The 140753-nt window shown below is 49.7% G+C and overlaps 7 protein-coding genes and 2 non-coding genes across 13 annotated transcripts; 4 read left to right on the top strand and 5 right to left on the bottom strand.

The window, feature by feature from the left end:
* Positions 1 to 37844: 37844 nt before the first annotated feature.
* LOC732809 (Binding protein homolog 2) lies at positions 37845 to 41564 on the bottom strand. The gene is given in 8 exon segments (NM_001112424.2): positions 37845 to 38607; positions 38687 to 38769; positions 38869 to 39023; positions 39118 to 39597; positions 39893 to 40135; positions 40225 to 40439; positions 40527 to 40794; positions 41409 to 41564. Coding segments are annotated over 8 exon segments (1992 nt in total). The 5' UTR covers positions 41458 to 41564; the 3' UTR covers positions 37845 to 38108.
* A 1374-nt stretch (positions 41565 to 42938) lies between these two features.
* LOC100280197 (uncharacterized) lies at positions 42939 to 45764 on the top strand. Its single transcript, NM_001153129.1, has 4 exons — positions 42939 to 43489; positions 43577 to 43832; positions 44025 to 44159; positions 44285 to 45764. The coding sequence occupies exons 1-4, from the start codon at positions 43123 to 43125 to the stop codon at positions 45648 to 45650; spliced, it is 2124 nt and encodes a 707-aa protein (NP_001146601.1). The 5' UTR covers positions 42939 to 43122; the 3' UTR covers positions 45651 to 45764.
* Positions 45765 to 45945: 181 nt separating this feature from the next.
* Positions 45946 to 48617, bottom strand: LOC103654977 (probable metal-nicotianamine transporter YSL8). The gene has a single exon (XM_008681795.3). It carries the CDS (start codon positions 48247 to 48249, stop codon positions 46195 to 46197), a length of 2055 nt encoding a protein of 684 aa, XP_008680017.1. The 5' UTR covers positions 48250 to 48617; the 3' UTR covers positions 45946 to 46194.
* A 228-nt stretch (positions 48618 to 48845) lies between these two features.
* TRNAV-AAC (transfer RNA valine (anticodon AAC)) lies at positions 48846 to 48919 on the top strand. The gene has a single exon. It is a non-coding gene; the product is annotated as a tRNA-Val (tRNA).
* Positions 48920 to 49674: 755 nt separating this feature from the next.
* On the top strand, positions 49675 to 52889 carry LOC100284583 (WW domain-containing oxidoreductase). The gene is made up of 8 exons (NM_001157478.2): positions 49675 to 50138; positions 50491 to 50611; positions 50955 to 51072; positions 51191 to 51327; positions 51495 to 51590; positions 51757 to 51849; positions 52207 to 52279; positions 52387 to 52889. The coding sequence occupies exons 1-8, from the start codon at positions 49822 to 49824 to the stop codon at positions 52653 to 52655; spliced, it is 1224 nt and encodes a 407-aa protein (NP_001150950.1). The 5' UTR covers positions 49675 to 49821; the 3' UTR covers positions 52656 to 52889.
* A 167-nt stretch (positions 52890 to 53056) lies between these two features.
* On the bottom strand, positions 53057 to 55781 carry LOC100274393 (uncharacterized). The gene is made up of 5 exons (NM_001360587.1): positions 55548 to 55781; positions 54830 to 54892; positions 54343 to 54423; positions 53986 to 54148; positions 53057 to 53615 (listed from the first exon to the last, which is right to left on the bottom strand). The coding sequence occupies exons 1-5, from the start codon at positions 55640 to 55642 to the stop codon at positions 53322 to 53324; spliced, it is 696 nt and encodes a 231-aa protein (NP_001347516.1). The 5' UTR covers positions 55643 to 55781; the 3' UTR covers positions 53057 to 53321.
* A 2295-nt stretch (positions 55782 to 58076) lies between these two features.
* LOC100384063 (Mevalonate kinase) lies at positions 58077 to 72510 on the bottom strand. 5 transcript variants are annotated; one of them, XM_035967064.1, is made up of 9 exons: positions 72114 to 72405; positions 71755 to 72013; positions 71387 to 71646; positions 70505 to 70918; positions 68726 to 70003; positions 68314 to 68469; positions 63100 to 63156; positions 62710 to 62784; positions 58077 to 62324 (listed from the first exon to the last, which is right to left on the bottom strand). In XM_035967064.1, exon 9 carries the CDS (start codon positions 61783 to 61785, stop codon positions 59092 to 59094), a length of 2694 nt encoding a protein of 897 aa, XP_035822957.1. In that variant the 5' UTR covers positions 61786 to 62324; positions 62710 to 62784; positions 63100 to 63156; positions 68314 to 68469; positions 68726 to 70003; positions 70505 to 70918; positions 71387 to 71646; positions 71755 to 72013; positions 72114 to 72405; the 3' UTR covers positions 58077 to 59091. The 5 variants fall into 5 exon arrangements, with proteins under 5 accessions (XP_035822957.1, XP_035822959.1, XP_035822960.1 ...); XM_035967066.1 differs by lacking the exons at positions 70505 to 70918; positions 71387 to 71646; positions 71755 to 72013; positions 72114 to 72405 and having other exon boundaries at positions 68726 to 68861; positions 69450 to 69828; XM_035967067.1 differs by lacking the exons at positions 63100 to 63156; positions 70505 to 70918; positions 71387 to 71646; positions 71755 to 72013; positions 72114 to 72405 and having other exon boundaries at positions 68726 to 68861; positions 69450 to 69793.
* Positions 64763 to 67167, top strand: LOC109946120 (uncharacterized). Its single transcript, XM_020552965.3, has 2 exons — positions 64763 to 66584; positions 66749 to 67167. Exons 1-2 carry the CDS (start codon positions 65636 to 65638, stop codon positions 66790 to 66792), a joined length of 993 nt encoding a protein of 330 aa, XP_020408554.1. The 5' UTR covers positions 64763 to 65635; the 3' UTR covers positions 66793 to 67167.
* A 4755-nt stretch (positions 72511 to 77265) lies between the features above and the next one.
* Positions 77266 to 77338, bottom strand: TRNAR-CCU (transfer RNA arginine (anticodon CCU)). Its single transcript has one exon. It is a non-coding gene; the product is annotated as a tRNA-Arg (tRNA).
* Positions 77339 to 140753: the final 63415 nt, after the last annotated feature.

Raw genomic sequence — 140753 nt, 5'->3', positions numbered from 1 at the left:
TAGGATGTCCTGGCCCAAGGCTTAATAGAATTAATAGAGTAATCATATCAACAAGGTGTATCTTCTTTTTCGGAAGCCTATCTCGAAAAAAACCTCCAAGTTAAGCGTGCTTGGCTTGGAGCAATTTGGGATGGGTGACCGACCGGGAAGTTTTCTCGGGTGCGCATGAGTGAGGACAAAGTGCGCATAAAAGACTCGTGTTGGTCTGTGGGGACGATATATGATCCTAGAGAGCTGCCAGGAGTAAGTACCGCTGGTCCAGGGATTGGACGGGGTGTTACAAGTGGTATCAGAGCCGACCCTCAAGGTTTCACGGGCGTGTGTGGGCTAGGGGGTTCGGGTATATGGCGCATGGCGCATGTGGGCCCGGAGTGGTCACATGGCATGGCATATGACAACACTAGACACACAGACGTGGCTAAGAGGGGAGGTTCCTGGATTGGGGTTGACCGACGAGGACGTCGGTCTTCTAAGTGGGGTGGATTGTGATATCCTGTCCCTGGGATGGGATGTCCTGGCCCAAGGCTTAATAGAATTAATAGAGTAATCATATCAACAAGGTGCATCTTCTTTTTTGAAGCCTATCTCGAAAAAACCTCCAAGTTAAGCGTGCTTGGCTTGGAGCAATTTGGGATGAGTGACCAACCGGGAAGTTTTCTCGGGTGCGCATGAGTGAGGACAAAGTGCGTACAAAAAACTCGTGTTGGTCTGTGGGGACGATATATGATCCTAGAGAGCTGCCAGGAGTAAGTACCGCCGGTCCAGGGATTGGACGGGGTGTTACATGATTGCACCTACATTTGGTTAGCAAACTGGTATCACTTGTTCCTAAATATGGTTTAGTCAACTGGGATTGTATTAGCGCGCTACAAGATTTTGGTGGTTCAGTGATTCCTAACTTTAGAAGGATACAGTGAAAAGAACAAGAGAGGAACCGTCACCATGGATTGAATTGAGAGGTGGAGGTGGAGCGAGCAGCAGCCCCAGCTGCACGCACGAGCTTTGACTAACTAGAGCAAGGAGAAGATAGAGAGAGAGAGGGGTACAGTACGTGTGGGCGTGACAGATTCGTGTGTGCCCCCACCCCACTACATGACAATGCAAAAGGAGGGCGGCCCGGGGGGTCCGTCGCTGCTCTGCTCTGCCATGATCTGATGGGTTGGAGAAGGGAACGACGACGATGACCAGCCAGCCAACCAACGCGGCTGCCCATGCTGATGTACATGAAAAATATCTAGCAACCTCTACAAGCCTTTCGTTCCGATCCCATCCCTCCATGTCTTCTAGTATTGATTTGTTCCCATCTCCAGCAGCGATAGCCTTGTTTCTTTTCGATTTTGTTTGGTTTAATTGTCCTCTCACGCCAAATATAAAGTCATTAAGATGTTGTTTGGTTCACATATTTATAACGTAATAGGTAACCGATAAGATTAAATCTTGTTTGTTTAAATCTAACCGTAATTAGATAGCATACTAAAAATTGATACCGCTATATTGAATCTTGTTACCACTTATCGAGTGTGAATCATTACGGTTACCGTTTATATATATTACATTTTATGAACCAAACAACACCTAAATTCTTGTGCTAGAGTTTTTTGAGTTGCACGATTGTTGCATGTGTGTGTGTTTATCTATCTGTCAAATACCACTACTAAGGGGTGTTTGGTGTTTGTGATGACTCCAGTTCCAGCTTAGCGTGGAGCTATAAATTATAATATCAATTTAAATAGGTTTTAAAATATTTTTAGTCTAAATAATAAACGAAATGACTTATTTAGATGTCTTCTAAAAGTTTATAGCTCTAACTCAATAATTTTCTGGAGCATCTAATAACCTACTCCACTAACTCTACTAAATTTGTTAAAGTTAGAGCTATCCGAGACAAGGTATAAAAATCTAAAATGGTGTAGCTTCGCTCCAGCTGAAAAAGAAAAATCTAAGTTATTAAAACTTGAAGGCTTTTGGGCGCCTCCCCGCACTTCGCGGGCTCTCGGCCACGCCCGCGGCGACGCGTGCCCGGGCATAATTTTTCTCAATTCAAGTCTGTCCTTCCTGTCCGACTCCGACCCATGGCCACCACTCGCCATCCATATTCCGGCGCCATCTCTCCCTCCACGCCGCTACCTCCTCCTCTCAACCTCGACGCCGTCGCCAGTGCTGGGCCGAGTTCGCGCGCACCATCGCCTCCACGTCCCCGTTGCTAGCGGTGGAGCTGCTCACCGGCGAGCGCCTCATGGTCTTCCTCTTCGCGGCCTGTGTGGCGCTCGTGCCCCAGGCACACCTCGTCGCGCATTTGTGGCCTCGGCAAACCTCGCCGCGTCGCTCGTGATCCTCGTGGCGGCCGCCCTCGTCGTCGAGCTCGCCGTGGACGGCTCCGGCTCCGCCTCGCTTCGCCGCTTCGGGACCAGATGCGGGCGAGTTGCGCCCCTCCCCTCTCCCTCTCTCGTTCGGTGCTGTCTCTCTCCCGTATCACAGTTTTTCCTCCTTTTCTATTTTGGTAGATGGAAGCATTTCTTCAGATTCGCGAGATCTACCAGATTCCACAAAAGTCTTCCAAGTTCAAGTTTTTTTGGGTTTCAAAACCCATGATGGTATTGCTATTTTTGGCTCTCAGGCAACGGAAGCATCAAATTTGTGGTACAGTGATGAACATGGTAACATGAGTAACAATATATTAGGGATCCAAGACTTGGTGTTATGTTAGATCTCCAACTAGAATCTCTAGGTTTCCTTACCATACCTCAGGCTTGGAATCCCGAAGATTCCAAAATGTGTTGCAATGTCAAGAAGTGCTTCATCCTTTGCAACGAAGATGTTTGGTTGATGGCCATATGAGAAATGATGACACGTATCAACCTGATAGTAGCTATGTACCTGGTGCAACTTATAAATGGCCTGCACTAGAATGGTGTGACTTTCCACTGCCAGCAAAATTGTATTTCCTGTTGCAAGCATTCTCTCCATCATCCGTTCTGACCATGGCAAACTTGATAGGACTGATCGTACTCAAGACAGGGCAAAAAGCAATTAACCAGTATCTCTCTGGCCTTGAGGAACTCACCTTCAAAATGTGATATTTCAGTTATGTTGTTTAAAACATTAATAGGCTCAGATGACATGTTGTTTTGAGTCTCTAATGTCTCTCACACACACATTCATACTTACTGAGTATGGTAACCTTAGTTATTTTAATTCTTGGCTTAATCCTTTTCCTGAACAAGGTTCAGACAGATATATTATAGGTGCCCCAAATAGCGGCACATACAAATGGATAATCTGATCCGTTAAAAATCAGAAGATTCTTTTTTAGATTTGCACTTCCATATCAACTTAAAAGTAAGTGTGCTATGGATAATAACTACAATCTTGCCTTCATATATTATTATTGAACCTATGTGGGTGTGCAACTTGCATCCGTTTCTGGTTTAATATGTCAATTTATTTTTCTTAATGCCTTATTTGTGCTGAAATGTGACCCTACTTTGTGGGTTCGTTTGTAATTTGATGTATAATAACAAGATCCTTCATTCTATTGTTTATTCTGTCTTCTTGCATATATTCAATTCCCCCCCAAGAAAAGGCTTTGTGAGGTAAAAATGTTTTATGCAGTAGCTTTTAGTTCCTCCTATGTTTTTATGAAGAACCATTTATTAAAGTGTGTATGGTAGTTGTGTAGAAGGGATGACCATGGCAAACATGATAGGACTGATCGTACTCAAGACAGGGCAAAAAGCAATTAACCAGTATCTCTCTGGCCTTAAGGAACTCACCTTCAAAATGTGATATTTCAGTTATGTTGTTTAAAACTTTAGTAGGCTCAGATAACATGTTGTTTTGAGTCTCTAATGTCTCTCCCTCACACACATTCATACTTACTGAGTATGGTAACCTTAGTTATTTTAATTCTTGGCTTAATCCTTTTCCTGAACAAGGTTCAGACATATATACTATAGGTGTTCCAAATAGCGGCACACTCTTTGTTGTCACGTTGCAAATCTAATACTCGAGTTTTCTGGCAATTTACACTTTGTTCCTATTTCTATAATTCATGTTTCATGGATATGATGGTCTGATTTCAGAGGTGTCCAATATTTTTTGCAAACCTGAAATGGCAATTACCTTTTGGAGAGATATGTCAAAAAATCAAAGGTGTCCAATATTTCTTGCAAACCTGAAATGTCACTAAATTTCAAGTTTAACTGCCTAAAATCCTGTAGTTTCTTTTAGTTTTAAACTATATGTGACAAATTCTTATGATTACTTTTACATGTGCTACTGTCCTTGCCTTGGTGGCAAAAGAAATGTGGCTATAATTGCTTGATTGTCAGTATCTGTTGGCCTGATTAATGACAAATTCTATTGTAGTTATTTTTTCACTGAACAAAATTGTTTCAAATTCTCTGAGTAATGACAAATTCTATTGTAATGGTTCTTTGATTATGCACTAATCTTATGGTTTTCTTTATAGTGGAACTGTTTATTTCATATGTGTACGCACATGTAAATATTTAGGATTCATCATCATAATGGAGAGGAATAGATTTTGACTTGAATTTGTTCTTCTCACAACATGCTAAGTGCCCTCACATAAGTTAATTTTTCATCATAGGTATTACCATTTTAGGCATTATTGTGACTATCCTATGACCCGTTAATGTCACCTTAACTTTGAGAATGGTTTCATAGAAATATATCCATGCAGATCGAACTGCAGGGCAGGCAACCTTGAGCCATTGGCACAGTTGTGGATGCCGCTCCAGCAGTAGTGGCCGAGGAGGTACTTTGTATTATTCATTTACTTGAAGTTTCTGATCCCCTATATATTCAATAATTGGCTCTGATGCAAATCGCTAGGTTCTTTTGAGAATGTTCAACATCTTAGCTTTTCATTAACAAAATATAATTGAGATTGCTAAACCCTTCAGTTTAAAGGTCATAAATTTCTAAGTTTTTAAATTTATATTACATCAACGTTTGATGCCCTTGAACCTCGCATTTTCATAATTTAATTTCAGCTAATTTTGTTTGTGCGTGGTCAACTTGTCGGCGTTTCGAGACAGGGGGGTCCCTAAGCCGACGAGTGAGTGTGCTGCGTGCCCCAGCCCAGATGGGTCGAGCGCGTGGGCGAGCGCGAAGGGGGGAGAGGCGAGGTGGCCGGAGTCGAGCGTGAGAGAGGTGTAAGTCCCGCGGCCTTCGTGTTCGTCCCGCGCCCAGGTCAGGTGCGCTTGCAGTAGGGGGGTTACAAGCGTCCACGCGGGTGAGGGAAGCGAGCGGCCCCAAGAGAGCGCCTGTCCCGTCCTCGGTCCCGCGCGGCCAACCTTCTCTGAGAAGGCCCTGGTCCTTCCTTTTATAGTCGTAAGGAGAGGATCCAGGTGTACAATGGGGATGTAGCAGAGTGCTACGTGTCTAGCGGAGGGAGAGCTAGCGCCCTAGGTACATGCCAATGTGGCAGCCGGAGAGATCTGGGCACCCTGCTGGCGTGATGTCGTGGCTGTCGGAGGTGCGGCGGAGCCTGATGGAGGGACAGCTGTTGGAGCGGTCGAGTCCCTGCTGACGTTGTCCTGCTTCCGTAAGAGAGCCGGGGGCCGCCGTCGTCACAGAGCTTGCGGAGCGCCATCATTGCCCCTCCGGCGGAGCTGGCCGAATGAGACGCCGGTCTTGTTCTCCGTGACCCGAGTCGATTCGGGGTAGGATGATGATGGCGCCTCCTGTTGACGTGGCGGTCTATGCCCTAGGCAGGGCGACGTGGGGGTTCCTCCGAAGCCGAGGTTGAGTTTGCCTTTTGTTGCCGTGGCCGAGCCCGAGCCAAGGGGTCGGGCGAGGCGGAAGTCGTTCGGCCGAGGCCAGGGCGGAGTCCGAGCCCTGGGGTCGGGCGAAGCGGAGTTTCGTCGTCTTCCGGGTGCTAGCCTGAGTCCGAGCCCTGGGGTCGGGCGGAGCGGAGTTCGCCGTCTTCCGGGTCTTAGCCCGAGTCCGAGCCCTGGGGTCGGGCGGAGCGGAGTTCGCCGTCTTCCGGGTCTTAGCCCGAGTCCGAGCCCTAGGGTCGGGCGGAGCGGAGTTCGCCGTCTTCCGGGTCTTAGCCCGAGTCCGAGCCCTGGGGTCGGGCGGAGCGGAGTTCGCCGTCTTCCGGGTCTTAGCCCGAGTCCGAGCCCTGGGGTCGGGCGGAGCGGAGTTCGCCGTGGCGCCTTTGGCAAGGCCTGACTGCCTGTCAGACTCACTCTGTCGAGTGGCACTGCAGTCGGAGTGGCGCAGGCGGCGCAGTCCTTCTATCAGACTGGCCAGTGGAGCAGTGGAGTGACGGCGGTCACTTCGGCTCTGCCGGGGGCGCGTGTCAGGATAGAGGTGTCAGACCACCTTTGCGTTAAATGCCCCTGCAATTTGGTCAGTCGGTGCGGTGATTTAGTCGAGGTTGCTTCTGAGCGAAGCCAAGGCCTCGGGCAAGCCGGTGATGTGTCCGCCATAAAAAGGGGGCCTCGGGCGAGACGGAAGTCTCTCGAGGTCGGCTGCCTTTGGCCGAGGCTAGGCTCGGGTGAAGCGTGATCGAGTCACTCGTGTGGACTGATCCCTGACTTAATCGTACCCATCAGGCCTTTGCAGCTTTATGCTGATGGGGGTTACCAGCTGAGAATTAGGCGTCTTGAGGGTACCCCTAATTATGGTCCCCGACAGTAGCCCCCGAGCCTCGAAGGGAGTGTTAGCACTCGCTTGGAGGCTTTCGTCGCACTTTTTTGCAAGGGGACCAGCCTTTCTCGGTTGCATTTCGTTCCGGTGGGTGCGCGCGAGCGCACCCGCCGGGTGTAGCCCCCGAGGCCTCGGAGGAGTGGTTACACTCCTTCGAGGTCTTAATACTTCGCTTAACGCTTCGGCTGGTCTGGTCGTTCCCTCATGCGAACTGGCCGTAGCCCGGGTGCACGGTCGGGGCCCAAGCTCTCGGGCTGGTATGTTGACGCTGTCAACGATTTGGCCGGAGCCGGTTTTTGCGAGAGCAGCCCCCGAGCCTCTGCACAGGGCGAGAGGACGATCGGGGACAGACTCGACTTTTTACATACGCCCCTACGTCGCCTTTCCGCAAGGAGGAGGGGGGGAGTGCGCCATGTTACCCTCGATGGGCACCGAACATGGTGTCTCCGGTGAGCTGCAAGCGGGTAATCCGAGTGGACGTCCGTGCCCCGTTCGTTGGGGGTCGGCTAGGGGCCCAGAGGCACGCCCAAAAGTACCTGCGGGTGATTTGCCGGACCCGGTCCCCTGGCGACGGGGTCCGAGGGCTCGATGCCTCCCTCCGATGGGATTCCGTTACAAGATCGTTCCCGCTGGTCTCAGAAATGTCCTAGGGTACCTCGGGAGCGCAGCCCGAGCCTTGGTTATGTATCGAACGTACCCCTGGTCATCCCTCGCTCGGTGTCTGAGGCGACTGTGAACCCTTCGGGGGCCAGCCTTCGAACCCCTGATCAGTAATGGGCGCGGAGCCCGAGTAGCCTGAGGCGGCCATGGAGCCCTTCGGGGGGCTGGCCTTCGAACCCCTGACCAGTAGTGGGTGTCGGGCCCACGCGATCTGAGGCGACTGTTGAACCCTTCGGAGGGCCAGCCTTCGAACCCCTGATCAGTAATGGGGGGCTCGGAGCCCGGCTCCTTCGCGGAGAAGGATCCCTTTCGGGGTATCCCCTTTCCCGGTCCCTGTTGCAAGAGATAGAGAAAGAGGAAAACGGAAAAGGATACGAAATCGGACGACGTGGCGTACCTTTTCTGACGCGGTTATTTCGGCGAAGGTGAAGCGTCGCGCGCTCCTCCTGCCAGAGGCGCCGCGTGTCCCGCCGCAGAGTTAATGCGACGGGGCGAGTGGTTGGCGGGGCGGCCGTTACGCGTGTGCGAGCCGTTTCGAGGAACGGCTGTGCCGCTTCGCGCTTTTCGAATCCTGCGTCTGGTCCAGGCGGTGTGCTGGAAACGGTTTCGCCCTGGCCTTCATATACTTGAGAGGGGGTCCGGTGACGGTTCTTCGCTCTGCTCCCTTCTTTTCCCTTTAGGTTTTTGCAACCCGGGAAACTTTAGTCGGAGGAGAGAGAAACCGCCCTCCCTGCCCCCCACGCCGCCATCTTCTCCATCTTGGTGATGGCGGATCGAGTGACCATAATTCCCCCGCGCGATCCGTGGCCCTTCTCCACGGTGACGGCGAGTGATCTGGAGGAGCTGGTCGGCGAAGGTTTGCTCCGCCCCCTCACCGACAAGCAGCGGCCAGAGTGGATTCCTCCCGTGGGCGGAGCCGCTCCGTCCCCGCCGCCGGGGTATGTCGTGAGCTTCGTCTCCTTCCATGAGCGGGGATTTGGCGCGCCGACGGGCCGCTTTATGCGGGCCATTCTATTCCACTATGGGGTGGAGTTGCACAACCTCTCCCCCAACTCCATCTCGCAGGCCGCTATTTTTGTAGCGTTATGCGAAGGGTACTTGGGGATCGCTCCTCATTGGGATTTGTGGACTTACTTCTTTCTCGCCGAGCCTTTCGCCTTGTCGACGGGGGAGAGGAGGATCCGTGCGGCGGTGCGGGCCGGCGGCTGCATTCTCTTGTTGAGGCAGTCGCGGGCGTTGCAGTACATTCCTGCCATTCTCGCGTCTTCGAACAAGGGGTGGCAGCGCCGGTGGTTCTACCTCCGGAATGACGGTGAGTTGCTCCCACCGTTTTCCCAGCGAGTAGTTACGGCTGCCACCGACGCCTGGCGCCACGGGACTCCGCACGAGAGGCAGAAAAATCTCGAGCCCCTTCTCCAGGCCCTGAAGGAGTTGCGGGAGGGGGGACTTACCGCTGCGGGAGTGATCGCCGCCATCCACCGTCGGAGGGTGCTCCCGTTGGCAGAGCGGCGGCTGTCGCTCTGGGAGATGACCCCGGAAGCCGACTGGGAGGGCTCACGAATGTCCCCTGATCCTCTCCCCTTCGACGCCCTCCAATGGCGGGTGTCGGCCGCGATGGGGAAGCCGGACCCCCACGCATACTCCCAGCTTCGGATGCGCCCCGACCAGGGGTGCGTGACTTTGGTGAGCGTTTGCTCCTTCCTTCTTCGTATACCTGGTTGCTCCGGGTCCTTATGATCGGGTTCCTTTCTCCCCTCCTTTTAGGATGTGGGGTGTCACAAACCTTCCCTGCCACGGGTCCCGGAGGACGCGGTGGACCGTGCAGTGCGGCGGGTCGCCGCGGAGGAGAAGAAGAAAAAGAAGGACGCGGAGAAGGCCCGGGCCCGCGAGCGGAGGCGGGCTCGGGACGCCTTGGAGAAGCGCCGCCGCCAGCAGGAGAGGGACGGACTCCCGAGGGAGCCGTCGCCGGAGACGCCCGACGACGATGACGACGACGATGATGATGATGATGATGACATGGCCGCCCGTCTAGGCCTCAGCCTCGGCCTGGGGCGTGGCCAGGAGCCGTCGAGCCAGCCCCCGAGCGAACCGACTCCGTTAGCCCCCGAAGTCGGGGCGTCGGGCTCCCGACCCGAGGCGCGGGGGCGAACCGAGAGGCCACCTGACCCCTCCGCCGGAGGAGCTGAAGTAGTTCCGGAGGTCCAGACCAAGGCGTCTGTTCCTCAGAGGCCGCCGCTTGTGCTGGTGGCGGATGGGTGTGACCCTCAGGTCGTCGCGGCCGTGCCCGGGGAACCTGCCTCCCGGGCACCCCAAGCGCCGGCGAAGCGGACCTCGGCGGCCGTTTCGAGAGCCGGGATCCAAGAAGGCTCTCCCCAGGCGCGGTGGATCATGGCCCGGAGTGGGTGAGTACCTCGGAATGTCTTCGTCTTGGCCTCCCATTCGTATGTTTCGGTTGTGATCCCCTTCCTTTTTTATCCAGCAAGCGAAGTCACGGCCAGACCGACCTGGCACCCCGGAAGGCCCTCAAGACGGCGCCGGACCGTGTGGCCAGCGCCATTCAGCCGACCCTTTCGCGGGGTACTCCGACATCGGGGGCTCGGGAGTCGCCAATCTCGGAGGAGCGGGCTCCCGAGGCTGGCTCTTCAGCCGAGGCGGCGATCGTGGTCGAGGAGGCGGCTGACGCCCACGCGGCTCTGAGTTCGCCTGTCGTGCCGGTCATGCCGGCGCCTGCCACCGCCGAGGTTGCCGCCGTCCTTGTCGAAGGGTGTCCAGCCGCCGCCAGCGCCGGGATGGCTGATGCGTCGGTGCCCAAGACCCCAGGAGAGGTGGGCGCGGTCGCGCAATCCGTCCAGCCGGGCGACAGCCTCATCGCTGTGCGGCGGAGCCCCGAGGCCCGGCGCCCGTTGCTCCGATTCCGGACCCGCGAGGCCTCGGACCCCGTCTTCGTTCTTGATGATGAGCAGGAGGACCAGTCCTGGGGTGAGCTCCGCGAGTGCGCAGAGGCGACGGTGGGGTCGCTCCGGTCGTCGCTGGAGGTTTTCTGTAGAGACGTCCCCAAAATCCTCCAGGTAGCGGTTTTGGGCATACCTTTTTTCCTTCTGTGTGATACTCGCTGTGACGCCCTGTTGTCTTCTCCCAGGATCTGACGGACCGGAGCGCCGCTAAGTCGTCGTTCATCCGCCGTGAGGTTGATGTCTGGGGCTCGTTGCGATCCCTGAGGTCTTCGCTCGCCGGGGCTACCATGCGCCTTTCTCAGCAAGATGCCAAGGTGGCGGACCTCCAGCTGCTATGCGCCGACCTGAGAGCCGAGGCGGCAGCGGCGCGTGCGGAGGCGCAACAGCAGCGATCGGAGCTCGCCCAGGTCGTCGAGGAACGGAACCGGCTTCAAGGCCGGGCTGCCGAGACCGAAAGCCGAGCCGAGACCCTCGCGGCTGACTTAGCTGCGACCCAAGTCGCGGCCTCGGAGCACCGTGCCCGAGCCGGAAGTACGTGTTGGTCCTTCCTAGTTCTTTTTCTTGTCCGTTTCCCTTGCTTGTGCTTGAGGTATTTCTCCTGGCTACTTGCAGAGCTTGAGTCCGCCCTTGACGAGTCCGCCAAGGCGCTTGCTGAGGCGCTTGCCGGAGCCGCCGAGCAGAGAGAGGCGGACCTCGCGGCCATGTCCGAGGCCGTCTCGGACTTTTATCGTGCCCTTGGCTCCGATGACGTCCCTTCAGGAAGCTCCCCTCAGAGCCGCCTTCGAGCCTTGGGTGGTCACGCCCGCGGCAGAGTCCGCGAAGCGCTACACCACGGCGTCAGGCGGGCCTTCGCCGTGCTCGCTTCTCACTACGTTGTGGATCTGGAGCGGGTTAGTGAGGGGTACTGTCTTCCTGACGAAGACGATGCTGCTCTGGCGGAGGTGCAGCGGCTTGACGCGGTTGCCGCCGGCCCTAGCGCGGTGCTGGCGACCACCTTTGAGGCGGAGGTCCTCCCCCCTGCGACGTCACCGGAGGCCAAGATGGACCCCACCGATGGCGGGGGTGGAGCTGAAGGCGCGGCTCCTTCCCAAGGCGGCGCCTGATTCTCGTTTGAACAGTTTCTTGTTGAACGTGTGTCTCACCACGGCCGCTGAGGCCTGAACACTTTTGTCTTTCTTGCATGGAGTCGTGCTCTCCTTTCTTTCCATCTGCATGTTCGTCCTAGCTCGTCAATAATAGAGTGGCTTCTCGAGTTGGGCCATTCTTCGTGGTAGGTGATGAGTGAGGTATCCCTAACCCGGAGGTACGGGAGTTCCTCGGCTCAATCGGCCTTGCCATTTTCATGTACCCGCGTTCGCTCCTCGAGACCCGGTTTCTGACATAGCCAGGAGAACGTAGCTGGGAGAACGCGAGAGGCCCCCTTTTTTGATTTAAAAAGATCTTGACGCAGAGGGGTTCCCCCTTTTTAGCCCCCGAGGGAGGGTCGGGCTCCGCCATGGCGAGGCCGACCCTTCCTCGATGATCGAGGCGCAGAGGTTGCCTGACGGATCGGGCCCCGGCCCGAATATCCAGCGAGTGCTCGGCGACCTCCCTCGGTATGCCGGGCATGTCCGAGGGACTCCACGCAAAAACGTCGGCGTTTGCGCGGAGAAAGTCGACGAGCACTGCTTCCTATTCGGGGTCGAGCCCGGAACCGATCCGGATCTGCTTGGTGGTGTCGCCACTGGGGTCGAGGGGGACGACCTTGACCGTCTCCGCTGGCTCAAAGTTGCCGGCATGGCGCTTCACGTCTGGCACCTCCTTGGAGAGGTTCTCCAGGTCGGCGATGAGGGCCTCGGACTCGGCGAGGGCCTCGGCGTACTCCACGCACTCCACGTCGCATTCAAACGCGTGTTTGTACGTGGGGCCGACGGTGATGACCCCGTTGGGGCCCGGCATCTTGAGCTTCAGGTAGGTGTAGTTGGGGACGGCCATGAACTTCGCGTAGCATGGCCTCCCTAGCACGGCGTGGTAGGTTCCTCGGAACCCGACCACTTCGAACGTCAGGGTCTCCCTTCGGAAGTTGGAGGGTGTCCCGAAGCAGACTGGGAGGTCAAGTCGCCCGAGGGGCTGGACGCGCTTCCCAGGGATGATCCCGTGGAAGGCCGCAGCGCCTGCTCGGACGGAGGACGGATCGACGCGCAGGAGCTTGAGGGTCTCGGCGTAGATGATGTTGAGGCAGCTGCCCCCGTCCATCAGGACCTTGGTGAGCCTGACATCGCCGACAACGGGGTCGACGATGAGCGGGTATTTCCCGGGGTTCGGCACATGGTCGGGGTGGTCGGCCCGGTCGAAAGTGATGGGCTTGTCGGACCAGTCTAGGTAGACTGGCGCCACCACCTTCACCGAGCAGACCTCCCGGCGCTCCTGCTTGCGGTGCCGAGCCGAGGTATTCGCCGCATGCCCTCCATAGATCATGAAGCAGTCGCGGACCTCGGGGAACTCTCCTGCTGGGCGATCTTCGTTCTTGTCGTCGTCGTGGGTCCTGCCACCCTCGGCGGGTGGCCCGGCCCTGTGGAAATGACGCCGAAGCATAACGCACTCTTTGAGGGTATGCTTGACGGGCCCCTGATGGTAGGGGCACGGCTCCTTGAGCATCTTGTCGAAGAGGTTTGCACCTCCGGGGGGCTTTCGAGGGTTCTTATACTCGGCGGCGGCGACAAGGTCCGCGTCGGCGGCGTCGCGTTTCGATTGCGACTTCTTCTTGCCTTTCTTCTTGGCGCCGCGCGGAGCAGACGCCTCGGGAGCTTCTTCCGATGGGCGGCCCTGGGGCTGCTTGTCCTTTCGGAAGATAGCCTCGACCGCCTCCTGGCCAGAGGCGAACTTGGTGGCGATGTCCATCAGCTCGCTCGCCCTGGTGGGGGTTTTGCGACCCAGCTTGCTCACCAGGTCGCGGCAAGTGGTGCCGGCGAGGAACGCGCCGATGACATCCGAGTCGGTGATGTTGGGCAGCTCGGTGCGCTGCTTCGAGAATCGCCGGATGTAGTCCCGGAGCGACTCCCCCGGCTGTTGCCGGCAGCTTCGAAGGTCCCAGGAATTCCCGGGGCGCACGTATGTGCCCTGGAAATTGCCAGCGAAGGCTTGGACCAAGTCGTCCCAGTTGGAAATCTGCCCCGGAGGCAGGTGCTCCAACCAGACGCGAGCAGTGTCGGAGAGGAACAGGGGGAGGTTACGGATGATGAGGTTGTCGTCGTCCGTTCCACCCAGTTGGCAGGCAAGGCGGTAGTCCGCGAGCCACAGTTCCGGTCTCGTTTCCCCCGAGTACTTCGTGATAGTAGTCGGGGGTCGGAACCGGGTCGGGAATGGCGCCCGTCGGATGGCCCGACTGAAGGCCCGCGGACCGGGTGGCTCGGGCGAGGGACTCCGATCCTCCCCGCTGTCGTAGCGCCCCCCACGCCTGGGGTGGTAGCCTCGGCGCACCCTTTCGTCGAGGTGAGCCCGACGGTCGCGTCGATGGTGCTCGTTGCCGAGGTGGCCCGGGGCCGCAGGCGCGGTGTTGCGTGTGCGCCCGGTGTAGACCGAGGCTTCCCGCATGAATCGGGAAGTCGAGGCATGAGGTTCCGAGGGATATCCTTGCCTTCGGGATGCAGTGCTCTCGGCCCGCCGGGCCGCAGCGCCTTCCAGGAGATTCTTGAGTTCTCCCTGGATTCGCCGACCCTCGGTGGTTGACGGCTCCGGCATCGCGCGGATGAGCATTGCTGCGGTTGCCAGGTTCTGACCGACCCCGCTGGATGCGGGTGGCGGCCTGATCCTAACATCGTTGGCGACGCGGTGCTGGAGACCTTGGGGCAGCTGACGTATTTCTCCGGCCAGGGGTTGGCCCACCCATGCCTGTCCGACGTCCCGACGGATCGGCTCAAGCGCTCCTGTTCCCTCGTTGAGCCTGGCCTGCGCCTCGCGGACTTGCTCGAGTTGTGGGTCGTAACCCCCCGCCGGAGCGGGGACCACAACTAGCTCCCGTGGGATGTCGGCGCGAGGCACCGGCCTAGGGAGATCACCATCCTCCGGCATGCCAAGATGGTTGCCTTCGGTGGGATCCCCTAGCTCGATGTGGAAACATTCGCGGCTTGGGCCACAGCTCTCGTCGCCAAGGCTGCGGCTTCCATCGGAACAGTCGGATAGGCAGTAGTCACATGCGGTCATGAAGTCCCGCACGGCACTGGGGTTGCCAAGTCCGGAGAAATCCCAACCGATGCCGGGATCGTCATCTTCCTCGGACCCAGAGGGCCCGTAGGTCGAGACGTCCGTCAGTCGGTCCCAAGGCGACCGCATACGGAACCTCAGTGGGGTTGCACTCGCCTCAATGAGAGCGCCCGCCAAAACGAAGTCGTTTGGCGGGTTGAGGCCGAGTCGAAATGACGCAAGATGGGAGTTAGTCGTTACCTTTTGGTCGACGAGGAGCGATGCAGTCACATCGGGGACTGGTTGCGCCATCATCTCCGGTTCGAGGGCGACGTCCTGCAGGCTTTCCGCGAGCGTGCCGGCGTCGTCTTCTTGCTCGGGGTCAGCGTGGCGCGGGGGGACGGCGCTTGCCTCCGTCTTGAACGCGAGGTCGACGTCCGGCGTGCCTTCCGTCGGGGCGTCGGGGGCGTCGATTCGCTCGACGGCCGACGAAGCGCGGCCTCCCGTCTGGCCTTGACGGCCCCGCCTCCTCCTCCGTTGGCGGGGGAGGGAACGGAGCGAGCCCGAATGTTGCTCTTCCACCACGCGGGGAAGACGTCGTCGATTCCGCCGCCGGCGGGCGGGTTGTCGGCCGCCATTGTCGTAGTCGCGCGGCGGTGGAAGAAGTATCATGTCGTAGCTTCCGTCGAAGGACATGAACTCAAGAGTCCCGAAACGAAGCACCGTCCCAGGCCGGAGAGGTTGCTGGAGACTGCCCATCTGGAGCTTGACGGGGAGCTGTTCGTCAGCACGCAGCAGGCCCCTACCTGGCGCGCCAACTGTCGGCGTTTCGAGACAGGGGGGTCCCTAAGCCGACGAGTGAGTGTGCTGCGTGCCCCAGCCCAGATGGGTCGAGCGCGTGGGCGAGCGCGAAGGGGGGAGAGGCGAGGTGGCCGGAGTCGAGCGTGAGAGAGGTGTAAGTCCCGCGGCCTTCGTGTTTGTCCCGCACCCAGGTCAGGTGCGCTTGCAGTAGGGGGGTTACAAGCGTCCACGCGGGTGAGGGAAGCGAGCGGCCCCAAGAGAGCGCCTGTCCCGTCCTCGGTCCCGCGCGGCCAACCTTCTCTGAGAAGGCCCTGGTCCTTCCTTTTATAGTCGTAAGGAGAGGATCCAGGTGTACAATGGGGATGTAGCAGAGTGCTACGTGTCTAGCGGAGGGAGAGCTAGCGCCCTAGGTACATGCCAATGTGGCAGCCGGAGAGATCTGGGCACCCTGCTGGCGTGATGTCGTGGCTGTCGGAGGTGCGGCGGAGCCTGATGGAGGGACAGCTGTTGGAGCGGTCGAGTCCCTGCTGACGTTGTCCTGCTTCCGTAAGAGAGCCGGGGGCCGCCGTCGTCACAGAGCTTGCGGAGCGCCATCATTGCCCCTCCGGCGGAGCTGGCCGGATGAGACGTCGGTCTTGTTCTCCGTGACCCGAGTCGATTCGGGGTAGGATGATGATGGCGCCTCCTGTTGACGTGGCGGTCTATGCCCTAGGCAGGGCGACGTGGGGGTTCCTCCGAAGCCGAGGTTGAGTTTGCCTTTTGTTGCCGTGGCCGAGCCCGAGCCAAGGGGTCGGGCGAGGCGGAAGTCGTTCGGCCGAGGCCAGGGCGGAGTCCGAGCCCTGGGGTCGGGCGAAGCGGAGTTTCGTCGTCTTCCGGGTGCTAGCCTGAGTCCGAGCCCTGGGGTCGGGCGGAGCGGAGTTCGCCGTCTTCCGGGTCTTAGCCCGAGTCCGAGCCCTGGGGTCGGGCGGAGCGGAGTTCGCCGTCTTCCGGGTCTTAGCCCGAGTCCGAGCCCTAGGGGTCGGGCGGAGCGGAGTTCGCCGTCTTCCGGGTCTTAGCCCGAGTCCGAGCCCTGGGGTCGGGCGGAGCGGAGTTCGCCGTCTTCCGGGTCTTAGCCTGAGTCCGAGCCCTGGGGTCGGGCGGAGCGGAGTTCGCCGTCTTCCGGGTCTTAGCCCGAGTCCGAGCCCTGGGGTCGGGCGGAGCGGAGTTCGCCGTGGCGCCTTTGGCAAGGCCTGACTGCCTGTCAGACTCACTCTGTCGAGTGGCACTGCAGTCGGAGTGGCGCAGGCGGCGCAGTCCTTCTGTCAGACTGGCCAGTGGAGCAGTGGAGTGACGGCGGTCACTTCGGCTCTGCCGGGGGCGCGTGTCAGGATAGAGGTGTCAGGCCACCTTTGCGTTAAATGCCCCTGCAATTTGGTCAGTCGGTGCGGCGATTTAGTCGAGGTTGCTTCTGAGCGAAGCCAAGGCCTCGGGCAAGCCGGTGATGTGTCCGCCATAAAAAGGGGGCCTCGGGCGAGACGGAAGTCTCTCGAGGTCGGCTGCCTTTGGCCAAGGCTAGGCTCGGGTGAAGCGTGATCGAGTCACTCGTGTGGACTGATCCCTGACTTAATCGTACCCATCAGACCTTTGCAGCTTTATGCTGATGGGGGTTACCAGCTGAGAATTAGGCGTCTTGAGGGTACCCCTAATTATGGTCCCCGACACAACTATTCTGTGGATCTACAACATAGTTATTGGCGTGGTCACTCATCAACACTTTACTCACCATAACATGTACTATATTTCGTACTGTCTAGATCCTCGCCATCGTGCAATCAACATGTCATTGATCGATTCGTAAGTCTAAATTTTGTCGTTTCTTTTTTCTTACTGTATGCATTATATTTTATGATCTACTTGTGCATATATGCCTAATATATCGCAATATATTTCCTGATCTGCTTATATATCTTCTTGTAGGTTGTTCAGCTGAAGGCTTTCGATAGGTTTGAGAACACATTTGATGCTCAGTCTGCGGCAACCCTTATTATTGATAACAAGCCTAGCAAGGGTCTGCACAAGTTCTTGCAGAAACATTGTGAGGGTGAAAGGTTAGCGGATCATGTATCCCTGCTTGTTATGTATCCCTGTAGGATGGAATGTCCTCTGACAACAGACATATCTTTGCAGGGGCTTGTTCTGCTGTGTTGCAATTGGTCTGTGGGCTGGTCTGATTATTGGTTTTGTCACAGAATACTACACTAGCAATGCATACAGGTTCAAAGCCTATAAGTCTCTATTATGTTTTTTCTTCTCATCGTTTCTTTGTGATGGTGTTTTAATAATCCTAACATGTTTATTCTGTGGCAGTCCTGTGCAAGACGTTGCAGATTCCTGCAGAACTGGTGAAAGGGAATTAGGCTTACACCTAGTCCCTAATTAATTTTGGTGGTTGAATTGACCAACACAAATAATTGGACTAACTAGTTTGCCCAAGTGTATAGATTATACAGGTGTAAAAGGTTCGCACTCAGCCAATAAAAAGACCAAGTTTTTGGATTCAACAAAGGAGCAAAGGGGCAACCGAAGGCACCCCTGGTCTGGAGCACCGGACTGTCCGGTGTGCCACCGGACATGTCCGGTGCACCATGGGGACTCAGACTCAAACTTGCCACCTTCGGGAATTTCCAGAGGCGACTCGGCTATAATTCACCGGACTGTCCGGTGTACACCGGACAGTGTCCGGTGCGCCAAGGGAGGTCGGCCTCAGGAACTCGCCAGCTTCGGGAAACTCCAACGGCTAGTCCACTATAATTCACCGGACTGTCCGGTGCAACTCCGGAGCAACGGCTATCTCCGCGCCAACGGCTCTCTGCGGAGCAATAAATGCGCGCGCAGCGCGCGCAGGAGTCAGAATCGCCCATGCTGGCACACCGGACAGCAAACAGTACATGCCCGGTGTGCACCGGACATCCAGGCAGGCCCACAAGTCAGAAGCTCCAACGGTCAGAATCCAACGGCAGTGATGACGTGGCAGGGGGCACCGGACTGTCCGGTGTGCACCGGACTGTCCGGTGCGCCATCGAACAGACAGCCTCCCAACGGCCATTTTTGGTGGTTGGGGCTATAAATACCCCAACCACCCCACCATTCATTGCATCCAAGTTTTCCACTTCTCAACTACTACAAGAGCTCTAGCATTCAATTCTAGACACACCAAAGAGATCAAATCCTCTCCAATTCCACACAAAGCCCTAGCGACTAGTGAGAGTGATTTGCCGTGTTCATTTGAGCTCTTGCGCTTGGATTGCTTCTTTTCTTTCTCACTTGTTCTTGTGATCAAAACTCCATTGTAATCAAGGCAAGAGGCACCAATTGTGTGGTGGCCCTTGCGGGGAAGTTTTGTTCCCAGCTTTGATTTGAGAAGAGAAGCTCACTCGGTCCGAGGGACCGTTTGAGAGAGGGAAGGGTTGAAAGAGACCCGGCCTTTGTGGCCTCCTCAACGGGGAGTAGGTTTGAGAGAACCGAACCTCGGTAAAACAAATCTGTGTGTCACACTTCATTATTTGCTCGCGATTTGTTTTGCGCCCTCTCTCGCGGACTCGTTTACATTTCTAACGCTAACCCGGCTTGTAGTTGTGTTTATATTTGTAAATTTCAGTTTCGCCCTATTCACCCCCCTCTAGGCGACTATCAACTGGTGCTGCCACTAATGTCATTTTGGGTCGTGCTCTTGGATACAAGTCAGTTATCATCCTGATTTTCGCTATCGCTGTTAGCATCTATGTTACTTTCTCCATTGCTGCAATGTACGACATCACAGTTGCTGCTCTTGGTATGCTGAGCACAATCGCAACTGGTCTTGCTATTGATGCTTAGGCTCCCATCAGTGACAATGCTGGTGGTATTGCTGAGAGCTGATGCTCTTGATGCTGCTGGCAACACCACTTCCGCTATTGGAAAGGTAAAAGTACTTTTTATTCATTTGCTGGCTCAACTTGTTCATTTGCCACCGCAATTATTGGCACTGTTTGTACGTTATGCACTCCTTAATATTTTAACATGCATATGGGTGAAGTAGTAGACAATATGCAACGAAAGAGCCATTGCACTCCTGTTAGCATCTATGATCCCTCCTGGTGCTCTGGTCAACAAAAGAGCCATTCAACTTTCCCATAGGCCTTTGGTGATGTTCTGAATGTATATAGTTTTTCCTTCCTATGTACTTTCCCAGATATCGTCCTAATTGAAATACGTGTATGGATATTTTAGGGATGTACCCCTGGGAAACAATTTGTCAAGAAATTTCAGGGAAGCCCGTACTTGTTTGTTAAGATGGACCAATGCAAGGCTACGGTCTATGGATCGGACCTGACAAACTACTGAGGTGGTATTTTTGTCGCGAGAAGACTTACCTGAAAACAAAGTGCAGAAGCAAAGGTAAAGATTGACCTGATCCTTGCATTATTATTGCATACTTTCTTTATTATAGCACAGCACGAAGAGTCGGAGACTGTTGCTCTATCACGTCTGGACCAAGTCCAAAACAATCCATTTGCTGCTGCTAGATGAAGTAGTATGCACACAAGATATGCTGCTCTTGCTGTAGATGAATGTATAGGATTGGGACATGGGCTTTTGCTGCTGTCGACAGCCGTACCAATGGGCTTGTCTGAGTTGCTGCTGACGCCGCCCGTGACCTAGATCGTGTCCAATCCTTCGTGGTTACAGGTCCGTTTTTGATAGGGACATATTCCTCCGCGCCCTACTCGTCTAATTGGTGTGTGCTCTTGTTTGATTTGTTGTCCAGACGTCCTTTGGTCGACCTGTGTTTACTCGAAGAAACTAGATTCTCCACTGTGCATTGTATAAAAGAAGCAGACAACTAAATACAACCTATGCATATAAAAGAGATTGGTATATGACAAAACAGTTATGCCTTCCACCGACTCAATTAGTTGACATACTTGTGTACTTCTAAATCATGTTATTTCAGTGTGTGCCAATGGCTAATTCTTGTGTTATGCCCATATATCGATTCTGTGACTGTGTGGCTCCCTCTGGTGTTGCTGTGTGTGTGAATGAGATTGTGAGGGCTAACTTTTTTTCAAGTAGGTAGAAATTAATGGTGTACATAAGGTCCAATAGTTTTAAAAATAAACACCACTTAAGTGGTCTAAAGAGCCTAGCTGCTCCGAACATGGTCGGAATTCCTTACTAAATCCTTCTAGCCATCCAAAGAACATGTGAGAAGCAATGTAGGGTGTAGTTGGATAGTTAACCGCTTGAATATTCAACAAATAAAACAAGTGAAATGTCATTTGATTCCCCGTGTAGGTTAACCGATTGAATATTCAACAAATATAACTGGCTAATGGGACAGGGGATGCATGGATAGACATCCACATGAACTTGTAGAATTGCAGTATCAGTTTTTTTCTTATGCAAAATTCATTTTCCCGTTGATGTGGTGTCCTTGAATTATAGGATTGTTTTGTGTGCCTTGTGATACTTCGTGTTGTAGGGACTGTTATAGAACATTAGATCCACGTAACTACATCAATTTTCAATCATGATTATTAGCCGCTCTACGAAGAATTATAATTGGAATCATGGTAATGGAGTGTTTGTTTTCTTGTAATTTTTTCCAGGCCTATGAATTGTATTACTTGCTCACTTTGCTTTTCAGGTGACCCATAAAACTAGCTTTGTGGTACTAACTAAATTCATAGCAACAACCTATTCTAAGCAGTTTCCTTTTACACAATACACATTCTAACGCTGTCACACTACTGTCCATCTACAGGTCATCATTTTGCTCATGGTACTCGATTGCTATAACGGGCAGGCCACCATATGACCTTTCCTCCCTTCAATTCTAGGCCTCTGCACCTTGTTCTTTGCATATCTATCAGTATCAAGTGAATAACCGCTCAGCCAGCTATCGCCTCTGCAGTTGAATGGTGTTCATGAGACGCCTTATGCCTAGGCCCTTTGCCTTCTACCTTTATGATGTATGGGTACACAATTGTGTTGTTTAAATACTTATGTAACTGAAGTCGCTTTTTGAACCAGATGTGTATTACATTCCGTAGTCACATGTTATTCTTGATTGTCTTAGTGTTCATCTCATGACACGCTACCGTTGTATGATTTTACCACTCGAGTTATATATTGTGTTACTCAATATGCAACGATGTTTTACATATCGTCTCTAGTCTGGCGCCCGATAGGACGCCTCCATTTTCTAGTAAAATAAAATGATCGGGGAGCCCGGCTCACATCGTGACTAGCTACTAGCTAGACAGCTAGTACTCGGTCCCAATATGCAGTGCAGCAGGGATCTGATCTGATCTGATCTCATCCCTCCATGCATGCATGCCCGATCTTCCAAGATGGAAATGCACAGTTGCACACTGCTGCTCACTGCATACTGCACATGTAGGTCCAATCACATCTTTTATTTAAAGGAAAAACGACCTATTTTCTCTAACACGTAAGAAAGAGTGCTTATGTATGATTATCCTCATTGTAGTATTGAAGTCATGCATGGGCGTTGAGGTTTTTATATTCGCCTGCCTAGATAGTAAAAACCAAGGTAATTGCTTGAGTAATATGCGCAAGAGGAAGCAAGTGTGAGAAGCAAAGTTTCCATTTTTCCAATGTTCATCTTATTAATCAGTGGTCAGCTATATAATTATGGTATCCTAGTCTTAGTGGGTTGTGTGATATACTAGTTTAAGGTTTAATATGATTGATAGAATACTCAGACCAACAAGATATATCTTCTTTTTTGATTTTTTTTCCTCGAAAGACTATATCGAATAAACCTATGAGTTAGTTAAGTGTGCTTGACTTAGGATCAGTGACTTTTACTCGTGGTTTTTATTAATCTAGAGAAATATCATACGTCTCATTTATTATCTACTATGCATTTTGGTTATAGATATCAATATTTTTTATATATAAACCTGTAATAATCTGACTTCGACCAAACTTTGTATACGTCCTAGTCGATCCGATGCCCCACCTACTTGACTGTGAACGTGTAAGCTTTGGAAGAACGAGCACAGGGACAAAGCTGTCGCTCACCACAGCGCACCTGTCCTCCATCTTAGGGCTTGTTCGTTTTGCTCTCAATCCATGTGGATTGGATAGGATTAGATGAGTTTTAATCCCAAACAAGTCAAAATCTTTCACAATTTTTTTCAATCTCATCCAATCCACATGGGATAGGAATAACCGAACAAGCCCTTACCTGTACAGGATTGTCTCGGAGATCCGTTTTTTTTTGTCTCAAAAGATCAGTCGCATCCATGGGGCGTTGCTGTTTGCGTGTCGGCCTCAACCATCCCGTTCCAAAGTATAGGCCTTGGAATTGGAAAAGATCTATTTAGTCATGATTTAGGTATATATATATATTCATTCAGTGGCAGGCCTAGGAATTTAAGGTTTGATATTCAAAAATTCAAAAGATTAAAGCAACTAGTGTTCCAACCCTTTTCGTGCCATGCATTATTATTGATAAAACAATATAGATTTGCAAAGTTATAGGTATTCAAATGTGTTGGAGTGTAATATGGAAAGGGATTGTAATATGGCAAGTGGGCATGTCCACAATGCTTATATACATGTACGCTGAGGTATTGTAATAGTATCACAAATTACTTTCTATCATGGTATCACGAGAAGGTTCCTGTTCCTCTCGCTTCCGCTAATCACGCCGCGCGCCTCCCCCTCGGAGCGCTGCGCCGCCGCCGCCGCCAGGTGCTCGCCCTCGGCCGGCCTCCTTCCTTCCCCGCGACCGCGCGCATCTGCGCGACGCCTCCCCTTTCTCTTCCACGCCGCCTCCTCTCGCGGGTCGTAGCTTCCGCGCCGCCGCCGCAGTTGCAGGCCCCCGCGACCACGCTTCTGCACGCCGCATCGACCGCACGACTGCGCGCCGCATCCTCCCTCGCGCCGCGCGTTCCAGGTCGCGGGCCGCCGTTTCCGCGCCGCCGCCACAGCTGCAGGCGCTCGTCCGTCCGCCATGGCCGAATCCGATGCCGAGCGCGCGGCACGCGTGGAGCGCGAACGCGCGGCTGCGCTCGACGCGTACGAAGCCAGGTACGCCACCGTCCACGCCGCAGCCATCGCCGTCCTCAACATCAAGGTCCTCGTGCCCCTGGTTTTGGATCGCGCTGCGGACAACTACAACCGGTGGCATGCTCTGTTTCTGACCGTCTTGGGCAAATATGCCCTCACGGATCATGTCCTCTCCGACGTCGTCAACACCGATCGTCCAGCGTGGGTGCAGATGAACTGCACCGTGCTCACTTGGATCTACGGCACGATCCATGCCGATCTTCAGCAGTCGACGATGAACCGCAAGCCCAATGCTCGCGGCGCCTGGACATACCTCGAGAACGAGTTTCTCGGCCAGCGCGAATCACGCGCCCTGCTGCTCTCGGCGGAATTTCGCACGGCGAAACAGGGCTCGTCTTCTGTCACCGACTACTGCCGTCGTCTTGAGACGATGGCGGCGACCCTCGGCGACTACGGCGATCCGATCGGCGATCGTACACTGGTACTTACCCTCCTCCGCGGCCTCAATGGCAAGTTCAGGCCCATGGTCTCCAACCTCAAGATGCGGCAGCCGTTCCCCACCTTCGAGGAGGCTCGCACGCTTCTCCTGCTCGAGGAAATCGACATCGACGACATCGCCGCCAGCGAGGCCGTCGGGGCCTCTGATCCTCCGGCCTCCTCCACGTCGACTGCCCTCGTCGCTGCCCCTCGTCCCCCGACCGGACGCCACGGGCAAGATGGCCAGGGCGGACACGGCCAAGGACGGCAGCCCGGCCAGAGCAGCTACGGCCAGGGCGGCCAGGCCGGCCACGGCCACCAGCGAACCAACCGTCGTCGCGGCGGTCGCGGACGCAATCAGCAACACTCGGTCCCGCAACCCCAGGCGCAGTACTACAATCCGTGGGCAGGCCACGTTCAGTTCTGGCCGTGCCCACCCAATGCCTCTGGGACGCCGTTCCGTCCCCCGCCGGCTGCCTTCGCCGCCCAGCAGCAGTACGTGCAGCAGCCGTACTCTCTTGGGCCTCCTCCTGGTTTCAGCTATGGAGGACCACCACCACCACAGCAGCTGCAGCAGCAGCCCTGGACGCCAATGCAGGGCCCGTCCTGGGATCCGTCCGCCCTTGTCAGCAACTTCAACGCCATGACGTTGACACCTCCTCCGTCGGGCGAATGGTATGTTGACTCCGGCGCCGGTGCTCATATGGTCAACAACGCTGGTATCCTTTCTAGCCTTCACCCTCCATCGTCATCCAGTCCTTCATCTATCATTGTGGGTAACGGAGCTTCGCTTCCCGTTACATCTATTGGGTCACATTCTTTCTCTACAGAACGACGTCCTCTTGTTCTCTCTAATGTTCTAGTGTCACCTAGCATTATTAAGAATTTAATCTCTGTACGTCGTTTCACTACTGATAATAATTGTTCCATTAAATTTGACCCATTTGGTCTTTCTGTGAAGGACCTTCAGACACGGAGCGTGATCGCCAGGTGCAATAGCACGGGTGACCTCTACCCGTTCTTTCCCATACCATCCAGCAGCACCACTGCCCTCGCCACCACCACGACGTCTTCTTCACTTTGGCATCGTCGTCTCGGTCACCTCGGACATGCGGCTTTATCTAAACTTATTAGTTCCAATGCCATTCCATGTAATAAACACATTGATGATCACATTTGTCATGCTTGTCAGCTAGGTCGCCATGTGCGCCTACCATTTAGTGTCTCCAACTCTCGTGCTGTTAATCCTTTCGACCTAATACATTGTGATCTTTGGACATCTCCAGTGGTTAGTGTGTCTGGCTATAAATATTATTGAAAGGGAATTAGGCTTACACCTAAGTCCTAAATAATTTTGGTGATTGAATTGCCCAACACAAATCTTTGGACTAACTAGTTTGCCCAAGTGTATAGATTATACAGGTGTAAAAGGTTCACACTCAGCCAATAAAAAGACCAAGTTTTGGATTCAATAAAGGAGCAAAGGGACAACCGAAGGCACCCCTGGTCTGGCGCACCGGACTGTCCGGTGTGCCACCGGACAGTGAACAGTACCTGTCCGATGCACCAGGGGACTCAGACTCAAACTCGCCACCTTCGGGAATTTCCAGGGCGACTCGGCTATAATTCACCGGACTGTCCGGTGTACACCGGACAGTGTCCGGTGCGCCAAGGGAGGTCGGCCTCAGGAACTCGCCAGCTTCGGGAAACGCCAACGGCTAGCCCGCTAAAATTCACCGGACTGTCCGGTGTGCACCGGACTGTCCGGTGCGCCTCCGAAGCAACGGTCATCTCCGCGCCAACGACTCTCTGCCGCGCATTTAATGCGCCCTCTGCGCGCGCAGAAGTCAGAATCGCCCATGCTGGCACACCGGACATCAAACAGTACCTGTCCGGTGTGCACCAGACACCCAGGCGGGCCCACAAGTCAGAAGCTCCAACGGTCAGAATCCAACGGCAGTGATGACGTGGCAGGGGGCACCGGACTGTCCGGTGTGCACCGGACTGTCCGGTGCGCCATCGAACAGACAGCTCCACCAACGGCCACATTTGGTGGTTGGGGCTATAAATACCCCAACCACCCCACCATTCATTGCATCCAAGTTTTCTACTTCTCAACTACTACAAGAGCTCTAGCATTCAATTCTAGACACACTAAAGAGATCAAATCCTCTCCAATTCCACACTAAGCCCTAGTGACTAGTGAGAGTGATTTGCCGTGTTCATTTGAGCTCTTGCGCTTGGATTGCTTCTTTTCTTTCTCACTTGTTCTTAAGATCACGACTCCATTGTAATCAAGGCAAGAGGCACCAATTGTGTGGTGGCCCTTGCGGGGAAGTTTTGTTCCCGGCTTTGATTTGAGAAGAGAAGCTCACTCGGTCCGAGGGACCGTTTGAGAGAGGGAAGGGTTGAAAGAGACCCGGCCTTTGTGGCCTCCTCAACGGGGAGTAGGTTTGCAAGAACCGAACCTCGGTAAAACAAATCTCCGTGTCTCACTTGCTTATTCGCTTGGGATTTGTTTTGCGCCCTCTCTCTCGGACTCGTTTATAATTCTAACGCTAACCCGGCTTGTAGTTGTGTTTATATTTGTAAATTTCAGTTTCGCCCTATTCACCCCCCCTCTAGGCGACTATCAATTGGTATCAGAGCCCGGTGCTTCATTAGAGCCTAACCGCTCGAAGTGATGTCGGGAGATCACGCCAAGAAGGAGATGGAGACCGGCGAAAAGCCCACTACAAGCCATGGGAGCACTTCATCGGAAGAGTCCCACACCAAGAGGAAGGAGAAGAAGAAGGACTCCTCCAAACGGAAGGAGAAAAAGGCTTCCTCTTCTCACCACCAAGAGAAGAAGGAAAAATCTTCTTCCCACAAGCCGCATCGGAAAGGCGACAAGCATAAGAGGATGAGGAAGGTGGTCTACTACGAGACCGACACTTCATCAACTTCTACCTCCGACTCCGATGCGCCCTCCGTCACTTCTAAGCGCCAAGAGCGCAAGAAGTATAGTAAGATCCCCCTACGCTATCCTCGCATTTCCAAACATACACCTTTACTTTCCGTCCCATTAGGCAAACCACCAACTTTTGATGGTGAAGATTACGCTAGGTGGAGCGATTTAATGCGATTTCATCTAACCTCGCTCCACAAAAGCATATGGGATGTTGTTGAGTTTGGTGCGCAGGTACCATCCGTAGGGGATGAGAACTATGATGAGGATGAGGTGGTCCAAATCGAGCACTTCAACTCTCAAGCAACAACAATACTCCTAGCCTCTTTGAGTAGAGAGGAGTATAACAAAGTTCAAGGGTTGAAGAACGCAAAGGAGATTTGGGATTTACTCAAAACCGCGCATGAAGGTGATGAGCTCACCAAAATCACCAAGCGGGAAACGATTGAGGGGGAGCTCGGTCGGTTCCGGCTTCGCAAAGGGGAGGAGCCACAACACATGTACAATCGGCTCAAGACTTTGGTGAACCAAGCGCGCAACCTCGGGAGCGTAAAGTGGGATGACCACGAGGTGGTTAAGGTTATTCTAAGATCACTCATTTTCCTTAACCCTACTCAAGTTCAATTAATTCGTGGTAATCCTAGATATACTAAAATGACCCCCGAGGAAGTTATCGGGAATTTTGTAAGTTTTGAGTGCATGATCGAAGGCTCGAGGAAGATCAACGAGCTTGATGATGCCACCACATCCGAAGCTCAACCCGTTGCATTCAAGGCAACGGAGGAGAAGAAGGAGGAGTCTACACCAAGTCGACAACCCATAGACGCCTCCAAGCTCGACAATGAGGAAATGGCGCTCGTCATCAAGAGCTTCCGCCAAATCCTCAAGCAAAGGAGGGGGAAGGATTACAAGTCCCGCTCCAAGAAGGTTTGCTACAAGTGTGGTAAGCCCGGTCATTTTATTGCTAAATGTCCTATATCTAGTGACAGTGACCGAGGCGATGACAAGAAGGGGAGAAGAAAGGAGAGGGAGAGGTATTACAAGAAGAAGGGCGGCGATGCCCATGTCTGTCGCGAGTGGGACTCCGACGAGAGCTCAAGCGACTCCTCCGACGACGAGGACGCCGCCAACATCGCCGTCACCAAGGGACTTCTCTTCCCCAACGTCGGCCACAAGTGCCTCATGGCAAAGGACGGCAAACGGAAGAAGGTTAAATCTAACTCCTCCACTAAATATGAGTCTTCTAGTGATGATAATAATAGTGATGAGGAGGATAATTTGCGTATTCTCTTTGCAAATCTTAACATGGAGCAAAAAGAAAAATTAAATGAATTAGTTAGTGCTATTCATGAAAAGGATGACCTTTTGGACTCCCAAGAGGATTGTCTAATTAAAGAAAACAAGAGACATGTTAAGGTTAAAAAGGCTTATGCTCTAGAAGTAGAAAAATGTGAAAAATTATCTAGTGAGCTAAGCACTTGCCGTGAGATGATTGACAACCTTAGAAATGAAAATGCTAGTTTAAATGCTAAGGTTGATTCTCATGTTTGTAATGTTTCAATTCCCAATCCTAGAAATAATAATGATGATTTGCTTGCTAAGATTGAAGAATTAAACATTTCTCTTGCTAGTCTTAGATTAGAGAATGAAAATTTGATTGCTAAGGCTAGAGATTTTGATGTTTGCAATGCTACCATTTCCGACCTTAGAACTAAGAATGAAATGTTGCATGCTAAGGTTGTAGAACTTAAATCTTGCAAACCCTCTACATCTAATGTTGAGCATGTTTCTATTTGCACTAGATGTAGAGATATTGATGTTAATGCTATTCTTGATCATATGGCTTTAATTAAACAACAAAATGATCATATAGCAAAACTAGATGCAAAAATTGCCGAGCACAACCTAGAGAATGAGAAATTTAAATTTGCTCGTAACATGCTTTATAATGGGAGACGCCCTGGCATTAAGGATGGCATTGGTTTCCAAAGGGGAGACAATGTCAAACTTAATGCCCCTCCTAAAAATTTGTCTAACTTTGTTAAGGGCAAGGCTCCCATGCCTCAGGATAACGAGGGTTACATTTTGTACCCTGCCGGTTATCCCGAGAGCAAAATTAGGAGAATTCACTCTAGGAAGTCTCACTCTGGCCCTAACCATGCTTTTATGTATAGGGGTGAGACATCTAGCTCTAGGCAACCAACCCGTTCCAAGTTGCCTAGAAAGAAAACTCCTAATGCATCAAATGATCATGCTATTTCATTTAAAACTTTTGATGCTTCTTATGTGTTGACTAACAAATCCGGCAAAGTAGCTGCCAAATATGTTGGGGGCAAGCACAAGGGGTCAAGGACTTGTGTTTGGGTACCCAAAGTTCTTGTGTCTAATGCCAAAGGACCCAAAACCATTTGGGTACCTAAAGTCAAGAACTAAAATTGTTTTGTAGGTTTATGCATCCGGGGGCTCAAATTGGATACTCGACAGCGGGTGCACAAACCACATGACAGAGGAGAAAAGGATGTTCTCCTCATATGAGAAAAACCAAGATCCCCAACGAGCTATCACATTCGGGGATGGAAATCAAGGTTTGGTCAAAGGATTGGGTAAAATTGCTATATCTCCTGACCATTCTATTTCCAATGTTTTTCTTGTAGACTCTTTAGATTACAATTTGCTTTCCGTTTCTCAATTATGTCAAATGGGCTACAACTGTCTTTTTACTGATTAGGTGTCACTGTCTTTAGAAGAAGTGATGATTCAATAGCATTTAAGGGTGTGTTAGAGGGTCAGCTATACTTAGTAGATTTTGATAGAGCTGAGCTCGACACATGCTTAATTGCTAAGACTAACATGGGTTGGCTCTGGCACCGCCGACTAGCCCATGTTGGGATGAAGAATCTTCATAAGCTTCTAAAGGGAGAGCACATTTTAGGATTAACAAATGTTCATTTTGAGAAAGACAGGATTTGTAGCGCATGCCAGGCGGGAAAGCAAGTTGGAGTCCATCATCCACACAAGAACATCATGACGACCGACAGACCGCTTGAGCTACTCCACATGGATCTATTCGGCCTGATTGCTTACATAAGCATCGGCGGGAGTAAGTATTGTCTTGTAATAGTGGATGATTATTCTCGCTTCACTTGGGTATTCTTTTTACAGGAAAAATCTCAAACCCAAGAGACTTTAAAGGGATTCTTGAGACGGGCTCAAAATGAGTTCGGCTTAAGGATCAAGAAAATAAGAAGCGACAATGGGACGGAGTTCAAGAACTCTCAAATTGAAGGCTTCCTTGAGGAGGAGGGCATCAAGCATGAGTTCTCTTCTCCCTACACTCCACAACAAAATGGTGTAGTGGAGAGGAAGAATCGAACTCTATTGGACATGGCAAGAACCATGCTTGATGAGTACAAGACACCGGACCGGTTTTGGGCCGAAGCGGTCAACACCGCCTGCTACGCCATCAACCGGTTATATCTTCACCGAATCCTCAAGAAAACATCATATGAACTCCTGACCGGTAAAAAGCCCAACATTTCATATTTTAGAGTTTTTGGTAGCAAATGCTTTATTCTTGTTAAAAGAGGTAGAAAATCTAAATTTGCTCCTAAAACTGTAGAAGGCTTTTTACTTGGTTATGACTCAAACACAAGGGCATATAGGGTCTTTAACAAGTCCACTGGACTAGTTGAAGTCTCATGTGACGTTGTGTTTGATGAAACTAACGGCTCTCAAGTAGAGCAAGTTGATCTTGATGAGATAGGTAATGAAGAGGCTCCATGCATCGCGCTAAGGAACATGTCCATTGGGGATGTGTGTCCTAAGGAATCCGAAGAGCCTCCAAATGCACAAGATCAACCATCCTCCTCCATGCAAGCATCCCCACCAACTCAAAATGAGGATGAGGCTCAAGTTGATGAAGGGCAAAATCAAGAAGATGAGCCACCTCAAGATAATAGCAATGATCAAGGGAGAGATGAAAATAATCAAGAAAAGGAGGATGAGGAAGAACCAAGACCGCCACACCCAAGAGTCCACCAAGCAATCCAACGAGATCACCCCGTCGACACCATCCTCGGCGACATTCATAAGGGGGTAACCACTCGATCTCGTGTTGCACATTTTTGTGAACATTACTCTTTTGTTTCCTCTATTGAGCCACACAGGGTAGAGGAAGCACTTCAAGATTCGGATTGGGTGGTGGCGATGCAAGAGGAGCTCAACAATTTCACAAGGAACGAGGTATGGCATCTAGTTCCACGTCCTAACCAAAATGTTGTAGGAACCAAATGGGTCTTCCGCAACAAGCAAGATGAGCATGGTGTGGTGACAAGGAACAAAGCTCGACTCGTGGCCAAGGGGTATTCACAAGTCAAAGGTTTGGATTTTGGTGAAACCTATGCACCCGTAGCTAGGCTTGAGTCAATTCGCATATTATTGGCCTATGCTACTTACCATGGCTTTAAGCTTTATCAAATGGACGTGAAAAGTGCCTTCCTCAACGGACCAATCAAGGAAGAAGTCTATGTTGAGCAACCTCCCGGCTTTGAAGACAGTGAGTACCCTAACCATGTTTATAGACTCTCTAAGGCGCTTTATGGGCTCAAGCAAGCCCCAAGAGCATGGTATGAATGCCTAAGAGATTTCCTTATTGCTAATGGCTTCAAAGTCGGCAAGGCCGATCCTACACTCTTTACTAAAACTCTTGAAAATGACTTGTTTGTATGCCAAATTTATGTTGATGATATTATATTTGGGTCTACTAACGAGTCTACATGTGAAGAGTTTAGTAGGATCATGACACAGAAATTCGAGATGTCGATGATGGGGGAGTTGAAGTATTTTCTAGGATTCCAAGTCAAGCAACTCCAAGAGGGCACCTTCATTAGCCAAACGAAGTACACTCAAGACATTCTAACCAAGTTTGGGATGAAGGATGCCAAACCCATCAAGACACCCATGGGAACTAATGGACATCTCGACCTCGACACGGGAGGTAAGTCCGTGGATCAAAAGGTATACCGGTCGATGATTGGTTCATTGCTTTATTTATGTGCATCTCGACCGGACATTATGCTTTCCGTTTGCATGTGTGCAAGATTCCAATCCGACCCTAAGGAATCACACCTTACGGCCGTAAAACGAATATTGAGATATTTGGCTTATACTCCTAAGTTTGGGCTTTGGTACCCTCGGGGATCCACATTTGATTTGATTGGTTACTCGGATGCCGATTGGGCGGGGTGTAAAATCAATAGGAAGAGCACATCGGGGACTTGCCAGTTCTTGGGAAGATCCTTAGTGTCTTGGGCTTCAAAGAAGCAAAATTCGGTCGCTCTTTCCACCGCCGAAGCCGAGTACATTGCCGCAGGCCATTGTTGCGCGCAATTGCTTTGGATGAGGCAAACCCTGCGGGACTACGGTTACAAATTAACCAAAGTCCCTTTGCTATGTGATAATGAGAGTGCAATCAAAATGGCCGACAATCCCGTCGAGCATAGCCGCACTAAGCACATAGCCATTCGGTATCATTTTCTTAGGGATCACCAACAAAAGGGAGATATCGAGATTTCTTACATTAACACTAAAGATCAATTAGCCGATATCTTTACCAAGCCTCTTGATGAACAATCTTTTACCAGACTTAGGCATGAGCTCAATATTCTTGATTCTAGAAATTTCTTTTGCTAGCTTGCACACATAGCTCATTTGAATACCTTTGATTATATATCCTTTATATGCTATGACTAATGTGTCTTCAAGTCTATTTCACACCAAGTCATAGGTATATTGAAAGAGAATTGGAGTCTTCGGCAAAGACAAAGGCTTCCACTCCGTAACTCATACTTCGCCATCACTCCAAGCATCTCTCTATTCTTTGGGGAGAAATGAGATTTCAAAGCAAAAGGACTTCGTCTTTGGTATAGTCTTAACTCATTTACTTATGACCAAAGGGGAAGATAGTACCTAAGGGCCCTAATGATTCCGTTTTTGGCGATTCATGCCAAAAAGGGGGAGAAATGAGCCCAAAGCAAAAGGACCGCACCACCACCAATTTCGAAACTTAATGTTTTCCAAGAAGTATTTATCAATTGAGATCCTATTGTGTTCAAAAGGGAGAGAAAATAGTATTTCAAAATGGTATATCAAAACCCTCTTGAACACTAAGAGGAGGATCTCTTTTAGGGGGAGTTTTGTTAAGTCAAAAGAAAAGCATTTGAAACCGGGGGAGAAAATTTCAAATCTTGAAAATGCTTTGCAAACTCTTATTCATTTACCTTTGACTACTTGCAAAAGATCTTTGAAATGAATTTACAAAAATTTTGCAAAAACAAAACATGTGGTGCAAACGTGGTCCAAAATACTAAATAGAAAGGAACATTCCATGCATATCTTGTAAGTAGTTATATTGGCTAAATTCCAAGCAACCTTTACACTTACATTATGCAAACTAGTTCAATTATGCACTTCTATATTTGCTTTGGTTTGTGTTGGCATCAATCACCAAAAAGGGGGAGATTGAAAGGGAATTAGGCTTACACCTAAGTCCTAAATAATTTTGGTGATTGAATTGCCCAACACAAATCTTTGGACTAACTAGTTTGCCCAAGTGTATAGATTATACAGGTGTAAAAGGTTCACACTCAGCCAATAAAAAGACCAAGTTTTGGATTCAATAAAGGAGCAAAGGGACAACCGAAGGCACCCCTGGTCTGGCGCACCGGACTGTCCGGTGTGCCACCGGACAGTGAACAGTACCTGTCCGGTGCACCAGGGGACTCAGACTCAAACTCGCCACCTTCGGGAATTTCCAGGGCGACTCGGCTATAATTCACCGGACTGTCCGGTGTACACCGGACAGTGTCCGGTGCGCCAAGGGAGGTCGGCCTCAGGAACTCGCCAGCTTCGGGAAACGCCAACGGCTAGCCCGCTAAAATTCACCGGACTGTCCGGTGTGCACCGGACTGTCCGGTGCGCCTCCGAAGCAACGGTCATCTCCGCGCCAACGGCTCTCTGCCGCGCATTTAATGCGCCCTCTGCGCGCGCAGAAGTCAGAATCGCCCATGCTGGCACACCGGACATCAAACAGTACCTGTCCGGTGTGCACCGGACACCCAGGCGGGCCCACAAGTCAGAAGCTCCAACGGTCAGAATCCAACGGCAGTGATGACGTGGCAGGGGGCACCGGACTGTCCGGTGTGCACCGGACTGTCCGGTGCGCCATCGAACAGACAGCTCCACCAACGGCCACATTTGGTGGTTGGGGCTATAAATACCCCAACCACCCCACCATTCATTGCATCCAAGTTTTCTACTTCTCAACTACTACAAGAGCTCTAGCATTCAATTCTAGACACACTAAAGAGATCAAATCCTCTCCAATTCCACACTAAGCCCTAGTGACTAGTGAGAGTGATTTGCCGTGTTCATTTGAGCTCTTGCGCTTGGATTGCTTCTTTTCTTTCTCACTTGTTCTTAAGATCACGACTCCATTGTAATCAAGGCAAGAGGCACCAATTGTGTGGTGGCCCTTGCGGGGAAGTTTTGTTCCCGGCTTTGATTTGAGAAGAGAAGCTCACTCGGTCCGAGGGACCGTTTGAGAGAGGGAAGGGTTGAAAGAGACCTGGCCTTTGTGGCCTCCTCAACGGGGAGTAGGTTTGCAAGAACCGAACCTCGGTAAAACAAATCTCCGTGTCTCACTTGCTTATTCGCTTGGGATTTGTTTTGCGCCCTCTCTCTCGGACTCGTTTATAATTCTAACGCTAACCCAGCTTGTAGTTGTGTTTATATTTGTAAATTTCAGTTTCGCCCTATTCACCCCCCCTCTAGGCGACTATCAATTATTTAGTCATTCTCGATGACTGCACTCACTACACCTGGACTTTTCCTTTACGTCTTAAGTCCGAAACTTTCAGTGTCATTTCTAACTTTTTCTCTCATGTTCGCACGCAGTTTGACTCTTCCATCAAGGCAGTTCAGTGCGACAATGGTCGCGAGTTCGATCACTCCTCGGCCCGCACGTTCTTCCTCACTCACGGGGTCATTCTTCGGATGTCGTGCCCATACACCTCCCAACAGAACGGACGTGCAGAACGCATTCTTCGCACAATCAACAACATTGTGCGGTCCCTTCTGTTTCAGGCTAGTCTTCCTTCGGTTTATTGGGCTGACTCTCTCCACACCGCCACCTACCTCCTCAATCGTCATCCCACTAAAACCCTAGACGGCCATACCCCCTTTTTCGCTCTCCACGGCACTCAGCCATCTTACACTCACCTTCGTGTTTTTGGCTGCGCCTGCTATCCCAACCAATCCTCTGTAGCTCCACACAAACTATCACCTCGCTCATCCCTGTGTGTTTTCCTCGGGTATTCCTCGGACCATAAGGGATATCGATGTCTCGACCTCCACTCTAACCGGATCATCGTCTCTCGTCATGTTGTGTTCGACGAGACGCTGTTTCCCTTCACCGAGATGTCCACCTCCCCCCAGAATTCCACCACACTAGCGTTCCTGGACGATACTGATGATTCCTCTTCGCCTATTTGGCCAAGAGTTGTGAATGCAGGTACACGTCTCCCTGGAGGCATGGATGCCGCACCTGGGACAGCCGGCGGCCCTCACTCTACTGCCTCGTCCAGCAGCCAAGGTGGACGCGGCAATGGCAGCCAACCCGGCCGTGGTCTGGGCGGCTGCAGTGACCTGGGCACCACTGGTCTCGGCCCGCTCAGCCACGGCGGTCAGCCCGACCAGGGCGGTCCCTCCACCAATCCGGCTGGTGTCGCTGCCCCTGCGGACTCCGCGTCCCAGGTTGTTGCCAGTGACACCGGACGGACCACCGGCCGCACCGTCGCCACTGCTCCAACGACGATCGTCCCCGTCACCAATGTGCACAGCATGCGCACTCGTGGCAAGGACGGCCTCCGACAACCCGTGGACCGTCTCAACCTCAGCACGACGGTCACGGCCACCTCTCCGCTACCGTCATCCGTTCGCACAGCTCTCTCGGACCCGGCCTGGCGTCAGGCTATGCAGGCCGAGTTCGACGCTCTGCAGGCCAATGACACCTGGACCTTGGTGCCTCGCCCTCCTGGCATCAACCTAGTTACCGGCAAGTGGGTTTTTCGTCATAAGTTCAAGTCTGATGGCTCTCTTGACCGCTACAAAGCTCGCTGGGTCCTTCGCGGGTTTACACAACGCCCGGGCATTGACTACGACGAAACTTTCAGTCCAGTTGTGAAACCAGACACCATCCGAGTTGTTCTCACCCTGGCTCTGTCTCGCTCATGGCCAATTCACCAACTGGATGTGAAGAATGCCTTTCTCCATGGCAACCTGAATGAGACAGTCTACTGTGTCCAGCCTACTGGGTTTGTTGACTCCGCCAAGCCAAATCATGTCTGCCGTCTGAACAAGTCACTCTATGGTTTGAAGCAAGCTCCTCGCGCCTGGCACAATCGCTTTGCCTCTCACATCACCTCTCTTGGGTTTGTTGAGGCCAAGTCCGACACGTCGCTGTTCATCTACTACAGAGGTGCTGATGTGGCTTTTCTCCTGCTATATGTTGATGATATTGTTCTTACTGCTTCATCTCCGAGTTTTCTTCACCGGATTATCGCAGCTCTCCGCCGGGAATTTTCTATGACAGACATGGGGCCTCTCCACCACTTTCTGGGTGTCAGCGTCCAGCGCCGCGGTGACAGTCTTTTTCTCTCTCAGCGCCAATATATGCTGGAGATACTGGAGCGAGCTGATATGAATAACTGCAAGGCAAGCAGCACTCCTGTGGATACTCACTCGAAACTCCCTGCTGATGGTGCTTCTGTCTCTGATCCCAGCCAGTACCGCAGTCTTGCTGGGGCTCTTCAATACCTCACCTTCACCAGGCCAGATATAGCCTATGCAGTTCAGCAAGTCTGCTTGTACATGCATGATCCCCGAGAACCTCATTTAAGTGCACTCAAGCGCATTCTTCGGTATCTTCAGGGTACTTTGGATCTCGGGTTGCACCTTCACCGGACCTCTCCAGCTGATCTCACAGTCTACACCGATGCAGATTGGGCGGGATGTCCCGACACTCGCAAATCCACCTCAGGTTATGCGGTGTTCTTTGGGGACAATCTCATCTCCTGGTCCTCCAAGAGACAGCCCACAGTGTCCCGGTCCAGTGCAGAGGCGGAATATCGAGCAGTCGCGAATGGAGTCGCCGAAGCCAGCTGGCTGCGTCAGCTCCTCCTTGAGCTTCGTTGTCCACTCCGTCGTGCTACAGTGGTTTATTGTGATAATGTCAGCGCCGTTTATCTCTCCACCAACCCGGTTCAACATCAGCGAACCAAGCATATTGAGATCGACCTCCACTTCGTCAGAGAGCGAGTCGCCCTAGGTGAAGTCCGCGTCCTGCACGTTCCCACTACGTCTCAGTACGCCGACATCTTCACGAAAGGTTTGCCGACATCCGTATTCACGGAGTTTAGGTCCAGTCTTAATGTTCGCGGTCCTCCCAGTTTAGACTGCGGGGAAGTGTTGGATTGTAATATGGAAAGGGATTGTAATATGGCAAGTGGGCATGTCCACAATGCCTATATACATGTACGCTGAGGTATTGTAATAGTATCACAAATTACTTTCTATCAAAATGTATACCCATTATCATTACTCATTAGGCTTTGCTTGTATATATAAATAGTTGTACGTGGAACATATTTGCATATTATTGTTGGTCATATAATAAAACAAATATTTATAGGTTGTATTTCTGATGTAGACGAGTGAGTAAAAAAACGTTCAGAGTAGAAAGATGAGATTTATTATACACAATAAATTTGCATCTCCTATCTTACAAGGCTAATATGCATGGTATTGCATGCATGCGAAGATGTTGGCAATATGGGAAAGTCGAATTAAACTAGCCCAGCCCAGGAAAAAAAAGGCTTACAATTAAATTCAATCTCATTCGGCCTGGACCATAACATCAGAGCCCACGTCTCATCACCTCCTCATGTGCTAGCCTTGTTTGTAATAATGTAATCCAAGTCCCAAGCAGATTGCACTGCTCGGCTTTGGGCTTTCCCGTCCTGTACTCATATCAATCATTACACTGTGATGCAATGCACCATTTCATTATTAACTTGTAGTAACAAGTTTCAGAAGCGCGTCTTCTTTTTTTTACATTACACTGCAATGCGAATCCTCTATAAAAAGAACAATCACAAGGAAGTAGAAGGGAAAAAAAGTTCTATGCTCAGCCCGTCTATTGGCAGAGCAGCACCAAGATTAGTTTTTTTGTCCACCACCCTCCCCCCTAAACACCATTACAAAATTTGGCTTGGTTCCCGGCACTCCACGTCACCGCTCCCCACCACCATCTACAGCTCGTCGTGGTCGTCGTCGACGCCGCCGTCGGCATCACCACCGGGGGCGCCGCCCGACCGCTGGTATACGGCCGACACGATGGGGTTGCACACGGCCTCCACCTCCTTGAGCTTCTCCTCGTAGTCCTCCTTCTCGGCGGACTGGTTGTCGTCCAGCCACTCGAGCGCCTCCTTGAGGGCCTCCTCCACCTTCTCCTTCTCCTCCGCCTCCAGCTTGTCCGCGAGCTTGTCCTTGTCGCCCACCGTGTTCTTCATGTTGTACACGTACGTCTCCAGCTGGTTGCGGGCGTCGATCCGCTCCTTCACCTTCTTGTCCTCCTCCGCGAACTCCTCCGCCTCCCGCACCATGCGGTCGATCTCCTCCTGGCTCAGCCGCCCCTTCTCGTTCGTGATCGTGATCTTCTCCGACTTGCCCGTGCCCTTGTCCTCCGCCTTCACGTTCAGGATACCGTTGGCGTCCACCTCGAAGGTCACCTCGATCTGGGGTGTGCCCCTGCACAGTTCAATTCGTTCATCAGACAACACTGGATTCAATCGGCCATTCAACAAAAAGATGAGCAGCAGCAACGCACCTCGGAGCTGACGGAATGCCATTGAGGTCGAACTTGCCCAGAAGACGGCAGTCCTTGGTCATGCTGCGCTCACCCTCAAAGACCTGTATGTTTGGATCACAAGACAAAACAAACAGGTCATATTACTACCAAGCACGCAGCTGACAATGCAGAGAAGACAGGAGCAGGATGCGCGTCCTTACCTGGATGGAGACAGTGGTCTGCTGGTCCTGGTAGGTGGTGAACACCTGCGACTTCTTGGTCGGGATGACAGTGTTCCTCGGGATCAACTTGGTCATGACTCCACCGACGGTCTCAATACCCAGGGTGAGAGGAGCCACATCAAGGAGGAGGATATCTGCATCAAGGCAAAATCACACTTATGTAAGCAGGATGACCACTTACAAGAAAAAAAAACACCCAGCTATAGCACTAGTGAAAGAGCACCGAACCTTTTGTCTCGTCACCACCCTCGCCGCTCAAGATGCTTCCCTGCACCGCGGCACCAAAGGCAACAGCCTCATCAGGGTTCACACCCTTGTTGGGCTCCTTGCCATTGAAGTAGTCCTTCAGGAGCTGCTGGACCTTGGGAATCCTGGTGCTTCCACCAACCAGGACGATCTCGTGGATCTGGCTCTTCTCAAGGCCAGCGTCCTCCATGGCCTTCTTGACAGGGCCCATAGTCTTGCGGAACAGATCGTTGTTCAGCTCCTCAAACCTGGCACGGGTCAGCGGCTCCGAGAAGTCGGTCCCGTCAAAGAGGGACTCGATCTCAACTCGGACCTGGTGCTGGTTGCTAAGGGCTCTCTTGGCACGCTCAGCTTCCCTCCTCAGCTTTCCAAGAGCACGGTTGTCCTTGCCGATGTCCTTGCTGTACTTCTTCTTGATCAACTTGATGAAGTATTCCATGATCCTCTGGTCAAAATCCTCACCTGAATGAAGAGGTGATACAGTTCAAGTCAGAAATAGATATGCAAGCTCACAGGAAATGTGCTCAACACTAAAAGCAAGTGTGTCCATGTAACTTCTAAATACACAGTGCAGATTCAAGGTATGCATGCATCATAAACTTTGAATGCAGATAGCCTTTATAATTATATCAATATATCTGGCAACATTAACCATTCAGATTCAGATCAACAAATCCTATGAATACATGGCATCATCATGAGTTTTAATATATCAAACACAAGCATCTGAAAATAATATAGGATAGCTATCTCTTACCTCCAAGATGGGTGTCACCATTGGTGGCCAGCACCTCAAACACACCGTTATCAATGGTCAAGATACTGACATCAAAAGTACCACCACCAAGGTCAAAGACAAGGATGTTCTTCTCGCCACCCTTCTTGTCCAAACCATAGGCAATAGCAGCAGCAGTTGGCTCATTGATGATCCTAGCAACATTGAGGCCGGCAATGACACCAGCATCCTTGGTTGCCTGCCTCTGCGCATCATTGAAGTATGCTGCAAAAAACAAAACATAAGGAAGTAAGCCACCACATTTTTACATAACAACTACTAGAGGTAACCAGCAGAATGGTTCAGTTACTAACCAGGGACAGTGACGACAGCATCGTTGATCTTCTTGCCAAGGTACGCCTCAGCAGTATCCTTCATCTTGCCAAGAATCATGGCACTGATCTCCTCAGGGCTGAAGACCTTGTTCTCCCCATCCTTGATCTTGACCTGAATGTATGGCTTGCCATCCTTGTTAATAATCTTGTAGGGGACAAGTTTCATGTCCCTCTGGACTTCCTTATCCTGAAACCTAAGCAATGGGCATTACAGGTAAGACGCCAGACATAACCCACAGCGAGACGAAATAATAGAAGCAATTGTGGGAGAGAGGCACTACTTTCTTCCGATGAGACGCTTGACGTCAAAGATGGTCCTCTCAGGGTTGACAGCTGCCTGGTTCTTGGCAGCCTCACCGATGAGCCTCTCGCTATCGGTGAAGGCAACCCATGAGGGTGTGATACGGTTACCCTGGTCATTGGCGATGATCTCGACATGTCCGTTCTTGTACACACCCACACAGGAGTAGGTGGTTCCGAGATCGATACCGATCACGGTGCCGAGCTTCTTGGTCTCCTCCTTAGCAACTGAAAACGCGAACAGGGATCCTGCCATAAATACAGAAGAATAATGATTAAGGGACACTGATCATGTATTATCTCTGAAGTAGCATTAGACATCAGTACAGAGCATTCAGCACATTTCAATTATTCACACACACTACCACCTATATCTAGTTCGATTATAAGTTAGTTCACTGAATGTTTAGGACATGAAATGAGAATGACAGTCTGCTCCCACACCATTAGATTCTCTTCTAATACCATGATCCTGTCGAAGCAGTCACGGATCGAGGCAGCAATGAAGTCTGAAATCGCTAATTCGCTAGCTAATGTATGTAACTCAGTCGGAGTGAACGCGACTCAGTTTCAGGGGATGAGTACTTACCAATTAGATCAGGGAAATACTACCTAGAAACATTCTAGATCACATGAACAGTCCACGGTGTCCCGTCATCGGTAGCACCCACCCACTCCTCAATTCATGATCCAAACATAACATCTCAAGCAGATCGAGCTCGAGCCATCTCAGGGCACTACGCCACTACCAAATATAACCCCAGCACCAGATCTCATCTCACATCTCACAGTATATAATAACAAAACAAACAAACAAACAAACAAATACTTAAGAGAAACCGAATCGCACGAGCATGTGGTACCTGCGAGCAGGACGCCGAGCAGGAACGCGGATCCACGAACCCGATCCATGGCCGACACCAGCACCACTTGAACGCTGCGCGCGCGCGCGCCCTTCTCCCTCTTCCTCCTCGCCTTCTGGAAGCTCCTGGATCGATCCTTGTTTCGAACTGCTTGCTGACGAGTCGAGTCTGTCTGACGGAGACGGGGACGGGTTTTAAACTCGGGTGGCTCGGGGTCTCGCTGCGCCCGTCGCGTTGGCTTGGACGTCACGAGTCCCACCTGGACCAGTAGGAGCGGGACGCGTGGACGCCCGAGCCAATCGCGCGGTTCTTTGTGCTGGGATAGCCGCGGCCGTCCGTCACACCCATCCGACGGCCCCGTTGGCCTCGGACCGTGCGGAGTCGCGCCATTGGTTGGGTCGCGTGGCGGGGGCAGACTCCTTGTGCTGCTCCGAGTGGTCGGGAAGGAACGGCCTGGAACCGCGCCCTGCTCTACCAGCCAACTGACGTATGGGCCCCACCACAAGGTCTCCTCCTCGTTTCTTTTTTGAGGAGGAAAAAAAAAACTTGTAGCAAAGCAATACTACGCAGCTTCCATCTCGTATGAATTAGGAAGGGAATGTAGATTTTATTAAAATCGATAATAAATATGTGTTTTGAACCTTGTACTTGGCTGTTACTAGTATCATGAAGAAAAGATATATAATTAGATATTATATCCGCTCTATTTTTTTGAATTTTTAGTTCATCAACCTAGATGATAAATTATTGGATTTTATTAGATTGAGATCCGGCATATGTGTCCACTACTCTAAGCACACACGAGAACAAAACTTCTGTTCGTTTTGTGACAGAAAAAGGTGCGCACATGTGAGTGGCTTAGGAAGCACCATGTTTTTAAGAAATTGGTTGAGTTGTTTCCAAACATACTAATTTATATCTCAGTTTATAGAAACTGAAATCCTGGTCTCTTAAAAATCAAGGAGCTATTCTCTCCTTTAGTTAAAACCAGTTTATAAAAAGCCGAGGTGGTTCTAAATACAATTAATCAGTTTTTTTTTGCATAAACCAAATTCTAAAAACTGAAGATAGAAACTGAATTTCTTTAAAACTAGGATGCTTGCCTTAGTTATGCGTGTACAAGTTTCTGTAGCAAATAGTTAATGCTACAAACATTCTTTATATATCCCTGCTATTCTTAGTAGCAACGTAGATAGCAACACATCCGGCCGTTTCTGTCATCTCCTTTGGTGCTGTACATGCATGCCTGCTTGGGTAGTCTGTTGCACTTTGGTTTGTCATCAATCATGTCATGCTCTAATTAATATTGTAGGTGCGCTAATTTAATGCCATGGTGCTATAGATTACACCATCAAAAAAAGGGGCAAAAAAGCACGACCATGAAAAAAAGAGGGGGGGCAAGCTAATTAAAGTAAGCAAAACATGTATGCTATACTTAGAAGGAACGAACGGCCTTCCTTAATTAACTAGTTGGCTTCGTATAAAAGGCCGCCTCTCCCCCTTGGTTCCCTCCTATTGCACCCGTCACATTTGATTTGATTCTGTGCGTATGTCTTGGTTTATTAACTAATGACTTAATAGACCAAGACATGCACACAGAATCAAACCAACAATCAAACCCTTTTATTTGTTCCATCATATCTATGGGAGGAATCTAATTAGTACGTAACCCTCCTATGATACAATAATAATAATAATAATAATAATAATAATAATGAATACAACACATGCAATGGAGCAAGTGGACGACGGGCAGCATACGCAGGAAGGCGTGTCGACGGAGCGCGCGTTCGAGGCAGACCCGATCCCATCCTTGTCGGAGACGATCACGGCACGGGCGATAGCGGCCAGCTTCATCCTGGGCGTCGCCCTCTGCGCCGTCGCCATGAAGATCAGCCTCAACTCGGGCTTCCTCCCGTCGCTCACCGTCCCGGCTGGCCTCGTCGGCTTCTACCTCGTCCGGGCGTGGATCCGTGCCCTCGACTGCTGCTTCCAGGTGCCACACCAGCTGCCATTCACGCGCCAGGAGAACACCGTCATCCAGACGTGCGTTGTCGCCTGCTCTGCAATAACATTCAGCGGTACGTACCGTATCTCTCTATATATGCACTCTGCATGCATTTGCAAATAAAAACAAAACTTCATGCATATGGCGTTCAATTCTTCAGGAGGGTTTGGCACGTACATCCTCGCCATGGGCAAGAACGCGGCCGGAGGAGACGTCAGGGACGGCAAGAACATCGTGGAGCCGAGCATTGGCCGAACGGTTGCTTTCCTCTTCCTCGTCAGTTTCTCCGGCATGTTCGTCCTCATGCCGTTCAGGAAGGTCATGATCATCCGGCACCGCCTCACGTACCCTAACGGAATGGCCACGGCGCACCTCATCAACAGCTTCCACACCCCTCAGGGAGCCAGTAAGGCAAGGCACGTGGTCGTTTAGTTTATCAAACAAGTATATATATATATATATATATATATATATATATATATATATATATATATATATATATATATATATATATATGCATGCATGATTTTTGTAATTAATTTGGTTATGTTGTCACCACGCACTGCACCTTGATGACGATTTATATTAATTACTTGTTATTATTACAGACAGCAAGTGGAGATGCTGTTTAGGTCACTGGGAGGAACCATGCTGTGGAACATGTTCCAGTGGTTTTTCGCTGCTGCAAAGGGCTGTGGCTTCGGAGTGTTCCCTATCTTTGGCCTCGAGGCATATAAACACGGGTAGGTGTCACAAATTAATATATACCCTATTAAACCTTGTGCATGTATCATGTATGTATTACCTCAAAAAGAAAAATGTATGCATGGAACTAACTAACAACGACTGCATCTTGTTGGCCGGCCAGATTCTACTTCGACTTCTCCATGTCCAACATCGGCATCGGCATGCTGTGCCCGTACACCATCACCGTGTCCATGTTCATCGGGAGCGTCGTCTCGTGGGGGCTCGTCTCGCCGTACCTCGCGACCAAGGCGGGCGTCTGGTACTCTTCGCACCTCAGCCCCAGCAGCCTCAGCGGCATCAGGGGCTACAAGGTGTTCATCGGCGTCTCCATGATACTCGCCGACGGCCTCTTCAACTTCCTGTCCATCGTGGCGTACACGCTGCACACCATGCGCAAGAGGCGCAGCAGGCAGCAGCCGATAATAATCCAAGGCGGCGGCTGCGGTGGCGGTAGTGAAGCCGACGACGGTGACACGCAGCCGCTACCGTTCCACTGCCTCAACGCTGCTGCCGAGCAACCGAAGAAGAGCTTCGATGATCGCCGCCGGGCGCAGGTGTTTCTGCGGGACCATATATCCAACTCGGTCAACATCGCGTGCTACGTCCTCCTGTCGATGGTCTCCGTCGCCGCCATACCGTACCTCTACCCGCAGATGCGGCGCGCGCACGTCGCCCTCATCTACCTCGCCGCGCCGGTCGTCGCGTTCTGCGACGCGTACGCCTTCGGCGTGACGGACATGAACCTGTCGAGCACCTACGGCAAGCTCGCCATGGTGCTCGTGGGCTCCAGCGTGGGGCGCAACGACGGCGGCGTCGTCGCCGGCCTCGTGGCCTGTGGGATCGTGATGGGGACCATGTCCAACGCCAACAACCTGATGCAGGACCTCAAGACGGGGTACCTGACGCTGACCTCGCCGCACACCGTGTTCATCAGCCAGGCCATCGGCACGGCGCTCGGGTGCGTCGTCAACCCGGTCATGTTCTGGGCCTTCTACAGGGTGGTGCAGAACGGCGACACCGACGTCTTCGACGCGCCCTACGCCCGAGTGTACCGCAGCATCGCCATGCTGAGCGCCGGGCAGGACGGGATACCCATGCACAGCCTCTGGCTCTGCAAGCTCTTCTTCGCGCTGGCGCTCGCGCTCAGCGTGTTCAGGGAGGTGGCCATGTGGAAGCGCTGGCGTGTGGCACGCTACATTCCGAGCATCATCTGTGTGGCCATCGCCTTTGTGGTGCCGGCGCGCATACCCATCGACATGTTCGTCGGGAGCTTGGTGCTGTACCTGTGGAGGCGTGCCGACCCTAGCAAGGCGCCGACGTTCTCGATGGCGGTGGCGTCAGGGATGATCTGTGGGGACGGGCTAGGGATGCTCTTGTCATCCACGATGGCACTCATGCATGCGCGGGCGCCCATCTGCATCAAGTTCATGTCTCGTACCGATAATGTAAAGCTAGATGCCTTCTTAGCTACACTGCCTGTGACATAGCTAGCTCCGTGCATGTATGCAATGTATCATAGGAGGGAACCCATTCCGTAGTTGTGGGTTGTATCTACTTGCAAACTCGTCGTTGTAGTCTAAAATTGTGAGTGAATATAGATTTCATTTGCACATTTGAGTAGTGTTGCTCGCTCGCACACACAACTTAGACATGTCAGAAGAAGTTTGCATCCCCATACTAGCTTCACTTTGATTACAACCTAATCGAGGTATTAAGAAGCGCACAAACTACTCGACGTTTTTTTTACATGAACGGATGCTGTGTTTTTGTTTTACACGAGGATATATATAGGACCAATCACCAGCTTCTTCTACAAGTCGACGTACAAGAGAAAAATAATGACGCACAACGTACATACGTACACATTAGTACATTACATGCTGTCTGTAACGACGAGACAAGAAATACACAGATACATACATACATAAAAAATTAAAGGCTAACAACAAAAAGCTACCAGAGAGACGAACAACATTGAAGGAAGACGACGACGACAATATAGAAAAGAAGCAGGACAAGGAAAGGCTATTCTTATGTGGCGGCTGGGTTTCGCAGCGTCCAGAGGAACTCCTCAACCTGGTAGTTTGTGTCGGCGGAGAAGACCCTGAGGCACATGGGCGGGTTGACGTTGATCAGGGAGAGGATGGACGACGGCAGCGACCAGATCCCGTCGCCGCAGATGAGCCCCGACGCGACGGCCGGCGCGAACATGTGCGCCCTCACCCGGTCCGACTTGCTCCACAGGTACAGCACGATGCTTCCGACGCACATGTCGATGGTGAAGAACGAGCCGAGGAAGAAGGGCACCGCCATTCCCAGCGCGCTCGGGATGTAGTCCTGCACCCACCACCGCCGCGCCTTGGCCACCTCCTTGAGCGCGCAGATGGCGACGGCGAGCAGGAAGAAGGCGAGGCAGAAGCGGAGGCAGTACTTGGGCAGCTGGTTCCAGCCGTTGACGCCTAGCAGCGCGATGCCCCGGTAGATCTTGGCGTACGGCGCCGGGTAGCCTTCCTCCATCCCGATGTCGTACGCCTTGTAGAAGATCCAGAAGACGACGGGGCTGATGACGCAGCCCAGCCCCGTGCCCATGACCTGGCTCACGAACATGGAGCGCGGCGAGGTCAGCGTGAGGTACCCCGTCTTGAAGTCCTGGATGAGGTCGGACGCCGTGGAGACGATGCCCATCATGAGTCCGCACGCCGCCAGCCCCGCCACCACGCCGCCGTCCGCGGCGCCCACGTTGGCGCCGAAGATGAAGATGGCCAGCTTGCCGTAGCTGCTGGAGAGGGACCAGTCGGTGAGCCCCGTCCCGTAGGCGTTGCAGAAGGCGAAGACGGGCGCCACGACGTAGGCCCACACCACGTGCCTCGGCTGCAGCTGGCGGAAGATGTGCGGGATGGCCACCACCGAGATGGCCGCCAGCAGCACGTAGGCGCCGGCGGCGATGGACGTAGGGATCTGGTCCTTGAGGAACACCTGCGTCCTGCGGCGGTCGTCGAAGCTGAGCGCCTGGCGCTCGGTGACGTCGACGCCCGCGAAGGGCTTGGCGGCGGCCTCGGCGGGGCGGGTGCGCTTGAGGTACATGTCGTAGGAGGTGCGGACGAGGATGGAGAGGAAGTTGAAGAGGCCGTCGCCGATGATCATGGCGATGGAGATGAAGATCTGGTAGCCGTTGAGGCCGTGGAGGCTGCTCCGCGGCAGCTCGGCGTCGTACCAGAGGCCGCGCTTGCTCTCGATGTAGGGCCACATGAGGCCCCAGGAGACGACGGAGCCCAGCAGCAGCGAGAAGTTGATGATGTAGGGGCAGATCATGCCGACGCCGACGTAGGTGGCGGAGAAGTCGAAGAAGAAGCGGCGGCGGTAGGCCTCCATGCCGAACGTGGGGAAGGAGCTGAAGCCGCAGCCTGGCCCCGCGGAGTAGAACCACTGGAAGAGGGACCAGAGGAAGCTGCCGACGAAGGACTTGAAGAGGATGGAGACCTGCTGCTTGGCCTGGATGGCGCCCTGCGGCGTGTGGAAGCTGTTGATGAGGTGCGCCGTGGCGGAGCCGCTCGGGTACGTGAGCTTGTAGCTGATGATCATGATCTTGCGCAGCGGCACGATGGAGAAGAGGCCCACGAAGCTGACGAGGAAGAGGAAGGCGATGATCCGGCCCAGCGACGGCTCCTCCACGTTGATGCTGGTCTTGGCCTCGTCGAAGCCCTCGGCGATCTTCTTGCTCATGCCCAGGATGTAGGTGCCGAAGCCGCCGCTGAAGGCGATGCTGGAGCAGGAGATGACGCACGTCTGCACCACGGTGTTCTCCTGCCGGGTGAAGGGCTTGGGGAAGACGCCGCAGCGCTCCAGCGCGCTGGTCCACGTCTTCATCAGGAAGAAGGCGAGCAGGCCCGCCGACATGTTGAGCGACGGCACGATCCCGGAGGTGAGGTTCAGCTTCATCACGATGAAGCTCAGGAACAGGCCCAGCGCCGTGCTCACCACCACGGAGCGCACAGTGATCTGCTCCGACCACGCCGGCAGCCGCTCCCCCTCGAACGCCTTCTCCGTCGACAGCGCCTCACGCGCCGCCGCTTCTGACCCCTCCATTAGTTGTTGTTGTTGTTGTTGTTATCGACACCGGCCGGCGCGGTCGTCTTCGATCGTGATTCCGCCGGTGGCGCTGCGATTGCCCCGGCGACCCTGCTGCTGGTACGTACGGTGCCTAGCTTGGACGTACGTACGAGATGACATGCACCGCCGGCCGGACAGGGACAGGGCGATCGATGGCGAAGGGGCGGTGGAGGTGGGGAGAAAGAGAAAGCAATGCGGAGGATGGACCGGAGCTAATTCCTGGCTGTGGGACATATAATTGCGCGCGATTTCCTAGTATGATCTTGCTCGCCGGAAAGTGAAATCTTGCGAATAAACTGATTAATCTACACTCCTCTTCTCTTCTCTCTCCCCTAGCAATTTAAAAAATTATTTTATTTCTTTTTGGGGTGAAGAAAAGATTACATTCTTGTGGTCACCATTTTCCAGGGCGAGTATGTAGGCACGCAAACGGACGGTCGTCATGCAATCCCGTGCAGCTGCATGCCCGTAGTACGGGTTTTTCCTATTTTTGGCAAGAGTCATGGCTGCGTGCCATTGACAACATACGCCGCCTTCAACAAGAGCTAAACATTCAGCAGAAGTAACAAGAAGGTTTCGTGGTGTAGTTGGTTATCACGTCAGTCTAACACACTGAAGGTCTCCGGTTCGAACCCGGGCGAAGCCAATTTTTTTGTTTTATAAACTTTTGTTTCCCTAGCAACATTTTCCTGTTTTGTCTCGAGCATTTCTCCTTTTTTTGCCTTTTATTTTCCCGCTGGAGTTCAAGGAAACACTGCAACAGCTCCAGCGAAGGCATGGGTGCAGAGTCCAGTTGAATTTTTTTTTTTTTGCTTTTATTTTCCAGCGAAGGCATGGTCTTGCAGCAGAGCAGGAGCCGTGGAGCACTTACGCCGACAAGAGTGGCTAGGACCGTCGAACGGAAAGCCATGGCCTTTTACGGTAATAACGAAAGAGAGGGACAGATACTAGTAGCGTGAAAGAATTATTGATGAATGATGAATCCTCCAACCTCCTTGGACATGGACGACATGACGAATGTCCGACACACACACACACACACACAAAGCCCCTGTTTGTTTGGGCTTTTTCCAGCTTCTGGCCACCAAAAGCTGCTGCAGATCGCCAAACGCCCCAGCTTTTCAGCCAGCTTCTATAAAAATCGTTTTGGTAAAAACCATCCAAAATCAACATGAACACAAAATCGGTCGAATCGTCATAATAGTAGGAATCTGTTGGTTTCTAGATCCTGAACCCTTTAGACCACTTCATCTTCCTCCGCACGTAATCCACACAATACTCAGATTCTTCCCACAGCCAGATTCTCTCCACAGCCAGATTTTCAGAAAAGCTGGTCAGAAAAAAGCTGAACCAAACACGCCCAAAAGAGGGCACAGCTGGAGAGCCCTGTCGCACTCGCAGCACAGATCTCCATCTCGAGTTCTCGACCCAAACCCCCCGGTTGGCCGCTTCACCTAGTCGGGGTCGGTCGGGTCCTCCTCCTGCCGTCCAGTCCACAAACCGCCACGCCTCTCAAAGATTCGATTCCCTCCTCCCTCCCACTCCCACATGGCCGGCGAGCTGCGCCACCGCCGCGTGCCGTCGGAGGACGGGGACGAGGGCGCCGCCGCCTCTCAAGGACCCGATCCAGCCGCCGGCAACGGCAAGGCCGGCACGGCGTCTGAGGGGGCGGAGCCGCGGCGCGGCAAGAGGGACGCGCTCGGGTGGCTGGAGTGGGGCCGCGGGTGGATGGCCGTCGTGGGGGAGTTCCTATTCCAGCGCATCGCCGCCAGCCACCTCGCCAACCCGCTCGAGCTGCCCCCGCTCGACGGCGTCTCCGTCGTCGTCACCGGCGCCACCAGCGGCATCGGGCTCGAGATCGCAAGGTGCCTGCTCTGCTTTCCTCCCCCCCGCTCCCTTCGTCTTGTTTTCATCTGCCCACACGCCACAAGATGCCATTGTGAATTTGTGGTGGACGGATCTTTTAGACGGCCGTTGCGCGAGGATAGCTGCTGCCTGCCTTTTCATTCGAACGACTGATAATTTATTCGAGAGCAGAAGCAGATCGGTTTAGTGTCCGGGTACACTGTGATTAGTGTTGCTGACTTTTTGTGTGCCCGTTTGTTCAACCCGACGTTTCAGCTTTCCTCCCTTGTATATGTAAACTGTAGAGGGAGAAAGCGAGTGCAAAAGGATGGTACTAACTGGATCCTTATATCTTAATAATGGACACATCAGGCAGCTCGCTCTCGCTGGGGCACACGTTGTGATGGCTGTTAGAAGGCCCAAGGTGGCACAAGACTTGATTCAGAGGTGGCAGAACCAAAATTCAGAAACAGGAAGACCACTAAACGCTGAGGTAATTTTTTAAGATACTTGCTGTGCGGCCCTGGATGGTGAACGAGGCTCTTTTAACTCGCCTAAATTCTGTACGGCATGGCCGGATTGTGCCTGCAGGCATATTACTGTGTTGTTTTCCAATCTGATGCACTTAAACGTAAATCTGAGCTCCTGCTATTTGTTTAAAATGACATTAAGCAATATTTATGTACTTAACTACATATATTACCTATGTGTATGCATATCATGATTCGTAAAGATGGAGAGTGCACCTAGATAACCTACAAGTCATAACTTCAGAACCCTAAATCTGGTTTAGTTGTCTGCTATTTTACATTGTTTACACCTTACTCTTTTTTAAGGTGATGGAACTTGACCTACTCTCCCTCGACTCGGTCGCAAATTTTGCTGACGCTTGGAATGCTCGTATGGCACCCCTACACGTGCTGATCAACAACGCTGGCATCTTCGCTATAGGAGGTCTGCAGGATTATTCATTAACCCAACCGTTCGGATTTTGACATACCAAATCTCAGGTTTCAGTTAGACATGTATTTTAAACTGTACCAGAGCTATCAACCTTTTCAATCCTATGTAGAACCCCAGCGTTTCTCAAAGGACGGACATGAAGAACACATGCAAGTGAACCATCTTGCACCTGCGTTACTGGCGATGCTGCTTATACCTTCCCTTCTCCGAGGTTCTCCCAGCAGAATTGTTAACGTTAATTCGATCGTGAGTTCTCTTTCCTCACCATTAGTGGTACTGCAGGCACGGTTTTCTACCATGGATGCAAATATTTTTGAACTCCAATGTCAGTTTAGAATCAATGAAGTTGCAACTCTACAATTCTTTTGTGGCTACATTACCACGACCTGACCTGCGTGTATTTCCAATCGCAGATGCACACTGTAGGTTTTGTCGACGCTGAAGATATGAACTTGAGAAAACATAAATATAGAAGTTGGTTAGGATACTCAAATAGCAAGCTGGCACAGGTAACTTTTTTTTTTGGTTAAAGACTGCTGACAAAAAGTCGCTCCCTTTGAAATGCTAGTACCCCTTTTGTATCTTCGAACTGTTTATTTTCTCTGTCCTATCAGAACAAAAGTACGTGTCTCTAATCTAGTAGATCTGAATTCCTCTTTCTTGTTGCACTCTCAGGTAAAATTCAGTAGCATGCTTCACAAGAAAATTCCTGCAGAGGCTGGCATCGGTGTAGTTTGCGCTTCTCCTGGAATTGTCGACACGAACGTTGTGAGTTCCGTTTCCATTTCATTTGTGTGCTGTTTCAGGAGGTGGGTTATTATATATAAAATGTATGCCTACCCAACATTCGCATCTCAAGAAATCTAGATGTTTGGATAGTTACCGCTCATGATTAATTGTAACACAATGATAGAGGAGAAAACTCAAATTTAAAAGATGCATATATTGTCGGATGATTGATTCACATGTATCGTAAGTTCTATTCTACCGCTCCCTAAACAAAGTGCATTTATCACTTATCCTGATGACCACAATTTAGCAACCTGTTCTTTCTTTCTATCTGCCTCTGCTCACTGTATAAGTGTGTATATAAATGTTAGCTTGACACTTGTCCCCATGACGCAGGCAAGAGATCTTCCTAAGATTGTCGTAGCCGCGTACCATTTGATTCCCTACTTCATATTTGACGCTCAAGAAGGTAAAGTCAAGTTACCGAACTTGTGCTGTCACCTCCCGTCAGTCAGTCAGTCAACAGCTTGTGCATCTTCTGATACACGCAAATGTTCTGTTTTGCGTCCCGTTCAGGTTCTAGGAGTGCACTGTTTGCAGCATCCGATCCCCAAGTCCCGGAATACTGCGAGACGCTCAAGTCGGAGGACTGGCCAGTTTGTGCCTGCATTAACTATGACTGTAGTCCGATGAATGCGTCTGAAGAAGCGCACAATCTTGAGACCTCGCAGCTGGTCTGGGAGAAGACACTGGAGATGGTCGGCCTTCCGCCGGATGCCCTGGAGAAGCTCATCGCCGGAGAATCAGTTCAGTGCCGTTACGGACAACAGGATACAACTTTTTAGTTAGCAGTTTAGAGGTGGTTTGTTCGGTTGTTATGTCATTTTGATCCTAAATTTGCAGGGAGGAAAACACAGGGAAGGGAGAAAAAGAATTTGTTGACAGCTACCAATCTTTGCTCTTTTTCTGTATGTGTGCAAGATGTTGTGAAGGAGGCGTAGAAACACATCTCCCCCATTATTTGACTATTCCTAATCAATGATATACTTGAGACAGAAATTAAGAGATACTTATCCTGGGTCCATTTTCCCCCCTCTACCAAGCATCTTTTTTGCTGGCGTTATAGAGACGGTTTAAAGATTTAGTTCATCGAATTCTTTTCCTGCTATGTATGTGTCTCACAAAGCTAATGGCAAAATCTCGGACACCAAGAACAGGAACGGCCTCCACAGGCCACTCACGAACGGGGCAAAGGGCACAAGGCAGCAAAGGACACATTTGCCAGCTAGAGGGTTAAGATCCACATATTAATTACATGCATCACCCTTCAATAGAACAAAGCAAGTTGATGACGACTGCTGGAAGCAACTGTTACAGCATAAACATGACGCGAGTTGCGAAACTTGATTCCTCCTCTCCAGGGACCTACTAACTGATACTCTGATCTGCCGCCCAATGCATGAAACGGCATGGCGATTGGCGAGTCAACACCCCAAGGCAGCTAGCTGCCCCTAAGCATTAGGCGGCCAGAGCTTTGGGTCTTGAGTTGTGTCCACGATGGTCGGAGGCAGCCACTGCCACATTGCCATCCCAGGGAAAGGTGCAGGGATTGGAGCACTTTTGTTGCCTGCAGCTTGCTGTGGCGGCACAAATGGAGCAAATGCAGCCGGGTGGTATGAAGCTGGATGAGGGAGATGGGGAACATATCCTGTAGGAGCTACACTCATGGCTTTGACTTGCTGCTCCAGCCTATCTTTCTCTACCTTCAGCCTCACTTTCTCTTCGCGGAGCTCATTCTTCTCCTCCTGAAACAATAATAGAACATTTCCTTAATTCGAACAAACAAATTTGGTCGGACAGTAGGCTTCTTATAGATGCGTGGGAGGTTACACTGTCCTGTCCATGCCTAAACTTGCATGTTTAAAAATGGCCAATCTAGTCTAGTCTAGAAACTAAATTGGACCAAACAATGGCTGCAGACATGGTTATGAGTTCAGTAGGTTTGCCTACTTGGAGCCTTGGACTCTGGTGCATAAGCAGAAGACAAAAAAATATCATGCATTTTAAAGAAACAACAAAACCTTAGAAGGCATTGAGAAGCATGTGGAGGGCATCTAAGAATCTGAAATCCTAGACAAAGATTTGTAAGTCAGGTAGGGTGTATGGGGAAGATACCTTCAGGTCCTTGATATTCTCCCGCAGCTTCTCATTTGATTCTTTAAGCTTTTCTGCCTCACCTCTAAGTTGTGCCACCATACGGGCTGCGTCGCTCAAGATATTGGCTTTATCCAACTTTGCTTGTTTTCCAGGATTCATAACCGAACTTAATTCCAGGAACCTGCAAATCAAAGTAACAGATGAGAACTAAGATATGTGCAAGTAAGTGCATTCACCATTCCTTGTCTTTTGAGCAACAACTTGTGAGGTATAGGACATATTCGCAGCAGTGTTTCAAAGGTGTGGCCTACGCGTCCAGGCGTACCCAGCTTGCCTTGTTGCCTAGCAGCCTTTTAAACATTGATTTTGCAGTACCTGTCATTCAGCTTGTCCCTCCTCATTTTTTCACGACAAGCTTTGGATTTTAGACCAGATGAACATGGTTCATCTCTACCCCTGCACAGAACAGATATTTATATTACTATAGAGCAGAACATAAGGAAATACCATGTACAAGCCGAATGCTATGTTCATAGTGTTAGTGATGCCATTGCCAAGCATAAGAAAATGAACACACCAGATCACATGGGAATTGAAATTTGATTGGAGATAATTCATAGCAATATGCTATACAATCACTATCATCTGATTGCATGTGCACACACTTGATGTTTTACAAACTTGTTGGCATCTTGTAGAAACCTTTAAAGCCAGAGAGGTTTTCCTGTTTGGGGCCTGAACCCCATGAGAAGGACGGACAAGATGCCCAAATAGACACACATGATGGATAGAAACTTGACAGTGTTCACCCACATGCACGCACTTCACAATCAGAATGAAGAGTTACGACAAGAAACAATACCTTTTGCCCAAATTAGACTGCTCAAATCCACAAGCATCTCCATTGACACCCTCAATCCCAAGTCTGCTACAATTGCAAAGTAAGTACCGAACAAATGCCACAACAGGAAAGGAAATGCACGTGCAGAATAGCTTCTCAAATATCTAATAAATCATTGTGCTGCTTCATGCTTGCATTCCAGTCAGAAGATAAGAATCAAATGTCTATGATCATGATAATGCAAATCACTTGAATCGATATATTATTATACTATAATGCATGATTGATCAGCGGAAAAGGTTATACCAGCTAGCAAACAAACTCCAATTGCTTCAAGGTACAGTTTGTACATGATCATAGCAGCAGTAAGTGTGTTGGTGAACCAGTAAAAACATTTCGTACAGGTATTAGTTCCCGAACCAACTAGTACTGCAAATCTCTCAAATATCTGAACTTCAGATGCAGATATCAAAGGTTACAGGATTGCAGACTCGACTGTCAGATGCATAAGCCTTCGTCCTTTCCTTTTGACAAAAAAACGAAATATAATATGCGAATAGTTTTTAGACGCTATACGTCAGCCAAATCAAATAATTAGTCTACCACCGCCCACAATTTTTTCTAACAAGCCCAAAAAGCAATCTGCAGCGAAAACGACCTAGGTGCGCCGCGCCATAAACAGAAACGCAGTCTACATATATACTACGGGAAAGGACTGTTCCGGTCGGCATCGCCGTACCCTCCGTCGCAGAAGATGGCTAGATCTTCGTCGTCGACGGCGCCGGAGATCAGGAAGTCCTCCACGGGGTCTCCGCCTCCGGCGCAGTTCATCATCGCGGGTGCGGGTGCGGGCGCGCGGCGGCCGAGGGGGAATCCGCGGTCGGGGGCAAGGCTAGGCTAGGGCTCCGCGGGGTCGGGCGGGCGAGAGCGAGACGAAAGGTCGAGAACGAACCGGGCTCGTGCTTTGCAGAATGCCCCCTGGATGCGGCCCAGTTTGTTAACAAGGTCCCCGCGGAGGCGCGGGGGAGGGGCCCTTTGGACTTTCGGGAGATGCCAGGGGCCTTGATGCGATGAAGTTGGTGGAGGGTTGGTTGGTGGTGGGATATGGCCACGTGAAGATCAGGGATGGATGGATGCTCTGTGTTTGGTGCCGTGTGGTCCCGCTTGTAGTTTCATGTAGAAATTTCATTTGAGCTTTATACTAAAATAGTTGATATAACACTATATTATTGGACAGAGATGAGTAAGAGTTGTATGATAGCAGATATAGTTTTTGGAGATAAAACTCTTATCTATAGTGTCTAAAATATGGGTGTGACCTAATGGTATTGAAATACTTTAATTATTCTAAATTATAAAAATATTTTAACTATATATTATTTTTTGCTACTGCAGGCATGCTGGCTCCTCGGCTTAGCCAAGTTTGCATTTCTATTTTGATATATTCGACAGGTACATGATACAACGTTGCATAGTAATCTATAATAATGCTTGTGTGCATGGAGCTAGAGCCTCTAGCAGCGGTGCTAAACGAGATATATGTAGACATATCGTCTGATTGGTTGCCACATCTACGTGCGCCGGTCTCGCACGAGCCTGCATCGCCAGCAAACACCCTCACCTACTTCTCCACACATGCAAGATCCGACAGGTAAAAGTCGCGTGTAAGAAAGATAGAAACCGATTTATGTAACAGCATACGTGCCACTTTTATGTTCTATGTTTTCTTTTTGTTTATATATAAAAAAAAAGTTTACATAATTGGAAAGACTTACAGATCTGAGAGGCACAGAATGCACAAAAGACGTGTGGCGGCCGAACAGCGAGCGCGTGGAGTCAACACTGGACTTGACAGTGATGGGCCGCAATAGATGGAGTATAATATTTCGCAGTGGGCTTACTGTTATCTGAGTACGTGACGGATCTGATTCCCTTTCGCCAGCTTGGTTGGGCGGGCTGCTTATCTTCAGTTATTTTGGGCTCCCACTTGTTGCAGTGGGCCTAATTCGGGCGCCTTGCTCTGGCTAAAGACAGAGACTAATGTCGAGACAACATAGCTTTGTGCAACTATAATAATTTGATAGTAACAGTACGATCTAAACACACACAGCAGTGTCCATATAATAAAAATCACACCAACGAAGTCACAAACTAGCTCGAGGCACAGAATCACACCAACGAAGTCACAAACCAAATAAAAATCCAAAACAATCTGCAATTTTTCCCTCATACATAGTCAATATACATAATAGCTCAGCCACACAAGGGACTGTACTGCGCGCAGGAAAGCCGGACACTATCAATATAATCTGTAATTAATAGTTATAGATATGAAAAAACATAAGTCATGGCGCCTACTATTCAAAGCGAAGAATGAAAGAGAAAAGTTCACTTTGCAGCTAAATAGTATTTGAATCTTAAAAAACTTATGCATGGCTTTAAGATTTTGAAACCATCTAAGTAAGTTTTTTATAAGTAAAAGAAAGTGTAACAGTACAACAAAACAAATACTATCTAAAGAGTAAGCTAACCCTTTTCCACAACGTCAAACCAACAAAACTGCATTCCATATCAAACTGATTTAGGTTCTAAACAATCACACGTGCAACTATCTTTCCTATAAAAAAATGAATGGAGTGCAACAATCCTAGAATAAGCCCATCGCTGGCAGATGTAAAACTGACTTTTCTCAAAAAGAAAATAAGAAACTGTATGGAATGCCCAAAATCAGTAGAGATTCTACACGTACAATTGCTCAAGTGTTGTGTTGCCAGGTCATGAGCAAAGAAACTTATAGGATCAGCTGCAGCTGGTGTCACTTGCAAATCTGTGTCGTTGCTTGTGCCGAAAGCAGCAGAGAAGGTGGATCTGCAGCTTTGCAAAGCCAGGAGTAGGTGGATTGGTGGCTAGGTTTAGGCTAAGCCTCACTGACAACAGGTTTAGTCGACGCAAAGGTCGCATGCAATTGCCTCCATGGCCATGAGCCACACCAGGATGAGATGCAATTGTTATATGCAGATAAGGAGAGCGAGATAGATGGTCAGATGGAGCAGGAACCCAGCGAGAAATGGCAGATTAGGTGGCAGCATGAGCAAGCACAAGCGGGTTCAGGTTCAGGCTTAAGCTGAGCTGCTGACATAGCAAAGTAGTATCAGTACAGGAGGAGGAGGGGGGATAGCAGGAGTGGGGGGTGGCAGTGGCAGACACTCATGTGTGTCTGCAGAATCTCCAGATCCGAGGCCACCGGTTGGGTATATCTATAACAGAGTAGTATCATGTATATCTATAAAAATGAAGAAAGTTACATAAGTACAAAATTATAACAGAGGAAGATACAAGACATCCAGGCCCAAAAGGAAAAAAGAAGAAAAAAAAACAGAAACTAAGAGTAGTGTCTCTCCAAGGGCTTGTTCGGTTATTTTCAATCCATATGGATTGGAAGGGATTTTGACTTGCTAGGGATTGAAACCCCCTCAATCCCTCTCAATCCATATGGATTGGGGTAGAACCGAACAAGCCCCAAAGGGTGAGGGGATCTCTTCTACTCTGCTTCGCTTCGACGCACCAAGCTAAGCTCCTGTTTCATCTTTTCCAAATATCGAAGTTACAGGTAGCATTGTCAAAGATAATGCTATTGATTGCGAGTAGTCCAAATAATCCAACCACCTTTAATATCTATTTCTCTTTAAATTAGATCACCAAAGTTTGTCCTGGCTTCAATCATCATGTCTAGAGGTGGCAGACTCAGATCACATTGGATGGGAATTGTGTTCCAGCATGATTAGCCAAAACTGCATTCAGAGGGAAGGTGGATGCTGGTTCCCACACAGCCATTATTACACAGAACATAACTGTAACCATTCAGTGCCTTGTTTTTCTTCCTCAGAAGGTTCTTAGTATTGGAGTTTATCTCTAATTAGAAGCCAATTATGCTGGATAGAAAGAACAGAGCACACACCAAATCTTTTGGATGAACTACTAGCTTAGTAGATTTCAGTGTGTTTTTGAAGCTCACACCCAAGCAGAAGGACATTGCATGATAGGTTCAAAAGAAGTGCAGTAGGAAGTGCAGTGTGCATTCATCCTTGTCTTTTCAGAACTTTAAGAGGTTAATGCTGAGAACATGGATAACACCGAACCAGCATTTGGAGTAAGAGGAAGAGGTAATAAGGTTACCCAAGTTATACTTAGAAGGTGACATCACCAGTGGTACTTCCATCAACATCAGTAGTCTGCTCTGGTGAAGATTTTTTTTTTTCTCGAACACGCAGGAGATCTGCGTATCATTCCATTAATAGATAGATAGAAGAAGGTACAACACACGCGCACACACACGCCGCAAACAACATACCAACAGACGCACCACACCCCTCACAAGACACAACATACCAACCACGCAACACCACTACCACACTTAACCACTCTGGGCATGATACAAGACTATCCCCCGGATCAAGCATAAACGCAAGAGTTGAAAGCAGGTTCAACCCTTTCGCCCCGGCACTACACCACATCCTGAGCTCATCGCCAGCGAGGGTGAGAGTATTCTCAAGGCTCGGCGACCGCCCATTGAACACACAGTCGTTGCGATGACGCCAAAGGCTCCAAGCGCCAAGGATAACTATAGAATTGAAACCTGATTGGAGATCACGGGGAAGCTTCTCCACAGCCCTGCTCCACCAGTCATCTAGGCTGCAAAAAGCGTTGTCCGGTGAAAGATTAGGCAATCCAGACCTGCTCAACAAGAAGTACCAGAACTGTCTTGCAAAGACGCAAGAAAAGAGAAGATGTTGTATTGTTTCCTCTTCTTGGTCACAAAGAGGACAAGCACTGGGATGTGGAAGTCCTCTTTTAGCAAGACGGTCCGCGGTCCAGCATCTATTGTGCAAGACAAGCCAAAGAAAGAATCTGCACTTTGGAGGTGCCCAAGTCTCCCAAACACGTTCAAATGCACCAAAAGAAGTGGAACCTAGAAATAACATATCATATGCCGACTTAGCAGAGTATTGACCTGTCGGGGAAAATTTCCAGATATGCTTGTCTGGCACACCATCACTAAGGGAGAAATCTGCAATGACTTCACTAAGAGTTAAAAAATCAGAAAGGACAGCCCAAGTGATGGTGCCTCTCAGGTCCCGAATCCAAGCCATCTCCACGATACCTTCTGCCACCGTTCTCCTATTGGCAATCCTGGCTGGGACGAGGGCGAAAATATGAGGGGTAAGGTCCTCAACATTCAGCCCCATCAACCATCTGTCCCTCCAAAACAAGGTGTTACGACCATCACCAACTTCAGTAGTCAAAGCTGTAGAGAGAATAGATTTTAGAGTGCTGGAACTCTGGAGAGGTAAGTCAGCCCAAGACTTCGAGGGATCTGTTTTTTCCAACCACAACCATCTAACTCGAAGGGCCCAATTCAGCCTTTGCAAATCTGAGATGCCAAGCCCACCAAGCTCCTTTGGGCGTGCCACTTTGCCCCAAGCAACTAAGCAGTGGCCACCGAGCACATCCTTTCGACCTTTCCAAATAAAGCCACGTCTAATCTTGTCAATAGCTTTGATAGCCCACTTAGGCAGATCCAAAGCCATGGCGTGATATATAACTGTTGCCGTGAGCACATGCTGCACCTGGATAGCTCTGCCAGCATGAGACATCAAGTCGGCCCTCCAATTAGGTAAGAGGTCCGCAAGCCTATCGATAAGTGGCTGCAGCTGCTCCTTGGTTAACTTCCTGAGAGAAAGAGGTAGCCCGAGGTATTTAAGAGGGAACATTTCAACTTTGCAAGGAAAAATCTGAGTTACTATTTCCATGTCAACCGGAGAGCAGTGAATGGGGGCCATACTGCTTTTCTGAACATTGGTTTTTAGCCCCGAGGCGTCCCCAAACAGCTCCAATATCCTGGTTACCAAGTACAGATCACTAGCAGCCGGTCTCAAGAATATCACCACATCATCAGCATAGAGCGATATTCGGTGCTGAATGGAGCGTGTTGAAAGGGGTTGGAGCATGCCCTCATCAGCAGCTTTAACAATTAGGCCATTGAGAACATCCATAACGATGATGAAAAGAAGAGGGGACAACGAGTCCCCCTGCCGCAGACCCCTCTTGTGTTGAATGTATTCCCCAGGCATTCCATTAAGCATAATTTGGGTAGATGAGGTCATAAGCAGCCCACTAATCACATCTCTCCATATGGGGCCGAATCCAACTTTTTCCAACACTTCAAGAAGGAAGGACCAAGATACCGAATCGAAGGCCTTGGAAATGTCCAACTTGAGAAGAATTCTGGGCTGTTTTTGAGCATGCAGCAATCTTGCAGTCTGCTGAACTAACATGAAATTGTCTTGGATGAATCTGCCCTTGATAAACGCACTTTGGTTCTTAGAAATCAACTTGTCCATATAACCACTAAGTCTGTTTGCCATGACCTTCGTGATTAACTTTGCGAAGCTATGGATCAAGCTAATAGGCCGAAAGTCCTTGGCAAGGATGGCATCCTCTTTCTTAGGTAACAGAGTGATGAAGGCTGTGTTGAGATATCTGAAATTTCGAAAATCCTTGTTCCAAACAGTCAAGATAGCAGCCATAATATCTTTTTTGATGATTGACCAGCAGGTCTTATAGAAACGGCCTGTGAACCCATCAGGTCCCGGGGCTTTGTCCGGAGGGAGCTGTTTGATGGTATTCCACACCTCCTCCTCAGAGAATTGTTGTTCGAGCCCCTGAAGGTCAATGTGCTGCAGTCCTATGGTGTCAAGGTTGACAGATCTGGACCTTTGCTGCCCTGTACCAATTAAATCAGAATAAAAGGACCGAAACACCTCAGCCTTATCACTATGACTGGTCACAAGCTGCTCTCCGTCATGAATTTTGGCTATGAAATTTTTCCTTTTCCGATAACGAGACCAAGAGTAGAAGAGCTTTGTATTAGCATCACCATCTTTGAGCCAGGCAATTCTTGATCTAGTCCTAGCCATCGAGCGGATCAAGGAGGCAAGAGCCAGAGAGCATTTCTTCAAGCGCCCAAGCAGCCATGTCTCCAAAACATTAAGAATTCTGCTCTCTTTTGCCACTTCAAGCTGCAGCAAAATTTCTCGGGCAAGCTCAAGTTGCAGTTTGAAATTCCCAACCTTTCTGTCACTCCAGCTTTGCAGCCCTTTTGTCGTCACTTTGAATTTTAGGGAAAGGGTCTTGAGGGGACAAGAGGACTGTTGAACAGAACCCCAAGCATTAGTAACCGCTTCCAGAAAGCCATCAAATCTGGGCCAAAAGGATTCAAAATGAAATCTCCGTTTCCCCGTGTGGTTGTCCTTCAATCCCAACAGGAGAGGGCAATGGTCTGAATCCTCTGAAGCTGAGCTTTGCAGCAGGTAATTGGGGAATTTTTCCTCCCAATCCGAAGAGCAGAAAACCCGGTCCAGCCTGACTTGCACATTATTAGCACCAGACCACGTATATTCTGCTCTGGTGAAGATGACGTCGAGGCACAATGAGCAGAATATGGAAGTGCTGAAACCTGAAAAACAAATCAGGTTAGTTCATAGTACAATGTGCCTCTGAAGGAGTTTAGCTAAGAATCATAATATTTTTAGTTGTGTCCCAATATTTACAAATACAAACATCCTAGCAAAAGGGGTCTCATGTTTACTTATCAAAACGAAGGGATCTGCAATTGGTATTGGAAAATACGACCATTTAGTGATTCCATATGTAGAAATAAGTTTAAGTTTTTTTTTTCAAACAAGTAGTAGAACCATGTATAATTATATTACATTAAGAAGAAAACAAGTTTAAGGTTTAGCTGATGCGAGTACCACTAAACCTGCTAGATAGATCAGACAGGCCACACCACACATTCAGACTATTCATATTGAAGAAAAAGTAAAAACTTTCATAAGCACCTGGGATAATGCAATCATACTTGTGGACAAATTATTTATCCTGCATCGCTCGTCAATTGAGAGGTTCATCGGAGTCTGCACAAGCAAACAAACAAAAAAACTTCACAAAGTACCAGATCATGTTCTGAAATAGAGAGGAAAACTGTTTCTGGAAAACTAAATTGTCACATAAATACATGTTTAGTTTACAACTATAAAGCATAATTTCAAAAGGTAGAAAATACTGCAAGCAGTCAAAAAAAAGTGTAACAAAACATTCATGCTAATATGTCTTGCCAATAAATGTTTATTGAAGAAAACAAAAGAAAATGATTGATTGGCAGATTGATAATTGATACCAAAATACATAAATTGCAGTAAATTTCCTGGATATCCTGATAAGTTCCATACCTTTACACTAATAATATCAAATAGTGTTTCATTGTCATGAGCAGAGGCATAGTTTATCTGCAATCCAAGAAACAGTCAAAGCAACCAATGCCCAAATTCCATTGACATACACCATAACAATTAACAAATATTTAAAAACAAATGAAAAATCAAGTATTGAATCCAGATCTCTTCATCCTAACAAGAGAAAACCAAAAATATGCACATGATTGGACCTTCACCATCCTTGACTACAGGCAAAATGCATGACCTGTGTTGCAAAACTAATGCGTAAGAGTACATAGGTAGGGTAAGGCTACACGAGCAGGACGCCAACTTCACCAAAAGCTAGAAGAAAGGAGGTGAAGAAATCTTCACACAGGTCAACCTATGACCACACACCAGTCAAATTGGTCATGACTAGAACTGAACGTTCTGACACTGCTATAGCTGAGCATGTATGAACTATATGATCGATCAAATTTTTTTGCAGTTCAGTTGTGTCTTTAATTTAGATTCCTTGTTTTTCTAGAACACGCAGGAGAATATTTATATTCCTTGTTATTAGCCATTTTTCTTCTAGTGTGAAATCTGCTACCACCATACAGGTTTTGGGAGAAATGGATGGTGATGTTGATGCTGCCATTGAGTACATGATAGTGGAATGACCTACAGCCAATACTGATTATGTGGAGGTCGACCTTTATATAAACCATGCATGTAAGGTAAGTACGACAAACTATTTTGACTCCTAAGACACCGTAATTTTTGTATGAATATGATCTTGTTCCAATACTGTTTTTGCCAAAAAAAAATGGGGATGTTGGGGCAAGGAAATCCCTTGGCTGTACAAAGTGTGGTGAGAAGTATCTATGGTATGATCCAAAGGCATCTTTTCTATCACTGGCATACATTAAAGGAACCAGCCAAGGATGCTGAGGACTTCTGGTTGGATTAGAGGGTTTTTGCAGAGCGTTAAGACTTAAGAGCTAAAGTGGCCTTGGTAACAGCTCACTTGCCATAAAATAAGTGAGAAACTATATCAGTTATTTTGGAACTCTGAAGTATGGTTTCAGATTGCTATGTTTTATTGGACGATCTATGGCTTCTTGAAGTTAGTAGAGTAGACCATGTTTGAACATGGAGACAATGCGATACTAAATAACAACCTAACCAGTACGCGCCGCAACATAAAGGACACCAACCAAAATACTGAAATGATGTTTAGGGTTTGGGGTGCGGGTGTGGCGCGGCAGGACGGGACGACGTGGACAGCGGACGCCAATAGTTACGGGACGCAATGCTCCGTTGAATCAAAGGAAAGTTTCGGGCCCGTGGCACCACGCGTCGACCGTAGGGCGGGCGAAGAGCGGGATCGCGGAGAGCGCTTGAGAATGGGTCATCTTTTAAGGAAGTAGATTCTCCCATTTGTTCCTTTAAAAAGTGAGAACTAATGCGTCGAGACTGGTTGAGACTGAAACTACTAGAGAGAAAGCAGCAGACAACATTTCTCACACTGATCAGGCATTTGCATCGAACTTTTCTCTAGATTCCATTGTTTTTTTTCTAGATCCACAAAGAGCAGAAAGAAAACACCACCAGAGATGGATATTTTTGTTAAGGCCCATAAGGCCCATATTGCCTATATGCCTATATATATGCTACAGTACCCGTGGGGGTGATTATCTCGCCTAATCCAAGGTTAGTCACATGGTATCAGAGGAGGTTAGGGTTAGGGTTTACGTCTAAGCCCACCCTGATCCAATTTTTCGTCGCCGTCGCGCCGTCGCTGTGCTGTCCTCGCGGCCAGCTCCTTCCTCTTCTCCGGCTGCTGTCGCAGTCCTTCCACTCCCGCCCGCCGTCGTGGCCGCGGGTCCCTTTTCCTGGCCGCCGCTTCGTCGAGGATTCACCGTCCCTGCGCATCCGCCGTCCAGATTCGCGCACATCCGCGCCGTCCGCGCCGTCGACCTGCGCATCCCGCCGGATCCGCTCTCTCCGCGCCGTCGACCTGCGCATTCCGCCGTCCGCCGGATCCGCCCTCTGCCATCCCGCCGTCCGCTGGATCCGCCCTCTGCCATCCCGCCGTCCGCCGGATCCGCCCTCTGCCGCTCCCCGTCGACCTGCTGCCGTCCGCCGGATCCGCCGTCTGTCTGCCGCGCCCGGTCCACCTGCTGTCCCTGCGCCAATCGCAGATTTGCGCAGATCCGCCCGCCGTTTCTGCGCACGGCCTGCTCTGCGCAAGATCCGACGTCCAGGGAGTGCGCAGATCCGGCTGCTGTCAAATCCTGCCACATCTGTCGTCCCGCTGTCCCTCGTCACCATCGCAGTCACCTCGTCTTGTGGGCAGGGCTGCAGATCTGCGCCGTTGCTGTCTCTGCGCAGGTGGCTGCCATTGCGGGCAGAGTTGAGGTGGCCTTGATTATCTGCAGCAGGGTGACAACTGCTGTCCATCTCGGTTTCCGCTGCCCAGGATCTTCGTCAAGTCGTCCAAGTCGGGCTGCTGTCAGTTGCGGCTCCTCTGGTTTGTTTGGTTTCACTTATTTCCATTGAATTCAATATGACGACAAATGCTATTGTGGTTAATATCACTCTCGATGGTCAAAATTATCCGGAGTGGGCTTTCTGTGTTGAGACTGCACTCCGGGGACATGGATTACTCTTCCATTTGACTGATGCGGCACCTGTTCTTGCTGATGATCGTCGCAATGCTGCTGATATCAAAACATGGCAGCTTAATGATGGTAAAGTGATGGCTGCTATGGTGAACAGCGTCAAACCGTCTATGATTATGAGTTTGTCTAAATTCAAAACTGCTAAATCCATCTGGTCTCATTTGAAGGAGCGTTTTGTTCAGGATAGTGGTGCTCTATTACACACCCTTATGCAGCAGACACATGTTATTGAGCAAAATGATATGAGTATTGATGAGTACTACTCAGCCTTTGATCGCCTGATGAGTGCTTTGACATCAATGGTGCCTGCTTGTACTGCTGATCCATGTCCGGCTCATAAGTTTATTGAGAAGTTCTTCACTTACAGATTTGTTATGGGTGTTCGGGCCGAGTTTGATTCTCTTCGTGCTCGTTTACTTCAGGGTTCTGACACTCTCACAATGGCTAAGGCGCTGTCTGATTTACTTGCTGAAGAGACTCGTCTTAACTCTCTTTCCTCTAATGGTGGTAATCCTCACAGTGCTGCTGCCCAGAAACCTAAGAATATTTTTAAGCCTTGTGATCATTGTGGCAAGACCAATCATCGATCTGAGCTTTGCTTTGTCAAGTTTCCTGAGAAGTTGACTGATTTCCGTGCACGACGTGCTGCTCGTGGTCGTGGTCCAGGACCATCTAATAGAGGCTCAGTTGCTGTTGCTGCCACTTCGTCCGCTTGTACTTCAGAGTCGGCCTGGGTACTTGATTCAGGAGCTTCCTTTCATGTCACATCTGATCAGTCAAAGTTGGCTTCTACTACACCTGTCACAGATGGTGCTTCAGTGCAGACAGCTGATGGTACTGTATGCCACATTACTCATAAGGGTTATCTTTCAGATCCACACTTTACAGTACCTAATATTTTCTTTGTTCCTGAGCTATCTATGGACCTTCTTTCAGTAGGCCAAATTACGGATCATAATTGCTTTGTCGGATTTGATGACTCATCTTGTTTTGTACAGGACCTTCGTACAGGGGAAGTGATTGGGACTGGCCGTCGCCGTAGAGCTGCTCCTCGCCTCTACATCTTGGACTCTTTGCGGCTTCCTTCCTTGGCTACATCTCCAGCGCATGTGCTTTCAGCTACCCTTGCTTCTGTTGCGTCTTTTGCCCAGTGGCATCATCGTCTAGGTCATTTGTGTGGATCTAGATTGTCTACTCTAATAAAGTCAGGTTGCTTAGGTCATACTTCGGTTGAGTCTGATTTTCATTGTAAGGGTTGTCATCTTGGAAAACAAATACAACTTCCATATTTTACTAGTCATTCTCATTCTGTTCAACCCTTTGATTTGGTTCACTCTGATATTTGGGGTCCTGCACCTTTTGTGTCAAAAGGTGGATATAAATACTATGTTATTTTTATTGATGATCATTCTCGCTACACTTGGATTTATTTCATGAAACGCCGCTCTGAGCTGATTTCTATTTATAAAACCTTTGCTCGTATGATTCACACTCAATTTTCCACTCACATTAAAACCTTTCGTTCTGATTCTGGTGGTGAATATTTATCTGATAATTTCCGCCAGTTTTTGACTTCAGAGGGTACTCTTGCTCAGCTTTCTTGCCCTGGTGCTCATGCACAGAACGGTGTGGCTGAACGCAAACATCGTCACATTATAGAAACTGCTCGCACTTTGTTGATATCTTCTTTTGTCCCGTCACATTTTTGGGGTGAAGCAGTTTCTACTGCGGTTTACCTCATCAATAGACAACCGTCATCCAAACTCTCTGGCAAAACACCTGGTGAAGTTCTTTTCGGAACTCCTCCACGATATGACCACCTTCGAGTTTTTGGATGTACGTGTTATGTACTATTATCACCTCGTGAACGTACTAAATTGACTGCTCAATCTGTTGAGTGTGTTTTTCTTGGATATAGCCCTGAACATAAAGGCTATCGATGTTATGATTCATCTTCTCGTCGCATGCGTATTTCTCGAGATGTGAGCTTCAATGAAAATCGTCCCTTCTTTTACAACTCTTCCACTCATTCTTCTTTTTATTCCACAGAGTCTACCTCCTTCATGAGCCTTCCTCCCATTTCTGAAACTTCATCAGTATCACCACCTACTGTTTCTACTCCAGATGTCCTTATTCCCATCACACCACCTTCCACTTCCACAACATCTCCGTCTTACTCTTCCAAACCACCTGTCACTCAGACTTACATTCGTCGTCCTCGCTCTACTCCCACGGCCAGTCCTCATGATGATCCTGTTGCTGATACTTGTACTAACAATGATGACTCTAACAATTTTAAACACATGACCACACAAAATAACTCCATATGTCCCTGCATAACAACAGTGATGTGGCTGACCCTAGAAATCATGCTGTTTTTTAACCATGTCCTAGCAAAAAAAAACATCTTTTTTGGTGCCTTGCACTACCGTCTGGTTTAGTGACGGCAACTTTTGCAGATTCATGGATGGTCATTCATTAAACTACTAGAGAGGTGGCTGGGAGAAATTATTTGTCCAGTGGAAAGTAGAGGTGCAGACGGTAGTTAAAAGCAGGCTGTTACCTGAAGGTTAACAATAAGTGCAGCCATCTCGAGGACAAATGCTGATAAGCAACTGCCACTTAACTGCTGTGAGTTTGTCAGCTGCAAAGCATGCCTTCTTCTTTTTTTATCCAAGAACACTGAAACAGCTGTCCTGAAACCGACTTGTATGCAGCACTGAAACAGGTGGTTGCTCATACTGTCATACATTTTGTTGCAGGTAAAGCAGGAACTTGAAGCGTAGTTGAAACACTGCTGAGCTCATAGATTTTGTTAGACTACCTATAAAAATGGTCTTAAACTAGTACTAATTTTGGCCACGACGTTTCACTAACAATGAAGGGCAGATCTGAACTTCAACTAGCAGAGGTTTAGTGATAAGGAATTCCAACATGTTGAAGAACATTGGAAAATTTGCAAGGGAAGACCTGACCTCTCTGAACAAAGTGATTAGCGAGCGAGCATCAGTGGAAACAGCTCTCTCATGATACGTTTTGAGCAGATCCTCATTCATCGTCTGCAGGTTTCCGGATGAGTGGACGAAGTAGACAAGTAGTGCAACACAGGAACTGTACATCCCACCATATTTCCAGAATGCACAAGAATGTCAGAAACTGTATCAGCAGTAGCATCAAATAAAAAAATGGCAATAATGTCTGACAGCAACAAACTAAAACTGTTCACGAGTTTATTCCTATTCAGTTATTTACATGCTTAAAAAAATTTATAGTAGCACAAAAGTTGCAACCTTTTCAGCATATATCAATCATTATCAATATATAAAAAGAAACACAAACTAGTGAAAAAGATGGGCAATATTACATCATCTTACATCACATACAAAACACAGCTAACAGCAGCACTTGTCAAAAAAATTCTAACAACAGCACATCATTTAAACAAATCCAGTGCCTTAAGGGGACCTCTGGCCTAGTAGCATTACAGACAAGAGTACAGTTTGAAACAGCCAAAAATATTAGGGTACCAACCAAAGGCATTCTCAAGCAACAAGAGTACAATTTGAGGCATCTAATTGGAAAAACTCATAACCATAGCAAAGCATGGTTGACATACAACTGATGTGCAGAGTTAACTGGACAAGATGGTACCCCAGAGCTGTAAATCGGAGGAGCTAGATCCATAGAAGGTTTTGGCACCTGTGACCGGGGCGGGCGCATAGGTGGTGACCACCCCACAGCCAGATCACTGGTGTTGAAGTGTGGCGCTGTTGAAGCCGCCTGTGAAGAGGCCCCACATATGGGTAGCTATTGGCTTCATGAGGTCGATGATATTTTTTTTATTTGATACAACATTTGGAGCAATTAAATGTTTGTTTACTTAATAGTTAATACAACAATCATACCAGCAATGATCAGGCATCTATGAGCTTATTTGATACAAGAGTGCTAGGGATAGCATAAGAATGTCCTAATCCTGGAGCAACTCGAGTACTGGATACAAGAACCTGCTAGGCTTAGGAGAAGAATATCCTATCATGATCTTGGAATAACTCAAGAAGAGAATCTAAACAGCTTCAGTGCAGGTAAGCCATCTTCTAAAAGTATGGTACAACATCTCCTTGAAATAGGTTGAGTGTTATGTTATCCTCGGAATACTTGGAGACCTCGCCCACCAACCTCAACTTTGAAGCAGCGATAACCATGAGATTCGAGCTCCCTGGTGACTTTCTCCAGAACAATATTGGACGATACTGATAATCATGTCAAGGAATCATTGGCATTATTGAAATGTCAAACAGATGAAAAGCGTCTCTATGTAGGTATAGAACAGAAACTCAGATACAATGAGATCTAAGGATATTTAGGAATTTAAACTGCTACAGCTCCTGTCCTTCCACATCGATAGATTTATTAAAAAAACTCATCTATATTAGATGGAATGGAACCTAGAATCATTCTACATGACTATATAATGTTAAGTAATGAGCACTCTATTCCAAGCTAAAGAAATTTGACTTAGGACAGCCAAAAATGACTACGGTTTCAAACGGAGAGTACAAGACAGGCCACTGTAATCCTGAAGTTTCCAAACTGTCAGATTCATTATTAATGCATATCAAGACCCAGTTTTCTGAAAAGCTTTGAGTTGAAATGTTAAAGATTAACAGAAATCACACATAAGTTGTATGGTGTTTATTTTTGTATAAAACCATGAAGAAAAAGATGCAACCAGGGGATATAAAAAAGGATACACGTCGGTATTAGAGTCAACACACAGCCTCCACCACCAGCTCCAGTTAGCTTTGAGACCAAGCTATATTTCAGAGTGGTCCGCAACACAGTTTCTATAGAAGAATGGCTGACTCCCATACACTGAAGCAAACCTTGGTTCATCTCCATAAGCTCTGCTAGCTTATCCTCCTTAGAGGTGATGGCTATCTCATCCTCGGCTACTAACTCAACAATGCTTGAAAGCTCTTCACTGATAGTGTTCACTGCATGGAATACAGAAGCCATAGCATCTGGATGTCTAGATGCTCTTTCAGACACACCAGCAACCAGTGCCTTTGTGTTCCTACCAACTCTTGTATCAGTAATAAGCATTTTGACTGGGTTCCTGGACTCAAGGTTTGTCAGTTCCCCCTTCTTGAATTTGATCATTTTCCCTAGATTCAAACAGAAGATTTAGTCAACCAAAACAAATTAGGAGAAATGATAAGGCAATTAACATTCAGATGATCTCATGCTTCCTAATAAATTACTTAACGCCCATTAGCGAAGCTTTCCATGCCTTGGACCTAAAACTAACAAGAGTACAAGTATTTTTGGTTAAATTATTGATTTCAATACATACATACATCATCTATATGTAGTTGTAAGTCAAGAACATATATAACTCATTAGGACATATATAACTAGGGGAGTTGTTTGAAAAAAAAACAAATAAATAAACTAGAAGCAATCATGAATTCCTAGCTGTGACTAGAGTGGGGGTGCCATTCAGCAAACAACCATTAAGTTATTGCAAACAACCTGAATACGGATTCCACTAGAGGTCAACCCTGAATGAAAAGGCATTTCAATACTACCAGTTTTAAATAAAGGTTTCAAAACCAGTCAATTTCACAGCATACCAAAAGTGCTGACGGAATTGTCGATGCCAGAAGGCTTGCCATGAATAATCTTTTCCCCTTGGAACGCCCATTGGTTGACCAGCTCAAGAGCACCCTTCTCCAACACCTCCCAACCCTCAGCACCCCTGTGTGCTCCAACACTTACTGCGCCAGCAGCCGTCAATAGTGCCCCCGACATGGAGACACAAAATGCTGCCGATGAGCCAAGCCCTGCGCCCATGGGCAGGTCCGAGGACACCACTGCCTTGCCAGGCCTGCATCTGCACAAGAATACAACCAATTACACGTGTGAAAAAGTTAATGTGGGCGAGAGTCAGGCATCACACACAATGCAAGATTGATTGATCTGGGTGGAAGAAGAAACCAACCCCAAAATGGAGGTGTAGAGGAAAAGGAAGGCGGAGAGGCCGGCGGAGAGCCAGATCTTGGCCTCAGGGATGTCCTGGTCCTGCAAGAGCCTGGCAATAGCGGCAAGCTGGTCGGGGGAGCACGGCGCCGGAGCCCCGGGGTTGGCGCTGATCTCTTCCCCCAGCGCCCCGCGGAGGCGCGAGCACGGCCATGAGAAGGTCAGGCCCGAGTCCCTGAGGTCCAGCTCTACCGCGCTGGAGCCAGCGCCGCCACCCTCTCCTGGGTGGGAACGAGGGAGAGAAGCTGTGAGAAGGGTACTAGCGGCCACGGCGACGCGACGACACGAAGAATCAGAAGAAGCCATGTTTGGCGGGAGCACCTGGGCCTGCGGGGCGGAGGAGGAGGGAGGAGTTGGTGTAGAGATCGATGGCAGCGGCGACGGCGGCGGAGCCGTGGACGACGGCGTGCTCGCCTGTGAGGATGATCTTGCCGGGCGCGCGGGCGCGCACTTCCACCGGTCCCCGATGCTCCGCCGTACCGGCGACTGGATCCATGGCACCAAATAAGACTGAATCTGCCGATCCGCGGCCAGAGGCGACCGTTGTCCTGTCCTCACGGTTGGCCAGTGGCATCAGTAGTGGCGTCGTCGCTGTCGGTCCTCCGGGGGTGCAACGGGCGAAGTTGCCAACAGTGGCGGAGCCAGGTCGTAAAGGTAGCCTGGGCTGGGCACCACAGGTTTCATCATCGTGCCTCGAGCCTAAAAATGAGTCATTGATGCTTCAAGGTCAACGCAAAAGAGGTAATCAAAATTCTTGGTGAAAGTCAGAATTGAATTGGTTACCATTTAGCAAGATATAAACACTTGAAGAGCAAAGTAATGCTCATATCAATGTGAATTGCAGGGAGGGAAATTGAATAGCTTAGGCTCGTTTGAAAGCAACTGCTTTTAAGAAACTGGTTTATAGAAATTGAGTTGGTTCTAAACATACCAGTTTACATCTTAGTTTATAAAAATTAGATTACTAGTTTTTTAAAAAACAAGAAGCTCGCCTCTCCTAGCTAAAAGATAAAAACTGGTTTCTTAAAAACTAGATTGCTTCCAAACAGTGCCTTAGAAGGCCACGAGTTTAGCATGTAACCTTGTGTGAGGAACAATCATCACATACTCGAAACAATTTTAAATAGGTCTAGCGCCACGTTTTAACTTCTACAACAAAATTTGTTGTTTACCGGTGGCGGGGGCGACGGACGCTGGTCGCTGGCGCTGCCATGCCGCTCTGACTGGGCACGTGGTCGGGTGTCATGACCCTATGGGTATGGCAGGTAATAATATCATGTGAGTCTAGATCTGTGAGTCAAGTGTGATCTATAGAATTGGTAGTAGGCTTAAGTCGGTGGTTAATCGCTATAAATAGTTGTAATCAGCACAGATCAGAAATCAGGCAATAATAGAAATCAGAAACCACATACCAATGTTTTCCCTTACCTGGAACGTGTCTCCCTAGCGGTTCTTATCTTGGGCTGCTTCCTCGACTCAATCGCTGGAGGGAGAACTCAACCTCACGCCTCGGCGATTCACCGGCGGCAGGGGGTGTTACACCTGGTATTAGAGCCGACGATCCTAGCGTAGGTGCTCCTGATCAATCCTTCCTGATCCAGGGAGGATTCCACTGAAGGCACCACGGCACCACCAGTCAAGCCATTGGCTCAAATTTGGGGCAGATGAGTACCCAAGGCGATGAGGAGGTTACAGATAATCAAGTAGAGAGGAACCCTTGATGAATATATACAAGATTTTAAAGAAGCAAGATATGCTGCCATTGTGCACAACCCAGGGTTGGATGATACATTCTTGGTGAACTAATTCATTATGGGGTTGAAGTAAGAAATGCAAGGTATGGTTATGGCTCAATTACCTGCCACTGTGGACAGAGCTGTGTTATTGGCACAAGTACAACAAGAAATTATGGACAAGACCAGAAGCATGTTCGGCAAGACTGTTGATTTCCAAGTCTGGAGGAGTAGGAAGAAGTGAATGAAAGGGAGGAATAGAGAGTGGAACTTGGAGTAAGGAGAGGCAGTTGAAGGAGTATAGAAGAGCTGATGGTTTGTGTTGCACCTGTGGGAGAAATATGAACCAGGGCACTAGGCAAAGTGTGGGAAGGGAGCTGCAGCTCATTTAAATTTGTTGACAGCAGAAGACATGGCTAGGGTGTTGTCCCCGGAAGAACTAGAGCAGGTGGAAAAAGAAGTGCAGGAAGACGGTGATAATATGTTGTCTCTAAATGCCATCTGTGGAAATTATGGTTCTAAGTGCATTAGAATTAGGGCGATGTTGTTGTTAGTGGACGCATGGAGTTATATAAACTTTATTAGCAAGGAGATGGTAGAGAAATTAGGTTTGAAGACTGAGGAGTGTAGTCCAATGGTGGTGAAGGTTGCCAGCAGAGAGATGTTAAGAAGCGACAGTCAAGTTAAGGAGTTGATGTGGTGGGCTAGGGGGCATACTTTTGTGACTACAATGAGAGTATTGGATTTGGGAGTCTTTGATGTTTTTTTGGAATAGATTGGTTGGAATCATATAGTCCCATGCAATGTGATTGGGTTCACAAGACTCTGAGTTTTGAGCATCAAGAAAATGTATACAACTGCAAGGAGATTGTGCGAAGATGCAAGAAGTGTCATCTGTGTAGGCCATATAGGTGCAAAAATGACTCAAGGGAAATTAAGTCTGGGTGTGTGTGTTGATGGAACCAACAGACACAGATAAGGGTGAAGTGGAGGATGAGAACATTACTAAATTGGTGGCTGATTTTCAGGATCTGTTTGTTGCACCTAAGTCTTTACCCCATAGTGGGGCTTTTGATCATCATATACCCCTGCTGCCAGGGTCAGTTTCAATGAATCAAGACCCTATAGGTATGCCGCTCTGCACAAGGATGAAATAGAAAGACAAGTGTATGCACTTATGAAGGCTGGGTTAATTGTGCCTAGTGCTAGTCCATTTGCATCTATAGTATTGCTAGTGCAAAAGAAGGATGGGACTTGGAGGTTTTGTGTGGATTATCGCAAGCTGAATGACATTACTATAAAGAATAAGTTTCCTATGCCTTTGGTTGATGAGATCTTGGATGAATTATCTGGTACACAATACTTCACAAGTTTGGATATGACTGCTGGGTACCACCAGATCAGGATGAGTGTTGAGGATGAATAATAAAATTGCATTCAAGACTCACCATGGTCATTATCAGTTTAGGATAATGCCCTTTGGTCTTACTAATGCCCCAACTACGCTCTAGTGTGCTATGAATTCAGTTTTGGAACCCTATCTTAGGAAGTTTGTTATGGTTTTCATTGATGATATATTGATTTATAGTCCCACTATTGAGGAGCATCTCCTGCATTTGAGATTGGTATTTGAGACACTAAGAGCACATCAATTCTATCTTAAAGAAAAGAAGTGTTCATTTGCAAAGGCTGAGCTACAATACTTAGGGCATATTATTTCAAAGGAAGGGTAGAAACAGACCCATCAAAGACCATAGCCATGGTGAAGTGGCCCAGACCAACTTCTGTCACAGAGCTCAGGGGTTCCTAGGGCTGACAGGATATTACAAAAAATTTGTAAGGAATTATGGTGTGATAGCTAAACCTATGACTAAGATTTTGCAAGGAAAGCAAGGTTGGAAGTGGATTGAAGAAGCTCAACAAGCATTTGAATAGCTTAAGCAGGCTATGACTAAAACCCCAGTGTTGGCACTGCTATAGTTTGACAAATCTTTTGTAGTGGAGACTGATGCCTGTGATGATGGCATAGGGGTTGTGTTGATGCAGGATAACATGCCTTTGGCTTTTTTAAGCAATGCTTTGGGGTGCAAAATAAACAATTGTCCATTTATGAGCAGGAGCAATTCAAGCACAATCGTTATAATAAATCAGAGTTTTCCAAGAATAGTTCGTGAAGACCTTTGAGTTGATTAATACTCAAATCAACTCAAAGCTCGGGGTCTACACCCACTGGGTGCACCAAAAAGAAAATGTTGAACCCAAAAGCAGGCAATGAAGACCTTTGAATTGCTTAGTACTCAAATCAATTCAAAGCTCAGGGGCTACACCTGGTGCACCCAATGGACACATGGGCCAAAAAGAAAATGTTAACTCAAAAGCAGGCAATGAAGACCTTTGAGTTGATTAGTACTCAAATCAATTCAAAGCTTGGGGGCTACACCCATTGGGTGCACCTACGGTGCACCCAGCGGATACAACAATAAAGCAAAGCGAACTTCAAAAGCTTAGAAGGAGCAAAGGACAACGTTCTCTTTCAGAGTCTCGAGCCAGCTACTCTCAAAAGTTGGCTTGAGCCTCGGGGGCTTGTGGGGGATAGATATCCCCGGGTCCTCACGAGCACTAAAACATGTCATGGGTCGCCTGATGGGTTTCCTGCTGAGTCACCCTGCGGGACGAACGAGTAGGATATAACCAACTCAGGTATACCCGACCCAAGCTAATGGAGGTCGACGTCTGAGTTAAGCGCTGTCAAAGTCCGGATGTGTCGGATGATGCAGTTGCAAACATCCGAAGGGTTTGGCATTCGACGATAACTCGTGTGGTTAGGCGATGAAAGCTCCAGATATGCAGGGACACGATCTGCGACAAAGAAGGAGATAAGCAAGTAGATAGCAATCACAACTTGTAATAGGATAAATCTCGGATGGAGTCCAATACTCCTACGACCTCGGTACGCGTGGGTCGTGGTGTGCCTTGCATCCCGCACTCCTCTTGAGGGGGGCGAGCTGGAGGTCGCCGAGACCGTTGGCAACATTGGGTAGGTCAGTTGTCAAAGGGACCAGAGCTTTCAGGGCCCTGGTCACCTCCCGCCCTTCTCTCGCTCGCGTTGGCACTTGCCTAAAAATATCTATGATAGTCAATCTAATGATATTTTATTTGAAACAAGGATTATATTATTTTTATTGATTGAGAGAGTAGTTATATATGATTATTTAGAATCGGTACCAGCTGAATTGACTGACATGTCCATCGAATGTTCAGGCCAACCGACCGTCGTTGGTGACAGGTCGGTACTGTCATATCAGTGTTAACTGTCGTTGATACAAGCCTAAAAATACGTGTGTAATTAATCCAATGGTGTTTATTTGAATATAGGATTATACTATTTTATTGATGAGATAGTTATTTGGAATTGAAATAATAGGGAAAATATGTACTGAAATTATTTAGAATGAAAATAATTGAAAAGATATACACTGAAATTTATGAAGAATTTGTCATCCAAGCAACAAAATGAAACAAAACAATTTTTCAAATAAAAACGTGCCAGGTAGGGGTCGATTGAATATAGGATTATACTATTTTATTGATCGAGATAGTTATTTGGAATTGAAATAATAGGGAAAATATGTACTGAAATTTATTTAGAATGAAAATAATTGAAAAGATATACACTGAAATTTATGAAGAATTTGTCATCCAAGCAACAAAATGAAACAAAACAAATTTTCAAATAAAAACGCGCCAGATAGGGGTCGAACCTACGACCTTCTGCTTAGGAAACAGACGCTCTATCCACTGAGCTACAGGCGCACATGATATATATGTGGAAGTATGATTTTATTGGTATTCGTTATTTGGTCGTACAGCGATGCTATAAGCTAAAACCTGCTTTGTTCATTGTCGAGTAGGAAATAAAATGATGCCGACTTATAACAGAAAAATGGAAAATATTTAAAAAAACATAGATCTTTAACTTAACCTATAAGGATTTATGAAATGTATGCACTAACAACAAAAAATGGAAAAAAAACTTAAAAATGTATCATAGTTAGGGTTTGTTTGGTTTGCTAGCTAAGACGTCACAATGTGTCTAACTTTTCTGCTTAACCATAGTTCTTCAATTCGATCGACTAAGGTTAGTCAGATTGTGACGCTTTAGGTGGAAAACCAAACAGATCCTTAACTTGTATCCTTTTTACGAGGAAGAAGTGATGGTGAAGATTTTTTGGTTCACATGGTTGAGGTGTAGTTGGCCCTGCACTTCTCTCGGTGTAGTTCTTCTTCCTTAATTGTTTTAGCTCCTCGTATTTTTAAGTTGTCTATGTATTTGATAGCGACGACGTTTTCTCTTGTGGGGATGAGTTTGACATCCTCTATTGGTGACATGAGTGTAATCTAATTATATGTTTGGTCTAAGGTTAAAGTAGGATGAGGCGTGGGCAACACCATCCTCTCGATATTTTGAGATCACGTCGCCACTAAAAATTGCATCAGTGTTAACCTCGCCCCCGCGTGACTCCCATCCAAACACTATAGAAAATATGACCGCCCTCTTCTATCTCTTCTTGCACGTCCAACCAAACACACACTAACATAACATATAATGTTTATAATGGCCAAAAATATTATGGTTGTTCCCGTTTCAACAACTTTTTAGGTGCTGCTTAGTTCACATATTTGTAACGTGATGGATAACTGATAATGTTAAACTACGATTATTTAAGTTTAACCATATCAGATAGCACACTAGGAATTAATGTCGGCCTATTTAAACTTGTTACAACCACTTGAGTGTGAATCATTACTGTTACCATTTATGTTACATTTCGTGAACCAAATAACACCTTAGAGTCTACGTTTAGCTTCACTAGCAGGATTTTCGAGGAGCAGTGTTGATGATCGGTAGCTGAGATGGTAGATATGTTAACATGCTTGAAGATTGGAAACTTGATGAATCAATACAGCATCATGCAACAACGCCGACAAGTAGGACCTTACTTGCAAAGTTAACAACTTAGGGGATTGTCGGTGTTTTGTGTCCGACCGCACACCCGGGGTTACCCTCATGGTGCTTTTGGGTTGGACGGTATCGCAGATCGTAACTCGATGGTTCGCACTCTAGCACGAGAGAGAGAGAAGTGAATTTCAGCAGTTTGGGTCGCTTTAAAAAGCGTAATACCCTACTTCCTGGGGTGGCTTTGTATATGGATGATATTACATGTGGTGTCTACTGCACTAAGGGGATGCTAATGAGATGAAAATGGAGGGGATCCCACTTGGCCTTATATACACGACCGTGGGGGTCTTCTCGCACAAGTGTTGATCGCAATTTTCCTACTTAACTCCTAATTAGTAGCCAACAACTTCATTATCTCGAGGAAAATCCGGCGCCTCCATGCCGAGCTATCCCCGGCGTTTTAGGATGTCAGGCGCAGTAACAAACAGGCCCGACATATTCACGCCTATGTCGCGGCTAGCTCGGACATGGGCCTCTTTTGCCTCTGGGTCGGCCTGCTTCCATCGTCTCCGTTCGCCTGGCCCATGATGGGATGCCTCAGAGGGGCAACTACCACGTGGCCCCGAGAGAAGTTTTCGCCCTTGGGAGGACTCGGGTGATATTCATCCCCCACAAGCCCCCGATCTTTAAATTGATTTTGAAATAATCGATTCAAAGATCCTCGGTACTTGCTTCTGAGTTCCTCATCTGGCTTTGAGACACTATAATTCTGTTGGGTGCACCGAATGGGTGTAGCCCCCGAGCTTTGATTTGATTTTGAAATAATCAACTCAAAGGTCTTCATTTAGGGCTTTTAGAATTTAGCACTCGGCTTCGAAATTTTGTGATTCTGTTGGGTGCACCGAAGTAGCCCCCGAGATTTGATTTGATTTTAAAATAATCAACTCAAAGGTCTTCATCTTATGCTTTAGAATTCAGCACTTGGCTTCGAAAATTTGTGATTCTGTTGGGTGCACCGAAGGGTGTAGCCCCCGAGCTTTGATTTGATTTTGAAATAATCAACTCAAAGGTCTTCATCTTGTGTTTTTTTCAAAATAGTCTTTAAAAGTATCTCGATGACGACATCTGTCCATATCATGTTTGGTCTGGAGTTAATTCGATCGGCGACGAGCTAGAGTCCGGTCAGTCAAAATAGAGAGGTCCTGGCTGGACGCCACTCGGCCGTGGACTTCAATGCCTCTGCAGTTTGGACTTGTGTTTGGTAGAATCTAGACTTCCTCCCGTTTCAGCCGATCTTCTCTCTTGTCATAGTATATTCATTGCGTATATGTTGCAAGTCTCACCGTTTCAGAAAACCTCGAAGAATCGGGGCGGTACACCCAATGGGTGTGCCCAATGAGTGTCTGCCCAGTGAAAGTTGTCCATCGTGTAGTACTGAAATAGTAACTTCATGTGACGGAGAGATGTAATATTGCATCTGAGCGGTTTACTTTGATTCCATCCGGTGCCATGTTATGCGAAAACGATGCCCGGCGTCTGAGCGGTTGACTTTGATTCTATTCGGTGAACGGGTAGGAAGTCAACGGTCTTCTCCCGACCCCTATAAATAGCTCGCTTGCTCTGGTTGCTCTCCCCACGTGTTCTCGTTCAGTTTCTTTCTTTGTCCCTGCTTCCTCTCCCTCCAAAAAGAGTGATGGCCAAAGGAAAAGGAGGCAAGAAGGGGCGCCACCCAATCGACGGGGAACGCAAGCGCCCCCAAGCCCTCCCTTGGAGGGCTTTGGTGGCTCGGATTACTCGAAGGAGAACTCGGTGGAGTTCTCCTCCGAGTATGATCGCTCCCCCGCTCCGGCGTCCCCCGTGGCGTCGTCCGATGACTCAGATGACTCCCTGGGGTTGTCCGCTGCGGAGCGTGCGTACATTCATTTCATCGAGCGCGCAGGGCTCGGTGGGTCGGATGACTCGGAGGAGGAGGACTCCGAGGAGGGCGGCGACGGTAGCAACGACGACGACGGTGACGGCGATGGCGGCAAAGGCGGCGGCGACGCCGCCGCCGCCGGTGGCAATGTGCCACCAGCTTAAATAGTAGTATAGTATAGTTGTAGTGGTAGTAGTAGTTTAGTAGTAGTAGCTTAGCTGTAGTTGTTTAGTAGTAGTAGTAACATAGCTTAGTAGTAGTAACGTAGTAGTAGTGGTGAATCAAGGAGGTAATTGCTGGCTCATAATGAGTCGATCTTCTTCCTTTTGTAATGATTCTCGACCTATGAATGAATGGAGCTTGTTCAATGCTATTTCGTTGTTGTGCACTCTGTCCTTTTGCCTGACAATCTGATCCCAAAGAACCTAGCTGACGAGTCTTAGCTTTCTAGAGATACCGACCGAGCCCCTTTACTCTGCTACGCCTAAAACTCGCCCGAGCCTCCAGCCTATCATGCTACGTCCGACTTAGTGTGTCAACCTATATTTTTGTCGACATTTTCTTGGCCCTTGAACCCTAGTTCATGTTTTCCTTCGTCGCTTTCTAGCTTCCCGAGCTCCCATGTCTTTTCGCGTTCTGTTCTTGAGCCGCGCTGCTTGAAGGATCACTGAAAGTCGCCTAGAGGGGGGTGAATAGGGCGAAACTGAAATTCTCAAAAATAATCACAACTACAAGCCGGGTTAGCGTTAGAAATATTATCAAGTCCGTGAGAGAGGGTGCAAAACAAATCGCAAGCGAATAAGGAGTGTGACACGTGGATTTGTTTTACCGAGGTTCGGTTCTTGCAAACCTACTCCCCGTTGAGGTGGTCACAAAGACCGGGTCTCTTTCAACCCTTTCCCTCTCTCAAACGATCCCTCGGATCGAGTGAGCTTTTCTTCTCAATCACTTGGAATACAAAGTTCCCACAAGGACCACCACAAGATTGGTGTCTCTTGCCTCAATTACAAGTGAGTTTGATCGCAATGAAGAATCAAAGAAAGAAGAAAGCAATCCAAGCGCAAGAGCTCGAAAGAACACAAGCAAATCTCTCTCACTAATCACTAGGGCGTTGTATGGAGTTTGGAGAGGATTTGATCACTTGGGTGTGTCTAGAATTGAATGCTAGAGCTCTTGTAAGTAGTTGAAGTGGGAAAACTTGGATGACTTGAATGTGGGGTGGTTGGGGGTATTTATAACCCCAACCACCAAACTAGCCGTTTGGTGGGGCTGTCTGTCGCATGGTGCACCGGACAGTCTGGTGCACACCGGACATGTCCGGTGCGCCAGCCACGTCACCAAGGCCGTTGGGTTCCGACCGTTGGAGCTCTGTCTTCTGGGCCCGCCTGGATGTCCGGTGGCACACCGGACATGTACTGTAGAGTATCCGGTGTGCCAGCGCGCGCGTGCCTGACTTCTGCGCGCTCCTGGCGCGCATTAAATGCGCCTGCAGGTGACCGTTGGCGCGAAGTAGCCGTTGCTCCGCTGGCTCACCGGACAATTCGGTGTACACTGGACAGTCCTGTGAATTATAGCGGAGCGATTTCCCGAAGCTGGCGAGTTCCTCAGGCGCTCTTCCTTAGAGCACCGGACACTGTCCGGTGTACACCGGACAGTCCGGTGAACACCGGACAGTCCAGTGAATTATAGCGGATCGCCTCTGGATTTTCCCGAAGGTGAAGAGTTCAGCGTGAAGTCCCCTGGTGCACCGGACACTGTCCGGTGGCACACCGGACAGTCCAGTGCGCCAAACCAGGGCACACTTCGGTTATCCCTTTGCTCTTTTGTTGAACCTCAAAACTTGGTCTTTTATTGGCTAAGTGTGAACCTTTGGCACCTGTATAACTTATACACTAGAGCAAACTAGTTAATCCAATTATTTGTGTTGGGCAATTCAATCACCAAAATCATTTAGGAAATAGGTGTAAGCCTAATTCCCTTTCAATCTCCCCCTTTTTGGTGATTGATGCCAACACAAACCAAAGCAAATATAGAAGTCCATAATTGAACTAGCTTGCATAATGTAAGTGCAAAGGTTGCTTTGATTTGAGCCAATGTAAATACTTATAAGATATGCATGGATTGTTTCTTCAATTTTTGACATTTTGGACCTCGCTTACACCACATGTTTTGTTTTTGCAAATTCTTTTGTAAATCCTTTTCAAAGTTCTTTTGTAAATAGTCAAAGGTAAATGAATAAGATTTTGCGAAGCATTTTCAAGATTTGAAATTTTCTCCCCTTGTTTCAAATGCTTTTCCTTTGACTAAAACAAAACTCCCCCTAAATGAAATTCTCCTCTTAGTGTTCAAGAGGGTTTTGATGTATCAATTTTGAAATACTACTTTTCTCCCCCTTTTTAACACAATAAGATACCAATTTGAAATTTATCAATTGAGAATCATACCAATTGAAAAACTCTTTTAAAATTAGGTGGTGGTGCGGTCCTTTTGCTTTGGGCTAATACTTTCTCCCCCTTTGGCATGAATCGCCAAAAACGGAGTCATTAGAGCCCTAGAATTACTCTCTCCCCCTTTGGTCATAAATGAGTGAAGATTATACCAAAGACGGAGTGTTGCTCGGAGTGATGGCGAAGGATGAGTTACAGAGTGGAAGCCTTTGTCTTCGCCGAAGACTCCAATTCCCTTTCAATACACCTATGACTTGGTTTGAAATAGACTTGAAAACACATTTAGTCATAGCATATGTAAAGGGACATGATCAAAGGTATATTAATGAGCTATGTGTGCAAATCAACAAAAGAAGTTTCTAGAATCAAGAATATTTAGCTCATGCCTAAGTTTGTTAAAAGTTTGTTCATCAAGAGGCTTGGTAAAGATATCGGCTAATTGATCTTTAGTATTAATGTATGAAATCTCGATATCTCCCTTTTGTTGGTGATCCCTTAAAAAGAGATACCGAATGGCTATGTGTTTAGTACGGCTATGCTCGACGGGATTATCCGCCATTTTGATTGCACTCTCATTATCACATAGAAGAGGAACTTTGGTTAATTTGTAACCATAGTCCCTAAGGGTTTGCCTCATCCAAATTAGTTGCGCGCAACAATGGCCTACGGCAATGTACTCGGCTTTGGCGGTAGAAAGAGCTACAGAATTTTGCTTCTTTGAAACCCAAGACACCAAGGATCTTCCCAAGAACTGGCAAGTCCCCGATGTGCTCTTTCTATTGATTTTACACCCCGCCCAATCGGCATCCGAATAACCAATCAAATCAAAAGTGGATCCCCTAGGATACCAAAGCCCAAACTTAGGAGTATAAGCCAAATATCTCAAGATTCGTTTTACGGCCGTAAGGTGAGCTTCCTTAGGGCCGACTTGGAATCTTGCACGCATGCATACGGAAAGCATAATATCCGGTCGAGATGCACATAAATATAGTAAAGAGCCTATCATCGACCGGTATACCTTTTGATCCACGGATTTACCTCCTTCGTCGAGGTCGAGATGCCTGTTGGTTCCCATGGGTGTCTTGATGGGCTTGGCATCCTTCATCTCAAACTTGCTTAGAATATCTTGAGTATACTTTGTTTGGCTTAGGAAGGTGCCCTCTTGGAGTTGCTTTACTTGAAATCCTAAGAAATACTTCAACTCCCCCATCATAGACATCTCGAACTTTTGTGTCATGATCCTACTAAATTCTTCACATGTAGACTCGTTAGTAGACCCAAATATAATATCATCAACATAAATTTGGCATACAAACAAGTCACTTTCAAGAGTTTTAGTGAAGAGTGTAGGATCGGCCTTTCCGACTTTGAATCCATTAGTGATAAGAAAATCTCTAAGGCATTCATATCATGCTCTTGGGGCTTGCTTTAGCCCATAAAGCGCCTTAGAGAGTTTATAAACATGGTTAGGGTACTCACTATCTTCAAAGCCGGGAGGTTGCTCAACATAGACCTCTTCCTTGATTGGTCCATTGAGGAAGGCACTCTTCACGTCCATTTGATAAAGCTTGAAGCCATGGTAAGTAGCATAGGCCAATAATATACGAATTGACTCAAGCCTAGCTACGGGTGCATAGGTTTCACCAAAATCCAAACCTTCGACTTGGGAGTATCCCTTGGCCACAAGTCGGGCTTTGTTCCTTGTCACCACACCATGCTCGTCTGCTTGTTGCGGAACACCCATTTGGTTCCTACAACATTTTGGTTAGGACGTGGAACTAAATGCCATACCTCATTCCTAGTGAAGTTGTTGAGCTCCTCTTGCATCGCCACCACCCAATCTGAATCTTGTAGTGCTTCCTCTACCCTGTGTGGCTCAATAGAGGAAACAAAAGAGTAATGTTCACAAAAATGTGCAACACGAGATCTAGTAGTTACCCCCTTATGAATGTCGTCGAGGATGGTGTCGACTGGGTGATCTCGTTGGATTGCTTGGTGGACTCTTGGGTGTGGCGGCCTTTGTTCTTCATCCTCCTTGTCTTGATCATTTGCATCTCCCCCTTGATCATTGCCGTCATTTTGAGGTGGCTCATCTCTTTAATCTTCTCCTTCATCAACTTGAGCTTCATCCTCATTTTGAGTTGGTGGAGATGCTTGCGTGGAGGAGGATGGTTGATCTTGTGCATTTGGAGGCTCTTCGGATTCTTTAGGACACACATCCCCAATGGACATGTTCCTTAGCGCGATGCACGGAGCCTCTTCATCACCTATCTCATCAAGATCAACTTGCTCTACTTGAGAGCCGTTAGTCTCATCAAACACAACGTCACAAGAAACTTCAACTTGTCCGGTGGACTTGTTAAAGACTCTATATGCCCTTGTGTTTGAATCATATCCTAGTAAAAAGCCTTCTACAGTTTTAGGAGCAAATTTAGATTTTCTACCTCTTTTAACAAGTATAAAACATTTGCTACCAAAGACTCTAAAATATGAAATATTGGGCTTTTTACCGGTTAGGAGTTCATAAGATGTCTTCTTGAGGATTCGGTGTAGATACAACCGGTTGATGGCGTAGCAGGCGGTGTTGACTGCCTCGGCCCAAAACTGATCCGAAGTCTTGTACTCATCAAGCATGGTTCTTCCCATGTCCAATAGAGTTCTATTCTTCCTCTCTACTACACCATTTTGTTATGGCGTGTAGGGAGAGGAGAACTCATGCTTGATGCCCTCCTCCTCAAGGAAGCCTTCGATTTGTGAGTTCTTGAACTCTGTCCCGTTGTCGCTTCTAATTTTCTTGATCCTCAAGCCGAACTCATTTTGAGCCCGTCTCAAGAATCCCTTTAAGGTTTCTTGGGTATGAGATTTTTCCTGCAAAAAGAATACCCAAGTGAAGCGAGAATAATCATCCACAATAACTAGACAGTACTTACTCCCGCTGATGCTTATGTAAGCTATCGGGCCGAATAGGTCCATGTGTAGGAGTTCCAGTGGCCTGTCAGTCGTCATGATGTTCTTATGTGGATGGTGAGCACCAACTTGCTTCCCTGCCTAGCATGCGCTACAAATCCTGTCTTTCTCAAAATGAACATTTGTTAATCCTAAAATGTGCTCTCCCTTTAGAAGCTTGTGAAGATTCTTCATCCCAACATGGGCTAGTCGGCGGTGCCAGAGCCAACCCATGTTAGTCTTAGCAATTAAGCAAGTGTCGAGTTCAGCTCTATCAAAATCTACCAAGTATAGCTGACCTTCTAACACTCCCTTAAATGCTATTGAATCATCACTTCTTCTAAAGACAGTGACACCCACATCAGTAAATAGACAGTTGTAGCCCATTTTGCATAATTGAGATACAGAAAGCAAATTGTAATCTAAAGAATCTATAAGAAAAACATTAGAAATGGAATGGTCAGGTGATATAGCAATTTTACCCAGTCCTTGGTTTCCATCCTCGAATGTGATCGCTCTTTGGGGATCTTGGTTTTTCTCATAGGAGGAGAACATTTTCTTCTCCCCTGTCATGTGGTTTGTGCACCCGCTGTCGATGATCCAACTTGAGCCCCCGGATGCATAAACCTACAAAACATGTTTAGTTCTTGACTTTAGGTACCCAAATGGTTTTGGGTCCTTTGGCATTAGAAACAAGAACTTTGGGTACCCAAACACAAGTCTTTGATCCCTTGTGCTTGCCCCCAACATACTTGGCAACTACCTTGCCAGATTTGTTAGTTAAAACATAGGATGCATCAAAGGTTTTAAATGAAATGTCATGATCATTTGATGCATTAGGAGTTTTCTTCTTAGGCAACTTAGCACGAGTTGGTTGCCTTGAACTAGATGTCTCACCCTTATACATAAAAGCATGGTTAGGGCCAGAGTGAGACTTCCTAGAGTGAATTCTCCTAATTTTGCTCTCAGGATAACCGGCAGGGTACAAAATGTAACCCTCGTTATCCTGAGGCATGGGAGCCTTGCCCTTAACAAAATTAGACAACTTCTTAGGAGGGGCATTAAGCTTGACATTGTCTCCCTATTGGAAGCCAATGCCATCCTTAATGCCAGGGCGTCTCCCACTATAAAGCATACTTCGAGCAAATTTAAAATTTTTCATTTTCAAGTTCATGGTCGGCAATTTTAGCATCTAATTTGACTATATGATCATTTTGTTGTTTAATTAAAGCCATGTGATCATGTATAGCATTAATATCAACATCTCTACATCTAGTACAAATAGAAGTGTGCTCAACGGTAGATGTAGAGGGTTTGCAAGATTTCAATTCTACAACCTTAGCATGCAATATATCATTTTTAGTTCTAAGGTCCGAAATTGTAACATTGAAAACATCTAATTCTTTAGCCTTAGCAAGCAATTTTTCATTTTCAATCCTAATAAGGCTAGCAAGAGACATGTTTAATTCTTCAATCTTAGCAAGTAAATCATCATTATCATTTCTAAGATTGGGAATTGAAATATTACAAGCAATAGAATCAACCTTAGCTAACAAATTAGTATTCTCATTTCTAAGGTTGTCTATAGTCTCATGGCAAGTGCTTAGTTCACTAGATAATTTTCACATTTTTCAACTTCTAGAGAATAAGCATTTTTAACTTTAACATGCCTTTTGTTTTCCTTGATTAGGAAGTCCTCTTGGGAGTCCAAGAGATCATCCTTCTCATGGATGGCACTAATTAATTCATTTAACTTCTCCTTTTGTTGCATGTTTAAGTTGGCAAAAAGAGTGTGCAAGTTATCTTCCTCATCACTAGCATTTTCATCACTAGAAGACTCATATCTAGTGGAGGATTTAGATTTAACCTTCTTTTTGCCGTCCTTTGCCATGAGGCACTTGTGGCCGACGTTGGGGAAGAGAAGTCCCTTGGTGATGGCGATGTTGGCAGCGTCCTCGTTGTCGGTGGAGTCGCTAGAGCTTTCGTCGGAGTCCCACTCCCGACAAACATGGGCATCGCCGTCCTTCTTCTTGTAGTATCTCTTCTTCTCCTTTCTTCTCCCCTTCTTGTCGTCACCCCTGTCACTGTCACTAGATATAGGACATTTAGCTATAAAGTGACCGGGCTTACCACATTTGTAGCAAACCTTCTTGGAGCGGGGCTTGTAATCTTTCCCCCTCCTTTGTTTGAGGATTTGGCGGAAGCTCTTGATGACGAGCGCCATTTCCTCGTTGTCGAGCTTGGAGGCGTCGATGGGTGTTCTACTCGGTGTAGACTCCTCCTTCTTCTCCTCCGTCGCCTTGAATGCGACCGGTTGTGCTTCGGACGTGAAGGGGCCATCAAGCTCGTTGATCTTTCGTGAGCCCTTGATCATAAATTCAAAGCTCACAAAATTCCCGATTACTTCCTCGGGGGTCATTAGTGTATATCTTGGGTTGCCACGAATTAATTGTACTTGAGTGGGGTTAAGGAAAATAAGTGATCTTAGAATAACCTTAACCACCTCGTGGTCATCCCATTTCTTGCACCCGAGGTTGCGCACTTGATTCACCAAGGTTTTGAGCCGGTTGTACATGTCTTGTGGCTCCTCCCTTGGCGAAGACGGAAGCGACCGAGCTCCCCCTCGATTGTTTCCCGCTTGGTGATCTTGGTGAGTTCATCACCCTCGTGCGCGGTTTTGAGTACGTCCCAAACCTCCTTGTCGCTCTTTAGTCCTTGCACCTTGTTGTACTCCTCCCTACTTAGAGAGGCGATGAGTATTGTTGTGGCTTGGGAGTTGAAGTGCTCGATTTGGGCCACTTCATCAATATCATAATCTTCATCCCCTACGGATGGTACCTGCACACCAAACTCAACGACACCCCATATACTTTTGTGGAGTGAGGTTAGATGAAATCGCATTAAATCACTCCACCTAGCATAATCTTCACCATCAAAAGTTGGTGGTTTGCCTAACGAGACGGAAAGTAAAGGTGTATGCTTAGTAATGCGAGGGTAGCGTAGGGGGATCTTACTAAACTTCTTGTGCTCATGGCGCTTAGAAGTTATGGAGGGCGCGTCAGAGCCGGATGTGGAAGGTGATGAAGTGTCGGTCTCGTAGTAGACCACCTTCCTCATCTTCTTTTTCTTGTCGCCACTCCGATGCGACTTGTGGGAGGAGGCCTTCTTCTCCTTCCCTTTCTTTTTGTTGCGGGACTCTTCCGATGAAGCCTTCCCGTGGCTTGTAGTGGGCTTTTCGTCGGTCTCCATCTCCTTCTTGGCATGTTCTCCCGACATTACTTTGAGCGGTTAGGCTCTAATGAAGTACCGGGCTCTGATACCAATTGAAAGTCGCCTAGAGGGGGGTGAATAGGGCGAAACTGAAATTCTCAAAAATAATCACAACTACAAGCCGGGTTAGCGTTAGAAATATAATCAAGTCCGTGAGAGAGGGTGCAAAACAAATCGCAAGCGAATAAGGAGTGTGACACGTGGTTTTGTTTTACCGAGGTTCGGTTCTTGCAAACCTACTCCCCGTTGAGGTGGTCACAAAGACCGGGTCTCTTTCAACCCTTTCCCTCTCTCAAACGATACCTCGGACCGAGTGAGCTTTTCTTCTCAATCACTTGGAACACAAAGTTCCCACAAGGACCACCACAAGATTGGTGTCTCTTGCCTCAATTACAAGTGAGTTTGATCGCAATGAAGAATCAAAGAAATAAGAAAGCAATCCAAGCGCAAGAGCTCGAAAGAACACAAGCAAATCTCTCTCATTAATCACTAGGGCGTTGTATGGAGTTTGGAGAGGATTTGGTCACTTGGGTGTGTCTAGAATTGAATGCTAGAGCTCTTGTAAGTAGTTGAAGTAGGAAAACTTGGATGACTTGAATGTGGGGTGGTTGGGGGTATTTATAGCCCCAACCACCAAACTAGCCGTTTGGTGGGGCTGTCTGTCGCATGGTGCACCGGACAGTCCGGTGCACACCGGACATGTCCCGTGCGCCACCACGTCACCAAGGCCGTTGGGTTCCGACCGTTGGAGCTCTGTCTTCTGGGCCCGTCTGGATGTCCGGTGGCACACCGGACATGTACTGTGAGTGTCCGGTGTGCCAGCGCGCGCGTGCCTGACTTCTGCGCGCTTCTGGCGCGTATTAAATGCGCCTGCAGGTGACCGTTGGCGCGAAGTAGTCGTTGCTCCGCTGGCTCACCGGACAGTCCGGTGTACACCGGACAGTCCGGTGAATTATAGCGGAGCGATTTCCCGAAGCTGGCGAGTTCCTGAGGCGCTCTTCCTTGGAGCACCGGACACTGTCCGGTGTACACCGGACAGTCCGGTGAATTATAGCGGATCGCCTCTGGATTTTCCCGAAGGTGAAGAGTTCAGTGTGAAGTCCCCTGGTGCACCGGACACTGTCCGGTGGCACACCGGACAGTCCGGTGCGCCAGACTAGGGCACACTTCGGTTATCCCTTTGCTCTTTTGTTGAACCCCAAAACTTGGTCTTTTATTGGCTAAGTGTGAACCTTTGGCACCTGTATAACTTATACACTAGAGCAAACTAGTTAGTCCAATTATTTGTGTTGGGCAATTCAATCACCAAAATCATTTAGGAAATAGGTGTAAGCCTAATTCCCTTTCAATCACGATGGCACCCAGGAAGAGGAAACAGAGTGATGCCATGCTAGTCATCCCTCCGATTGATCCTGATAGCCAACTCCCTTTCTCTGGTAACCACAACTCTGTTGTTTCTGAAGCTGACCTCTTACATCTTGTTGAAATCAGTGTTCTGTCGCCTAAGGAATTATGTTCCTAGCGGATCTGGCGGGGAGTTACCGTCCCGACAAAGGATACCTACGAGGCAGTTATTTTTGTGCCTTTTCTCACCCAAGGACTAGCCTTACCAGTTTCTCCCTTCTTTCGTGGCCTTCTTGACTTTTACTCTCTAAATCTTATGCATCTAAATCCCAATTTTGTGCTTCAAGTCGCCGTGTTTGTCCACCTATGCAAAGCTTTCCTTGGAATTCTTCCACACTTTGGGCTTTGGAAGTACCTTTACCATTGTCGGTCCGGGATGGCCGGAGGGCAGCATCAGCTTGTTGGAGGTGCCGATTTGGAACTTCATCAAGGCAGAAAGACTGAATACCTTGATATTCCTTTGAAAGATAGTATTAAGGGCTGGCGCTTTGAATGGTTCACCACGGAGAATCATAACAAATCGCTTCACGCTCGCTCGGGGAGACAATCCGACGTCCGAACGCCTAGCTGGACAGAGGTCCCGACAGACTCGAAGTTTGCTAAGTCCAAGATCTTGCTTGTCGAGATATACGCGTTGAAGAACAGTGGCCTGACCGTTGAAGCTGTTGTTGTTGACTTTATTTTCAAGAACATCCAGCCTTTGAAAGATAGAGTTTGCCCCGCTTATCTGTACACCGGTGTTAATGACCCTTCTCGAATTATCGACAAGCAGATATCTGAGGAGGACGTGCTGAGTCTGGTTGACTCATTGCTGAGGGGCAAAGCTTCGAATGCTGGTGCTCCCACTTCGTATTCTGCTTGGAACCTTCCCCCTGTGGTAAGCGTTGTTGCATATGAGTTCTTTTATTTGTCATATGTAGTGTCCTTACTGTGTCGTTTTGTCGTTGCAGAGGTCTTTTCAGAGTTCATATCCAACCCACCTGTTCAAGACAATAGTCCAGACCATATAGCGCGACCTTCTTTGGAGGAGATTGAAGCCTTCATTACTGCATACCGGGGTCTCCCTGAAGAGGAAAAACAGACTCATCTCGAGATGCAAGCAATCGCTGACAAAGCAGAAGCAAACGTTGTTCATAGTATGCTGGCTGACGAGTCATCCGAATCTGTTCGCAATGAGTCGGCGAGTGTCGCAGCTGGGCGTGCATTTGGCGGGGAGGAGAGAGTTTGCAGCCCCGATGGTGTTCATCACAAGCGGACACACCGAGCAGGTTATCTGGCTGTGTCTCCTGAGACGAAGCGGACACACCGAGAAGGTTCTGAACTTAGCTCTTCTTCAGCTGCTTCTATGGATGTTCATGTTGTGTCATCACTGGTTCAGTCTGAGGAAGTTGTGGTGATGAGTCATGATCTTCCTACTGCTCTTGCTGGCTCGGCTACTTCAGAGGTCAGTAATCCGGGTGTTGAGGATCTGTTGCGTGTTGTTGGAGCCGAGATTCCACTAGGCGTCACCCTGAGCATAAGTTTCAATCCTTCTCTGGTGCTCAAACCTGCTATCGATATTGCCTCTACCAGTGTACCGCCGTTTGATGGTAACTCAACACCTCTGGCCTTGGGATTTCCTTTGTTCCTTTCTACCCTTCAGGTGAGTTGATCCTTACCATGCTTTATCTTCGTCGATAGATGATTCCCTTGCTAATTCTTATATTTGCAGAATGTCCTGAGCTCAGTGTCGACTCAATTGAGGGCGTGTGGTGCCCCTGTTCTCGATCAAGTTTTATCATTGTTGTAGTGGAACCCTATTCTCTTTCAGAAACAGATAGATGACCTGAAAGCTTTGAACGTCTGTTAGTGGGTTGATAACTCTCTTTGGTGTTTGTTACTTCTTCGTTTACTCCATGGATTATTTTCTCTTGCCCTCCTAGCGCTGATTCGACGGTGTTTTGATGCTGAGAAGAGGTGTGCTCAGAGTCAAGCTGATTTGAATCAGGTTTCTGAATTCTTGGATGGTGCTCGAGCCATGAATTCTTCCTTGAATGCCCTGCTTGATTCAGAAAAGAGAGCTCACGAGGTAACTTCTTTTGGTTGTTCATAGTACCTTATGTTATGCTTTTGCTTGGATGTTTAGTACTCTTCTTGTTTGTAGGAGGAGATGCGAAAACTTCTTGATTCCCGAGATAGTCTGGATAAACTGTACCACGATGCCAATGTCTCTCTCACTACTTTGGAGAGGAGTCACCATTTTACTATGTCGGAGTTTGACCGCCATAGAGATGAGTCGAAGGTTTCCCAGAACGAGGTGTCACAACTTAATAGGTTGCTGTCTTCAAGAGATTCTGTCATCACAGAGTTGTGTGCCTCGAAGAAGCTTGTTTCGCAGGAGTTGGAAATTGCTCGTTGTGATATCAAGGTCTTAGAGGGTGAATGTCGCCTAGAGGGGGTGGATAGGCGGAATCTGAAATTTACAAACTTAAGCACACACTACAAGCCGGGGTTAAATCCGAGTCTGAAAGAGAGGGAAAACAAATCAACCAAGAAATAAAGCGGATGGACACAGTGATTTGTTTTACCGAGGTTCGGTTCCAAAGAACCTAGTCCCCGTTGAGGTGGTTACAAAGACCGGGTCTCTTTCAACCCTTTCCCTCTCTTAAACAGTCACCTAGACCGAGTGACCTTTCTCCTTAATCAATGGGTCACTGAGACCCCGCAAGGACCACCACACACTTGATGTCTCTTGCTTTGATTACAAGTCACTTGAGAACAAGAACGGGGAAATAAGAAAGCACGATTGCAAAAGCCAAGCGTCAAGAGCGGCAAATAACACACATATCACTCTCTCTCTCAAGTCACTAATCACTAATGATCACTTGTCTCAATTGTGGAACTTGGAGAGATTTGAGGCTTTGATTGTGTCTTTGAATGGATTGCTAGCTCTTGTATTGAATGTGAAAGATTGGAGTGCTTGGTTGTAGTGAATGGAGATGGTTGGGGTTGTATTTATAGCCCCCAACCACTTCCTAGCCGTTGCTCCCTTTCTGCCGACCGCGGACGGTCCACGCCCCTGGTCCGGACGGTCCGCCCCTGCACATCAACGGCTAAAATCGCAACGGTCAGTAGTAACGGCTATATCAACGGCTATAAAGCATTTAATGTGTCGTCAGATGTCAGATAAAGCAGTCACGGACGGTCCGATCGTGCACCCCGGACGGTCCGCGAGGACACTAAAAATACATTTTACCGAACCCAGCACCTTCGGGTTTTTCTGGTTTTCACCGACCGGACGGTCCGCGCCTGAGGCCAGACGGTCCGCGCTTGGTCTCGGACGGTGCTCGCTTCTCCATCGGACAGTTCGCAGTGTTGACTTGAGTTTATGCAGTGTTCCTGTCCGAGGGTCACCTTGGTGCCGTGGACGGTCCGCCGCAAGGGCCCGGACGGTCCACGCGTAGGTGTTTTTCCAAAAAGCTTCTCCTGTCCGGAATAATCTACGGTTGTCAGTGTTTTGGGTCCGACCGCACACCCGGGGTTGCCCCTCAAGGTGCTTTTAGGAGTAGGACGGTGTCGACGACTGTAGCAAAATGGTTCGTGCCGATCGCACGAGGGACAATGGACAAGGTTTGCAGGTTCGGGCCGCTTAGAAGTGCGTAACACCCTACGTCCTGGTGAGTATATGAGCGTGGTTACAAGAGGATTCTCTGGATAGAGGGCGCAGAGAGTTTTTGTGGGTGGCTAAGTAGAATAGGGTCGATCGATCTGAAGGGGTGCCCCCTAGGCCTTATATATTCGACCGTGGGGCAGTACATATGATATGATAGCAACGAGTAGCTAAAAGATAGTGAACCTCTTGAGTTTATCCCTACGTAACCTTCGTCGACTTATCCTCGCATGGCTCTGTTGCATGAGGGCTTCAGCGCGGGAAAGTCGGGTCTCTGTTGTAATCCATTCGTTCGACGTTGTGGGCCGCCTGTGTTTGCACTAATCAGTCCCACGTCTTCTTTATTGGTTGTCTTTCCCTAGGCCCACGAAAGAATGTCCTTACGAATTATTGGGCCCTTGGGCTTTTCGTGAGGCCTTTTACTTCTTTAGTGGACCCAGGGGATATCTATCCCCCACAAGCCCCCGATCTTTGAGTTAATTTAGAGGTAATCAACTCAAAGATCCGAGGTCCAGAAAATGACTTCCTGCTGCCTCCTCTGGCTCTGATCACTCGTTCGACCAAAGTTTAGTTTTGTGCTTGTGCCTTAGAGGTCGGCATTTTGGATTATAAGATTCTGGACTTCCTTGGGTGCACCGAAGGTGCACCCAATGGGTGTAGCCCCCGACCTTTGAGTAGATTTTAGAAGATAATCTACTCGAAGGTCTTCTCCGAAGATTTTCTCCATTCGCGCTCCTGCATCTCAGTTGAGGATTGATCTTTCCAATCTTGGTCTATGCCTTAGAGGTCGGCACTATATTGATTTAGAATGATAATCCATGGGGTGCACCGAAGGTGCACCCAATGGGTGTAGCCCCCGACCTTCAAGTGGATTTTTGAGGATAATCCACTCGAAGGTCTTCCTTCTGTGTCCATTTGCTGAAAATTATCCTTTCTGCTTGTAAAAAATTGTCATGATGTCATCCGCGCTAGGTCATCAGTTTTATGCTTCAGAGGTCAGCATGTATTTTGTCTTTTGCAGCCAAGTTCGCAATCCATCCATATCTCGCTAGGTAGTGTAATTTATTTGCTCTGTGACTGATTGGACATTTGATGGACGTTCTCTGTCTAGTCTTCACGTCGCTTCTTTCGGCCATATCTTGTACTTTGCTGGTTATATTTGGCTTTCCTTGCATCCTTACTGATATCTCATTTTTGTCTTGAGGTATTCACTGCATGCTCTGCACAGATGTGACCGTTTGAAAAATGTACCGAAAATTCCTGGGCGTCCCCCCCCAATGGGTGTGGGCAAGGGACGGCTTGGTACGCTGAGTGTTTTAGCCGGTTGCCTCTGAGTAGTAATGCGATGGGACGGCTAGTGTAATCATATCCTTCGCGCTGTTGACTGGAGTCCCAATGGGTGTAGTGTTGCATGAACCGGTGTCCGCCGCCTGACGTGTCTTCGGGTGGGTGGAAGTGCTTATTGAATGCCTTGCGACTGTTCAGTGACCGCGGTTAGAAGTGAGCGGTTGCCTTTCCCTTCTATAAATAACCCCTTTGCTTCTCTGGTTTCTTCACATCTCTTCGTTGCTCCTTACTGCCTCTTCCCTTTCTTCTCTCCCAAAGCTCTCAACCATGGGCAAGAACAACAAGCGTAAGCGTGAGCCGACTCCTCCATCAGAGGAGTTTGGTGACTCGGAGTACTCGGAGGAGGAGTTCTCCTCCGAGCCCGAGGGGTCTCCGGCTCCCGTCTCTCCCCCGGCGTCGTCCGATGACTCGGACGACTCCCAGGGGATAGCCGCGGAGGTCTGGACATACATCCGGGCCGTCGAGCGCGCCGGGCTCGAAGGCTCGGATGAGTCGGAGTACTCCTCGGATGAGGAGGACTCGGACGGCGGCGAGGAGGGTGAAGACGACGACGACGACGATGACGACGATGACGGCAACGGCGGCGGCAGTGGCAGGGGCGGCGGCGACGGCAGGGGCAGCACCAAGGGCGGCAGCAGGGGCAGCACCAAGGGCGGCAGCGGCGGCAGCGGGGACAGCACCAGGGGCAGCAGCAGGGGCGGCGGCGGCGGCAGGGGCAGGGCCAGTGGCTAGGTGCCACTGGTCTTCTTAGATTTTAGTATAGTTTAGTATATAATGTAGTAGTAATTAGTGTAATTTAGCAGTAGTAGTAGTATAATGTAGTTTAGTAGTAGCAGTAATGTAGAGTAGAATTAGGGGAGTATCAACTCATAAAGAGTTGGTTTGTAACTTGTTAACTTCCCTTCAATGAAAATTGTCGTTTATCTCCTCTTTTTGATGACTCGTCACTGGTTTTGCTGAATGTTGAATCGATTCTTTTGATATAGTAGAAACAGCGCCGAGCGGTTGTGAAGATTGACATCAGCGTTTTAGAAGTAACACTAAGCAATCGAACACAAGACCGTCGTCTCAGAGGCGATGCCGAATGATAGAAGGTCGGCATCAGTATTTTAGAAGTAATACCGAGCGATTGAACACGTGGTCGGCGCTTTAGAGGCAGCGCCAAGTGATTGAAGGTCGGCGTCGGCATTTTAGAAGTAATGCCGAGCGATCGAACACGTGGTCGGCGTTTTAGAGGCAGCGCCGAGTGATTGAAGGTCGGCGTCGGCATTTTAGAAGTAATGCCGAGCAATCGAACATGTGGTCGGCGCTTTAGAGGCGGCGCCGAGTGATTTGAAGGTCGGTGTCGGCATTTTAGAAGTAATGCCGAGCGATCGAACACGTGGTCGGCGTTTTAGAGGCATCGCCGAGTGATTGAAGGTCGGCGTCGGCATTTTAGAAGTAATGCCGAGCAATCGAACACGTGGTCGGCGCTTTAGAGGCGGCGCCGAGTGATTGAAGGTCGGCGTCGGCATTTTAGAAGTAATGCCGAGCAATCGAACACGTGGTCGGCGCTTTAGAGGCAGCGCCGAGTGATTGAAGGTCGACGTCGGCATTTTAGAAGTAATGCCGGGCGATTGAACTCGTGATCGGCGTTTTAGAGGTAGTGCCGAGTGATAGCCAGCTTCTCAAGTTAATTTGAGGAAAACGGCCAAGTGATGAGGTGGCACATCGGCTTTCTTGGAAATATCTGTTAGATATCCACGTGGCATGCTGGGATTTCGGAGATGACCGCCGGGTGATGACTGGGCACTTTTTGAAAAGGTATCTGGCTCAAGAATATCCCTTAAGAGTTGCGCTTTTAGCCGCCTTCGCTTTCCGTGCCCTAGTTCTTGCATTTCCGCATCTGAGTCTTCTCTGCCGCTCGCCTCCTGCTCTGTTTCGCCAACGAGAAGCAAAAATGGCGCCCAAGAGGAAAACCGCGAACTCGTCTGCTGCAGTGATCCCCGCCATCGATCCCAACAGTCAGTTACCCTTCGCAGGTAACCATATGTCTGTGATTTCTGAAGTTGAGCTTCTCCGCCTTGTTTCCATCGGGGTTCTCCCTCCACGGGAACTCTGTTCTTGGCGTTCTTGCCATGGGACTACTGTCCCAACCGAAGATACCCACGAATCAGTGGTCTATACTCCTTTCCTTCTTCGTGGCCTCGGCCTTCCCGTATCTCCTTTTTTCCGTGGCATCCTTGATTTTTATCATATCAACCTGACTCACCTGAACCCTAACTCCATTCTCCAAATCTCTATTTTCGTTCACCTTTGCGAAGCTTATCTTGGCGTGCTGCCGCATTTTGGCTTATGGAAGTATCTGTATCACTGCCATCCTGGGATGGCCGGGGGGCAACATCAATTGGTCGGAGGTGCCAGTTTAGAGATGCGCCGGGGGCGGAAGACCGAGTATCTCGAGATACCTCTCAAGGACAGCATTAAAGGTTGGCGTCTGGAGTGGTTTATAATGGACAATTATGGAAACTCTCTTCCTCCTCGCTCAGGGAGACAGGCAGACGTTCGCACTCCGAGTTGGACTGAATCTCCCACGGACCAAGAAGTAGCCGAGGCGGGCGTGTTGCTTACTGAGGTTGGATTACTGAAAGAGAGAGGTCTGACTGCCGAAGCCGTGGTCACAGATTTTGTTTTCAAAAACATTCAGCCGCTGAAGGACAGGGCCTATCCGGCATATCTTTACCGAGGGCTGGCCGACTCAACTCGAGTTACTGATAGGAGAATTCCTTCTGTTGATTTGGTGAGCCGACTCGAGATGATCCTCAGGGGTAAGGTTTCAAACGTTGGAGCTCCAGTGGCATACTCGGCTTGGAACCTGCCTTCTCCCAAAGATTTCACTCTTTTTGTGTCCAATCCGCCCGTGACAGATAGCAATTTGGGTCTTAGAGTTCGACCTTCTGCTGAAGATGTCCGTTCCTTAGTTGCTTCGCTCGGGGAGATACGTGATGATGAACGGCAGATTTATTTTGAAGTGCCCCTGAACCCTAGTGACGCAGACATAAATGACATGCTCGATCTGCTAGCTGAGGATTCATCTGATACTGTTCCTGATGGTACACTGGCAGTGGTGCCGCTTCCAGAGGTTGATGCGACCTTGGATGTCTCGAAACCTGCCAATACTCGCCCGAGGCGTCCTAGCCGAACCAGTCAGCCCGAGCCTTCTGCTGATGAGCAGAAAAGGAAAAGAAGACGCCTCCGGCGAGTGTCTAGCTTTGATGAGGATGCCAGCACCTTAGCTCCTACTGCTGAAGAAATGACTGCAACTGGTCTAGCTGACGTTGATCCCAATGGGTGTGCTCCGCCTGCTGCTGATCCCAATGAGGATGCTGTTTGTGCTGCTGCTGTGGAAGATGAGGAGGAAGAGAATGAAACTCCATTAACTCGGAAGAACAGTCGGCAGCTCGTCGCTAGCGGTGGTAGTAGTGGGGTTCCTTCTCCTGCCTTGTCTGCTCTTATTGGTCTGCAAGAACTGTCCATGGCCAATTTTGATCAAGCTCTAGAGGATATGGTCCCTGAGAACTTGCTGTTGGAACCTGCAGACGTTGATGCAACAGAAACTTGCGCAGCCGTGCCAGATGCTGGGTTGAGGTCGTCCCGTGCCTCGTCGACCTTAGAGCACGATCTTGAGGGCCGGGATAATGACTTGGACCGTCCTGATCCTGTGGAAACAGCTGAAGGCCCGTCGACCTTAGAGGTGGTCACGGCAGAGAGCTTGGATCCTTTGAATAGTGCTGACATGTGCCCAGCCCCCGAGGGTGTCGCCAGGGAGGACTCAACTCAGGCGAGGAGTGTAGGCCACTACCCAGCCCCCGAGGGTGTTGCCGGGGGTGACCCGGCTCAAGTGGGCAGTGCCAACCTTGACCCAGCCCCCGAGGGTGTCCGAGCGGGGTCTCCCTCCTGCACCTCTATGGATGTTCACGTGGGTTCACCTCCACATTCTGGCGGCATGATGGTGGCTCGGACTCCGGATCAGGGGGTCGCTTTGGAGGGCAGCATCCCCACTGGTCTGGAGTTGAACTCTGCTGAATGTACTGAGCTTGTTCCTGCTGGTCTACTGCAAGCTGCTTCGGGTGGTGGTCTGATACCTGATTATCAGCTGATTTCTCCTGACCTGGGGATCCCTTCGTTCTTTTCCAACCTCCAGGTGCTGTGCCGTGCTTTAATTTGATCTCTATGTTGCATGAATTGCTGTCATTATGCTCATCTGTTCTTCTCGTCAGGTTTTGGTGAATGGATTGGCCAGTCAACTGAAATCACAGGGTGCTTCTACCCCAGAAGTGGCGTCATCTCTCGAGCGTTGGAATCCAGTGTTGCTTCGTCGTCGTGTATCTGAGTTGGAGGCCACCAATGCTGGTCAGTGTCCTTTCTTCTTCTTCTTTATTCTTGCCCGTAGGTTGTTTTACCTTCTGACCTCGTTTTGTTTGAATACTTCTTGATAGGGATGACTCGGCAGATCATAGTTCTTGAAGAAAAACATTCTCAAGATCAAGCTGAAATGACTCGACGATGCGCTGACTTCGAGGAGAAGTATTCTCAAAGTCAGATCGAGTTGAGTCAGGTCTCTGCGGCTTTGGATGATGCTAACGCTCTGAGTTCTTCTCTTCATGTCCAGCTTAACTCTGAGAAGGTAGCTTACGAACCTGTGCTTCGCCTTATCACGCTCTTGGATTCTGAATGAGTTTGATTTTTGCTTGTAGGAAGAAAAACGTATCCTTGCTGCTTCTCGCGACAACTTGGACAGATTGTACCGGGATTCCAGTAACTCGCTGACCATCTTGGAGAGGAGCCACCGCTTTACGATGGAGGAGCTTGACAGTCAGCGCCGTCAACTGCAAGAATCTTCGGACGAAATGGCCCGCCTTACACAGTTGTTATCAGCAAAGGATGCCACCATCAAGGAACTCCGAGCTTCCAAGAAAACCATTGCCCGGGAGTTAGAAACTGCTCAGCAAGCTGTTAAAGTTGCTGAAGAAGTTGCTGTCACTTTCAAAGCTCAGCGCGATAAGGCCCTGGACAAGGCCATTCGGGCGGGACGAATCTTGATGAGAAGACCTGGCGTGGTTGTCCCCGAGGATATAAGAGCCGATGTGGTTGCTGCCCCTGATTCCTCGAATCGCCCTTCTTCGTCAGTCGTTCCTGAGAGAGACATTGGAAAATAAAGAAACAGTTCGCGTGCTCTGAGCGCGCAGTTAGCATGAGCAAGCATTTATTTAGAGGACATCAGCTTATCATTCGAATGTTATGATTTCTTTCTTATCGTATCAGAATTTATTAGTTTGCAAATTTGTGGTAATGCTACATGATAATTATGAAGTTTGTTTGTGGGATATGGAGATCATCCCTTGAACTGCATAAGCGTGAGTATGCCATGCTGGTTCAAACCATCAATTACTTTTAGCCGGTAACTTCCGTTAGTAGGGCATAGTGGTCACCCCCCGGTAGGGTAAGCGTGAGCATGTTGCACCGCCTCAAGTCGTTGCCGACTTAAGTCGATTGCTCCGTTTGTAGGGCATAGTGGTCACCCCGAGTTAAGTAAGCGTGAGCATGTTGCACCGCCTTAAGTCGTTGCCGACTTAAGCCGATTGCTCCGTTTGTAGGGCATAGTGGTCACCCCGGGTTAAGTAAGCGTGAGCATGTTGCACCGCCTTAAGTCGTTGCCGACTTAAGCCGATTGCTCCGTTTGTAGGGCATAGTGGTCACCCCGAGTTAAGTAAGCGTGAGCATGTTGCACCGCCTTAAGTCGTTGCCGACTTAAGCCGATTGCTCCGTTTGTAGGGCATAGTGGTCACCCCGAGTTAAGTAAGCGTGAGCATGTTGCACCGCCTTAAGTCGTTGCCGACTTAAGCCGATTGCTCCGTTTGTAGGGCATAGTGGTCACCCCGAGTTAAGTAAGAATGCAAGTCAATCATAAATGAGTCAAGTATCTTTGAAATCTCTCTTTATTGATGACATATTTCCACTTTACAGAGTACATGGCCGCCCCGGCTGTTTTGAAGTACAGCTAGGGGTAAAACTTTCTGAGGTGCTCTATGTTCCAAGAGTTCCCGACTTCTGTACCATCCGTCTGGGTGAGGCGATACGATCCGGGCCGAGTGACTTCTGCTACTATGAAGGGTCCTTCCCATAAGGGTGATAGCTTGTGTCGTCCCTCCCCCGTTAGAATTCGGCGGAGGACGAGGTCCCCTACTGAAAAGAACCTTTGCCGCACAGCCTTATCGTGATAGCGCCTTAGAGTCTGCTGGTATCGCGCTGATTGTATTACTGCATTCAGTCGTTCTTCCTCAAGTATATCAATATCCTCCAGCCTGGTGGCCTCAGCTTCCGCTATGCTTTCGAAAATCAATCTTGGCGCCCCAAACTTGAGATCAGCGGGTAGCACTGCTTCCGACCCATAGACCATGAAAAAAGGAGTGTTTCCATGCAGGGCCCGGCTAGGTTGAGTTCTCAAGCTCCAAACAACATAAGGCAATTCTCTTATCCATTTTCCTGCGAACTTTTCATTTTTATCAAAGACCCTTTTTCTGAGTGCCTCCAATATCATTCCGTTGGCTCGCTCAACCTGCCCGTTGGCTCTCGGATGGGCTACAGATGCATACTTGATCTGAATGCTTTTTTGCTCGCAGAAGTCAAAGAATTCTGAACTGGTAAAGTTGGATCCCAAGTCGGTGATGATACTGTTTGGTATCCCAAATCTGAATATTATGCTTTGTATGAATTCCACGGCTTTAGCAGAGGTTAAAGAGGCAATGGGCTGGAACTCTATCCATTTAGTGAACTTGTCAATTGCCACCAATACATGGGTGTATCCTCCTTGAGCTTTCTTGAAAGGTCCAATCATATCCAATCCCCAGCATGCAAAAGGCCAAGTTACTGGTATGGTTTGTAGCTGCTGTGCTGGCAGGTGCTGTTGTTTTGACAGGTACTGGCAAGCTTCGCATCTCTGAACTAGCTCAGCTGCATCATTCTTTGCTGTCGGCCAATAGAATCCTGACCTGAAAACCTTCCCGACTAATGTTCTGGATGCTGCATGTATTCCGCACTGCCCTGCATGGACTTCCTCCAGAAGTTGCTTCCCGGTGGACGGGAGAACGCACTTCATGAGGACGCCTGACGCGCCCCTCCGGTATAATACCTCCCCAATGAGTGTGTAGTGAGCTGATTGTCTGGCAATGCGCTCTGCTGAGTTCTTGTCATCTGGCTCTTCTTCATTCTTTATATACTTAATAATCGGTTGCCTCCAGTCATCAGAGTCTGACTCGGGTTGGTCTATGATGTTGCACTCTTCTATTTGATCCATCGAGATGCTCGGCTGAAGGATTTCTTGCACGAAGACCCCGGGCGGGACTTGAGTTCGACCGGATCCGAGCTTGGACAGTATATCAGCCGCCGTGTTCCGATCTCTTTCTATATGATGAAACTCCAGACCTTCGAATTTATCTTCTAGCTTTCGGACAGTGGCGCAGTATCTCCCCATTGAATCACTTGAACAATCCCATTCCTTGTTTATCTGACTGATGACTACCAGAGAATCCCCATACACCATCAGTCTCTTGACACCCAGCGATATGGCGATGTTTAATCCGTGTATCAAAGCTTCATACTCGGCTGCGTTGTTAGAGGCCGGGAATAGCAATTGGAGAGCGTACTTGAGGTGTTCGCCTCCAGGTGCAGTGAAGAGAATTCCTGCTCCTGCTCCCTGCAGCTTCAGCGAGCCATCAAAATACATTCGCCATACTTCTGCGGTTTCTAGATTATCCGGCACTTGCTGTTCTGTCCACTCTGATACGAAGTCGACCAGTGCTTGAGTTTTGATGGCAGTGCGAGGTCGGAACTCGATATCATGGGACCCCAACTCGCAAGCCCACTTGGCTATTCGGCCAATGGCTTCCTTATTGTGAAGAATGTCCCCTATTGGAAAACCAGTAACTACTATGACTTTGTGGTCGTCAAAGTAGTGACGCAACTTGCGGGCAGTTAGAAGTACTGCATATAATAGCTTCTGAACTTGAGGATACTTTTTCTTTGATGGGCCTAGAACCTCACTGATGAAATAGACGGGATGTTGAACCGGGTAGGCATGCCCTTCTTCCACTCGCTCGACTACCAACGCAGTGCTTACCACGTGAGTCGTGCAAGAGATATATAACAGCAGATCTTCAGCCGGCTGAGTCGGCATAGCTCGCCGGGGCGGTTTCAATACTGGCGGTGTTGTCAGGAATTTCTTCAGTGCGTCTAGAGCTTCTTGTGCCTCTGAAGTCCATTGAAACTTATCCACCTTCTTCAGCAGTTTATAAAATGGCAGACCTTTTTCTCCCAGCCTGGATATGAATCTGCTCAGGGCTGCCATACATCCAGTGAGTCGCTGAACCTTCTTCTGCGATCGAGGAGCTTCCATCTTCATGATAGCTTCAATCTTATCTGGATTAGCTTCAATTCCCCGGTGGCTGACAATAAATCCGAGTAACTTTCCTGCTGGTACCCCGAAGACGCATTTCTCAGGATTGAGCTTCCATCTATATCTTCTCAAGCTGTTGAAAACCAGCTGTAAGTCTTCGATGAAGTTTTCTGGATTCTCCGTTTTGATCACCACATCGTCCACGTAAGCTTCCACACGCTTGCCCCAGTGATCGGCTAAGCATGTTTGAATAGCTCTCTGATAAGTCGCTCCAGCGTTTTTGAGGCCAAACGGCATGGAGGTATAACAGAAAGCACCAAATGGGGTGATGAACGCCGTTTTTTCCTCGTCTTCTTTTGCCAAACTAATCTGATGATACCCGGAATAGCAATCTAAGAAAGACAGCATCGAACATCCAGCGGTGGAATCCACCACTTGATCTATCCTTGGGAGCCCGAAGGGATCCTTCGGACAGTGTTTGTTGAGATCAGTATAGTCGACGCACATGCGCCAATCCACTTTATTCTTTTTGAGTACAAGAACAGGGTTGGCTAACCACTCGGGGTGTAATACTTCTCTAATAAATCCGGCCGTGACCAAGCGAGCTAACTCGGCACGAATGGCCTCTCTCTTGTCGGGCGTGAAACGACGCAGCTTTTGCCGGATTGGCCTCGCCTGGGGATAGACCTTCAATTTGTGCTCGGCCAGTTCTCTTGGGACTCCCGGCATATCCGCAGGTTGCCACGCGAATACGTCTCGGTTATCTTGCAGGAACTGGACGAGTGCGCTTTCCTATTTGTCACTCAAACTGGAGCTGATGATGGCCGTCTTGCGCTCATCAGCGAAGCCCAGGTTGATCCGCTTGGTGTCTTCAGTCGGCCGCATAGAGGTCGCGGCCTGAGCTTCGTTTGCCGGCACGGCGAGGTCTTCATCAGGCTTAGAGTTCGCCGGTGTAGAAGGAATCGCTGATGGCTTGGTGGTGAGGGCTGCTTGGATGGCCACTCGGAAACATTCTGCGGCGCCTTGGAAGTCGGTGCGCACAGTTATGATTCCTTGTGGTCCTGGCATCTTCAGTATCATGTACGTGTAGTGTGGAATGGCCATGAACTTGGCCAGCCCTGGCCTCCCGATGATGGCGTTGTACCCGCAGTCGAAGTTCGCCACCTCGAACCTCAGGAACTCGGTTCTGTAATTATCCGGAGTCCCGAAGGTGACCGGCATGTAGATGTGGCCCAGCGGATACTCCCCTTCCGTCGGCACGATGCCGAAGAAAGGAGTGTCTGACTCGTGGAGCTCTTTGAGGTGAACTCCCAAGCCTTGAAGCGTACGGGGGAAGGTGACGTTGATGCTGCTCCCCCCGTCCACTAGCACCTTCTTCACCCGGCTCTCTCGGATCACCGGATCGACGAGGAGCGGGTATTTGCCTAGGTGGTCGAAGTTGAGCCATTGATCCTCCCGAGTGAACGTGATTGGGTGCTCCGACCACCGGTACGGGGCGGGAGGGCCGGTGATCGCCACCAGTATCTGGCGGTCGTTGAGCTTTTGTTGTCTCTTGTTCTCCTGCGACCCATGCCCGCCGAAGATGACGTTGACCTCCCTGTCAACGCGCGGGAAAGCTCCACCTCCCCCCTCCTCCGGCTGATGGGGTTGTCGTGGTTCATCTGGTCCTCCCCTCGGCGGAGGAGGTGGTAGAGGTTGGAAGGGTCGGCCATGCCCGACGGAGTGCTTGAAGTCCCGGCAGTTGCGGAGAGTGTGGCGCATATCCTTGTGGTACGGGCACTGGGCGTCGAGGATGTCGTCCAGCGTGCGTTCGCCCCCACGAGGTCCTCCTCGGGCGCGAGAGGCGGGTGGTCCGGCGGCGTGTACCTCTTCGCGAGGCCTCTTCTCCCAGCGCTTGTCGGGCGGCTGGTTCGCGTCGCGTCGTGGTGCCGCTGGTACGGGTTTTGCTCCTCCGATGAGGTCCTGGGCCCGCTCGTCAGCGGTGATGTAGAGGTCGGCTTCCCGGAACAGCTCCTCGGAGGTGGTTGGCGCCTTTTGCAGTATGGTTCGGACGAAAGCCGAGTCATTAGATCCTCTGTAGAAGTCCTCGATCACGGCCGCCTCCGTGACCTCAGGGATGCGGTTTCTCATGGTCTGGAACCTTTTAAGGTATGACCGGAGAGTCTCATCTCCCCGGCGCTTGATGGATTTGAGGTCCCATGGTTGCGCTGGCTTGTCGGAGAGAGACTGGAAGTTGGCGGTGAAACGTCGGCTGAAGTCTCCCCAGTCGTCGATGCAGTGTCGGGGTAGATGCCGTAGCCACTGCAGTGCGTCTTGCCCGAGGACGATGGGCAGATACGCAGTCATGACGTCCTCAGATGCCCCGGCAGCCCGAGCGGCGGTGGTGTAGACGGCTAACCAGCCCCCTGGGTCCTGCTTAGGTTCATATTTGTCGACATTGGATACCTTGAAGTTTGGAGGCCATTGGATGGCCCTAAGGCGCGGAGTAAGAGCAGATACTCCGCACGTGTCCTCCTGTCGTCGAGGATGTCGCCTGTCCCGGGGAGGGGAGTGGCGGTGGTGGTTCCTCGACCGTCCCCGGGTGGTTCCACCAGTTGAAGCCGTTGCCGACTCAGTTCGGGTGGCCTGGCTTTGAGTCGGGAAGCCATGATCTCGGTCATACTCCTCCCGACGGCGAATTTCGTTCTCGTGCCGCCGTTCGCGCGAAGCATTGATAGAGCTTCGCGCGTCTCGGCGACTGTTGATGGCGTGTCGCAGATCGTTCGGCGGATGGGCGAGCGGTAGAAGATGGTTGGCTGCCTGAGTGAACAGGCGCCGGTATCCCTCGGCATCGGGGGTCCGAGGAAGTCCGTCGGCTATCCGGGCCAGAACGCCTCCGACTTCGCTCGGCGTATTCATAGCTCGGGCGAAGTCGGGGTTCAGGTTGCGCCCGAAGAGCGGATTCTCGCGTCGTTGCCTTGCATCTTGCTCGGCTTGCTCCTGAGTCCGACGGCGATCTCGTCGTCGGGAGTTCCTTCGTTCCCTGAAGACGCGTTCTTCCGGAGTTTCTCCTATCTCTGAGACCTCGTCTCGCGAGACAGGCTGCTCCGGATCCCGTTCTCCAGCTACGTGATGTCGTCGAACGTTCCTGCGTCGGTTCCTTCGTCGGCGGGATTCTCGCTGAGGCGGTTCTTCTCCGGGCGCAGTCGGTTCATCGTCGGAGACGGCGGGCGATTCTGCCCTCCCGATGAAGAGGACGTCGGGGTAGAACGGCATTGCCGCCGCGGCGAATTTCTTTCCGTTCTCCTTTGAGGTCGGAGGAACGGGAAGAATGACTGGCCTCTCCCTGATCTCCTTCCTTCTCATGACCTGTGTCCATTCTTTCGTCGGGGAAGTAGACAGCGGAGTCTTCCGGGTCAGCGAGCTTCTAGCTCCAGCCTCCCCGGAGGCGATCTTGTTCCGAAGAGCCGGAGGTAGCGTTTTTCCAGCATTTTCGGAGTTTGTTGGAGGAGACTTCTGTTCCGGTAGATCCGCGAGGCGGTGTAGAATTCCCTCTTCGTCCGCCACGGATGAGATTGTTCCGAAGCAGAATGTGGATCCGGGACGCATGGTAATCTTGCTGTGGAAGGTGACGGCCATTGAGCTAGCTTGGATCGTCGACACACCCCCTACCTGGCGCGCCAGCTGTCGGTGTTTTGGGTCCGACCGCACACCCGGGGTTGCCCCTCAAGGTGCTTTTAGGAGTAGGACGGTGTCGACGACTGTAGCAAAATGGTTCGTGCCGATCGCACGAGGGACAATGGACAAGGTTTGCAGGTTCGGGCCGCTTAGAAGTGTGTAACACCCTACGTCCTGGTGAGTATATGAGCGTGGTTACAAGAGGATTCTCTGGATAGAGGGCGCAGAGAGTTTTTGTGGGTGGCTAAGTAGAATAGGGTCGATCGATCTGAAGGGGTGCCCCCTAGGCCTTATATATTCGACCGTGGGGCAGTACATATGATATGATAGCAACGAGTAGCTAAAAGATAGTGAACCTCTTGAGTTTATCCCTACGTAACCTTCGCCGACTTATCCTCGCATGGCTCTGTTGCATGAGGGCTTCAGCGCGGGAAAGTCGGGTCTCTGTTGTAATCCATTCGTTCGACGTTGTGGGCCGCCTGTGTTTGCACTAATCAGTCCCACGTCTTCTTTATTGGTTGTCTTTCCCTAGGCCCACGAAAGAATGTCCTTACGAATTATTGGGCCCTTGGGCTTTTCGTGAGGCCTTTTACTTCTTTAGTGGACCTAGGGGATATCTATCCCCCACAACGGTATTCCGGACAGTCGACTTAGAATGGTTGTAGATGAACTTATGCACCTGTGAAGTGATCAACTGGGCAAATTGGTTAGCCCACAAGGTTTGTGATGGTCGTCAAACACCAAAATCGATTATAGGAAATATTGAGAGTATTTCTCTTTCAGAGGGCGACCGCGATATTATGAAGGCATTGTGCGACAAAACGATGGACAAGGTTGTTCGTACCGGCCGGATCCTGATGAAGAGATCTAGCGTCGTGGTGCCTGATGACATTGCAGCTGACGTGCTTGCTGCGTCTGTTGATAAGAGTAAATCTTCTTCCTCTGGTGATCCTGCAGATAAGGTTCCTTGCGGGGATGCTCCTACACAATAATTGTGTAGTGAAAACAAACATTGATTTGTCCAAACAGAAAACACTTTTCATTGAGATGGTATTTTCCGCGGTTTTTCGAATGTTGTGTTACTCTTCCCTTTTTGTTGTGTGTAAGTAGGGTATAGTAATCGCCCTGAGGTTTTTGCTGCTTAATTGATCATGTTGCACCGACCTAAGGCATTTCTGACTTAGGCCGACTACTACATTGGTGGGGCATAGTAGTCATCCTGAGTTATGTATGTGTGAGCATGTCGCACTGACTTAAGGCGTTTCTGACTTAAGTCGATTGCTCGGTTAGAAGGGTATAGTAATAACCCTAAGTTATGTATGCGTGAGCATGTCGCACCGACTTAAGGAGTTTCCGACTTAAGCCGATTGCTCCGTTAACAGGGTATAGTAATCACCCTAAGTTATGTATGCATGAGCATGTCGCACCGACTTAAGGCGTTTCCCACTTAAGTCGATTGCTCCTTTAGCAGCGTATAGTAATCACCCTAAGTTATGTATGCGTGAGCATGTCGCACCGACTTAATGCGTTTCCGACTTAAGCCGATTGCTCCGTTAGCATCGTATAGTAATCACCCTAAGTTATGTATGTGTGAGCATGTCGCACCGACTTAAGGCGTTCCCGACTTAAGCCGATTGCTCCGTTAGCAGGATATAGTAATCATCCTAAGTTATGTATGCATGAGCATGTCGCACCGACTTAAGACGTTTCCGACTTAAGCTGATTGCTCTGTTAGCAGGATATAGTAATCACCCTAAGTTTTGTATGCGTGAACACGCTGCGTTGGCTTACCTTTCGTTTACAATGTGTGGCTTGCCGACTGGAGTTTGAGGTACCGCTACGGGTAGAATTCCTTGAGGTGCTCAATATTCCACGAGTTTCCTACTTGGGTCCCATCCATCTAGGTAAGTCGGTAGGATCCTAGCCGGGTGACTTCTGCAATGATGAATGGTCCTTCCCACGGCGGTGATAATTTGTGTCGCCCTTCTCCTGCCAATAGGCGGCGGAGCACAAGGTCTCCTATTGCAAAGGATCGGTGCCGCACTGCTTTGTCGTGGTAGCACCTTAGAGTTTGTTGATACCTGGCCGATTAGATGACGACATTCAAACGTTCTTCCAATACGTCAACATTTTCCAGTCTGGTTGCTTCCGCTTCAGCTATGCTTTCGAATGATAACCTGGGTGCTCCAAATATTAAATCTGCAACCAACACGGCTTCTGATCCGTACACCATGAAGAACGAAGTGTTTCCATGCAGGGGCCGATTTGGTTGGGTTCGCAGGCTCCAGACTACATATGGTAGTTCTCTGATCCATTTTTCTGCAATTTTTTCGCTCTTGTCGAATACTTTCTTCCTGAGTGCATGGAGTATCATCCCATTGGCTCTTTCTACCTATCCATTAGCTCTCGGGTGTGCCACTGATGCATACTTGATCAGGATGCTCCTTTGTTCGTAGAAACCAAAGAATTTTGAGCTTGTGAAGTTAGATCCCAGGCCCGTGATGATACTGTTGGGTATCCCGAATCTGAATATTATCTCATGAATGAATTCTACTGCTTTTGATGAAGTCAGAGAAGCGACTGGCTTGTACTCTATCCACTTTGTAAACTTATCGATAGCGACGAGTACGTGAGTGTACCCTTCTTGAGATTTTTTGAACGACCCGATCATATCCAGACCCCAGCACGCAAAGGGCCAGGTTATAGGGATAGTTTGTAGATGCAGGGCCGGCAAGTGCTGTAAGCTTTGCTTTCTTCTGATTGCATAAAAGATGTATTTGCTTGTGCATGAAGACAATTGTCGTTTCTGGAAATTCATATCCAAGTAACCAAATATCCAGGGTTGATGATTTCAAATAACGAAGATCGTTAGAAGCAGGTTGGCAGTAGCATCAGAAGAACTCCAAAGATCAGACTCGTGGTCCTTCCAATGGTCATAGAGTACATTCAGCCGCTTACTCAAGTTCTCTAGATTGATTGTATAGGCATTAGAGCCCTCTTTAGCATTTCCATTATCAGCCATCTTTTGTCAATAAGCTAGCACTAACCAATGCAATTGCAGAAAGAACTGATCTAAAGTTAGAAAACAAGAAAATCACAAGGTTGTACTAACAGTTAGCCATGAAAGTGTGAGCATTATGAAATACTTGAGAAGAAAACAGAAAATGTACATGCATATACGATGGAGTATGGGTGAGGGGCGGACACATTGATAAATCTTTGGCAGATCCCTCGTAGGAATATCAACAATGATAGTGAATTATCAAAATCAACATTTTCCTTATAGAAATGAGAGCATATTGCAAGTTACTTCAATTGCTATGGATTAGCTATAGTCATAATAGGCTAGCTGTCTTTTCATGGCTATATTATATACGATTTTGTCAACTTAACTCATAAGTTTATTTTGATGTGGTAAATTTTCTGAAACATATGGGGATCACCTATGTGAATTAACTGGTATAATCTTGTCATAAAGTTATTCCATTAGTACAAAGATTATTAACTCCAAAACTCGAATTCAGAATTCTTGCTTACTATTTATTATTCAAAATCTTCATCCAGCGACGACAGAAATAGCTAAGAGACTCCACAGTGTACCTGATGAGAGGCAAAGTGGCAAACACAAAAGTTAGGAAGTTGGATGGTACGTGTCTTGTCTCCTTTCTATGATTCTCTCTATCTGCCTTTGCATCCCCCGCTCACTGATGTACAAACGAATAAATGTCCACTAGAACAGGCGGCGCCCCTTCGGACGCCCTATCCAGTGCGAGGTAAAAGGAGCGAACAATTGTTCATGTTGTATTAAAATTTAGCAGAGGATTTGATTAAATCATTTAGCACAATTACTACTTCAAGGAATGAATCTTCCAGAAAACAGAAGAGCATTAAAGCAATGATCAGGTGAAACACAGAGAGACTAAACATAATTTACATTAAAGTTGTAATTGTTCTTTGTTTCATCAAGTATTTTCATTAAAGTTGTAACTGTTCTTTGTTTCATCAGGTATTTTTATTTTTCACCAACCGTGTATGCCTGAAAGCAGGTCTTACGTCCCTCCGCAAGAAGATACTATAGATGCTGTTGGTCTAGGCGCTAGGTCCTCAGAAAGGAGTCCTATTGTGGAGGGTGAAAGGGAATTAGGCTTACACCTATATTCCTAAATTGATTTTGGTGTATGAATTTCCCAACACAAATAATTGGACTAACTAGTTTGCCCAAGTCTATAAGTTCTACAGGTACCAAAGGTTCACCATAAGCCAATAAAAAGACCAAGAAAAAGGGTTCAAACAAAGGAGCAAAGGGACAACCGAAGGCACCCTGGTCGGGGGCACCGGACTGTCCGGTGTGCCACCGGACAGTGTCCGGTGCACCAGGGAAGATCGACTTCAAACTCTTCACCTTCGGGAATTCTTAGAGCCGGCGCGCTATAATTCACCGGACTGTCCGGTGCACACCGGACAATGTCTGGTGCTCCAAGAGGACGCGGCTCTGAACTCGCCAGTCTCGGGAATTCGCATCGGCTGCTCCGCTATAATTCACCGGACATGTCCGGTGTACACCGGACTGTCCGGTGTAACAACGGGGCAACGACTACTTCGGCGCCAACGGCTACCTGCGGACGCATTAAATGCGCGCCAGCGCGCGCAGAAGTCAGGCACGCCCATGCTGGCGCACCGGACACTCTACAATGCATGTCCGGTGCGCCACCGGACATCCAGGCGGGCCCAGCGTCAGAGCTCCAACGGTCGGAACCCTAACGGCCGGGTGACGTGGCTGGCGCACCGGACATGTCCGGTGTGCACCGGACTGTCCGGTGCACCATGCGACAGACAACCTCCACCCAAACGACTAGTTTGGTGGTTGGGGCTATAAATTCCCCAACCACCCCACATTCAAGTCATCCAAGTTTTCCACTTCTCAACCACTTACAAGAGCTAGGCATTCAATTCTAGACACACTCAAGTGATCAAATCCTCTCCAATTCCACACAAGACTTTAGTGATTAGCGAGAGAGATTTGTCGTGTTCTTTTGAGCTCTTGCGCTTGGATTGCTTCTTTCTTTCTCTCTTGTTCTTGTGATCAAAACTCAATTGTAACCAAGGCAAGAGGCACCAATTGTGTGGTGGCCCTTGCGGGGAAGCTTTGTTCCCGTTTGATTGAGAAGGAGAAGCTCACTCGGTCCGAGGGACCGTTTGAGAGAGGGAAAGGGTTGAAAGAGACCCGGTCTTTGTGACCACCTCAACGGGGAGTAGGTTTGCGAGAACCGAACCTCGGTAAAACAAATCCGCGTGTCTCACCGCTTCACTCGCTTGCAATTTGTTTTTACGCCCTCTCGCGGACTCGTTTATATTTCTAACGCTAACTCGGCTTGTAGTTGTGATTATTTTTAAGAATTTCAGTTTCGCCCTATTCACCCCCCTCTAGGCGACTATCAATTGGTATCAGAGCCCGGTGCTTCATTAGAGCCTAACCGCTCGAAGTGATGTCGGGAGATCACGCCAAGAAGGAGATGGAGACCGGCGAAAAGCCCACTACAAGCCACGGGAACACTTCATCGGAAGAGTCCCGCACCAAGAGGAAGGAGAAAAAGAAGGACTCCTCCAAAGGGAAGGAGAAGAGATCTTCTTCACACCACAAAGAGAAGAAGGAAAAATCCTCTTCCCACAAGCCGCATCGGAGTGGGGACAAGAAAAAGAGGATGAGGAAGGTGGTCTACTACGAGACCGATTCTTCATCGGCATCCACCTCCGGCTCCGACGCAGCGTCCGTCACTTCTAAGCGCCAAGAGCGTAAGAAGTATAGTAAGATTCCCCTACGCTACCCTCGCATTTCTAAACATACATCTTTACTTTTCGTCCCATTAGGCAAACCACCAACTTTTGATGGTGAAGATTACGCTAGGTGGAGTGATTTAATGTGATTTCATCTAACCTCGCTCCACAAAAGTATATGGGATGTTGTTGAGTTTGGTGCATAGGTACCATCCGTAGGGGATGAAAACTATGATGAGGATGAAGTAACCCAAATCAAGCACTTCAACTCCTAAGCCACAACCATACTCCTCGCCTCTCTAAGTAGAGAGGAATATAACAAGGTGCAAGGGTTGAAGAATGCGAAGGAGATTTGGGATCTACTCAAGACCGCGCACGAGGGTGATGAACTCACCAAGATCACCAAGCGGGAAACGATCGAGGGGGAGCTCGGTCGCTTCCGTCTTCGTCAAGGGGAGGAGCCACAAGATATGTACAACCGACTCAAAACCTTGGTGAACCAAGTGCGCAACCTCGGGAGCAAGAAATGGGATGACCACGAGGTGGTTAAGGTTATTCTTAGATCACTCATCTTCCTTAACCCCACTCAAGTTCAATTAATTCGTGGTAATCCTAGATACACACTAATGACTCCCGAGGAAGTTATCGGAAATTTTGTGAGCTTTGAATGTATGATCAAGGGCTCAAATAAAATCAACGAGCTTGATGATTCCTCCACATCCGAAGCACAACCGATGGCATTCAAGGCGACGGAGGAGAAGAAAGAGGAGTCTACACCAAGTAGACAACCAATCGACGCTTCAAAGCTCGACAACGAGGAGATGGCTTTAATCATCAAAAGCTTTCGCCAAATCCTCAAGCAACAGAAGGGGAAGGATCACAAATCTCGTTCCAAGAAGGTTTTCTACAAGTGTGGTAAGCCCGGTCACTTTATTGCTAAATGTCCATTATCAAGTGACAGTGACAGGGATAACGACAAGAAGGGCAAGAGGAGAGAGAAGAAGAGGTACCACAAGAAGAGGGGCGGCGATGCCCACGTGTGCCGCGAGTGGGACTCCGACGAGAGCTCCACCGACTCCTCCGACGAAGAGGACGCCGCCAACATCGCCGTCACCAAGGGACTCCTCTTCCCCAACGTCGGCCACAAGTGCCTCATGGCAAAAGACGACAAGAGGAAGAAGGTTAAATCCAAATCATCCACTAAATACGAGTCTTCTAGTGATGATAATGCTAGTGATGAGGAGGATAACTTGCGTACCCTTTTTGCCAACCTTAACATGGAACAAAAGGAAAAATTAAATGAATTAATTAGTGCTATTCATGAAAAGGATGATCTTTTGGATTCCCAAGAGGACTTCCTAATTAAGGAAAATAAGAAACATGTTAAGGTTAAAAATGCTTATGCTCTAGAAATAGAAAAATGTCAAAAACTATCTAGTGAGCTAAACACCTGTCATGACACTATTACCAACCTTAGAAATGAAAATGCTAATTTAAGTGCTAAGGTTGATTCTCATGTTTGTAATGTTTCAATTCCCAATCCTAGAAATGATAATGATGATTTGCTTACTAGGATTGAAGAATTAAACATTTCTCTTGATAGCGTTAGAAATGAAAATGAAAAATTGCTTGCTAAGGCTAAAGATTTTGATGTTTGCAATGCTACTATTTCAGACCTTAGAACTAAGAATGATATGTTACATGCTAAGGTTGTAGAATTAAAATCATGTAAGCCCTCTACATCTATCGTTGAGCATGTATCTATTTGTACTAGATGTAGAGATGTTGATATTAATGCTATTCATGATCACATGTCCTTAATTAAACAGCAAAATGATCATATAGCAAAATTAGATGCTAAAATTGCCGAGCATAACTTAGAGAATGAAAATTTTAAATTTCCTCGTAGTATGCTTTATAATGGGAGACGCCCTGGCATCAAGGATGGCATCAGCTTCCAAAGGGGAGACAATGTCAAACTTAATGACCCTCCTAATAGATTGTCTAATTTTGTAAAGGGCAAGGCTCCCATGCCTCAGGATAACGAGGGTTACATTTTGTACCCTGCCAGTTATCCCGAGAGCAAAATTAGGAGGATTCACTCTAGGAAGTCTCACTCTGGCCCTAACCATGCTTTCATGTATAAGGGTAAGACATCTAGCTCTAGGCAACCAACCCATGTTAAGTTGACTAAGAAGAAAACTCCTAGTGCATCAAATGAGCATGATATTTCTTTTAAAACTTTTGATGCATCATATGTTTTGACTAACAAATCCGGCAAGGTCGTTGCCAAGTATGTTGGGGGCAAACACAAGAGCTCCAAAACTTGTGTTTGGGTTCCCAAAGTTCTTATTTCTAATGCCAAAGGACCCAAAACCGTTTGGGTACCTAAAGTCAAGAACTAAACTTGTTTTGTAGGTTTATGCATCCGGGGGCTCAAGTTGGATCATCGATAGCGGGTGCACAAACCACATGACAGGGGAGAAGAAGATGTTCTCCTCCTATGAGAAAAATCAAGATCCCCAACGAGCTATCACATTCGGGGATGGAAATCAAGGTTTGGTCAAAGGATTGGGTAAAATTGCTATATCTCCTGACCATTCTATTTCCAATGTTTTTCTCGTAGATTCATTAGATTACAATTTGCTTTCTGTATCTCAATTATGCAAAATGGGCTACAACTGTCTCTTTACTGATGTAGGTGTCACTGTCTTTAGAAGAAGTGATGATTCAATAGCATTTAAAGGTGTGTTAGAGGGTCAGCTATACTTAGTAGATTTTGATAGAGCTGAACTCGACACATGCTTAATTGCTAAGACTAACATGGGTTGGCTCTGGCACCGCCGACTAGCCCATGTTGGGATGAAGAACCTTCATAAGCTTATAAAGGGAGAACACATTTTAGGACTAACAAATGTTCATTTTGAGAAAGACAGAGTTTGTAGCGCATGCCAGGCAGGAAAGCAAGTTGGAGCCCATCATCCACACAAGAACATCATGACAAGTGACAGGCCACTGGAGCTCCTACACATGGATTTATTCGGCCCGATCGCTTACATAAGCATCGGCGGGAGTAAGTACTGTCTAGTTATTGTGGATGATTATTCTCGCTTCACTTGGGTGTTCTTTTTGTAGGAAAAATCTCAAACCCAAGAAACCTTAAAGGGATTCTTGAGACGAGCTCAAAACGAGTTCGGCTTAAGGATCAAGAAAATTAGAAGCGACAACGGGATGGAGTTCAAGAACTCTCAAATCGAAGGCTTCCTTGAGGAGGAGGGCATCAAGCATGAGTTCTCTTCTCCCTACACGCCACAACAAAATGGTGTAGTGGAGAGGAAGAATCGAACTCTATTGGACATGGCAAGGACCATGCTTGATGAGTACAAGACTTCGGATCGGTTTTGGGCCGAGGCGATCAACACCGCCTGCTACGCCATCAACCGGTTATATCTACACCAAATCCTCAAGAAGACATCTTATGAACTCCTAACCGAGCAAGTTGATCTTGATGAGGTAGGTGAAGAACAGGCTCCGTGCATCGCGCTAAGGAACATGTCCATTGGGGATGTGTGCCCTAAGGAATCCGAAGAGCCTCCAAATGCACAAGATCAACCATCCTCCTCCACGCAAGCATCTCCACCAACTCAAAATGAGGATGAGGCTCAAAATGATGAAGAAGAAGATCAAAGAGATGAGCCACCTCAAGATGACTGCAATGATCAAGGGGGAGATGCAAATGATCAAGACAAGGAGGATGAAGAACCAAGGCCGCCACACCCAAGAGTCCACCAAGCAATACAACGAGATCACCCCGTCGACACCATCCTCGGCGATATTCATAAGGGGGTAACCACTCGATCTCGTGTTGCACATTTTTGTGAGCATTACTCCTTTGTTTCCTCTATTGAGCCACACAGGGTAGAGGAAGCACTTCAAGATTCGGATTGGGTGATGGCGATGCAAGAGGAGCTCAACAACTTCACTAGGAATGAGGTATGGCATTTAGTTCCACGTCCTAATCAAAATGTTGTAGGAACCAAGTGGGTCTTCCGCAACAAGCAAGACGAACATGGTGTGGTGACAAGGAACAAAGCTCGACTTGTGGCCAAGGGATACTCCCAAGTCGAAGGTTTGGATTTCGGTGAAACCTATGCACCCGTAGCTAGGCTTGAGTCAATTCGCATATTATTAGCCTATGCTACTGTCGGCGTTTCGAGACCGGGGGGTCCCTGAGCCGACGAGTGAGTGTGCCGCGTGCCCCAGCCCAGATGGGTCAAGCGCGTGGGCGAGCGCGAAGGGGGGAAGCGAGGCGGCCGGAGACGGGCGTGAGAGAGGTGGAAATCTCGTGGCCTTCGTGTTCGTCCCGCGCCCAGGTCGGGTGCGCTTGCAGTAGGGGGTTACAAGCGTCCACGCGGGTGAGGGAAGCGAGCGGCCCAAGAGAGCGACTGCCCCGTCCTCGTCCCCGCGCGGCCAACCTCCTCTAAGAAGGCCCTGGTCCTTCCTTTTATAGGCGTAAGGAGAGGATCCAGGTGTACAATGGGGGTGTAGCAGAGTGCTACGTGTCTAGCGGAGGGAGAGCTAGCGCCCTAAGTACATGCCAATGTGGCAGCCGGAGAGATCTTGACACCCAGCTGGCGTGATGTCGTGGCTGTCGGAGGAGCAACGGAGCCTGGTGGAGGGACAGCTGTCGGAGCGGTTGAATCCTTGCTGACGTCCCCCTGCTTCTGTAAGGGAGCTGAGAGCCGCCGTCGTCACAGGGCTAGCGGGGCGCCATCATTGCCTATCTGGCGGAGCTGGCCAGATGGGACACCGGTCTTGTTCTCTGCGGCCCGAGTCGGCTCGGGGTAGGGTGATGATGGCGCTTCCTGTTGACGTGGTGGGCCTGTGCCCTAGGTCGGGCGACGTGGTGGCTCCTCCGAAGCCGAGGTCGAGTCTGTCTTCCGTGGCCGAGGCCGAGCCCGAGCTCCTGGGTCGGGCGAGGCGAAGGTCGTTCGGCAGAGGCCAGGGCGGAGTCCGAGCCCTGGGGTCGGGCGAAGCAGAGTTCGTCGTCTTCTGGGGCTTAGCCCAAGTCCGAGCCCTGGGTCGGGCGGAGCGGAGTTCGTCGTCTTCCGGGGCTTAGCCCGAGTCCGAGCCCTGGGTCGGGCGAAGCGGAGTTCGCCGTCTTCCGGGGCTTAGCCCGAGTCCGAGCCCTGGGTCGGGCGGAGCGGAGTTCGCCGTCTTCCGGGGCTTAGCCCGAGTCCGAGCCCTGGGTCGGGCGGAGCGGAGTTCGCCGTCTTCCGGGGCTTAGCCCGAGTCCGAGCCCTGGGTCGGGCGGAGCGGAGTTCGCCGTCTTTCGGGGCTTAGCCCGAGTCCGAGCCCTGGGTCGGGCGGAGCGGAGTTCGCCGTCTTCCGGGGCTTAGCCCGAGTCCGAGCCCTGGGTCGGGCAGAGCGGAGTTCGCCGTCTTCCGGGGCTTAGCCCGAGTCCGAGCCCTGGGTCGGGCGGAGCGGAGTTTCTTATGGCGCCTTCGGCAGGGCCTTCGCGTTAAATGCTCCTGCAACTTGGTCGATTGTAACACCCGGTTTTAAGGAACAAAGCCGGGTGCATCTCATACATGCGCCAAGAAGACAACATATATAATAACAGAGTGTATAGAGATAAATGTCATAAAACATCAGAGTATTTATTACATAGCGGAAGACTTATTACAAAATAAAAGTGTAAACATAAAACGAACTAAGGATCGTCGGCGCCAATGTCAACTGAGAAACGCCACCTAGATCAGATCGAACTCCTCGGTGTTAGGCGGCTCCTCTTCGACCACCTGTTCTTCTCCTGTGGGGGGGGTGTGAGACAGCAAGAGTGAGCTCACATACGTTCATCGCTCAACAAGTTGTGGGGAATAATGTGACATGAACTCACCAAAGGTGGGAGTTCATGAAGTGTAAGGCTGATCAATGGAATAAAGGCTGAAGCTGAGCATTGCTTTTATAAGTTGGTCAAAATTTTATTAGCAATTACTAAGTACAAGTAAATACCAACCCTTAGAAATAATAAATAAAAGTAATAATAAAATAATCCCAGATGCAATGAAATGACAGATTGAGTTTAAGTTCCATAATTTAATCATGTGAGTGTCCGAGCCGCTCTTGACCGTGAGCACGGCTAGTATACCAGTTTTACACTCTGCAGAGGTTGCGCATCTTTACCCACAAGTCGTGTATCCCATGTTGCCTGGGTTTGCAAGGCCCTTAGACACTACCGAGGTGAATGGCTAGGGATCCACTACGAGGCCTTTACAAAGTTCCACTAGCTTCCGAAAACCCGCTACAGTTTATAGGAAGATCCAGTACAGGGTTCCTGGCTGACAGCCATCGCAGCAAAATCAACCAGGGACCTCCCCGCACTGACCTCTCCCCTACTGCCCTTGCCCCTTTCGGGTAAGGTAGTCTTCCACTAGCTTTCCTAATTAGTCAGCCAAGGGCGTCCCATTAAACCCTTGTGGTAGCACTGTTTTCCCGGGTGGTTCTCCATGTTCCCATTAACATAATGATCTTGTCATGAACATAAAATAATGAACAGATAATAGAAAGTGTAGTCATGAGTCATAAATATCTTTATACCCAAATCCACATAAAGCAATAGCATGTACTACCCAAAAATTTAGTAGTAAAACCAGTGGTGAAACAAGGTATAAAGATAGTCAAAATCTAGGGTATCCTATTGGGTCCCATCAAAATTAACCTATGCAGATCATTATGAATAATAAGAACATGAATAGGTAAAAGAAGTGATCAAGGGCACAACTTGCCTTCCACGAGCTCCTGCTCAGCTATCTCTACTTGTTGAACCTCAGTTTCCACGGTGGCTTGCTCGTCTACTCGCATCAATACAATTCATACATAGCATAGCATAAATTAACATCACATCAAACATGCAAATAGAATATACAGTAGTAAACTAGACATTAAAATAAGATTACTGGAACTGGAATCATTAAATTTGGAGTTATATATTTTAAGTTATGGATTTTCTAAGGTTTTATGCATTTAATACAAGATTAAGTGAAAGAATAATTTTAATGTGTTTGTCATGACAGAACAGAGGCACTAATGGGTAGACAATATTATTACAAAAATTTAGGAACTGGAATGGACCAATTTGGAGTTCGTATGCATTTTCTATGAATTATACAAGTTTTAACATTTATTTATGCACTAAAAATCGATTTCTGATATTAATTTCTAATTTTCAAAGTTCTCTGGATTGGGCCACAAATACCAGGAAAAATAGGGGTCTCGGTGTAAGAGTATCTAAGACTCAGGAAACCCCAGGTGTGGACGGCGGGTTTTATTTCGAATAAACAGAGGGGTTCAAGTGTAAATCGCGCAGTCGAAGGGGTGCGGGCCACGATCCACCGTCCGATCTACAACGGACGCATCAGATTAGATTGCCTACTCTGCGAACCGGTACACAATTCCTAGCGTCGGATCAGAGACCAATGGTAGAGATCTTCCATTAACCTAGACTTGTTTCAGCCGCCCGATTGAGGTCAATGGCTGGATCTGCACGTTGAACCGGTATGAGCTTGTGACCGCCAGATCTTGATCCAACGGCCGCGGAAGCCTCGTCTTCAACCCTGCCCGAGCCACCCAACTAGCCACCGCGCACGGCGGCGGGGTCACCGGAGCCCACGATTCCGGCCAACCCGAGCGCCAGACCCAAATTCGTTCGACCCCCACGAGATTGACGACTCCCTGAACACAATTCCCAAGCAAATTTCGGCCGACATCAACTGCAAGACTCGGTCCACGGCGCACCGCGTTATCCCGGGCAGAGAAGTCCGGTGAGCTACCCAAGCGACGCTACGGTGCCCCGAACTACAATGGATAGATGCATGACGTTCCTACAAACGCGGTAAAGGTGGTTGAAGGCCATACCGAAGGGTTGAAGCGACGACGAAGCCGGACCCCGCGATTCCGCGGCTGCCGCGGCGGTGTAGTACTACGGCGAGAAATTGCTCGGCCCTCGGGCACGGTTCGGTAGATTCGTTGGGGCAGAAGCCTTTCCGCGCCCACCCGGCCTTCTAGCTTTGGCACGGAATGTCCAATTTCGACGCCGGAAAAGAACGGTAACGGTGGCGGGTTTTGTTTGCTTTCAGTTCTCAGAGATGGCAGAGGGATGGGTTCAAGCAGCTCTCGAGCAACCGAGAGGCTTTTTATCTCTTGCGCGGATGAGTCGGGAGGAGGAGTCGTGGGTCACCCGAGACCGCGGATCTCGCGCGGCGGGTATGGCGCGCGGAGTCAGCGAGTAGCTCGGCGGGTTTGTTACCGACGCGAGGAAAGCGGGAAGAGAGAGATCTGACGACCCGACCCCACAAGGCAGCGAGCACCTGTGTGCGCGCGCGTGAAACGGTGAGACTGTACGTGGGACCCACCGGTCAGTGGCTCACAGCGCAATCACGTTCCCGCCCGGGCTGCGCAGAGGGGGAGTGTGGAGCTGGGCCGAAATGGAGATAGTCGGCCCAGTTAGGGTTTTATTCCTTTTCTTTTATTCTCCTTTCCCTTTTTGATTTATTTTCTTTTCATTTGATTTTTATTTTCTATTTCCAATTCCAATTTGAATTCGAATTTTTAAATTCAAATTTGTGTCAAATTTATTCTCAAATCATATTGAGAAATTAAAATACAAGTTTTGGAAATACAATTATATTATTTATATTTTTATATCATTTCTCTTCTTCTCATTTTCAAAAACCCTAGGTTTAATTTAGGGCTTAATTCAATTTCTAGTTATTTTTATATTATTATTATTTTTATTTAATGCACAAACATATAAACTCCAACATGATGCACTTTATTTTATTTTAGTATCATTTGTTTTAATTAATCCCTCATAATTTTTTTTGGTATGCTCTTTTTATGATGCAATTATGGCACATACAATAGGGAAATCACTATTTATTCCTTGTAAACAATTTTGAGTATTACAAATCCTACCCCCCTTAAAAATAATCTCGTCCTCGAGATTTAAGAAGATCTAGGGAAAAGGTGGGGAAAATCTATACGAAGCTCTTCTTCTCTTTCCCAAGTTGCTTCATCTTCACCGTGGTGGCTCCATTGCACTTTGCACATTTTTATAACCTTATTCCTCGTAACTCGAGTCAAAGTATCCAAAATCTTGATTGGGTACTCAGCATAAGTCAGATCATCTTGAACACTGAGGTCCTCCAGTGGTAACTGCTCCTCAGGTACCCTAAGGCACTTCTTCAGCTGAGACACATGGAATACATCATGTACATCTGACAGATGATCGGGTAACTCCAGTTGATATGCAACTTCACCCACTCGCTTTAAGATCAAGAAGGGTCCAATAAAGCGAGGGGACAGCTTTCCTTTAACTTTAAATCTCCTCATACCCCGGAGTGGTGACACCTTCAAATAGACATGATCACCCTCCTTGAACTCCAGTAGTCTTCTCCTATTATCAGCATAGCTCTTCTGCCTGGATTGTGCGATTCTCAAATTTTCCCTTATCATTCGAACTTGTTCTTCTGCCTCTTGAATAAGTTCAGGCCCAAAGAACTGTCTTTCTCCAGTTTGATCCCAATACAGTGGTGTCCTGCACTTTCTGCCATACAGAGCCTCAAATGGTGACATCTTCAAACTGGCCTGATAGCTATTATTATAAGAAAACTCAGCATAGGGTAAGCTCTTCTCCCAACTACCACCATGTTTAAGAGCACAAGCTCTTAACATATCTTCCAGCACTTGGTTAGTCCTCTCTGTCTGTCCATCAGTCTGGGGATGGTAGGCTGAACTAAAATTCAACTTTGTATCCAAGCTCTCATGCAACTTCTTCCAAAATCGAGAAGTAAACTGTGATCCTCGATCAGACACGATCTTCTTAGGTACTCCCTGTAGACAAACTATCCGAGTCATATACAATTCTGCTAGCTTGGCTCCCGTGTAATTAGTCCTCACAGGTATGAAATGAGCCACTTTTGTCAATCTATCCACAATTACCCAAATAGAGTCATACCCAGCAGGAGTGCGGGGTAATCCAACAATAAAATCCATACCAATTTCTTCCCATTTCCACTCAGGTATCTTCAATGGATGCAATAGTCCAGCGGGTCTTTGATGTTCGGCCTTGACTCTTTGACACACATCACACTTAGCCACATGAGCAGCCACATCTCTTTTCAGTCCATACCACCAATACTTTTGCTTCAAATCTTGATACATCTTAGTGCTCCCAGGGTGGATAGAATAAACTGAATCATGTGCCTCCTTCAATATGGTTTCCCGAAGACTATCGATATCGGGAACACAGATCCGATTCTTGAACCATATCGTGCCTTGCTCATCCTCTGTGAACTCTGGGCCTCTACCCTCTGTTATCAGATCCTTGATCTCCTGGATTTTGGCATCACCAACCTGACCTTTACGAATTTCTTGCTCCAAGGTAGGTTCCAATTCAATAGTAACTCCTTCCGTATGTGTAACAATTCCCAGGTTGAGCCTCTCAAAATCCTTTGCTAATTCATCAGGTAGCTGGACAACGAAAGCGGAGTGAACATGCTCCTTCCGACTCAAGGCATCTGCAACCAAATTCGCCTTGCCTGGGTGATAGTGAATCTCCAAGTCATAATCCTTAATGAGCTCCAACCAACGGCGTTGCCTCAGGTTGAGATCCTTCTGAGTGAATATATACTTCAAACTCTTATGGTCCGTGTATACTTGGCACTTAGTTCCCATAATGTAGTGTCTCCAAATCTTAAGTGCATGCACAACGGCAGCCAACTCTAAGTCATGAGTGGGGTAGTTTAATTTGTGTTTCTGCAACTGACGAGATGCATAGGCGATCACATGTTCTTCTTGCATGAGCACACGTCCTAAGCCTTGGCCACATGCATCATAATAAATGTCAATTCCTTTCTGTATATCTGGCATAACCAACACTGGTGGTTACATCAATCTTTTCTTTAATTGATCAAAGCTCTCTTGGCACTTCTTGTCCACTTAAACTCTCTTCCCTTCTCCAGAAGTGAGGTCATAGGCTTAGCAATCTTAGAGAATCCTTCAATAAATTTCCAATAATATCCTGCAACTCCTAGGAAATTCCGAATCTTCGTAACTATAGTGGGTATGCTCCACGCCACTATCTCCTTGACTTTAGCAGGATCCATTGATATTCCTCCATTAGAAATGATATGTCCAAGAAATGGCACCTTGTCAATCCAAAACTCGCACTTACTGAACTTAGCATAGAGTTGATTATCTTGCAACTTCTGTAGCACCATCCTTAGATGTTCCTCGTGATCACTATCACTCTTAGAATAGATAAGAATATCGTCGATGAATACCACGACGAATCTGTCCAAATACTCCATAAACACCTTATTCATCAAGTTCATAAAATAAGCTGGCGCATTAGTTAATCCAAATGACATAACAGTAAACTCATATAATCCATATCGAGTCGAGAAAGCCGTCTTGGGAATATCCGATGGTCTAATCCTCATCTGATGGTAACCGGATCGGAGATCAATCTTCGAGAATACTCTTGCACCTCTCATCTGATCAAATAAATCCTCAATACGGGGCAACGGATACTTGTTCTTCACTGTAACATCATTAAGCGATCTATAATCCACACACATCCGCTGTGATCCATCCTTCTTCTGTACAAACAAGACCGGTGCTCCCCAAGGTGAAGAATTCGAACGAATGTACCCAACATCTTGTAACCCTGTTAACTGCTTCTTAAGTTCCTTTAGTTCTTCTACGGACATCCTATATGGTCGTTTAGAAATGGGGGCAGTTCCAGGTAGGAGATCAATAACAAACTCAACTTCCCGATCTGGTGGCATTCCTGGTAACTCCTCTGGAAAGACATCCGGGAAATCTCTAACCACCCGGATGTTGTCACCAACGAACTTCCCATCTACTAAGAATGCCGCTAGTCAAGTGGCGGTAGTTACTGCAATTCCAACTTCAAATCTTTCTCCTTTGGAACTGGTGAGTTCTATGGTTCCTTTAGCATAGTGCATAAACTGTCTTTGCCTTTCTTAACCATGACATACCAAGGATCACGTCTATAGTGCTCTCTTCTAACACTATAGGGGTAGCCCATCTAGGTTAGAAATACAGGTAAGAAAGGAAGAATTGTAGACAAGGCGAGTAATTACGATCGTGTTACTTTGGGGGATTTATTAGCTAAGTAGATTAGTGGGTCACCTACTAAAGCTAATACAATACCTTATGGTGGTACATGCTAAGATGTCCATATATAATATATCAATCAATCAAAGAAGCAAATCAGGCATTGATCATCAGCACAATCAAACAACGTTTTTAATAGAGAAAATAATTTTATTTTTTTTGCCTTAGGTCTCCTATCTCTTAAAAAGGTCATAAAGGTAGGATTCCAAAGTGTGAAATCCATCTTGTCTCAGAGTAGAAAAGGTAAGAATCATCAGAGTAGAACAGTAGAAGGTGAGACAGGATCAAGATAAGTATAGAGAGAATAAGAGTAAGGTAAGTATAGAATAATGAATCAGAAGAAGGTAAGTAGATAAGGGTTTGTCCATTTCTATCTAGGTTTCGTCCTACAGTCAACATTTCCTCTGATACCACTTCTGTAACACCCGGTTTTAAGGAACAAAGCCGGGTGCATCTCATACATGCGCCAAGAAGACAACATATATAATAACAGAGTGTATAGAGATAAATGTCATAAAACATCAGAGTATTTATTACATAGCGGAAGACTTATTACAAAATAAAAGTGTAAACATAAAACGAACTAAGGATCGTCGGCGCCAATGTCAACTGAGAAACGCCACCTAGATCAGATCGAACTCCTCGGTGTTAGGCGGCTCCTCTTCGACCACCTGTTCTTCTCCTGTGGGGGGGGGTGTGAGACAGCAAGAGTGAGCTCACATACGTTCATCGCTCAACAAGTTGTGGGGAATAATGTGACATGAACTCACCAAAGGTGGGAGTTCATGAAGTGTAAGGCTGATCAATGGAATAAAGGCTGAAGCTGAGCATTGCTTTTATAAGTTGGTCAAAATTTTATTAGCAATTACTAAGTACAAGTAAATACCAACCCTTAGAAATAATAAATAAAAGTAATAATAAAATAATCCCAGATGCAATGAAATGACAGATTGAGTTTAAGTTCCATAATTTAATCATGTGAGTGTCCGAGCCGCTCTTGACCGTGAGCACGGCTAGTATACCAGTTTTACACTCTGCAGAGGTTGCGCATCTTTACCCACAAGTCGTGTATCCCATGTTGCCTGGGTTTGCAAGGCCCTTAGACACTACCGAGGTGAATGGCTAGGGATCCACTACGAGGCCTTTACAAAGTTCCACTAGCTTCCGAAAACCCGCTACAGTTTATAGGAAGATCCAGTACAGGGTTCCTGGCTGACAGCCATCGCAGCAAAATCAACCAGGGACCTCCCCGCACTGACCTCTCCCCTACTGCCCTTGCCCCTTTCGGGTAAGGTAGTCTTCCACTAGCTTTCCTAATTAGTCAGCCAAGGGCGTCCCATTAAACCCTTGTGGTAGCACTGTTTTCCCGGGTGGTTCTCCATGTTCCCATTAACATAATGATCTTGTCATGAACATAAAATAATGAACAGATAATAGAAAGTGTAGTCATGAGTCATAAATATCTTTATACCCAAATCCACATAAAGCAATAGCATGTACTACCCAAAAATTTAGTAGTAAAACCAGTGGTGAAACAAGGTATAAAGATAGTCAAAATCTAGGGTATCCTATTGGGTCCCATCAAAATTAACCTATGCAGATCATTATGAATAATAAGAACATGAATAGGTAAAAGAAGTGATCAAGGGCACAACTTGCCTTCCACGAGCTCCTGCTCAGCTATCTCTACTTGTTGAACCTCAGTTTCCACGGTGGCTTGCTCGTCTACTCGCATCAATACAATTCATACATAGCATAGCATAAATTAACATCACATCAAACATGCAAATAGAATATACAGTAGTAAACTAGACATTAAAATAAGATTACTGGAACTGGAATCATTAAATTTGGAGTTATATATTTTAAGTTATGGATTTTCTAAGGTTTTATGCATTTAATACAAGATTAAGTGAAAGAATAATTTTAATGTGTTTGTCATGACAGAACAGAGGCACTAATGGGTAGACAATATTATTACAAAAATTTAGGAACTGGAATGGACCAATTTGGAGTTCGTATGCATTTTCTATGAATTATACAAGTTTTAACATTTATTTATGCACTAAAAATCGATTTCTGATATTAATTTCTAATTTTCAAAGTTCTCTGGATTGGGCCACAAATACCAGGAAAAATAGGGGTCTCGGTGTAAGAGTATCTAAGACTCAGGAAACCCCAGGTGTGGACGGCGGGTTTTATTTCGAATAAACAGAGGGGTTCAAGTGTAAATCGCGCAGTCGAAGGGGTGCGGGCCACGATCCACCGTCCGATCTACAACGGACGCATCAGATTAGATTGCCTACTCTGCGAACCGGTACACAATTCCTAGCGTCGGATCAGAGACCAATGGTAGAGATCTTCCATTAACCTAGACTTGTTTCAGCCGCCCGATTGAGGTCAATGGCTGGATCTGCACGTTGAACCGGTATGAGCTTGTGACCGCCAGATCTTGATCCAACGGCCGCGGAAGCCTCGTCTTCAACCCTGCCCGAGCCACCCAACTAGCCACCGCGCACGGCGGCGGGGTCACCGGAGCCCACGATTCCGGCCAACCCGAGCGCCAGACCCAAATTCGTTCGACCCCCACGAGATTGACGACTCCCTGAACACAATTCCCAAGCAAATTTCGGCCGACATCAACTGCAAGACTCGGTCCACGGCGCACCGCGTTATCCCGGGCAGAGAAGTCCGGTGAGCTACCCAAGCGACGCTACGGTGCCCCGAACTACAATGGATAGATGCATGACGTTCCTACAAACGCGGTAAAGGTGGTTGAAGGCCATACCGAAGGGTTGAAGCGACGACGAAGCCGGACCCCGCGATTCCGCGGCTGCCGCGGCGGTGTAGTACTACGGCGAGAAATTGCTCGGCCCTCGGGCACGGTTCGGTAGATTCGTTGGGGCAGAAGCCTTTCCGCGCCCACCCGGCCTTCTAGCTTTGGCACGGAATGTCCAATTTCGACGCCGGAAAAGAACGGTAACGGTGGCGGGTTTTGTTTGCTTTCAGTTCTCAGAGATGGCAGAGGGATGGGTTCAAGCAGCTCTCGAGCAACCGAGAGGCTTTTTATCTCTTGCGCGGATGAGTCGGGAGGAGGAGTCGTGGGTCACCCGAGACCGCGGATCTCGCGCGGCGGGTATGGCGCGCGGAGTCAGCGAGTAGCTCGGCGGGTTTGTTACCGACGCGAGGAAAGCGGGAAGAGAGAGATCTGACGACCCGACCCCACAAGGCAGCGAGCACCTGTGTGCGCGCGCGTGAAACGGTGAGACTGTACGTGGGACCCACCGGTCAGTGGCTCACAGCGCAATCACGTTCCCGCCCGGGCTGCGCAGAGGGGGAGTGTGGAGCTGGGCCGAAATGGAGATAGTCGGCCCAGTTAGGGTTTTATTCCTTTTCTTTTATTCTCCTTTCCCTTTTTGATTTATTTTCTTTTCATTTGATTTTTATTTTCTATTTCCAATTCCAATTTGAATTCGAATTTTTAAATTCAAATTTGTGTCAAATTTATTCTCAAATCATATTGAGAAATTAAAATACAAGTTTTGGAAATACAATTATATTATTTATATTTTTATATCATTTCTCTTCTTCTCATTTTCAAAAACCCTAGGTTTAATTTAGGGCTTAATTCAATTTCTAGTTATTTTTATATTATTATTATTTTTATTTAATGCACAAACATATAAACTCCAACATGATGCACTTTATTTTATTTTAGTATCATTTGTTTTAATTAATCCCTCATAATTTTTTTTTGGTATGCTCTTTTTATGATGCAATTATGGCACATACAATAGGGAAATCACTATTTATTCCTTGTAAACAATTTTGAGTATTACATCGATTGGTGCGGCGATTTAGTCAGGGTTGCTTCTTAGTGAAGGCAAGGCCTCGGGCGAGCCGGAGATGTGTTCGCCGTTAAAAAAGGGGGGCCTCGGGCGAGACGGAAACCCCTCGGGGTCGGCTGCCCTTGCCCGAGGCTAGGCTCGGGCGAGGCGTGATCGAGTCGCTCGTACGGACTGACCCCTGACTTAATCGCACCCATCAGGCCTCTGCAGCTTTATGCTGATGGGGGTTACCAGCTGAGAATTAGGCGTCTTGAGGGTACCCCTAATTATGGTCCCCGACAGTAGCCCCCGAGCCTCGAAGGGAGTGTTAGCACTCGCTTGGAGGCTTTCGTCGCACTTTTTTGCAAGGGGACCAGCCTTTCTCGGTTGCATTTTGTTCCGGTGGGTGCGCGCGAGCGCACCCGCCGGGTGTAGCCCCCGAGGCCTCGGAGGAGTGGTTTCACTCCTTCGAGGTCTTAATGCCTTGCGTAATGCTTCGGCTGGTCTGGTTGTTCCCTCATGCGAGCAGGCCGTAGCCCGGGTGCACGGTCGGGGTCCAAGTTCTCGGGCTGGTATGTTGACGCTGTCAACGGTTTGGCCGGAGCCGGGTTTGCGAGAGCAGCCCCCGAGCCTCTGCACAGGGCGAGAGGGCGATCAGGGACAGACTCGGCTTTTTTACATACGCCCCTACGTCGCCTTTCCGCAAGGAGGAGGGGGGGAGAGCGCCATGTTACCCTCGATGGGCATCGAACATGGTGTCTCCGGTGAGCTGCAAGCGGGTAATCCGAGTGGACGTCCGTGCCCCGTTCGTTGGGGGTCGGCTAGGGGCCCAGAGGCACGCCCAAAAGTACCTGCAGGTGATCTGCCGGACCCGGTCCCCTGGCGACGGGGTCCGAGGGCTCGATGCCTCCCTCCGATGGGATTCCGTTACAAGATCGCTCCCGCTGGTCTCGGAAATGTCCTAGGGTACCTCGGGAGCGCAGCCCGAGCCTTGGTTATGTATCGAACGTACCCCTGGTCATCCCTCGCTCGGCGTCTGAGGCGACTGTGAACCCTTCGGGGGCCAGCCTTCGAACCCTTGATCAGTAATGGGCACGGAGCCCGAGTAGCCTGAGGCGGCCGTGGAGCCCTTCGGGGGGCCGGCCTTCGAACCTTTGACCAGTAGTGGGTGTAGGGCCCACGCGATCTGAGGCGACTTTTGAACCCCGCGGAGGGCCAGCCTTCGAACCTCTGATCAGTAGGGGGGGCTCGGAGCCTGGTTCCTTCACGGGGAAGGATCCCTTTCGGGGTATCCCCCTTTCCCGGTCCCTGTTGCAAGAGATAGAGAAAGAGGAAAAAAGGGAAAAGGATACGAAACCGAACTACGCGGCGTACCTTTTTTGGTGCGGTTGTTTCGGCGAAGGCGAAGCGTCGCCCGCTGCGCCTACCAGAAGCGCCGCCTGTCCAGCCGCGGAGTTAATGCGACGGGGCGAGTAGTTGGCGGGGCAGCCGCTGCGCGTGCGCGAGCCGTTCGAGGAACGGCCGTTTCGCTTCACGTTTTTTGAATCCCGCGTCCGGTCCGGACGGAACGTTGGAACCGTCTTTGCCTTGGTCTTTATATACCCCGGAGAGGGTCCGGTGACGGTTCTTTGCTCCGCTTCCTGCCTCTCCCTTTAGGCTTTCGCAACCCGAGAAGCCTTAGCAAGAGAAGAGGAAAAAACGCCCTTCCTGCCCCTTGCGCCGCCACCCCTTCCGTTTTGGTGATGGCTGATCGGGTGACCATAATCTCCCCGCGCGACCCGTGGCCCTTTTCCACGGTGACGGCGAGCGATTTGGAGGAGCTGGTCGGCGAGGGTTTGCTTCGCCCTCTCACCGACGAGCAGCGGCCAGAATGGATTCCTCCCATGGGCGGAGTCGCTCCATCCCCCCCGCCGGGGTACGTCGTGAGCTTCATCTCCTTCCACGAGCGGGGATTTGGTGTGCCGACGGGCCGCTTTATGCGGGCCATCCTGTTCCACTATGGGGTGGAGTTGCATAACCTCACCCCCAACTCCATTTCGCAGGCCGCTATCTTCGTAGCGGTGTGCGAAGGGTACTTGGGGATCGCCCCTCATTGGGATTTGTGGACTCATCTCTTCTTCGTCGAGCTTTTTGCCTTGCCGACGGGGGAGAGGAAGGTCCGTGCGGCGGTGCGGGCCGGCGGCTGCACCCTCCTGTTGAGGCAGTCGCGGGCGTCGCAGTACATCCCTGCCGTCCTCGCGTCCTCGAACAAGGGGTGGCAGCGCCGGTGGTTCTACCTCCGGAATGAAGGTGAGTTGCTCCCGCCGTTCTCCCAGCGGGTAGTCACCGCCGCCTCCGACGCATGGCGTCACGGGACCCCACATGAGAGACAGAAGAATCTCGAACCCCTTCTCCAGGCCCTGAAGGCGTTGCGGGAGGGGGGACTCACCGCTGCGGGAGTGGTCGCCGCTATCCACCGTCGGAGGGTGCTTCCCTTGGCGGAGCGGCGGCTGCCGCTTTGGGAGATGACCCCGGAGGCTGACTGGGAGGGGTCACGAATGTCCCCTGATCCTCTTCCCTCCGACGCCCTCCAGTGGCGGGTGTCGGCCGCGATGGGGAAGCCGGACTCCCACGCCTTCTCCCAGCTTCGGATGCGCCCCGACCAGGGGTGTGTAACTCTGGTGAGTGTTTGCTTCTTCCTTCTTCATACATCGGGTTGCTCCTGGTTCTTACGATTGGGCTTCTCCCCCCCTTCTTTAGGAGGTGGGGTGGCACAAGCCCTCCCTGCCACGGGTCCCGGAGGACGCGGTGGACCGGGCAGCGCGGCGGGTCGCCGCGGAGGAGAAGAAGAAGAAGAAGGACGCGGAGAAGGCCCGGGCCCGCGAGCGGAGGTGGGTTCGGGACGCCTTGGAGAAGCGCCGTCGCCAGCAGGAGAGGGAAGGACTCCCAAGGGAGCCGTCGCCGGAGACACCCGACGACGATGATGACGACGATGATGAGGAGGAGGACGACATGGCCGCCCGTCTCGGCCTCAGCCCCGGCTTGTGGTGCGGTCAGGAGCCGTCGAGCCAGCCCCCGAGCGGGCCGACACCGTCAGTTCCCGGAGTCGGGGCGTCGGGGTCCCGGCCCGAGGCACGGGGGCGGCCCGAGAGATCACCTGACCCCTCGGCTGGAGGAGCCGAGGTGGCTCCGGAGGGCCAGGTCGGGGCGTCTGCTCCCCAGGGGCCGTCGCTTGTACCGGCAGCGCATGGGAGTGACCCTCAAGTCGTCGCGGCCGTGCCCGGGCCATCTGCTCCCCGAGCGTCCGAAGCAAGGGCGGCGCCGAAGTTGCCGGTGAAGCGGACCTCGGCGGCTGTTTCAGGAGCCGGGATCCAAGAAACCTCCCCTCAGGCGCGGTGGATCATGGCCCGGAGCGGGTAAGTACCTCGGAAAGTCTTCGTCTTGGCTTCCTATTCACAGATCTTGGCCATGAATTTCCCCTTTTTTTTTATTCAGCAAGCGAAGCCATGGCCAGACCGACCTGGCACCCCGGAAGGCCCTTAAGGCGTCGGTCTGTGCGGCCAGCGCCGCCCCGGGCCTTGTCGTTCAGCCGACCCTTTCGCAGGGCGTTTCACCGCAGGGGGCTCGGGCGTCGCCTGCCTCTGGGGAGCAGGCTCCCGAGGCGGGCTCTTCTGCTGAGGCGGCCATCGTGATAGGGGAGACGGCTGGCGCCGACGTGGTCCCGAGCCCGCTTGTCGTGCCGGCCATGCTGTCGCCTGCCGCCACCGAAGTCGCCGTCGTCCCCGTCGGAGAGCGGCCGGTTGCTGCCAGCGTCGGGATAGCTGACGCGTCGGCACCCAGTGTCTCGGAAAAGGCGGGCGTGGACGCGCAATCCGTCCAGCCGGGCGGCAGCCTCGTCGCTGTGCGCCGGAGCCCCGAGGCCCGGCGCTAGTTGCTCCGATTCCGGACCCGCGAGGCCTCGGACCCTGTCTTCGTTCTCGACGATGAACAGGAGGACCAGTCCTGGGATGAGCTCTACGAGCGTGCTGAAGCGACGGTGGGGTCGCTCCGGTCGTCGCTGGAGGTTCTCTGCAGGGACGTCCCCAAAATCCTCCAGGTAACGGTTTCAGGCATACCTTTTCCTTTCTGTGAGCGAGGCGTTCGTCGTGACGCCCCGTCTCCCTCCCCCAGGATCTGACGGATCGGAGCGCCGCCAAGTCGTCGTTCATTCGCCGCGAGGTCGGTGTCTGGGGCTCGCTGCGATCCCTGAGGACCTCGCTCGCCGGGGCTACCGCGCGCCTCTCTCAGCAGGATGCCAAGATAGCGGACCTCCAGTTGCTCTGCGCCGACCTAAGAGCCGAGGCGGCAGCAGCGCGCGCGGAGGCGCAACGGCAGCGGTCGGAGTTTGTCCAGGTCGTCGAGGAGCGGGACCAATCTCGGGGCCGGGCTGCCGAGGCCGAAAGCCGGGCTGAGACCCTTGCGGCCGACCTAGCCGCAGCCCAAGCCGCGACCTCGGAGCAGCGTGCCCGAGCCGGAGGTACGCCTTGGCCGTCCCTGGTTCTTGTTCTTGTCTGTTTCTTCTGCTTGTGCTTGAGGTCTTTCTTCCGGTCATTCGCAGAGCTCGAGTCCGCCCTTGACGAGTCCGCCAAGGCGCTCGCCGAGGCGCTTGCTGGAGCTACCGAGCAGAGGGAGGCTGACCTCGCGGCCATGTCCGAGGCCGTCTCGGACGTTTATCAGAACCTCGGCTCTGGCGATGTCCCTTCAGGAAGCTCCCCTCAAAGCCGCCTTCAAGCCTTGGGTGATTACGCACGCGGCAGAGTCCGCGAGGCGCTATACCACGGTGTCAGACGGGCCTTCGCCGTGCTCGCTTCCCATTACGTTGTGGATCTGGAGCGGGTTAGCGAGGGGTATTGTCTTCCTGACGAAGACGAAGCTGCCCTGGTGGAAATCCAGCGGCTCGACGCGGTCGCCGCAGGTCCGAGCGCGGTGCTGGCGGCCACCTTCGAGGCGGAGATCCTTCCTCCTGCACCGTCTCCGGAAGCTGAGATGGACCTTACCGACGGCGGGGACGGAACTGAGGGCGCGGCTCCTTCCCAAGGCGGCGCCTAGCTCTTTGTTGGAAAAGTTTTTGTTGGATGTGCGTCTTACCACGGCCGCCGAGGCCTGAACACTTTGTTTTTCCTGCATGAAGTCGTACTCTCCTCTCTTTCAATTTGCGTGTCCGGCCTAGCTTGTCAATAATAGGGTGGCTTCCCGAGTTAGGTCATTTTTCGTGGCAGGTGATGAGTGAGGTACCCCCAACTCGGAGGCATAGGGGTTCCTTGGCTCAGTCGGCCTCGCCACTTACATGTACCCACGTTCGCCCCTCGGGACTCTGCTTCTGACATAGCCGGGAGAACGCAAAAGCCCCTTTTGGATCGAAAATTTTTTTGATGCGGAGAAGTGCACCCAATCTCGACGCAGAGGGGTTCCTCCTTTTTAGCCCCCAAGGGAGGGTCGGGCTCTGTCGAGGCGAGGCCGGCCCTTCCTTGATGACTGAGACTTGCGCGGGAGCGAGGTGTATGAACAGCTTGAAAACGTCTTAAGGGTAGAAGCGACGTAGCTGTCGGTCGTTCCAAGCGTTGCTGTAGACCCCGCCTTGATCGCCGGCCGGCTTGTGTGTTCCGGGTTCCAGAACGTCGACGATGACAAGCGGCCTTTCTCGGGGGCGTGCGCAGCCCCCGGGTGTCATCCGTGCAGAGGCCATTTGACAGGTCGGGCTCCTGCTCGAATATCCGGCGAGTGCTCGGCGACATCCCTCGGTATGCCGGGCATGTCCGAGGGACTCCACGCAAAGATGTCGGCGTTTGCGCGGAGGAAGTCGACGAGCACTGCTTCCTATTTGGGGTCGAGCCCGGAACCGATCCGGATCTGCTTGGAGGTGTCGCCACTAGGGTCGAGAGGGACGACCTTAACCGTCTCTGCTGGCTCGAAGTTGCCGGCATGTCGCTTCACGTCTGGCACCCCTTTGGAGAGGGTTTCCATGTCGGCAATGAGGGCCTCGGACTCGGCGAGGGCCTCGGCATACTCCACGCACTCCACGTCGCATTCGAACGCGTGTTTGTACGTGGGGCCGACGGTGATGACCCCGTTGGGGCCCGGCATCTTGAGCTTCAGGTAGGTGTAGTTGGGGACGGCCATGAACTTCGCGTAACATGGCCTCCCCAATACCGCGTGGTAGGTTCCTCGGAACCCGACCACCTCGAACGTCAAAAACTCCCTTCGGAAGTTAGAGGGTGTTCCGAAGCAGACGGGAAGGTCGAGCCGTCCGAGGGGCTGGACGCGCTTCCCAGGAACGATCCCGTGGAAGGGCGCAGCACCCGCACGGACGGAGGACAGATCGATGCGCAGGAGCCTGAGGGTCTCGGCGTAGATGATGTTGAGGCAGCTGCCCCCATCCATCAGGACCTTAGTGAGCCTGACGTCGCCGATGATGGGGTCGACGACGAGCGGGTATTTCCCCGGGCTCGGCACGTAGTCGGGGTGGTCAGCTTGGTCGAAGGTGATGGGCTTGTCGGACCAGTCTAGGTAGACTGGCGCCGCCACATTCACCGAGCAGACCTCCCGGCGCTCTTGCTTGCGATGCCGAGCCGAGGCGTTCGTCGCATGCCCTCCATAGATCATGAAGCAGTCGCGGACCTCGGGGAATTCTCCTGCTTGGTGATCTTCCCTTTTGTCGTCGTTGCGGGCCCTGCCACCCTCCGCGGGTGGCCCGGCCCTGTGGAAGTGGCGCCGAAGCATGATGCACTCCTCGAGGGTGTGCTTGACGGGCCCCTGATGATAGGGGCACGGCTCTTTGAGCATCTTGTCGAAGAGGTTGGCACCTCCGGGGGGCTTCCGAGGGTTCTTGTACTCGGCGGCGGCGACAAGGTCCGCGTCGGCGGCGTCGCGTTTCGCTTGCGACTTCTTCTTGCCTTTCTTCTTGGCGCCGCGCGGAGTAGACGCCTCGGGAGCATCTTCCGTCGGGCGGCCCTGGGGCTGCTTGTCTTTTCGGAAGATGGCCTCGACCGCCTCCTGGCCGGAGGCGAACTTGGTGGCGATGTCCATCAGCTCGCTCACCCTGGTGGGGGTCTTGCGACCCAACTTGCTCACCAGGTCGCGGCAGGTGGTGCCGGCAAGGAACGCGCCGATGACATCTGAATCGGTGATGTTGGGCAGCTCGGTGCGCTGCTTCGAGAATCGCCGGATGTAGTCCCGAAGAGACTCTCCCGGCTGCTGTCGGCAGCTTCGGAGGTCCCAGGAATTCCCAGGGCGCACATACGTGCCCTGAAAATTACCGGCAAAGGCTTGGACCAGGTCATCCCAGTTGGAGATCTGCCCCGGAGGCAGGTGCTCCAACCAGGCGCGAGCGGTGTCGGAGAGGAACAGGGGGAGGTTGCGGATGATGAGGTTGTCGTCATCTGTTCCACCCAGTTGGCAGGCCAGGCGGTAGTCCGCGAGCCACAATTCCGGCCTCGTTTCCCCCGAGTACTTTGTGATAGTAGTCGGGGGTCGGAACCGGGTCGGGAACGGCGCCCGTCGGATGGCCCGACTGAAGACCTGCGGACCGGGTGGTTCGGGCGAGGGACTCTGATCCTCCCCGCTGTCGTAGCGTCCCCCTCGCCTGGGGTGGTAGCCTCGGCGCACCCTTTCGTCGAGGTGAGCCCGATGGTCGCGACGATGGTGCTCATTGCCGAGGTGGCCCGGGGCCGCAGGCGCGGTGTTGCGCGTGCGCCCGGTGTAGACCGAGGCTTCCCGCGTGAATCGGGAAGTCGCGGCATGAGGTTCCGAGGGGTACGCTTGCCTTCGGGAGGCAGTGCTCTCGGCCCGTCGGACCGCGGCGTCTTCCAGGAGATTTTTAAGCTCTCCCTGGATTCGCCGACCCTCGGTGGTGGATGGCTCCGGCATCGTGCGGAGGAGCATCGCCGCTGCGGCCAGGTTCTGACCGACCCCGCTGGATGCAGGTGGTGGCCTGACCCTGACGACATCGGCGACGTGGCGCTGGAGACCCTGGGGCAGGTGACGTATTTCTCCGATCGGAGGTTGGCCCGCCCATACCTGCCCGACGTCCCGGCGGATCGGCTCAAGCGCTCCTGCTCCCTCGTCGAGCCTGGCCTGCGCCCCGCGGACTTGCTCGAGCTGTGGGTCGTGACCCCCCGCCGGAACGGGGACCACAGCTAGCTCCCGCGGGATGTCGGCGCGAGGCGCCGGCCTAGGGAGATCACCGTCCTCCGGCATGCCGAGACGGTTGTCTTCGGAGGGATCCCCTAGCTCGACGTGGAAACATTCGCGGCTTGGGCCGCAGTCCTTGTCGTCAAGGCTGCGGCTACCGTCGGAACAGTCGGAGAGGCAGTAGTCACATGCGGCCATAAAGTCCCGCATGGCACTGGGGCTGCCAAATCTAGAGAAATCCCAGCAGATGCTGGGATCGTCATCTTCCTCGGACCCAGAGGGCCCGTAGGTCGAGACGTCCATCAATCGGTCCCAAGGCGACCGCATACGAAACCCCAGAGGGGTTGCACTCGCCTCAACGAGAGCGCCTGCCAAAGCGTGGTCGCTAGGCGGGTTGAGGCCGAGTCGAAATGATGTAGGATGGGAATCAGTCAGTACCTTTTGGTCGACGAGGAGCGACGTAGTCACGTTGGCTGATCGCGTCGTCGTCCTAGGTACGAGGGGCGACGTCCTGCAAGCTTTCCGCGAGCGTGCTGGCGTCGTCCACTTGCTCGGGATTGGCGTGTCGCGGGGGGACGACGCTCGCCTTCGTCTCAAACGCGAGGTCGATGCCCGACGAAGCGCGGCCTCCCGCCTGGCCTTGGTTGCCCCGCCTCCTCCTCCGTTGGCGGGGGAGAGGACGAAGCGAGCTCGAATGTCGTTCTTCCACCACGCGGAGAAGATGTCGTCGATTTCGCCGCCGGCGGGCGGGTTGTCGACCGCCATTGTCGTTGTCGCGCGGCGGTGGAAGGAGTATCATGTCGTAGCTGCCGTCGAGGGACATGAACTCGAGACTCCCGAAATGGAGCACCGTCCCGGGTTGGAGAGGTTGTTGGAGACTGCCCATCTGGAGCTTGACGGGAAGCTGTTCGTCAACACGCAGCAGGCCCCTACCTGGCGCGCCAACTATCGGCGTTTCGAGACCGGGGGGTCCCTGAGCCGACGAGTGAGTGTGCCGCGTGCCCCAGCCCAGATGGGTCGAGCGCGTGGGCGAGCGCGAAGGGGGGAAGCGAGGCGGCCGGAGACGGGCGTGAGAGAGGTGGAAATCCCGCGGCCTTCGTGTTCGTCCCGCGCCCAGGTCGGGTGCGCTTGCAGTAGGGGGTTACAAGCGTCCACGCGGGTGAGGGAAGCGAGCGGCCCCAAGAGAGCGCCTGCCCCGTCCTCGTCCCCGCGCGACCAACCTCCTCTAAGAGGGCCCTGGTCCTTCCTTTTATAGGCGTAAGGAGAGGATCCAGGTGTACAATGGGGGTGTAGCAGAGTGCTACGTGTCTAGCGGAGGGAGAGCTAGCGCCCTAAGTACATGCCAATGTGGCAGCCGGAGAGATCTTGGCACCCAGCTGGCGTGATGTCGTGGCTGTCGGAGGAGCAACGGAGCCTGGTGGAGGGACAGCTGTCGGAGCGGTTGAATCCTTGCTGACGTCCCCCTGCTTCCGTAAGGGAGCTGAGAGCCGCCGTCGTCACAGGGCTAGCGGGGCGCCATCATTGCCTATCTGGCGGAGCTGGCCAGATGGGACACCGGTCTTGTTCTCTGCGGCCCGAGTCGGCTCGGGGTAGGGTGATGATGGCGCTTCCTGTTGACGTGGTGGGCCTGTGCCCTAGGTCGGGCGACGTGGTGGCTCCTCCGAAGCCGAGGTCGAGTCTGTCTTCCGTGGCCGAGCCCGAGCCCGAGCCCGAGCTCCTGGGTCGGGCGAGGCGAAGGTCGTTCGGCAGAGGCCAGGGCGGAGTCCGAGCCCTGGGGTCGGGCGAAGCGGAGTTCGTCGTCTTCTGGGGCTTAGCCCAAGTCCGAGCCCTGGGTCGGGCGGAGCGGAGTTCGTCGTCTTCCGGGGCTTAGCCCGAGTCCGAGCCCTGGGTCGGGCGGAGCGGAGTTCGCCGTCTTCCGGGGCTTAGATCGATTCCGAGCCCTGGGTCGGGCGGAGCGGAGTTCGCCGTCTTCCTGGGCTTATCCCGAGTCCGAGCCCTGGGTCGGGCGGAGCGGAGTTCGCCGTCTTCCGGGGCTTAGCCCGAGTCCGAGCCCTGGGTCGGGCGGAGCGGAGTTCGCCGTCTTCCGGGGCTTAGCCCGAGTCCAAGCCCTGGGTCGGGCGGAGCGGAGTTCGCCGTCTTCCGGGGCTTAGCCCGAGTCCGAGCCCTGGGTCGGGCGGAGCGGAGTTCGCCGTCTTCCGGGGCTTAGCCCGAGTCCGAGCCCTGGGTCGGGCGGAGCGGAGTTTCTTATGGTGCCTTCGGCAGGGCCTTCGCGTTAAATGCTCCTGCAACTTGGTCGGTTGGTGCGGCGATTTAGTCAGGGTTGCTTCTTAGTGAAGGCAAGGCCTCGAGCGAGCCGGAGATGTGTCCGCCGTTAAAAAAGGGGGGCCTCGGGCGAGACGGAAACCCCTCGGGGTCGGCTGCCCTTGCCCGAGGCTAGGCTCGGGCGAGGCGTGATCGAGTCGCTCGTACGGACTGACCCCTGACTTAATCGCACCCATCAGGCCTCTGCAGCTTTATGCTGATGGGGGTTACCAGCTGAGAATTAGGCGTCTTGAGGGTACCCCTAATTATGGTCCCCGACAGCTACTTACCATGGCTTCAAGCTTTATCAAATGGACGTGAAGAGTGCCTTCCTAAATGGACCAATCAAGGAAGAGGTCTATGTTGAGCAACCTCCCGACTTTGAAGACAGTGAGTACCCTAACCATGTTTATAGGCTCTCTAAGGCGCTTTATGGGCTCAAGCAAGCCCCAAGAGCATGGTATGAATGCCTAAGAGATTTCCTTATAGCTAATGGCTTCAAAGTCGGCAAGGCCGATCCTACTTTATTTACTAAAACTCTTGACAATGATTTGTTTGTATGCCAAATCTATGTTGATGATATTATATTTGGATCTACTAACAAATCTACATGTGAAGAATTTAGTAGGATCATGACACAAAAATTCGAGATGTCTATGATGGGGGAGTTGAAGTATTTCTTAGGATTTCAAGTGAAGCAACTCCAAGAGGGCACCTTCATTAGCCAAACGAAGTATACTCAAGACATTCTAACCAAGTTTGGAATGAAGGATGCCAAGCCCATCAAGACTCCCATGGGAACAAATGGGCATCTCGACCTCGACACGGGAGGTAAGTCCGTGGATCAAAAGGTATACCGGTCGATGATAGGTTCATTACTCTATTTATGTGCATCTCGACCGGACATTATGCTTTCCGTTTGCATGTGTGCAAGATTCCAATCC

The sequence above is a fragment of the Zea mays genome, chromosome 4, assembly GCF_902167145.1.
Source record: "Zea mays cultivar B73 chromosome 4, Zm-B73-REFERENCE-NAM-5.0, whole genome shotgun sequence".
Lineage (NCBI taxonomy): Eukaryota > Viridiplantae > Streptophyta > Magnoliopsida > Poales > Poaceae > Zea > Zea mays.
This window is presented reverse-complemented; position numbering and strand designations above follow the sequence as displayed.

What these genes read in the sequence shown, in the direction of transcription:
- LOC100280197 (NM_001153129.1), top strand. Translation starts at nt 43,123, where the DNA reads ATGAATACAACACATGCAATGGAGCAAGTGGACGACGGGCAGCATACG. An exon ending in CTCTGCAATAACATTCAGCG is followed by an intron (nt 43,490 to 43,576) that starts GTACGTACCGTA and finishes TCAATTCTTCAG; the next exon opens with GAGGGTTTGGCACGTACATC. An exon ending in CTCGAGGCATATAAACACGG is followed by an intron (nt 44,160 to 44,284) that starts GTAGGTGTCACA and finishes TTGGCCGGCCAG; the next exon opens with ATTCTACTTCGACTTCTCCA.
- LOC103654977 (XM_008681795.3), bottom strand. Translation starts at nt 48,249, where the DNA reads ATGGAGGGGTCAGAAGCGGCGGCGCGTGAGGCGCTGTCGACGGAGAAG.
- LOC100284583 (NM_001157478.2), top strand. Translation starts at nt 49,822, where the DNA reads ATGGCCGGCGAGCTGCGCCACCGCCGCGTGCCGTCGGAGGACGGGGAC. An exon ending in TGGCATCTTCGCTATAGGAG is followed by an intron (nt 51,073 to 51,190) that starts GTCTGCAGGATT and finishes AATCCTATGTAG; the next exon opens with AACCCCAGCGTTTCTCAAAG. An exon ending in CAAATAGCAAGCTGGCACAG is followed by an intron (nt 51,591 to 51,756) that starts GTAACTTTTTTT and finishes TTGCACTCTCAG; the next exon opens with GTAAAATTCAGTAGCATGCT.
- LOC100274393 (NM_001360587.1), bottom strand. Translation starts at nt 55,642, where the DNA reads ATGATGAACTGCGCCGGAGGCGGAGACCCCGTGGAGGACTTCCTGATC. An exon ending in AGGGACAAGCTGAATGACAG is followed by an intron (nt 54,149 to 54,342) that starts GTACTGCAAAAT and finishes TTTGATTTGCAG; the next exon opens with GTTCCTGGAATTAAGTTCGG. An exon ending in AGAATATCAAGGACCTGAAG is followed by an intron (nt 53,616 to 53,985) that starts GTATCTTCCCCA and finishes TTATTGTTTCAG; the next exon opens with GAGGAGAAGAATGAGCTCCG.
- LOC100384063 (XM_035967064.1), bottom strand. Translation starts at nt 61,785, where the DNA reads ATGGCTAGGACTAGATCAAGAATTGCCTGGCTCAAAGATGGTGATGCT.
- LOC109946120 (XM_020552965.3), top strand. Translation starts at nt 65,636, where the DNA reads ATGACGACAAATGCTATTGTGGTTAATATCACTCTCGATGGTCAAAAT. An exon ending in TTCAGTGCAGACAGCTGATG is followed by an intron (nt 66,585 to 66,748) that starts GTACTGTATGCC and finishes TGTTTTGTACAG; the next exon opens with GACCTTCGTACAGGGGAAGT.